This window comes from Schistocerca cancellata, chromosome 5 (genome assembly GCF_023864275.1).
Source record: "Schistocerca cancellata isolate TAMUIC-IGC-003103 chromosome 5, iqSchCanc2.1, whole genome shotgun sequence".
NCBI lineage: Eukaryota > Metazoa > Arthropoda > Insecta > Orthoptera > Acrididae > Schistocerca > Schistocerca cancellata.
In genome coordinates, this window is record NC_064630.1 from 393,573,796 (window position 1) to 393,705,784 (window position 131,989).

The following is a 131,989-nucleotide window of genomic DNA, read 5'->3' on the forward strand; positions in this document are numbered from 1 at the left end:
GCAGCAGGTGAAACGTTCAACAATATGAACACCTTTCATTGTTGGCAGTGGCATATGAACAAAGTCTTTAGTAGGTATTGCCATCTGGGTTTAGTGCTCTTTCTGCAACCATCTTAGTGTAGTTTGTTATCACACATTTTTCTAAACCTGTGTCAGCACAGGCGTTTTTAACCTTCGTAGAAATGTCCCCAAGTATAAAGCCGCAAGAAGACGACCATAAGAGAAAGAAAATGATATTAGAAATGAAAAGTTAAATTACTGAAAAACGCAAACGTGGTGTGAGGGTTGCTCATTCAACATGCACAAATGATCGATCTACCTTAACTATTTGCACCTTCCTCAAGAACAACGACAAAGAGAGTGACAAGTGCGTCCAAACAACGTTTTCGTTTTCTGGACGATGTCGAAAGGTTGCTCTTTATATGGATAAATGAAAAGCAATTGGAAAGTGACACTGTTAATGAGAACTACATTTGTGAGAAGGCGAGAATGATTTTCGCAGACTTCTTTAAGAAGATGCCAGGATCATCAGTGGCTGAAGAAGTGTTTAAGGGAAGCCATGGGTGGTTCTAGGCATTTAAGAGAAGAACCAGCATCTGCAGCTTTGTGAGGCATGGTGAAGCAGCTAGCTCCAACACAAAGGCAGCAGAGAACTTCATCAGCAACTTCAAGATGCTAGGAGCTTCTCAGGGTTATCTGCCGCAACAGGTTTTTAATTGTTACAAGACGGGTCTATTCTGGAAAAAGATACTGAAGCATACCTTTATAACAGCAGAGGAGAATGCATTGCCCGGTCACATGCCAATGAAAGACCGTCTCGCAATGCTTTTCTGTGCCAATGCAAGTAGCGATTTGAAAATTAAACCACTACTTGTTTACCATTCAGCAATTCCACGAGCCTTCAAGAAGTGAGAAGTCCAAATCGGCAGGTTAAATGTAATGGTGACACATGATCTTTTTTGTAATTGGATCAATGAAGTGTTTGGTCCTTCAGTGAAAAAATATTTGCTTGACATGAATCTACCACTCCATGTCCTGCTTGTTATGGACAATGCTCCTGCTCATTCTCCAGGCCCACAAGACCACCTCCTTGAAGAATTTCAATTCATCGAGATCCAATTTCTGCCTGCAACACTACTCTATTACTCCAGCCTTTGTACCAGCAGATTATTTCTAACTTTAAGAAGCTCTGAACTGAAGCACTCTTCGTTCATTGCTTTGAGTTGCCTGAAGCTACCAATCTCTCTCTCAGAGAGTTTTGGAAATACCACTTCAACATTATTGCCTGTGTCAATATGACCGAAAAGGCGTGGGATGGAGTTACCAAGAGAACAATTACTTCTGCTTGGAAGAAACTTTCGCTGGGTTGCGTTTCGAATGTGACCCTGAGGCATTTGAGTCAGTACTGGTGTAATCTGTAGTCAAAAAGACTGTGTCTTTGGACAAGGGCTTGGGACTAGAAGTCGATGACAACGATATCAGAATGCTCAAGGAAGATCACAGCCAAGAAATGACTACTGAAGAGCTTATGAAGTTGCAGTGTGTTGCACAGCAGGAAGTTGTGCAGAGGAAGAGGAGGAGGAGGAGGAGGAGGAGGGGGGATGGTGGTAAAAGCAAAGCAGCAATATTCTGGCGCAATAGGGGAACTTCTGAATGCACTGGAATCAGTTGCTTAATATATTGAAAGTCATCACCCCAATAAAGCAATGGCTACACGCTACAAATTTATTTGACAGTAATCCTGTGTCACATTTGCGGCAAGTTTCGATAGAAACAAATGACTATGGATACCTTGTTACTAAGAAGAAATGTTACATATCATGAATAAAAAAGTACATAGAACTGTATGTATAATTTTCTTTGAATATATGGCATGCTTAAGATGTAAAAACTTTTACTACTTTTTCTGCATGTAATGCATTGTTGTATTTTACATTACTTTATATGGGATAAATTTTTTCACTTAAAGAGTGTTTTTCATCATGATTCTGGAAAGAATTATGTTCACTATCCAAGGTTCCCCTGTATTTGGACCTCACAGTTCACTGCTAAAGTGAAAAGATTAACATCCATGTTTTTGGTGGCAAGGGTAGACATCGAGACGTAAATACAAGAAGTTGTAGTAGCACCCTCCAATAGCCAGTGCCCTTCACCAGTTCACATGTTATTAATAAAGAAGAGGAAGACATGGTGCCCATATGGTGACTAAAGAGTACTTATCGCTCATACAGTGCCAGATAAATATGCAGTTCCTCATGTGCCAGACTAACAATGCTATTGCCCGAGTACAGATTTTTAGCATCACTGACTGCAAAACGGCATATTCACAAATACCTGTGGCTCCGGAAAATGTCAAAACACCAGCAATTACTACTCCGCTCGATCTGTTAGAATACAACCACTTCATTTGGTTTAAAAAGTGCAGTGAACTCACGGCATAGGTTTATTCTCCGAGTTCTCAGTGGTGTTGTCGGACTGACACAAAATGTACCTCTGGCTACTGTTTTAACGCCTTAGGCACTTTGGCATTATTATAAGCCGAGAGAAATAAGAAATAAAAGTAATTTACTGTATGGACAAACACATGTAAAAGTAGTGATTGTTACAACTGTGTATGTAGTTATTTGGCAGCTCATTCTTGTGGATACATTCACTCTAAAAAAGGCCTAGCAAAAATATATGAATGGTTGGTCTGTTATTTGGAGGAGATGACCAAACAGCAAGGTCATCAATCCAATGATTTAAGGTGGCAGGGACCAAGGGAGGAACTACACAAAGAGCACAGTCCATGTAAGGGGAAGGGAAAACAGGCAAACAAAGAGGTAGAACTTCAGAACAGCAGGAAGAGTAAAGAACAGGAGGAGGATGTGGAGTGGTGGTGGTGAACAGCGAGAGCACAGGTGCCCCAGAGACATTACGTAAGTTGGGGCACTAGCACCGCTGTCGACCCTTTTCAATCCCCACACCACGATCATGACACAATGGGAACAATACCAGAGAAAGGGGAAACAAAACAGCACAAAAGATATGGCAAAATATAGGGACAGGGGAAGTGAATCTTGCCAGTGTTGAGAGAATGCCAAGGTCTCCATGACCAACGCCAATGTTAATGGAGGGACACCAATTTCAAAAGGAAATTCAGGTACCTAAACCTGGAAGGACAAACCACTTTCATGAAGAAAACTAAGGATAGATGTAGCCATGTGAGGGTCATCTGCTGACACCTAGGACAAGAAAGGTGGGAGGTTGTATTTAGTGTGAAGGGTGAAAAGCAAGGGGCAGTTCAGCAAAATATGGATCACCATGAGGGAATACCTGCAACTACAAAGGTAGGTGGGAACAGCTCATTGCAGAGTAAACACCCATGGATCAACGTAGTATGACTGGATCGAAGACAGCAGAGGATAAAAGACTCCTGTTAGGAGAGGCAGAGGAAAGAACACCAAGTGGTGAGAGTCTCCTTGATCGCACAGAGTTTATTAGACACATAGTGGTGGCACAGGGAACCAGGAGCTGAGACCCCCAAACCCAATGGGGAGGGCTTCCCGCAGCAGCCCGAAGACTATCAACATGGCTCATGTGAAAGGCACCACAGGCTGAATGATTATCATGATGGTGAATCCAGTCCAAGACCAGTAGTGTGGCAGGGGTATCTGAGCCATAAACTTGTCAATCATAGTCCAGTTGAAACAATCATACTCCCCACCCCCAATAAAGGCAGGAAGTGTCGAATGACACATGCTCCAAGAGATGCAGGCAAGGAAGCAAAGGACATTGAGTTTATGAAAACAGCCAGCCTTCAGAAGACAGATACAGGGCAACAAAGTAACCTTGTTGCCAAAATGAAAACCCAGGAAATGGAATTGGGGGACCACTGTCAGGCATTGGGCGTCAAAGTAGAGCTCCGTAACAGGATAGACCGTAGGGTGGTGACAGAAGGGCACCACTCTCAGCTTAAGTGGAGAGAATTGGAAACCACGTGAGACTATCCATCCAAAAGTGCACTGGATGACACTCTGGAGCTGTCTCTCTGCAAAGGCCACTGAGTGGGAGCTAGCCCAAATGCAGAAATCAATCACATACAGAACAAGATTGAGCAGCAATGTGGCAGAGGTCACAAATCTGTTCATAGCATTGAGGAGAAGAAAGGCCTTAATGGCACCGTTGAGTGCCATTCTCCTGGGTCTGCAGAGTGTTGAGAACACTGCCATCCCGAACTCTGAATGACTGGTGGGACAGGAACTGGCGAACAAAAATCAGAAGGGAGGCTCCAAAGACCCCACCCATGTAGTGCAAGTAGGATGCGATCTTGCCAATCTGTGTCATAGGCCTTATGAAGATTGAAGAAAGGTGCGAGAAGAGGGAGGTGCTCAGGAAAAACCTGCTGAACTGTGGTTTCCAATCGAAGTTGACTATCGATTGGAGACTGTTCATCTTGGAAGCACTTCTACTCTGACTAAAATTACTTGATAGTTGACACTTCTCATGTTGGATGTCTTCCTCCAACCAGAGAGTTCGTCATGCTTGGACTGTTCACCATTGCCAAACTGTTACAACAAATGGTCAGCTAACTTCCAATTTCTGTTCTGGCTTCTTTCCTTCTGTTTGGACCCTGAGCCCTGTGTCCGGCCCTTATATTTCACGTTTCATAGCAAATGATAAAACACACCCCAAACACGGGTACACAGAAAACAAAGGTAATGAAATACAGACATTTCACACATATCGCTAGCCAAAGACTACTGCATTCTTTTGCACAAGACATGATTTCACTTCACATATTCAATCATCATCACAGAGATCAGCCTACGGTAGGTAAACTTCATACGGCATGGTGCAAGGCGACCAAACTTTTTGAAGGTTAGATGATCACTGCAACTGGTCCTACAGATAAAATAACGATATAATCTGGACTGTAGCGCAGTGGTTCATCACAGTCTGCAATGCAAAAGGATGCAGGTTCGAATATTGGCAGATATTTTTTTTTCTTCTTTGAATCTTTACCAAAATGAATCTGTTTCAATATTTTTTTTATTTTTAATCTTTTGTTGCATCATATTCATAATCATATTGACTTCATTTTTCTTCCTATTATTATTCTTTCTTTTGGAATCTGCCAATGTCGCTTATAACTATAAATAAGTTCAAATCAGGAATGCTCATCAGGTGGTCCCGCGTAAGCTGGTGTAGCAAAAGTGAGAAGCTAGTTTGTTTTCAATGCTGAATCTGATTGTTTTGTGTTGTTGAAGCAATTTGTTAGGGATGGAATCAGGCCTAGGGGGTTTGAATCATAAGAAGAGAGGGCCAGAAGAAATTCCTGTACAGTAAAAGGATCACAGTAGCAGTCTGCGTGACGAGGGATAAAACGTAAGTGGTGGAAAGTGGTGGAGTGGGGGAGGGGGGGGCATAAAATGTAATATAAAATGATTAAAATTGGTGCTTAAATAATTAAAAAGTAAATTTTTGAAACAATAATTGAAAGAAATTGAAAGGTACACATAACGTGAGTGAACTTTAGCTGGCATTAATATCAACACACCTTAAATAGTCAAAACATCTTTAGATCAACATTCACCATTTGAATTTACGTACTTCTGTTTATCGCCATTGTGCATAGAGCTGGTCATGACGATCGCCCCTCCGCTGCTCAGACACCTTCCTCTTGTTTTTGATCCTCTTGATGTACGATTCTCGGCATGGGTGGAATGATGAACAGATGGTGTTTTTAATAAACTTCATCTCCTAAATAATTTGTGATTAGAATACGCATTTTGGAACAATATTAATGTGGAAGAACTCTTAATACGTCCGCCCACTATCACTTACAGAGACGAACAGATTTTTTAACAATATTAATTCGGCCGAACTCGTAATACCTCCACCTGCTATGACTCAGAGATGAATATAAAGAAATTAAAAAACTGAAGAGCATATCTCTACTTGTTTAGTTTCTATGTCAATGTTATCTATGGTTAATAATAATAATAACAATAATAATAATAATAATAATAATAATAATATAGGGTGGTCCACTGATCATGACCGGGCCAAATATCTCACAAAATAAGCGTCATACAGAAAAACTACAAAGAGCAAAACTCATCTAGCTTGAAGGGGGAAACCAGAGGGCGCTATGGTTGGCCTGCTAGATATCGCTGCCATAGGTCAAACGGATATCAGATGCGTTTTTTAAATAGGAATCCCCATTTTTATTACATATTTGTGCAGTACATAAAGAAATATTAATGTTTTAGTTGGACCACTTTTTTCACTTTGTGATAGATGGCGTTGTAATAGTCACAAACATATGACTCACAATTTTAGATGAATAGTTGGTAACAGGTAGGTTTTTTAAATTAAAATACAGAACATAGTGTAGAGGACAAGGGGTTATTTTTAGGAAATATGGTGCGAAATTGTGATTTAGTGTGTTTCAGTGCACAATGCGCCAGCCTCACGGCAGATGGCGACGAAGGCTGGCTGTCGCGTAATGCGGGTGACACAGTTTTGCAACAAGCATCAGTTTTGTATGTACATGTGCAGCAGCCATCAACAGCCGGAACGCAGCATTAGCAGAATTACGCAGGCGCAGGCCGCGTGTGACGTGGTTGCATTAGCCAACTCCTCGAGAACATTCTAATAAACACAGTACCGCGTAACTGGCGGATTCAGCAGCAGTCTGCACTATTTAAGGGCATCAGAGGTGGGCAACGGCATTTGGTTCCACCGATTAGGCGTTCGGTCACTGTTACGTCGTCGTCATCAGTGATGCTGTCCCTGAGGACCGGCCAGCAGAAGGCATGGCAAGCTGCTGCACTGGCAACTCCCAATGTCGTCACGAGCCGCTGCATGTGCAAGAGGCGCTCTAGGCCAGGCCTCGTGCAGCTAACCTCCTACCGCCTGCGCAGCTGCTGACCAACGGGGCGTCGTGTTCCCCGGGCTGCGTGCATCAGCACGTCTCCACCACGACACGAGCAGTGGGGCAGAGCTACCAGAAAATGTATTGGAAGTACCAACAATAAAGAGGAAGATTGCTAAAAATAGCCACCTTCTTCTACCCAGACACACCCTACAACCCCAACCATGTCACCCGCTCCATTCATCCTATTACAAGTGGTGTCAGTCGTGGTCTTCTCCCTGGATTTGGAGGAAATTGTGGCTGGTAATCGACGAGGATATGTGGCACCTCAGAAGGGTAACAATGGATCAGCAACTCCTGCAACATGACAAGTAAGTGCCAATTTTGTGTTTGGTGGTTTGTCTGAACCTGTAGCATAGTTTGTCTTCCCTTCCTGTTGTTCTTTCTGGGCTTACTGTAGTCTTGGTTCGATAGCTGGTAGTGATGGAGCAGTTTGTGTCAGCCGAGGTGGCTATTCAGCAGCTACTTGAGCGAGTGTCAGAATTAGAGATAGAGCTTGCTTTGTCTAAAGAAGCGAGCAAGGAATGGTTTCCTGTTAATGCAGCAATCCTTGACACTAACGCTCAGGTCTTTGGTCACCCCTTTCTCGGGAAAAGCTGGGGAGGATGTTATGATTTTTTTTTGAGAACCTTAGCATGGCCGCTAAATTGGGGTGTAGAAACACTTTTGCATGTGGCTAAGTTGAAAGTAACTGGGGATGCCAGAGCGTATGTTACATGCCATGAAGAATTAAGGGATGTTCGAACATCTGAAGTATTCAAAAAAAGGTTGTTGGAAAGGTATCGGAGGAAAAATATGTCTAGATATTATCGAGAACAATTGAATAGAATGTATCAAAGGAATGGAGAATCAATAGAAGCTTTTGTAGATTGAATTCGAAAAATTAATGTTAATACCTATGAGCTAATGGATTCCGATAGGGTTAATGAAGCCATTCTGCAGAAAGCTGAGCAGAAGGCACTAGACACATTTTTGCGGGGAATACGACCCAAAACCTTCTGCAAGATTAGGATGGAATTCCGTAAGACTCTCAATGAGGCAGTTGGAATTGCTATGGCATTAGAGGAAGTTGAAGCAGTAACAAAGCTGCGGGAGAGGAAAGCAGTGTTTAATGCAGAAATAAAATGTTTCAGATGTGGTCAGATGGGACACATTAGACGCAATTGCAAGGAAGTGCAGTGCAGGAAATGCAGACGTTTGGGTCATAGGGAGCGTAATTGCAATGAATCCTGGCAGAAACATGATAGGATACCGCAAGGTGGGCCTCACCCCCTCAGTTAAACAGGGCAGGGGGTGGTGTGTCTACTGTGCAACACCCCCAGTAAGGATCAATGCTAGTGCAGAATCAGTGGCAAACTTTTTTCTGACTGGCTTGGTGAGGGGCAGACCGTGTAAATTTTTATTGGATACTGGGTCTCAAGTATCTGTGGCGAGTAGAAATGTACTCGGTAAAGTAGAATTAAAACCACCACACTGGGCGTTTCTATGCCAATGTTATCTATGGTTAATAATAATAATATTATAGGGTGGCCCACTTATCATGACCGGGCCAAATATCTCACGAAATATGTGTCAAACGGAAAAACTACAAAGAACGAAACTTGTCTAACTTGAAGGGGGAAACCAGAGGGCGCTATGGTTGGCCCACTAGTTGGCGCTGCCATAGGTCAAACGGATCACAACTGCGTTTTTTAAATAGCAACCCCCATTTTTTATTACACATTCGTGCAGTACATAAAGAAATATGAATGGTTTAGTTGGACAACTTTTTACGCTTTGTGATAGATGGCGCTGTAATAGTCACAAACATTTGGCTCACAATTTTAGATGAACAGTTGGTAACAGGAAAGCTTTTTCTAAATTAAAATACAGAACATAGGTACGTTTGAACATTTTATTTCAGTTGTTCCAATGTGATACATGTACCTTTGTGAACTTATTTCTGAGAACGCATGCTGTTAGTGTGATTACCTATAAATAACACACTAATGCAATAAATGCTCGAAACGATGTCCGTCAACCTCAATGCATTTGGCAACATGTGTAATGACATTCCTCTCAACAGCAAGTAGTTGACCTTCCATAATGTTCGCACATGCATTGACAATGCGCTGACACATGTTGTCAGGTGTTGTCGGTGGATTACGATGGCAAATATCCTTCAACTTTACCCAGAGAAAGAAATCCAGGGACGTCAGATCTGGTGAACATGCGGGCCATGCTATGGTGCTTTGACAACCAATCCACCTGTCATGAAATATGCTATTCAATACCACTTCAACCACACACGAGCTATGTAACGGACATCCATCATGTTGGAAGTACATTGCCATTCTGTCATGCAGTGAAACATTTTGTAGTAACATCAGTAGAACATTATGTAGGAAATCAGCATATGTTGCACCATTTAGATTGCCATCGATAAAATGGGGGTCACTTATCCTTCCTCCCATAATGCCGCACCAAACATTAACCCGCCAAGGTCACTGATGTTCCACTTGTCGCAGCTATCATGGATTTTCCATTGCCCAATAAGGCATATTATGCGTTTACGTTACCACTGTTGGTGAATGACACTTCGTCGCTAAATAGAACACATGCAAAAAATCTTTCATCATCCCATAATTTCTCTTGTGCCCACTGGCAGAACTGTACACGACGTTCAAAGTCGTCGCCATGCAATTCCTGGTGCATAGAAATATGGTACGGGTGCAGTCGATGTTGATGTAGCATTCTCCACACAGACTTTTTTGAGATTCTCGCGTAATTTGTCTGCTACTGATGTGCGGATTAGCCGCAACAGCAGCTAAAACACCTACTTGGGCATCATCATTTGTTGCTCGTCATGGTTGACGTTTCACATGTGGCTGAATACTTCCCGTTCCCTTAAATAACATAACTATCCGGCAGACGGTCCAGACACTTGGATGTCGTCGTCCAGGATACCGAGCAGCATACATGGCAAACACCCATTGGGCATTTTGATCACAATAGCCATACATCAACACAATATTGACCTTTCCGCAATTGGTAAACGGTCCATTTTAACACCGGTAATGTATCACAAAGCAAATACTGTCTGCACTGGTGGAATGTTACGTGATACCACATACTTATATATGTTTGTGACTATTACAGCACCATCTACCACAAAGCGAAAAAAGTAGTCCAACTAAAACATTCATATTTCTTTACATACTGCACGAATATGTAATAAAAATGAGGGTTCCTATTTAATAAAAAAAAAAAACTCAGTTGATATCCATTTGACCCATGGGAGTGCCATCTAGCGGGCCAAACATGGAGATGGGGAGAGGAGGGGGAGAGGGGGGAGGAGGGGGAGAGAGAGAGAGAGAGAGAGAGAGAGAGAGAGAGAGAGAGAGAGAAAAGAAAAGAATGAGGGAAAAAAGAAAAGATAAAGATGATGATGATGATAATAATAATAATAATAATAATAATAATAATAATAATGGTACATTACAATTGCCGCACACTGTGCACTAACATCATACATAGGTGCACAGTATCTGAGCTTTTCTCTTTTTTTATGGGTTGCTAACCCTGGCTGGTATGGGCATAGCCTTAATTTTCGGCCACTGGAGTTATCCTATATGATTACCAATTTATAAAGCCATGTCAGCTCCTTGAACACATACATAGATAAGTTTTCTTTCATAACAAAGTGCTTGCTGTAAGTGCATAGTCCCATTATTGCCACTCAGTGTCTACCCAGTGGGTAGCTTGCGAAGTATGTGCACACAGCTTGATGTCCATTACCATCCCTGCTTGCTTTCACATGTTTAAAACAAAGTCAGAAGCCCGTGTCGTGCAATTACAGTCTAAACTGCACAAAATTCGTGAAGCTCGTGTTCAGGGGCGTGATCCTTTGTGAAATCATCGATGCGGTGACAATTGGTTTCCGTATATGTGGCCCGAGGTATGTATTTTGACTCTTCGCATGCACTTATTCAGTTGGGACACCAGCCAAACATCTGACAACAAGGTAAGTTTCTTGCTGCTTCTACAACATTGTCTAGCACAGAAAATTCATGTTACATGAAATATTGTTATTTTTAGCTCATCACACGCACAGCCACATATCTCACATGCACACTTAATGCTTTGCAGGCAGGTTTAGTATGTTTTTGCACTTTGTTTTTGAGTCTCTTTCATACTGTTGCATTACACAAAATTTCTGTATTGTCCTTTCCGTAAACCATACACACGAAAAAAAATACAAAAATAAACTTATCCTATTCATTTGCTGACATGCCATTATCATTGCTTATATACATTACACCCGATTATCATTTTGTTAAATGACAATTTGTTCAATTACAATTATAGGAGTGCACTTTTTACTCTCATTTGGTTTTACATATCATTCATGCAATAATATATTCGTTTAAGGCATAAATTGACATACATTTCATTGCAATTCAGTGACTTCTTGTTAGAGTATATTTATCAGTTTCAAAGAATTAAAGAAGTAAACAATAGTCGCTACAACAGATTCCACGTGCTGCTTAAATAACTACATGTGGCCTCTCTAGCCTTCTCTAGGAAGGATCTACACACTACAGGGTTGAGAAAATTTGATGGAAAGGCATTTATGTGCTCAGTTATATCTCATTACTTGACTTAATTGTGATCCCAAGAACAAAATAAGTTTGTTGCTTATAAACACAATGCAAACCTGATGATACCAATCACATTGAATACCTGTACAGTGTTAAGGTGCAGCTCATTATCTAATTATGTTCATTGTATAAAAGATAACCATTTCATATGCTGAGGCATGCAGAGTTGTATCATCAATACCATATGTCATGTACAATGAGCATAAAAGAGTGTTTACATAAGTAACAAACATGCAAAAAAAGTTCAATGTAAATCAGGCTTTCACGGGTAGTAGACACTCACCATAGCTAGGTTTCGTCCCCTTGATTATTTGGTAGTGTGCCACCTTAGTTCAGCATCATGATATGTGATGTACTGCAACTGTATTCTTCTACGCATATTTTCACACTATCACATTCATACATATCATAAACTTGCAACTAAATTTACGTGCGATGCAGCCCTTTCTTATGTTTATATGTACATAACATTTGACAAGCATTTATATTTCTTCAGTATAGAACATATCGATGCATCATTCCCTAGAAGACAAAAACTTAATACTAACTTAAAAACTAAATCTTCAAGGATAAGTGTACAGTGGCTTGGTGGTCACTAATACCTCTTTCATATATTCAACCAAGTATTTATGTACTTCAGTGTGCAGTCGTGCCCTTGACAAACTCATTTAATGTCATGTATGTGTCTCTACTAACATTATAAATCTGAAAAATAAGGTGTATTATAGGCATGATGTGACCACTCATTCAGTTTGCCACTCATATTCTACTCGCTTGTTTACCTGCAGCAAGTTTTCTGATCCCACAATTATAATTAGTGCATGTTCTTTCCACACTTAAAAACTTCAGTAAATATTTCGTAGTTTAGGATCCCTTTCCATGTGTATAATCCCTTAGCTTATCTTTGTTTGTGTGTATTGTGTACATAGTCATAGTTACAGTATAGACGCTCCCTTAATTTTCTATGTCCCAGTTTATGCAATGGGCTTTAAGAATGCTAGTGCAGGCTATAGCTCATACAGTTAGTTTGTTTTGGGCACGCCAACACTTTCAGCTGTGTCTGTCTGGCACACACGTACTTACAGTTTGTTGACTAGGTTTCTCCCCAATGCGCATGCACTGTGTCACTCTTAGCACTAACGTCATGGCGAGTTGTGTATTGTTTTGCGCGCTAACGTGTGTTTCATAAGTTCGCTTATTCATTTACAGCTGGGCTACGCACAAGGCGAAGCATTGTGTTTGAAGTATCGTCATCTGAGTGGTCAGTGCAACAGAATGTGAATCCTAAGGGGGCCAGGTTCAATTCCCGGCTGGGTCAGAAATTTTCTCTGCTCAGGGATTGGGTGTTGTATTGTCCAAATCATCATTTCAACCCCATCAATACGTAAGTCACCTAAGTGGTGTCAAATCGAAAGGCTTGCACCCTGTGAATGGTCTACTCGAGGGGAGGCCTTAGTCACATTTACATTTATCTCTAGACACACAAGAGTAAAATTCTTCCCTGTTAACTTTCACATACCTTATCATTTATACATTTGACATATAAGACAAAACAGACAAAAATTTTCCATACCAACTGACAACATAAATTCTGGAATGTGATTTTCCAGCATTCTAAATCTAATATTATTATACATATATGCAACTTAGAGGGATCTGATAAAGCAAGTGTTGATCAAGCTCATACCCCTACTCCCCTTCAAAGTCACAGAACAGGGGCCTACTGTGACTGGTTCAAGTTTTCCGGTGTCGCCGTGGCACCGATTTCTAGGTTAGGCGTAACTTCCACTATGTTGATCATTGATGTTTGGTTACACCAATTAGTGTTTCGAGAGACTCTCAACTGAAATTATATTTGCCTCTGTTATTCAGCTTATGTGCATTAATTATCTGGCCAAATTTCTCTGTCTGGGGGTTATTCGGTTGTCTGTTATTGTTTTGCATTTGCCAAGTGACTGGCTGATTATTGCCAGTAGCTTGTGTCTGCACATATTGTATAGGCTGGCTACACACTACTTGCCCATTGTAACTATTTCTGCTAAATTTTTGCCCATTTCTTTTATATTCACCTTTATATTTATGGCTTTCTCCATTGCCATTGTGATTACTGTTACTATTACCACAGGTCTGTGTGGGGTAAAGTTGCCATCCATGTTGTACGGTGAATCTGCTATTCCCTAATGTGGGCAGGAAGACGTCTCTTTAAATTTTCAGCACATCTACTTGAGATACTGGGTTTGTCCAGTATCTGGTTTCATTCAAATATATTTCAAAATAGTCCCTTAAGCTTCTGTGCTTGCTATTGAACGGAGCTGGATTGAATACTTCATGTCTGAACCTCTCTTGTATGGCCTCAGACCAATACTGATCCAGAAATGCTCTCTCAAACTGTTGATAATAGTGGCAATGTTCCACCACATTCACAACCCATTGCAGAACAATAAATCTAATTTTCTGGGTTTCGGTCCAGGTGCAAGGTGAAACATTTCGAAATGCTCTGACCGCAGGGTGTGTTCTTTCCCTTTAGGAGTAAATATCAGGTACTGTCAATGCCTAAGTAGTCCCTCATCTGCAACTAATGTTGACAAATACACTGCGCTGTCAGTGACAGGCGTGTTAATGTTCACTTGTGGGGTAGCGCATGGCAAATGCGCTTGCTCAACAGGTTCAACTGCGCAAATGATGTTGCATTGTGCAATCTTTGCTATTTCCCTTCGACAGACTAACCCCATATTGTGGGTAACCAGTGAAGGTATCTAACTTCTCTCAAAACATAGGTTTGTTTTGTCATATGTTGTTTTGGAATGTTAGTAGTTTTAGCAACACTGCCTCGTAGCCTTTCCTCTGCTTCCTTCAAACCAGAGTATTTTAGCTAGAAGTTGACTTACTTTCTCCTTTAGAGCTGCTTCTACAGTATCGTTCTGGCACTACCTTTTCAGCAAGCGTGTTGCCCTTACCCAGCTTCAACTTTTTCAGTTATTTCGTTTACATCTGCATGAAACTTATCTCTCTTTTTTTTTGCAAATTCTCTCTCTAAACTTAACTGATCTACTCTTAGACTCAACTTGTGTATTTCTTTAAGTAGGTTTTCGCATATGTCTTGCACCTCACTGACTGCATTCATCACATTTTTGTCCAATGCATCCACTTGGGATTGCATCTCCTGAATTTGAGAATATGCTTCACTGAGAATTTGCAACTCATCTGCAAGTTGTTCCTATTTACAATCTATGGATGTTACCTTTTCCATAAACGTTTTTATATAGCAGGACATGTCTGCAACGATTTCTTGTTTTAGTTATTTACCGAGCACTTTCAAATTCCCGGAAGTTCGTCAGATAACTCAGTGCATTTCATTTTGTTCACTTCACTGAACTGTTGAATAATACTATTCTTGAAATCATTGAATGTCTGATTTTTCTGTGTAAATTATTGCCCTATAATTTCCTGATGTTTTGTGAACTGCTGTCCTATGTTTCCCTGATGTCTTGTGAGATGCTGTGTTACACTCTTAAGCTGATGTTACACTTTCCGGAAATGCCTGTTTTTTGTAAGCTGTTGTCTTATTAGTTGCATGAGTTGTGTCAAATTGTGGGAGTCACTAGTATTTACATAGCTTTTTCGAGCTGTTTCCTGCTCTTCTGCTCACGAGGTCATGAGCAAATAATCAAAGGAATTTTTGCTGTCATGTGATTCAGTTTCACTATTTGAAAAAATGTCTCCCAGCCAGAACTGAGAAATTGTCTCCCGGATTGTCATAAAAGTGACATCATGATTAGTTATATTACCAGTGTCATCATTTTTTTTAATAGTGGGACACCAACCTGGTTGTTTTGGTAGCCATCGACCACTTCACGAGTTGGCACCTTACTTTCAACTGCTGCCAAGCTCAGATTTCTGGCATCTTGTAATGAGTTTTCAACCATGGCAATTTCCTTTGACTGCATTATGAACAGTGTTTAACAAAATTATGAAAAAAAAATTTTCAAAAACGAAATTTTGTTTTATCGGTACTTTTCAATTAAAGCAGATTTATGCGTATATTCATAAAAGAACCTGATATTCCCTGTTGCAGTCTTACAGAAATTGAATAAATTATATTGCACTTTATACAAATACACATCATACAAACTTTCGTCTTTCCTATAGATATGCACTTTCTGTAAAGGATATTAATTGGTAGGAAAAGAGATTATTTACTGTGAGAGAGATGGCACCAAGTGTAGCCATGTAAGCATACAGCTTCCTACCTTAACCGCTGAATGTGCATTCCCAGCGCATCTCATTTGTAGGCAGTATCTCAACACTTGAAAGGTCTGTCCATATTCCCCTTGATGTCATCCTTTAAACAGTCGCCATTAAATATTGGCGGAGGAATAAAATAAGGTGGTGTGCATAAAATATAATATATAGTGGAAACTGATTAAAAATTGGTGCTTAAATAATTAAAAAGGAATTTTGAAACAACAATTGAAATAAATTGTAAGGTACACACAACCTGAATGAACTTTAACTGGCCTTAGTATCAACAGACCTTCAACGTTAAATACATCTTAAGATCAACATTCACCATTTAAATTTATGTAGTACCCATTATCGCCATTGTGCACAGAGCTGGTTACGACGATCGCCCCTCCGCTGCTTATGCAATTTCCTCTTGTTTGCTTCAATCCTCTTGATGCAGGATTCTCGGCGTAGGCGAAACGACGAACAGATGGTTCTTGAATAAACTTCTGTCTCCCAAATAACGTTTATAGCACTTCTTTAATGTCTGATTAAAATCACATTTTTGAACAATATTAATGCGGCGGAACTCTTAATACATCCGCCTGCTACCACTTACAGAAGATGAACAGATTATTTTTAAACAATGTTAACTTGGTGGAGCTCGTCATACATGTGCCTGCTACCACTCAGAGATGAATAGATGAATATAAAGAAATTGAAGATCTTATCTATACTTGTTTTGTTTCTATGCCAATGTTATCTATGGTACAAAATTTTATATATATATATATATATATATATATATATATATATATATATATATATATATATATATATATAAAAGAAAGATGATGAGACTTACCAAACAAAAGTGCTGGCAGGTCGATAGACACACACACAAACACAAAATTCTAGCTTTCGCAACCAACGGTTGCCTCGTCAGGAAAGAGGGAAGGAGAGGGAAAGACAAAAGGATTTGGGTTTTAAGGGAGAGGGTAAGGAGTCATTCCAGTCCCGGGAGCGGAAAGACTTACCTTAGGGGGAAAAAAGGACAGGTATACACTCCCACACACACACATATCCATCCGCATATACACAGACACAAGCAGACATTTGTAAAGGCAAAGAGTTTGGGCAGAGATGTCAGTCGGGGCGGAAGTACAGAGGCAAAGATGTTGTTGAAAGACAGGTGAGGTATGAGCGGCGGCAAATTGAAATTAGCGGAGATTGAGGCCTGGCGGATAGCGAGAAGAGAGGATATGCTGAAGGGCAAGTTCCCATCTCCGGAGTTCTGACAGGTTGGTGTTAGTGGGAAGTATCCAGATAACCCGGACGGCGTAACACTGTGCCAAGATGTGCTGGCCGTGCACCAAGGCATGTTTAGCCACAGGGTGATCCTCATTACCAACAAACACTGTCTGCCTGTGTCCATTCATGCGAATGGACAGTTTGTTGCTGGTCATTCCCACATAGAATGCTTCACAGTGTAGGCAGGTCAGTTGGTAAATCACGTGGGTGCTTTCACACGTGGCTCTGCCTTTGATCGTGTATACCTTCCGGGTTACAGGACTGGAATAGGTGGTGGTGGGAGGGTGCATGGGACAGGTTTTACACCGGGGGCGGTTACATATTTTTCCCACGCGGAATGTTTTCCTCTATTATATATATATATATATATATATATATATATATATATATATATGTGTGTGTGTGTGTGTGTGTGTGTGTGTGTGTGTGTGTGTGTGTGTGTGTGTGTGTGTGTGTGTAAAGAAAAGAATGAGGGAGAAAGTAATAATAATATACATTACAGTGGGAAGCTTCATTCTGCTGTTTGTGGAGGAGGGACGTAGCTGAAAAGGAGGCTGATGCCAATGCCACTGCAAAATGGATCATAAGAACTGATGGATCCGTACATAGGCGAGCTGGAGGGGCAAGGCACAGAATGGAAGACTGCCACTGACAACCCTGGAGAGTGCAGACCACACCCATGATGAAGGGACAGAAGAACCTAGGGAGAGACGGCATTCCTAACATACTCACTTGCTCTATTTGATTAAGTGATGGGCTTTGGCATGAAAACTTTTAAAACTAAGATGACCAGCAGAGGACATATGCTGCTTAAGATGTTGCAAGATGCAGTGGCAATCATGGATAGCATTGGCAATGGCTGTGCTCCACCATGAAACTGGCAGGCACCAGGTGGTCTCGTCAAGCAGGGAACGGCAATGCCAGCTGTGCAAATTGTTTTATCAAACAGATCACTGACGATTTCACCAATACAACCTAACAAAGAAGGTACAAACACGACTTGGGAGGTATACAGACGTCAATCAGCACAATGGAAAGCCCACTGGGGTAACCTCGTCATCAGATTGGAAGCGAGTTAGAGAATTAACGGGAAATGATCACTATTGCAGAGGTCATTGTGTGGCAACTAGTGTAAGGAAGGACGAACAGGAGAGGAAGTGAACGGAAGATCAGTGGCAGAGGCAGTGCCACAGGCAACACTAAAACGAGTAGCTGAACCACCGTCAAGAAGGCACAGTTAGTGGTCCACAAGAATGTTGTCAATGAGGAGACCCCAGCTGCATGAAAAAGAACTGCACCAAAAACGGTGATTGGCATTAAAATCCCCAAGGAGAAGGAAGGAAGGTGAGAGTTGCTGAAGGAGGGCAGTTACGGCACTGGGTGTAGTTGGTTGCCTGACATGGGGGAGATAGAGTTTGCAAACTATGATCACAGAGTCCAAACGGGTCTGGATGGTAACTGCTTCAAATCTGAAATGAAGTGGGAGAAATGTACTATCATCATCATCTGTATGGACAAACATGCAAATGCCACCAGAAGCCCTCAAAGGGCCAGCCTGGTTCCAACACAATGCATGGAACCCACAAAGGGTCAGTGAGGGTGCATCAGAAAAATGAGGTTCCGTAATAACACAATCCGACAAGTGAAAAGAACTAACGGATTACAATTTCATTGCATAAGCACCCAGCGGGGATCCAAATGGCAGGCAGACGAACTGGAGTCATCACAGCATCAAGAATGGGCCGACATCTACAAATAAGAGATCAGACTCAGGTTGTGATAAGGAGATGGCATCTTCAGCGCCACTGGAGGGGCCTAGTCTTGAAACTTATGTTTCTTCTCCTCTTCCATTGGTCGAGAAGGGAAGGGCATGGAGAGAGAGCAGGCATCTGCAAGATCTGGAAAACAAACAAACACACACACACACACACACACACACACACACACACACACACACACACACACACACAGAGAGAGAGAGAGAGAGAGAGAGAGAGAGAGAGAGAGAGAGAGAGAGAGATATGGGAGTGGGGGTGGCCTTGAGGTGCACAGGCTGTGTGCCCCGTGGCTGTGTTGTGGCAGCAGGCCTCCGGCCAGGGGCCCTATTCTGTATCTTTCATACCAATCAGTGTAGTAGGTTAGTCTCGGTAGTGACATCATTTTCGGTTCTTTATCGAAATATCCTATTCAGTAAGCTTCTGAGACTTGTTATCGAATGGTCCTCCCACCGATTTTACGACAATTGTACAGAGGGGTTTTGAATTTCGGTCCAGCCCTGTCAATCAGTGAGCTGTGGTTTATGTACACCTATAATTTGTTATTTTAAACATATTTAGTGGTTTTAGCTTTGGATTTAGTGATTGTGTTACTAAAGAATTACCAGAGGATGCATCTGGTTGGAAAGTGAGTTCATAATAGACTATTTTCCATTGTTAGAAATATGGTTACGTTAGGTTGTTACTGTGAATGATTATATAAGAAAAAGGTTTTCAGTCTATAATCTCTCAAAAATGTGTTATTTTTATGCAAATAAGAGTTTAAAGATCATTAAATATGAAGACATTGTCTCTGCTTATGTATATTATATGAGTGTAAACCGAAGTGGTTAGTGCCTTTGTGCACTTTTTCCCACAAATGGTTTAGTTAGTAATTATCGAAATGTGTTTACAATTTTCAAGTAACAATGGAAAGCAATTATGTGAAGCCCGATATTGGAAACCTTCCAAACTATCACGTATTTATGACTTATGCACCACTCTTTGGAAATAAAGTCAGCTTATGTTTTTCTACACAATACTACAGGAAATGAGCAGTGCGTGTGTTTTTTGGCATTGCCAAGTGGTTAGCGCACGGGAATGCAATACGGAAGGACATGGGTTCGCACATGGATGCATGCAAATTTTTTTTTTTTTATATGCAACACGTTCTGAAACATTGTTATTCGTGTAAGTTCAGATTTTTCTGCAATATTCGTTATTACATACATGTAAGAGTGCACTTTCTCAGTAATGATTTCGTGATTTCTGTGTGTTTAAAATATGAAATTGTTGGAGATGAAATTGCTGTGAGTGAAACAACCGACAGTGACCCTAGTATTTTTTCTTGTCAGCGATAATTCGCCATTTTTTACGAATATGTAGCGATTTCCGAGTATGCAGTTAGACAGGAATCTAAGAGCACAACTTAAATTACTGGGGATTTAACTAGCAGCAGTCATCTTCATAACCTTGCTCGACACTAGTATTTATCATTTTTTTTTTGTTTAGGGTGCTCAGCTACTACGGTCATTAGCGCCCAGTCACAAACGTTTGTGCACTAATAGCGCAGAAAAACACATGGGGACAACACCAGAAGGTACTTACAAAGACGCAGATAAACAAAATACACTCCTGGAAATGGAAAAAAGAACACATTGACACCGGTGTGTCAGACCCACCATACTTGCTCCGGACACTGCGAGAGGGCTGTACAAGCAATGATCACACGCACAGCACAGCGGACACACCAGGAACCGCGGTGTTGGCCGTCGAATGGCGCTAGCTGCGCAGCATTTATGCACCGCCGCCGTCAGTGTCAGCCAGTTTGCCGTGGCATACGGAGCTCCATCACAGTCTTTAACACTGGTAGCATGCCGCGACAGCGTGGACGTGAACCGTATGTGCAGTTGACGGACTTTGAGCGAGGGCGTATAGTGGGCATGCGGGAGGCCGGGTGGACGTACCGCCGAATTGCTCAACACGTGGGGCGTGAGGTCTCCACAGTACATCGATGTTGTCGTCAGTGGTCGGCGGAAGGTGCACGTGCCCGTCAACCTGGGACCGGATCGCAGCGACGCAAGGATGTACGCCAAGACCGTAGGATCCTACGCAGTGCGGTAGGGGACCGCACCGCCACTTCCCAGCAAATTAGGGACACTGTTGTTCCTGGGGTATCAGCGAGGACCATTCGCAACCGTCTCCATGAAGCTGGGCTACGGTCCCGCACACCGTTAGGCCGTCTTCCGCTCACGCCCCAACATCGTGCAGCCCGCCTCCAGTGGTGTCGCAACAGGCGTGAATGGAGGGACGAATGGAGACGTGTCGTCTTCAGCGATGAGAGTCGCTTCTGCCTTGGTGCCAATGATGGTCGTATGCGTGTTTGGCGCCGTGCAGGTGAGCGCCACAATCAGGACTGCATACGACCGAGGCACACAGGGCCAACACCCGGCATCATGGTGTGGGGAGCGATCTCCTACACTGGCCGTACACCACTGGTGATCGTCGAGGGGACACTGAATAGTGCACGGTACATCCAAACCGTCATCGAACCCATCGTTCTACCATTCCTAGACCGGCAAGGGAACTTGCTGTTCCAACAGGACAATGCACGTCCGCATGTATCCCGTGCCACCCAACGTGCTCTAGAAGGTGTAAGTCAACTACCCTGGCCAGCAAGATCTCCAGATCTGTCCCCCATTGAGCATGTTTGGGACTGGATGAAGCGTCGTCTCACGCGGTCTGCACGTCCAGCACGAACGCTGGTCCAACTGAGGCGCCAGGTGGAAATGGCATGGCAAGCCGTTCCACAGGACTACATCCAGCATCTCTACGATCCATGGGAGAATAGCAGCCTGCATTGCTGCGAAAGGTGGATATACACTGTACTAGTGCCGACATTGTGCATGCTCTGTTGCCTGTGTCTATGTGCCTGTGGTTCTGTCAGTGTGATCATGTGATGTATCTGACCCCAGGAATGTGTCAATAAAGTTTCCCCTTCCTGGGACAATGAATTCACAGTGTTCTTATTTCAATTTCCAGGAGTGTAAAAAGAGTTCGATCTGTTTGGACAAGTCCGTCAATGTAATAAAACTAAGGATACGAGCAGCTGCTCGAGCGTCATCAGCTACAAGTTCCTGTAAGGTAGATGGCAGACACAGGACAACACGAGAGTGAATAAAATGGGGACAGGACGTACACTGTCAATGGATGACCACAGGGGCACTGCGGGACGAGGTCACTGGACAACAGGTAGCAGTGGCTAAATCGGCAAAGCCCAATCCGCAACCTGGCCAAAATGACCTCCTCTCGCTGAGAAGGGCGTGAGGAGGTCGTCCAAGCCGTGGGATCGGTTTGATGGCCCTAAGCTTATTTTCATGGAGAGAGGACCAAGCCTCATGCCACAATGTTGAAACGCACCAACAAAGAACCCCACTAACACAAACGGAAGCTGTCCAAGGCAGGACAGCAGCCTTGGCCGCAGCATCAGCAGCTTCGTTCCCAGGCACACCGACGTGGCCAGGAATAAAAAAAAAAGACACGAGCGCCAGTATCAGCTAGCGACTGAAGGGACTGTCGAATTCATTGCACGAGAGGGTGGTCCGAATAGGGGTCACGAAGACTCTGAATGGCACTCAAAGAATAAGAGCAGATGGCATAGGGAGAATGACAATGGCGGCGGATATACTGAACAGCCTGATAGACATCAAAAAGCTGAGCTGTAAAGCTTGAACACTGGTCAAGGAGCCAGTATGGAAAGGTATCATCCCCAACGACAAAGGCACATCCGACGCCAGCGGTAGTCTTGGAGCCATCTGTGTAAATAAAGATGTTATTAGCGAGCCTCGAACGAAGTTCAACAAACCTCGAGCAGTATATCGAATCCGCAGTCCTCTCCTTTGGGATTGAGCCAAGTTAAAGGTGAATGCAAACCTGAGCCTGGAGCCAAGGTGGCGTCGGGCTCTCAGCCACTCAAAAAGTCGTAGGGAGGGTAAAATCAAGTTGCTGAAGCAGGCGACGAAAGCCTTCAGGAGGTAACAGGGGAGAGACATACAGCCCGTATTGGCGGTCGAGAGAGTTGGCAAAAAAGGAGAAATATGACGAGTGGCCAGGCATTGACATCAGTCAGCAGGCGTACCGACAAAGCACCATATCGCGCCGGTAGTTTAGCAGTAATTCGGCAGCTTCAGCATACAGACTCTCAACAGGGCTGGTGTAGAATGCTCCAGTCACCAGACGTAACCCCCAATGGTGGATAGAGTTTAGACGGCGTAAGATGGACAGCTGGGCAGAAGAATACACAAAGCTCCCATAATACAGCTTTGATTGGACAATGGACGGATATAAGTGAAGCAGGACCCATTCGATCTGCTCCCCATGATGTACCGCTGAGAACACAAGAGGACATTTAGGGAACGGGTACAACGAGCAGCCAAGTAAGACAATTGTGGAGACCAGCAAAGTTTCCTGCCAAAGGTAAGACATAAAAATTTTGTTGTCTCCACGAATGGGAGAGCAACGGGACCGAGATGTAAGGATGGGGGAAGAAACTATTTGTAATGCCAGAAGTTCATACTGACCGTTTTCTCACCAGAAAAATGGAAACCATTAGCGACACTCCAGGAATATAGACGGTCTAGACAACGCTGAAGACATCGCTCCAGGAGACATGTTCTCTGAGCGCTGCAGTAGATCGTAAAGTCGTCCACGAAAAGAGATCCTGAAACGTCAGCTGGAAAGCAATCCATTCTTGGATTGATAGCTATGGCAAAAAGGGCCACGCTGAAAACGGAGCCCTGGGGCACCCCATTCACCTGGCGTAAGGCATCTGACAAAACAGAACCTACACGTACCCTGAACATTCGATCCATTACAAATGCATTAATAAAAAGGGGGAGGCGAGCGCGAAGGCCCCAAGTGTGCATGGTGTGGAGAATGCCCGCCCTCCAACAGGTATCGTAAGCCTTCGCCAAATCGAAAAACACAGCCACCGTCTGGCACTTACGCAAAAAGTTGTTCATAATGAAGGTCGACAAGGTAACTAGGTGGTCAACAGCAGAGCAGCGCCTACGAAAGCCACATTGGACATCGGTAAGGAGGCATCGAGATTCAAGGCACCAAACCAATCGAGAATTTACCATGCACTCCATCACCTTGCAGACACAGCTGGTAAGGGAGATGGGGGGATAAATGGAAGGAAGATGTTTGTCCTTTCCTGGTTTGGGTATGGGAACAACAATTGCTTCACACCAGTGTGTGGGAACATGACCTTCAGTCCATATGTGATTATAGGTGCGAAGAAGAAAGCCTCTACCTGCAGGAGAAAGGTTGTTCAGCATCTGAATATGGATACCATCAGGCCCCGAAGCAGAGGATCAGGACCGGGCAAGTGCACTTTTGAGTAACCGCATGAAGGTGGCATTGTAACTTTCACGATTCAAAGACTGCAAAGAAGGTGGCTGTGCCTCCTCTGCTTGTTTTCGGGGGAGGAAGACAGGGTGATAATGGGCAGCTCGAAACCTCCGCAAAAAAGCGGCCGAAGGCATTTGAGAAATCCTCAGGATCCACAAGGACTTCATTCGCTACAAACAGGCCAGAAATTGGGGAGTGGACCTTGGTGCCAGAGAGCCGGCGCAGGCCACCCCAGACAACCGAAGGAGTAAAACTGTTGAATGAGCTGATGAAAGCCACCCAGCATTCTTTGATAACACGACGACATTGTGCACGGGGTCATTTGTAACTGATACAGTTCGCCATCATAGGGTGGCGTTGGAAGGTGTGTAAAGCATGTCGCCGACCACGAATATCATCGCTGCATGCTGTAATCCACCAGGGGACTGGGACTTGACGTGGAGAAGAGGAAGTACGAGGGATGGAATATTCAGCAGTAGTGAGAATAACGTCTGTGAGGTATGCGACCTGACTATCGCAGCTGGAGAAGTTTTGATCATGGAAGGTCGCTAGGGAGGGGCTTTGGAAATGTTCCAGCTAGTGGAATGTGGAGAAGGGGTGTGATACAGGAGATGGATTGCAGAGGAGAAATGGTCACTCGAGAAAGTGTCAGGCAGAGCATACCACTCGAACTGACGTGCAAGTTGGATAGTGGATATTGAGAGGTCCAAGTGGGAATAGGTATGCGTTGCGCCCAAAAGGAAGGTAGGTGCACCGGTATTTAAGCAGACTAGATTGAGGTGGTTGAAAAGGTCTGCCAAGAGGGAGCCTCTCATGCAGGATGCTGGAGAGCCCCAAAGAGGATGGTGGGCATTAAAGTCTCCAATCAACAAAAATGGTGTAGGAAGCTGAGCAATCAGTTGTATCACATCTGCTCTAGTAAAGGCAGACGATGATGGAATGTAAACAGTACAAATGAAAATGTGAAAGTGGGGAGAGTAATTCGGACGGCAACTGCCTGCAGATCTATGTGCAATGTGATTGAATCGTAGTAGACATCGTCCCAAACCAGCAACATGACGCCTCCATGAGCCGGAATAGCTGCCACAGGGGGTAGGTCAAAACACACGGAGGTATAGTGTGCCAGGTCAATACAATCGCATGGGCGTTTCATTATTGGAGACCTACAACAAGCAGGCAGTGCATTCGAAGGAGCCTTTTGGTTCCTCTCGGTTGGACCGAATGCCGCAAATATTCCATTGAAGAAGTACCATTATGAAAATGAAAAGAAGAAGAAACAAGAAACAGTCACCTCGATGGCCACTGAGGGCCTGGCTTAAAGGGACCACTGCTGCTGCTGCAATCAATAGGTGGTGAGTCATGGTCCATCAACTCAATAGTTGCGTCTGCCACCTTCCTGAGCTGGTTAGGAGGGGCAGTTTCCTCCACCGGCGAAAGGCCAGATGATCGGCAACTAGCGGTGCAGCCTGGCGAAACTGAAGATGGCCGGGGACGGCAACCGCTGGGTGGCGCAGGAGAAGAAACGCGCCTTGGCGGAGATGGAGAACTGTTTTTTTTCTATGAGCCTCCTTTGAAGAATTACGTTTTGTCGGAAGAACAGTTGATGGCTGTGAAGTTTGTGTACACAAGAAATCTTCGCTTTGAAGGTCCGAGCATCTGATTTAGATGTCCTCGTCTTAGCAGTAGCAGATGATTATCTGTGAGCCTTAGGGTTGGTGGGAGGAAGAAGAGACGTTGATCGGGCGGTCTTAGCACTGGCCGATCTGACGACCGAATCGCTAAATGTTAGATCGCATGTCTGTGTAGCTACCTCCCTGGTAGGCCGAGGAGAGGCGAGAACGGTACTGTATTTACCTGCCGGAAGCACAGTGGGCTTTCTGCTATTGAATAACTTGTGAGCAGCCGAGGTTGACACTTCTCTTTCACTCGAATTTCCTGTATACTTTTCTCATCTTTGCAGACGGGGCACTCGCGAGAGGAGGCAGCATGGTCGCCCATGCAGTTGATGCAACGAGGGGACTGAGGTGGACAGTCACCCTCATGGCCGTCGCTGCCACAGGTAACACATTTAGCTGCACTTGAAGAAGACTGCCGGGTATGGTTAAACCGCTGACATTGGTAACACCTTGTAGGGCTGGGTACATACGGCCGAACAGAAATGATCTCATAACCCGCTTTAATTCGTGAAGGCAATTGCACATTGTCGAATGTCAGAAATATGGTTTGGGTCACTATGAGGTCCTTGTCGACCTTTTTCACGACCCGATGGACGGCCGTCACTCCCTGAACAGAGGGGAAAAGACAGAATCTCCTCATCGGTTAGACCGTCGAGTGACCTGGTATACACCACGCCACATGACGAACTCACAAGGTGCGGTGGGCCTCCACCCGTATAGGACATGTGTATAAGAGTGACTCGAAGTAATTTTTAGGCCTGGAAGGCGCTCTCTGTCTCCAACAGAAAGGTACCATTGCGCAACCAAGTACAAGGTTTCACTGGTCCTGCAATCGCATCTACACCCTACTGAGTGACGAAAGGGTTGACTGTTGAGAAATTGTGACCGTCAGATCTTGTGACAACAAGAAACTTCGGTGCTGGTGGTAGAATTTTCGGAACAGGAGTTTCATCTAGCTTTCTTTTTTGGGCAGAAGAAGAAGAGAAATCCATTGCGGATGAATCCCCCACGATTTCCAGCCTCTCCGATGGCACGCTCCTTCCTTGTGGGGGCCCTCTCAGAGGGCACCCCTGACTTAGGTGATTGTTCACGCCTCAGGTCACACATCCCGAGAAATGAATGGAGGGACCAATCGGCACATTTGGAAGGTAACAGCTCAGGCAATCACCCCTCCCTGGGCCTGGCCTTTACCAGAGGTACGTGCGTGCCTTACTTGTCTACCCAGGGTGGGGAATTACGCGTTACCCTGTCACCGACTACATGTGGGTCAGCCTTCAGACACGCACAGGGAGGAAAGAAGAGAGAAAAGGGAGAGAGGGATAGAAGAAAGAATCTCAAATGCCGGAGCAGAGAATACGACACGGAAAAGAAGACAAGGAGAATAAACCAAGGAGAATGAGGCAGAGAGGGAAGTAAGGGCATGAAAGCAAGGAGAAGAGTGAACGTAGGGAAAAACCAATAGAGGAAGAAAGCGTGAGGATGGAGAATAACAAAGGAAACAGGATCCTGGAGTTTTCAAACGTCCGTCTGCGGACGAAGGCTCGATACATTACTCCCAAGAAGAGACAGTGTGAACAGGAGGTAAGGGGGAGGAGGATTGGGGACGAGGAGGGAAGAGGGGTAGGGCAGCCCGGAAAGGAAGGAGAACTGCCCTAGCTCGGGGCCCCGTGCTCGCCACGCACATATCCACAAAAGAGTTGTGGACCCCCTGGGGGGTAGTATTTATCTGCAATCCTCAACCACAGTAGACAGAGATGAAAGATCTCAGCCATAATACGTTTTAGACTGTAGCACCATATATGAAACGTTTCCATTCATGAGATGCATGTTAAAAAAAAAAATTCGACAAACTGCAGGAGCTCTCAAAAATGCATATATATATATATATATATAATAGAGGGAAACATTCCACGTGGGAAAATGTCTGCTTGTGTCTGTGTATGTGTGGATGGATATGTGTGTGTGTGCAAGTGTATACCTGTCCTTTTTTCCCCCTAAGGTAAGTCTTTCCACTCCCGGGATTGGAATGACTCCTTACCCTCTCCCTTAAAACCCATATCCTTTTGTCTTTCCTTCTCCTTCCCTCTTTCCTGACGAGGCAACCGTTGATTGCGAAAGCTAGAATTTTGTGTGTATGTTTGTGTTTGTTTGTGTGTCTATCGACCTGCCAGCGCTTTTGTTTGGTAAGTCTCATCAAAAATATATATATATAAAAACCAAATCGTTGACATATATAGGGAAGTGGGCTACTTAATCATTTGGACCTATAGGAGCGAGTTGCGCCATTCTGTTTACCTTCTTATTCTTCGAAACTCTCAGAATCAATTTTTCAGGTGTTTTTATAGATGTATCAGTACGATGCGGTACTACACACTATTCCGAACTCATTTGACGAAACGTAAAATCCATAACACGATGTCAGTGTGAATAAGAATAAGATGACTTAACACGGCATTTATGACAATCTGCAGAATACAGTCAAATACGCTATCATTATTATGCACGCATGGAAACATGCGATCAGAGAAACTGTAAAAAATTTAAGCGTATCAGCTGAGAATGATCGAAATGGATATACTGCACCTGATACTGTTACGGAGGAAGGAAGGGCGACGAAGGCAGGCGCGTCAGTTTAATGGAATGCGGCGCGTCATGCGTTATGGCAACGTAAATGCAATATTCAGTACTTGGAAGAATAGTGCACCTGTGTCGTCTGCTAGCCGCTTTGTGTTCGTGGTGCAGTGTGCATGTGCAGATCTGCGACCACTTGCTTTTGATAGGCTTGTGCGACACGAACCGACAACAGTGCTTCAGTTCTCTAAACCCGAACGGTATTGCTACCAAAATGCATACTGACTAATGCAGGGACTCTAATTCGAGTACTAGACCATTCGGTGCTCTTGAGTACCGAAATGATCGGCACAATGGCAGAAAGATACAGAATAGGCAGGCAGCAGGGAGAGGGGTCCCCGGAGGGAGCCCCCTTGCCGCCAGGCACCAAAGGGGACACTTCTCCAGCCAGGGATGTTGAGTGGCATCTACAAAGGAGGATGTGGAACCTATGGGTATGAGGAGAGGAGGGGACCAGATGGGAGTAAGGAGGAAGAAGGATGGGGAAAGAATATGACAGAGTCAAACTTAGATGTCATCAACACAGGGTGAAGAAGGCCATATTTCTGATGAGCCTCAGTATAGGATAAACAATCGAGGTACCTACACTCCTATATCTTCATCTCGTTATAAAACAGGCAATCTGGAGAGTGATAGTCATGACAATTAACACATAGGGGCATGTGGTGTGGGTGTCCACATTCACCACATAGAGGATCCTCCATACAGAGGGAAGACGTGCCAGAAACGTGAACACTGAAAACGCACCATGGGTCGCAGTGCTTACAGCTTCCATCACACCAATACTGAGCTTCTCTGGGAGCATATCCTCCTCAAATGTCAGAATACAGACGCCAGTATCAATGCGATTGGCCTTACAATCCTGAACTCGCAGAATATGATGAACATCCCAACGTTCCAGATTGGCCCAAGTTTCTTATTAGTTTGAAGGATGGCTCCCAGAACCACATTCAAAACTGGTGAGGAGTAATGGACCCCAGGAGGTTGTCAAGATGGTTACAAGCACAAAGAGCTGCAGATCGGGTGTCAGAAGAAGTTTTGATCAACAGTAAACCCAACTGCATCTTACTGAAAGACTCCGCTTCGCCAAACTTGTCTTCAATATTGTCCGCAAAAAATAACAGCTTGTGGTGGTGAGTGTCCCCATGAGTCACAGGTATGGGGAAAGCTTTTCATCCCAAGCAGGCATGCCCGGCCGTTCCCTTCTGTGGCCATAAGAAGTATCATTAAATGATCCATTACCACCAGAAGAGATGGTCATAGAAGAATGGCCAGTTTTTCGAAGCTTAATGCATTTCATACACAAAGCACCCATTCTGATACCACCCAATCCAATCAGGAGCTCGCCCTGTGTGTGCCACCCAGCCACAGCAAGGACTGCCTGGCACGGTGGCTGTTGCCGAGAGTTCTGTTGCTCCATAATGACAAGCGTCCACTCTAGACATACACAGGAAGGCAACAGCTCAGGTATCAGAAGTGTGATGCCTGTGTCATCAGGGGGCTCAGCAAAACGGGCATATAACAGCCCACCACACAGCAGTCTGCAGGGGCTGGTGACCTAGCGGGGCAGAGAGGGTGGAGGTGAGAGGGGGCACTGTGTTGGGGAAGGAGGAGAGGGAGAGGAATCCACACTGTAGATGCCAGGGGGGAATTTTTCTCCAAATGCCTCATACCCTGGACAAAATTTAGGAAACGGATGTCAAATACCAAGGGGAATCAAAATGCCAAAAAAAGAAAGGTCAGAAAGAAAAGGCGAGAGTAACAAAAACCAGTATGAATACAAGAAACCAGGTTGATAGGCTGACATAAGTAAGAACACTGTGTGAGGGTTAGGAGGGGCTGGGGGAAGGAAAGAGGACAGGGAGATAGGGGCAGAGGAAGCAAAGATACCCAAGGAAGGAAGAAAAATGGGCCACAATAGCCCCCCCTACCGAGGGGGTAAAATACACACTATGTGATAAAAAGTATCCGGACAACTGGCTGAAAATGACTTACAAGTTCGTGGCACCCTTAGTCAGCAATGCTGGAATTCAACATGGTGTTGGCCCACCCTTAGCCTTGATGACAGCTTCCCCTCTCACAGGCATACGTTCAATCAGGTGCTGGAAGGTTTCTTCACAGAGTGCAGCACTGAGAAGAGGTATCGATGTCGATCGGTGAGGCCTGGCACAAAGTCGGCATTCCGAAAAAAAGGAGTTCTATAGTATTTAGGTCAGGACTCTGTGCAGTCCAGTCCATTATAGGGATGTTATTGTCATGTAACCAGTCTGCCACAGGCTGTACATTATGAACAGGGACTCGATCGTGTTGAAAGACACAATCGCCATCCCCAAATTGCTCATCAGTGGGAGGCATGTAGGTGCTTGAAACATCAATGTAGGTCTGTGCTGTGATAGTGCCACATAAAACAACAAAGGGTGCAAGCCCCCTCCATGAAAAACACGACCACACCATAATATCACCGGCTCCGAATGTTACTGTTGGCACTACACAAGCAGGCAGATGATGTTCACCGGGCATTCGCCATACCCACATCCTACCATCAGATCGGCACATTGTGTACCATGATTCGTAACTCTACACAACATTTTTCCACTGTTCAATCGTCCAATGTTTATGCTCCTTACACCAAGCTAGACGTCGTTTGGTATTTATCAGTGTGATGTGTGGCTCATGAGCAGTCACTCAACCATGAAATCCATGTTTTCTCACCTCCCACCTAACTGTCATAGCACTTTTAGTGGATCCTGATGCAGTTTGGAATTCCTGTGTGATGGTCTGGAGAGATGTCTGCTTATTACACGTTACAACCCTCTTCAACTGTCGGCAGTCTCTGTCAGTCAACAGACTAAGTCGGCCTGTACGCTTTTGTGCTGTACATGTCCCTTCACGTTTCCACTTTACTATCACATCGGAAACAGTGAAGCTACGGAGGTTTAAAAGTGTGGAAATCTCACGTACGGATGTATGACACCCAATCACCTGAACATTTTCGAAGTCCATGAGCTCTGCGGAGAGCCCATTCTGCTCTCTCACAATATCTAATGACTACCGAGGTTGCTGATATGGAATACCTGGCAGTAGGTGGCAGCACAATGCACCTAATATGAAAAACGTATGTTTTTGGGGGTGTCCAGATACTTTTGATCACAGTGTATGAAGTCAGGTTTTAGACAGACAGTGCTATTGTTACACTGAATGCTTCGAACATTAGTCATCCAAGTAACCTCTTACCAGAAACATTCACATACAGAGCATGCATGTAATCATAGAAGGATGGCACATCAGTCACATCCATGTGTGGATTTTCCCCTCTGCTGTGAGACCTCTGAAGATGTGCATCTACACATTCAACAGAACATTTCCCTTAGGATTCATCACACTGCTAAAAGAGTGACACAATCTTCATATTTTGTGCGAGGAGTGTCTCCAGCAACATGTCCGAGGTCAACTTCAATTTAGTAGTTGAGGTTACAGTCCCAAGTTTGTCTGGTGCCTCCAAAAGTCCGAACATGTTCTTTTTTACCAATATTTTCCCCCAGTGATCTAAACTACAGGTGACTGCATTCAGCCTTGTCTTTGGCTTCAAAATACTGGTGACTTCACATTTACTAACTGACAGTTCTGTACTAGTTCAGACATTCCCCTCCTATGATTACTGCCTAGCAAAAAGACCTTGGTCTTTTTAACCCCTCTGCCTATTACAAGTCTTAATGTGCTTGCACTTTTTTGCCTGCCTCGTGTGAGTGTTCCTGAGTTCTTAGGGAGGCTGACCATTTGTCCATTCTACAGAGCAGTGACAACTGCTGGAAACAGTACTGTCTTCAGAATCATGGAGGGATAGGTACAATTACTACAGCACTACCTATTGGCCACATTTCCATGCAAGATTATTGCTTCACAGTTGTCAACGTCAAAAAGGAATAGACTATCTTCACAATTTCAGTCCCTATCACTATTCTCTGATCGTTTTCACACTTGTCCATTGTGATCCCATTTATTAGTTTACACAGTTTATTTAGTCTATAACTGATAAAAATAATGTTAATCACACAAATTTTGCAGTTTATTCAATAACAGAAACTGACATGTTGCTGAAGTAGTGTGTGGTATATTTAAAAGAATTACCTGATGTTAATTCAATAACTTTTTTCAGCAACAGTTTATGTTTCTTGTCATGATTTACTCGGAATTGTAGCCACACAAGCACAAATAAAATGAACAAGTCCTTTAGTAAAACAAAGTAAAGCAGTTATTTTAATCCTTTAAGCTGAAACTCAGATTTGGCTGAAATAATGTAAGACCAAATAAATGTTTTGTTTTCCCAAGGCCTGTTAATGTAGGCTTTGCTGAAATTGTGTGAAACTCCCTTTAAACCTGTTTGTCTAAGTGAACGAAGGCTGAGAAGAACAAGTTCAACCAGGCAAAGCAGTACAACTGGAAAAGATCACAATGCTAAAATTATTAAAGATTCGGTTAGTAACACAGCTTTCACTACACAATGGCATATATGGGTGAAGCAATGCCATAAGTTGTGAAACAGAATACATCATCAAGATCAAGTAGTAAGAAAACACAGTAACTTAAGGAATTTTGCGTGTGCAGTGAATATTTTCTGCTAAGTTAATCTTACTTTACAGAAAAATGACAGTTATACGAAATTTCAAAAATTTTCTTATTGATAAGAAAGACAGGTTTGTATTAACTCCTTGAGAGTAACTTCCATGGTACCAGGAATTGCAGAGGGCAAAAATTTTAAGTGAAGATAATGATTGACACACATACAACAAGTAATTGAGGACACTAGGAGTAAGAGCTTCTCTGAAGGAAAGGAAATCAAGATGGACCACATCAAAACAAATACGTATTTCATTGCTTTCAATGAAGTTTATTCTAAATTTTATTAATTCGGAATTTGAAATTTATCTTGCTGTTGGTCACTGGCTCCTTTCAAAAATACTGGATACAATTATGAAAACTAAAATCAAGTTTTACCATATTTCATAAAATAAACAACACTGAAAGACAAATATCACATGGCGCTCTTTACAGTAAGATGGTCTTAACATAATTATTCACAAGTTCAATGTTAAAGAATGCAGAACACAACCTAGTAGGTCCATGACACAAACAGCTTTTTCCTACGTCAAAACATAAAACTCACTGAGTACCTTTTAATTATTTTTTTAAAAAAGAAGGAAAAGGTATTTTATTTAATCACTGCATCATCACATATTTTGCTTTCACAGAAAGATACACAAGTCTGAAATTGGTCATTTCATTGGCAGGAGCAACTGCTGTTGCATTCCATTACATGAGGTAATACACTATATGGCGCTGTGTGAAACTGAAAGATTAACAAAACAAAAATCTTGACAGAATGGGAACAGAACAACTGCAATTTATGAAATTGCATGTTTGTGAGCAAATAATAGTACTAAGAAAGCACACAGTTACACAATAAATCCTTTGCATAAAAGACAACATCAGGACACACATCTGTACACATTACAATAAAAGAAAAATGTACCAATATCACAGACACCCATTAAAATAAAAGTGCACCAATATTCTGAATGTTGCGAAAATTGTGTGGCTCGAATTATGTTTCTTCAAGCAGTTGGTACTAGAGTTCCAGCTGCTTCTCTGACTTACAAAAATAAAAATATTTCCGTAGAATGGCAGACACATTGTAATACACTTGACAAACTGAATTTATGAAGTGCAAATGAATCTTCTTTTTTTAACTTCTTGTATCTGTTGCAATACATCACTGTTTTTGAACATTAATAACCCTGTTTAACCCCACATTTATTAATGTAGAATCAATAGTTTCTCTTTAAAATTTAAAAGGTTCTGATAATTTCAGATTGCAGATCGGAAACTTCGGGATCATCTTACTGCCCAGATATACAGTATGGAGACTGTTGCATTCCTCTTCACAGACCTATAGTATATGACCTTCCATTTGGGTTATGCACTGGTCCAGGTGTTGGTTTTGTAACACACCATTCATACCACACACTTTTCTTGTTGGATAATCTCCAAAAATTGACTTCCAGTTGTTCACCAGCTCGGAGGTGCACCGGTTCCTGCATATTTATTTTGGAGAAAAAAAAAATAAATAAATAAATAATAAAAATTAAAAAAAAATAAAAAAAATTAGTCACTTCTTATATAGATCCACAATTATAGCAACAAAAACTACATAATGCAATTACAGAAGCCCAAGTAAAGATAACCTTCAATATTATAAATACACAAAAATGTCAACTTATTTCTTCATATTTAGGAATAGTTTCTTTCACCATTCAATTGCAGAAGCCCAAAAAGTAGTAACTAAATTATGTCATATTCGTAACATTCTCCCTGCTGTCCCTTGTAAAATAAAATTTCAGAGTGACATATGGACAAAACTGCAACTGTAAAAATTCTACATTTACAGCAACAAACATGACTTAGTTGTGTTCTTAGAACTTTCAGTGAACTGACTCATGAAATGGCAATGCGACAAAATGTACTCCACAATTTCTAGCAAAACTTGAAATGATTAGTATGCTCAAGAGCTTTTTCTGGGGTGACACAATTAATTCACAGCTATGCTGCCACAAAAGTATGCCTTTATCACTGCTCAACTTTAAGTCACAGATTTCCATTCATTTATTTATTTTGCTGCTTCAGATTTCACATGAGTGGACAGGTGCTGCAGAAACATAGTTAAATGGAGGAGGAGGAGAAAGAGGGAGAGGGGATGGGCTATATACTGATACTACAACTGAAAAAGATAAGCTATAAATCAATGGGAAGACTGTCATTTCAACACAATTACTGGATTGACAGACTTATTCCTTCACTTTAAGGTAAAAGAAATCTTAGCACTAAAACAGCGGAAGGGATCTACTCACACCTTTCATCTTTTATTTACACAATATAAAATCAGTTTTTAACATCTTTCCACCAAACTGCTTTACTCTTCCCTCATTTCTTCTTCTTTCGACAAAAGTGCGCAGCAATTTGCTTAATTTTCCTGGTTTAACAGAACTTTCATGAAGTATTCATGCAACAGCAGGAGGGATCAACTCCTTTTTACAATATTAATGTTCTCATAATTACAAATATATCCCATCACATTTTGTTTTCATCAACAGTAGCTGCGTTGAATAATTATGTATACACTGTTAGATAGAATTCCCCTACAATGGGCATTGCAATGTGATTTATCAGCCAAATCCTTTTTCCATACTGGCACTAAAGTCTTTGGTCACTTACCAAATAGTATCAAAAGTCTGACAGATAACCAACAAGTATTTAAGAAGAAATTAAAAGAATTTCTGAATGACAACTCCTTCTACTCCATAGAGGAATTTTTAGATATAAATTTAAACAAAAAAAAAATTAAAAAAATAAAAATACACAAAAAAATGAAAAAGTTGTTATATTAACTTAAGTATATTGTTAAATTAACTTAATTATGTCATGTATTGGAAAATTTGACTCGTTCCACATCACGAAATATCGTATTCATGATCCATGGAACTAGTATTAATCTAATCTAATCTAATCTGACCACCAATAATACAAATTTTAAATTATGTCGTATTAACTTGGTCTTACTAGAGAACAGATATTGCATCTTCTGGAGAACTCAAGATACTGAATTAGAAAGTGGCTTATTGGATTCAGCTCGTGATTGTCTGTGAGAGACCACTTATGAAGATAAGAGTTGTTACTGTCAGCAGATAACCTACTCATCTCAGTTCTTGTCACAAGCCTCAAGAGCAGCAATGCCAGGCATCCCATATTTCCCGGGACATCTTGTATTTCTGGCATAATTTTAAATGTCCCGCCAGGACAGACTCTGTCTCATATTTCAACTGTGTTTGATTATTATTGTGAAATCTTTCACAGTACAGCTAAAAAGTACCTATAATCTATGCACGTACCACATGAAGATACAACTAGCTTGGCTATCGGTCTATGATAGTATCGGGCAGGGCCGATCTTCACAGATTCCCACCCTCTCATGTGACGCTGCACGTCTCTGTTTGCCTTTCTCCGTTTTCGTTTTACATTCTTCTATTTGTTTATTACTCATCTTACTTCCTTTCTACAAATTTTGTTCATTTGCTAACTCTTTTAAATGCTATGTCAATGTGTGTTAACAATAGTGGACGGATTTTTTAAATTTCATTCTTGATTTCCATTCTACTCTTAACTTCGTTCATTGTTTTGTGAAATCTGCCGAGTGTTGAATGTGTTATGCTTGTGATTTATTTCTAAAACTATAGACACAATGAGTGATTTAAGTGACAGTGACACAGATAATTCTTCTAGAAGTGGTGGAATACCTGCTATGAAAGCCAATAGATTTACTAAGTACAATCCAAACTGGGAAAATAGTTATTCCCGGTTAAGGCAAGTACACGAAAACTCATACAACGCGTTTTGTCGCCTGTGCAATAAAGAATTCTTGTGTGCTGATGAAAAACAACAAGCATCTACTAAATCTCGAATACAACAGAGTATCAAGTACTTTGTCTAAATATGTGTCGAAGCTTGAACCATTTGCCTCAGAGACGGACAAAATTACTGCTGGAGAACTTGCTTCTGTTTATCACATGGTAGAGAATTCTCTTAGTTACAATATTATGATTTGTTCATACAAGTTATTACCTGTGTTTGCAATGATTCAAAAATCGCTCAATGTTTTAGCTGCTGAAGAACAAAAGCAGAGGTCACTGTACGCAGAGTACTGTTCAAAGAATCTATTAAAATTATATTTAAAAAAAATCTACACTTTTCTACATCAACAAATGCAAGTAATTAAAAGAAAAAGAAAAATTATTCCAATTTGCTTATTCTATGATTATGATACTGGAGTTGTAAACAGTGTACTGTAATTTGTAGACTGTAACAATGAATGTGCATAATAAGTTTCTCAGTTTTACACACACACACACACACACACACACACACACACACACACCAGAGAAGAATGGATTGTCTTTATTTAAAGTTTTGGCACCCGCCGCTAATGTAAACTTGAAACTAATGTAAACTTCGGCAGAAACCATTCTATTTATACACTTCTTTTAGCTGAAAATGATAAAACTGTCAAAACTGGTTGCCCGTCCACATTCTCCACAATGCTACAAAATACAGTAGTGATAAACTGGAAGTGAATGTAGAAAGTTTGATACTGAAAATATGCAGTCACATCAATAGATCTGTGAAACGAAGAGCAGACTTGTAACTCCAATTTGCAATGAAAGAGATGCAATGGGAAGAAATAATCCAACATATTGCCATAAGAGTTTTATATCTTGGTCCTGCCGTCAAAAGACTGTTAAAAATATGGCCTGCACTAAAATCTCATTTTCTGGCATCCCGCAATGAATGCCCTCATCTGTTAGAGAAGTTAATCGCATGAGAAGAAGACAACATAAAAACTTCAGTGTATTTGTCGTTTCTGTATAAGATTATGGTTTTCGGTAGAAACAACAATGAAGAAGACGGAATCAGGTTCTCTCTCTGTAACTGAGAGGCATGCTGAAACGCACGGGATTTGCAAAAAGATTTAGCAAAGAATAACAGCCAACTACTTCAGAAGTAAGACAAGAGAAATAAGTGGTGAATTAAGCACTAACATTTTTCTACGCTTCTACATCAATTTTGTAAGATATCTGTAACCATGATATGATTTATCAGATGACGACATCCTTTCCAAGATGCTGTTTTTAAACTTAAAATCACCAATAATTTACAGCCATTTTCAAAAACCTGTGGAACTTTTAAGGGTCGATCGATGGAACATTGACTCCTTATACGAAGAATTTCAAATAATCAAAAGAAGTGTGGACTTGGCACAGTCGTTTGATGACAAAATAAGAGTGTGATTGAGAAATGGAAGAAAATTGTGGATCCCAAAAATTTCACATCTTATCATTCATCTTTAGTATTCCTAGTTCCAATTGCTTCATAGAAAGGATTTTTCACACATGGCATTAAAATGGACTGTTGCACAAAATAAATGTACCCCGAATTTGATAAAAAATGAATTGATAATTGTTTTCAACTACGATTATAAGTGTATTGAACTTTTTAAAAATGTAAAATCAAGGAAATGTGCTTTAAAACTTACGCATTCTTCATTAAAATATAATAATGGCCCGTAAATTACAAAAATAATTATATTTTTAATTTGTTCTGGGAAAAAAAAAAAAAAAAAAATCTTCCCCCCCCCCCCCCAAACTGATCATTCGTTGCTTTCAGGGTAAAAAAAAAAAAAACTGATAACACTACTCAGGAGTCAGCTGTGGCAACAGTGAGATGGCAGTCAAGAGATGGAACAGAATGGAAGGCTGTTAACACACTGTCGCCTGGAAAAAGGATTGCTTTAAATGTCCTGAATGAAAGAGGACGATCCACTGCATATCCCTGCCACCAAGCAGATAACCCCATCATCAGTTCCTTCTGGCCTTTTTTTTTTTTTTTTTTTTTTTAATCGATGCTGCATATCATATAAAACACAAAGACCATTTCTGGAATGAAATCAACACCACTAGGATTGTATAACTGGAGGAATTGGAGGCAATGACATATATGCTAGAGATGATTCTTGTGCTACCAGTGTTTGAGTGACTTTTGGTTGCATTTTTGACACCTAATTTTAATCAGGGACAACATGATGACAGAAAGATTCTGTGAACTTACCACATCCCTTCACTATGGTGAGAAGTCATCCTAATTCAAAACCATTCCTGCTCCGTTTGATCTAATTTATGAAATATGAAACACATTTTTGCGAAATTAACTCGGCTGTTACTGTCCCTATGAAAATACAACGACCGATCACATTAATGCGACCACCTGTCAAAAGCCTGGAAAACCTCCTTTTGCAGCAAAACCTCCAGCGCCATTGTCAGATGCTCCAGGTTTCTTGGTGGAGGATCAATAGCATGAACAGTCCGACTGAGTTGATCCCCCAGATTCTCGATTAGGTTTAAATACGGGGAGTAGGGCAAACTCATTCTGGTACACACTGAACCATGCACGTACACTACAAACTGTGTTACACATTGCATTGTCCTGCTGATAGATGCCATTGTGCTGGGAAAAAAGGAACTGCATGTTGAGATGGACATGGCTCTCGTGAATATATGCATATTTGTGTTGATCATTGGACCTTACAGAATGACATGATCACCCAGGGAATAAGATGAAAACATTCTACGGACTATATGCTCCCTTCTCTGGCATGGACCTTTTTGATGATTGTTGCTGGTGTTTGCTTTCAGATATTTCATGCCATACACACCTATGGTCATCTATCTCATGGAGCACGAAACGTGATTCATGATTCCGATGCAGCATGAAATATGATTCATCTGAAAAGGCCACCTGTCGCCACTCAGTGGACGTTTTCCTAAAACTGGTTACGGTGAGATAAATGTACTAACCGACCTTTGATCACATGAAGTGACCAATTCTCAAGTTCAAGACCCAAAACCCAGAAATCAACTACCAAATCAACATATATAAACACTTAATGTAATTGTGATGATGATTATGGATTTCTTAAAAAGATAAGCAGTGATAAACAACTATTTGTACTTTATTTTTGAAATGTATGTTTCAAAGACGATTTTGTACAAATAGATTGATATATGACAGCATTTTCATTGCTACATGTTGTTAGAGGTAAATCTTTGTCGTTTGGATGTTCATAGTATGAGATTGGAATGCAAGTATGGAGTACAAGTTGTGTGTGTTGTGTTAGCGTGATTGTTGATTTTAATTTGTAGTGTAAAGTGAAATAACTGAAAATATAATTCAACAACAGAAACTCCACCAGTCTTCACATTTTTTAGCAAAATGAAGCCGAGCATCCTCTACACCAGTATATAAAGCTGCATTTCAGAATGGACTATTAGCCAAAAACTTTCAACAACAAAGAACAATAAAATATAAGTATTAGGAGAACTGTTCATTCAGATTTCACCATTGCTACTTGTCTCCGGAGTGTGTCACTGCCTCAGTATGCCAAGTGCTGTGAAAATGTGAATAATAGACACCCAAATTTAAAAGTACTTCAAAATTAATGTATTGACTTTTGGCTACAAGAGGGTGGCTTCGTCCGGGATTTTCTGAAAGTGGAATATGAATACTGTGTTGGGCTATTTTTCTTGTTGCACATTAAAAGTGAATATTGAGAAAAATTTTTGTGAACGATCAGCCAAATATGAAGCACATCAACAAAACAGGAGTTTGCAATCAAGAAGAAGAAGAAGGATAGAAAATGAGGTCAACATTTAACAATGTCGGTGTCCAACAACAAAGTTAAGCACTAGAAATATTTTCTTTATTTTTTCTTTTAGTGGTAAAATGTTTCGTTGAATAATCATTAACAATGACAGTCACTGAAAAAGAATCTGAAACAGTGTGGACTAATACAGATATGGGTGACTTATGTAGCACTGTGAAGCAAGGAAAAAAAAATTATTGATTAAGTAGCAGAACAGAAAAAAAAAGACAGCAACAAATCATGTAAATTAGTAAAACAAGATGATGATAACGACAGAAATACCAGGTTGGCATCGTCAATAAAAATGAGTAATGATAATAAGGATCAATTAATAAAAATGAATAATGATAAGTGTCAGTTTGCAAAAATCAATAAGGAAATTGAAAATCATAAATAAGGAAGTAAGAACAAGTTGATAAAATTCATCATTCAACAGCAGCATTATTTGATTGTATTGGTAAAAAGACAGCTCAAATAAATGATATCAATCAAAAACTGATAGATTAGCTGTTCAAGTAGTGAGTCCAAAATGAAAGAAATTGAACTTAAATTCAATACTGAAGTCAAAAATGTAGAAAATGACATCACTGAAGATGGGGGTGCAGAATGCTTTTGAGAAAGTGCACGAGGGAATAAGAACTGTTGACAAAAATGTAAATAGTCAAATTTCGGCTCTGGAAATATAATGTTGAGTGGCACTTTTTGAAAGCAGTTTCGTTGAACAGGTGAAAACAGTATATAATAAATTTGTTGAAAACGTACAATTAAGTAACGACAAAACCATCACCCAAGAATGTGGTGTTTCTGTCCTGTGCAGAAAGTTTGAAGAACTGTCCACTGATGTAGTTAAAAGAAACCTTATAAACAATGTTAGCACCATGTTTTGCAACATTCCAGTGAAAAACTTTTCAGCTGAATGTAGTTTAGATGTTGCAGATGCAACATTCCAGTGAAAAACTTTTCAGCTGAATGTAGTTTACATGTTGCAGATTTTCTGCAGAAATGCAGAGATAATTGTGTGTCTAATATGACTCATATGATGAAAATCAAGTTTGTTATTAAGTTACTAGAAGGTGAAGCATTAAATTGGTCTAATCAGTATACTATTGATGACGCAACCTACGCACATTCTGAGAAAGAATTTTTAGATAGAGTTTGGTTGAGACTGAATGAGCTGAATAACAAGTCAGTTTCTCGATGGACCAAATTCCAGGGAAGGGCGTATTACCTGGGAAGTTTTGGGAAAAATCAGATTAAAAAATTAGCTCATTTGAGCAAACCTCTTGATGAACTCACCCAGATTGGTGCTTTAAAAAGGAAGTTTGCAGCTGAGTTGTAGAAACAAAATGTTTTCTACCATAAGTAAGTAACTATGTAGTTACTGTGTAACATGAACTTTTGTGTAAACAGTTGAAGTCTGGTAACATTATTTTTGCTTATGCTGTGTTACTTCTCTACAGTTTGTAATTAAGTCATGATTTGTACATTATTATGTTCTTACATGGAAAGTAAATAGTTTTACTTTACAGTGTTATTTGTCAATGTTTAGAGAAACGTTTTAGCTAAATAATAATTTGAAATGCAGAAGTACAAACCTCAGTCCGTTCCCAGGCATTTATTCAGTTCATAATATAACTTTCTTTGTGGCATATGACCTACCGTTGCTATCTCTCTCTGCAAAATGTCACAATACCAGTGTGCTAAGTGCTGTAAAAATGTGACCAGTTGTACACATTTAAATGTATTTCAAAACTAACAAATCTACTTTGGGCTACAAGAGGGTGGTGACTGTCAGAACATGTAGTTGCTGTATGTGTGTGCAAATCCCAGCGTTCGTCGCCAATGAACAGCAATCACCATGTGTGCATGGACCAGTGACCTGCTGCAGAGGCCATATGCAGCAACATTCGCTTAATGGTAATTGAGAAGACACTGTTGGTAGCTCCTTGACTCATCTGGGCACTCAGTTACTCAACAGTTGCATGTCTATTTGCCCACACACATCTCCATGTGATTTGTTCACCCTTGTCACCTAAGGCCCTTTGTGCTAATTTAAGATAGTGCCATTTTACCACGCACAGACTTACCAGTTTTGGAAATGTTTCCCTCCTTGGCCCGAAAGCCAATGATAGTGCCGTTTTGGACATCAGATAAATCACTCCATTTCTGCATTACGACAACTGCACTGTTTTCTGCATCCTCCCTCAACATGTTTTATGCATTCTCCACTGCTCTGACGGGCACCTGCTATATAAGTGGATACTGCACATTGACATCGAAAATAGGCAGTGATCACATTAATGTGACAGGATGTGTATTATAAATGATGAACAGCTACTTCCAACTAAGGTGCAGGATTACCCAGTTTATACCAAACAACTTTATGACCAACAGGCACGCAAATTTTGGGTAACTTCAGAAGTGGCAACCAAGAGCATTGACAATACCTTCCAACACCTTAATGATGAAAACGTTGAATCAGACAACCACCCATTGGTAGAGTGAGTCATCCTTGTCTTATGGAATGTGACAACTCAAACTCCTTCACAGTCCTTCAGTTTGTCAAGAAACTTCAATGGAAGAAAAAATTGTTAGAGGGACAATGAACAAGATTCACTGAAATCTCTCCAACTGCATGAAAAAGAACAATTCTGAGTTATATTCCACCATCATCTTTAAGACTGGCAAGCCAGAGTACACCTTGATAGTGTACCATGGGAGGAAGAAAAAACATCCCATTTTTCTCAGCACACAACATTCTGAAGTAGCAGAGGGCGAAGAAGAAAAGAAGAAAGCCAAAACTGGCACCTTTTGCAATATTACAAAGTTTCACATGGACGTTGTAAAGCAAATATTCATAAGTATTCTGCCAAGATGGCCAATGCATGTTCTTTACACTATTCTAGACATGACAGCAATAAATGTGTAGATCATCTACAAACAAATTAACAAAAATAACCTGAGGGGAAGACGTTCATTCATCAACCGCTAAATGAACTCTAGCACAGGAAACAAAGAGCAAGACATCTAACTACACGAAGCAGCAACTGAAGTATCAGACAAATCAAACAGTGAAAGAAGTGTCGAACTGTATGTTTAAAGGAAACAATACATCGACATCTGAGGGGGAGAAAAAAGGTCGTCTGCCAAAAGTATATATGGAAAACACCAATGCCCACAGTTTAATCTCAATATTCTCAAACAAGGGAAATAAATGAAGAAATGTTATGAACTTTAGAAATAGGCCACATTTCTGCGTGGACAAACGGAAACTGTGTAAATCTAACTTTAATGATGTTGTAAATATAATGTAATTAATCATATTGTAGAATTTTAATGCCTACTTCATCAGGGATCAAATGAACCCTTTCTGCTATTCTAGGGATGTCACTTTTTCCACGGTTTTTGTATTAAATATGCAGCAATTTGACTTACACACAGAAAAAGCTTCAACTTTTCAATTTTTAAATACTTACACGCAATGGGAAGAAAATTGGAAACCAGCTAAACATTCCTTTCGTGTGTGTTTCAGGGACAATGCTCAGTGTAATATTCTTGTAAAGAGTTGTATCAAAATATCCTGAGAAGCCATGAAGAATACTTCTTTGGTTAATATCAAATGTGAGAGCTTTATACCTCGAATTGTCCATTACTTTACCTGAAACAAACTTTTTTTAAGTAACATTCTAATAACATAATAAAGATCAGAAACTGAAAATTATGATAACAAGCACAAATCACCAAAATTAGCTTTATTATTTAACACACCAACTAAATAAAACTAAATTACAAGCAACCAGTTATTGTTCGATGAATCAAAAAACTGTATTACGAGGTTATGAGGGTAATCCCAAAGGTAAGGTCTCCAAAGCACTGGAGCCACAGGGAAACCATTTGCGTGGCTGCGGACCAACCCCATCCCCTCCAAACCCTACTGGAACTAACAAATATTCACTGGAGCTTTCAGTCTAGGCTTGGCAGCCAACTGTAATGGAGCTCCCATTAGCCACTACTTTCTGATGTGAAGTTCGCACAGTTATTCAGTTTTTAGGCGCAAAAGGTATTAAACCAACTGACAGTTGATGGAAGGGTGTCAAGAGTTGTGCTTGGATGTCCGAAATGTCTGCAAGTTGTGTAGAGAGTTTGCAGGTGCTCGTGCTGAAACTCAATACAAGGAAAGAAACGGGAGACCACCAGTTCCCAAAGGGACAATCACAAATGTTGAAAAAATTGTACTTCAAGATTGATGGGTCACTCTCAATGACCTCTATAATGCTGTTCCTGAGGTTTCTCGAAGCACCCTTCACCAGTCTTTGACTGAAGTGTTGACATTTTGGAAGGTGTGCAAAAGATAGGTCCCAAGATTTCTGACATTAGATCACAAATGGCAGCATAGTGAAACTTCCCAACAATTTCTTCAACACTATCCAGACAAAAAGGACAACTTCTTTGATTCAACAGTAATGGATGATGAAACCCGGGCTTTCCACTTCAAACCTGTGACAAAAAAATCATGTGAGTGGCGGCTTCCCGATTCACCAATGCAAAAAACAAACACACACAACAACAACAACAACAACAATAATTTGCGGCTAAGTCATGGCAACTTTATTTTGGGATCGAAAGGGGATATTGTTGGTCAACTTTATGGTTCCTGGGACAACAACAAATGCTGACAGGTATTGTCCAACACAAAAAAAACTTCAGAGGGTGATTCAAAACCAAGTGGAGGAATGTTGAGCAAGGGAATAAGCCTTCTCCACAACAATGCTCCCCCCTTCATTGCCCACAAACCTTGGCTCTTCTGTAACAGTTTAGATGGGACATAACCACCCATCAGCCCACCCTCCCACCCGCCCTATAGCCTGGACTTGGCACACCTGTTTCCAAAGCTAAAAAAACACTTGACTGGAAAGCTCTTCAGTGATGACAAGATGAAAGGTGAGGTCCGACACTTCTTCAATAGCATGGCGGCTAGCTGGTATGACATGGGCATACAAAAACTGATACAGCTTATACAAAAATGCATCAATCTAAATGGCAATTATGTACAAAAACAGAAAAATTCCAAGGTTCAAAATTATGTACAGTTTACTGTAAATAAAAGTTTCTTTATATCTAAAAAATTGGAGACCTTACTTTTGGGATCACCCTCATAAATAAATATAATGCAGTACCCAAATTACTTGAAACTCTTAACCAGTTAATAATCTCAATAACAACTGTGCTAGTTGTTGATCAATTTAGTGATATATGTGGTAAATTATTAGCAATGGAGTTTATCAGTTTGATCTACAACCAATAACATTTTACACAGCTAACTGCTGCTATGATTTTTTAATAAAAATATTGCATTAAATCTTTAACTAATTATAAAATATCACGTTAATTTTTAATGGACAACTGATACTTGTAATTAAAAATATTCATAGACTCACTTCTATTAGGATGATCAAATCTAAAAAGTGGTTGAGTTGCTGCAAGTTGATACTTATTCTGGAGGTGTACAACATATGGCATCTCAAAATGCTGCAAAGGATGTTTATCTTTCTCTTTGCACAATCGCACTTCACCATACAGTTTTGATGATTGAACAGGACATAAGTATGATGTATAGCTACATGGAATACTCACACCATCAGCTGAAACAAAACAGAAAAACACAAGAGTGCAATAGGTAAAATCCAAGGTTTTTTTTAACTTCAATTTATACTTATAAAATGTTTTAATTATATAAAAAAATGAAAAATACAAGTTCAAAATTTCCTGTCACCATTTACATATACATTTTCAATCATATCCACTTCTTAATTCTTCAAAACATTTCATGATATCTCTGTCAAATTTATAATTTTCCTTACCTTTCAGGAATTTCTGTGCTCCATCCAGACACTCTGGTGATAGCTCATTATCACCAAATGAACCCAGAAGTTCAGAAACTAAAATGTCAGCCATTTCAGGAGCATCCCACTCCCTCATGTCACATGAAACTACTGTCACTTGGGAACCCCATAATTCTTCCTGCTGTGCCTGTAGCCTGGTACGGAATCTAGTATTAGTTGAAATATAACAAACAAATATTAAAACTTAAAATATAACAAGAACACTCACGTGACCACAGCATTTGGATTCTTCTCTACAGCATACACCCGTATCTTTCTGTCGGCCTTATGCGCCGCGTTGAGTGCTGCCCGAACTAAGGGACCTCTGCCAGCTCCAACAACCATTACAACCCTAAAAATTAAATAAATCTGAATTCAATAACAGATGTATATAAGCATGTACACAAAATACAATAACTTTCAACATATAACACTAAATACTTACTGAACCAAGGTAAGGGTTCTTTAATGTTCCGTGATTTAAATCAGGAAACACTCATCAAGCAAATAAAATTAAAGGAAGAATGGAAGAAAAGAGCAATGAAATCTTAAATTTGTAGAGCAGGATGTGGAGAGCTACAGCAGATATATTAACATCTACTGACAAACCTGATTGCTACAATTTATTAGTACAGGGTGTCCCAAGTGGAATGGTCAATATTCAGGGATATGACTGCAACGAATTTTTGAAGCAAAAAAAGTCTTAGTAAACATGGGCTCTAAAATGCATACCTTAAGGCAGGGGTACAGAGCAATTAAGCTTACCTGAGCCATATTGCAAGAAGACGAGTATGTCTGGACTGCACATAATATTCTCAGTAACAACAATCGCTGAAATTCTTTATGAACACTTTACCTTCGATATTGTGAAACAAATATCTTCTACTGCAAGCTCTTTGTTTTCCATATGAGTTAGTATGGACCAAAACAAGAAAAAAAGTAGTAAAAACTGGCTCTAAAGTGCAAACCGTAAGAGCTATGAACACTTTTTCATCCTCACTATTGTGAAAAACAGACGTAGTGCTCATAACTCTTACCATATGCATTTTAGAGCTCATCTTCACTAGACTTTTTGCTTCAAATGATAGTTCCTGTCGTATCCCTGAATATTGGCTGATCCTTCTGTGACACCCTGTATATGCGGCTAAAGTTGTGATGAGGTCCATACAATTCTTAAATGTTATCGTGTTAAATTAAAGTTCTAGCCTCCTTGTACAATATATCTATTGCTATTGCACTTGGTGATTAGAATTTTCTTTGGTCTACCAAACACCACAGAAAATCCATTCATGGAGTAATACTCAACCTGCCTTAAATGTGAATGTATGAATTTATAATTTGGGTGAAGTAAGGCAAGAACCTTTAAAAATTTTTAGGATACATAGTCTTCACATTAATGTTAGATCTCAAATGCCTCAGGATATGACTTTCTCAACTAAATTCCTGAATTGAGATCATCTCTCTCTGGTATCCTTGCTACACTACCCACAGTTGCACTCATTCACTGTTCCGATTTCTGTAAAATCATTGTCGTCAAGCCATGAGACAATCCCAGACATTCCATGACACTTACCCCAAGGCTTCTACCTCTGCAATTATTCAACTGTAGAATCTGCCCTATGCAGCCACTTGTCACCATTTATTCCAGCCCCAGTATTAGAAAATCTTATGTTATTAAAGGCAAAACAAGTAAAACCAAGCACCCTGTTCACACACAGATATGACCACCATTAAACTGATTGAGTATGTGAATCGATGCAACTTACTGAATAAGGCAGTAAAGCTTTTAAGACACTGACCTCATATTTGGGATGATGGAGTTACTTTATCTGGCCATCCTGGTTTAGGTTTTCAGTGATTGTATTAGATCTCTACAGATGGCAGTAGTATTGCGTACACAAGGTATAAAAGGCTGTGCATTGGCCGAGCTGTCGTCATTTGTACTCAGATGATTCCTGTGAAGAGGCTTCCGATGTGATTATAGCTGCACAATGGGAATTAACAGACTTCAAATAAGGAATGGTAGTTGGAGCTAGATGCGTGGGACATTTCATTTCAGAAATCATTAGAGAATTAAATATTCCTAGATCCACAATGTCAAGAGTGTACTAAGAATACCAAATTTCAGGCATTAGCTTTCACCACAGGCAACACATTGGCTGATGGCCCTCACGTAATAACTAAGAGCAGTGGCATTTGCACAGAGTTGTCAGTGCCAACAGCAAGCAACACTGCGTGAAATAACCACAGAAATCAATGTGGAACATATGATGAATGTATCTATTGGACCCAAGTACATGCTTCATAATGGTGTGGGCTGTGTTTACAATGGACTGGGCCCTCTGGCCCTAGTAAACCTATCATTGAATGGAAATGATTATGTTCAACTACTTTGAGACCATTTGCAGCCATTCCTGGACTTCCTGTTCCCAAGCAACCATGGAATTTTTATGGATAACAATGTGTCACAGTTTACCAGGCCACAATTGATTGCCACTGGCTTGAAGAACATTCTGGACAATTCCAGGGAATGATGTTGCCACCCAGATTGCCTGACATGAATCCCATCCAACATTTATGGGACTTAACTGAGAGATCAGTTACTGCACAAAACCCTGCACCAACAACACTTTTGCAATTATGGGTATCTATTGTGGCAGCATGGTTCAATATTTCTGCAGGGGATTCCAACGATTAGTTAAAAAAAAAAAGGCTCTGAGCACTATGGGACTTAACTTCTAAGGTCATCAGTCCCCTAGAACTTAGAACTACTTAAACCTAACTAACCTAAGGACATCACACACATCCATGCCAGAGGCAAGATTCGAACCTGCGACCGTAGCGGCCGCGCGGTTCCAGACTGTAGCGCCTTTAACCGCTTGGCCACCACAACTAACCTAAGGACATCACACACATCCATGCCCGAGGCAGGATTCGTACCTGCGACCGTAGCGGCCGCGCGGTTCCAGACTGTAGCGCCTTTAACCGCTTGGCCACCACGGCTGGCAACGATTAGTTGACTCCCTACCAAATCGTGTTGTTGCGCAAAGGTGGTCTGACGTGATGTTAGGCAGTGCCCTATGACTTTTGTCACTTCAGTGTGTGTCACTGTGAGATAAATCTTGGATGAATAAAGACAATAAATAAATAGATAAACAAACAAATAGAGGGATACACCCATTAATCAGTTGCTTAGCAGGTTGCACAGCTCAGCTCAAGGGACTTGAGTGTCTGTTACAACGCACAAGCCGTTTTGACCCTCTTACGCAGAAATAGTTTCCCTGAACTCTGAAAATGGGAACTTGTTCTCATATTGTGACCCCCCACCACAACTGGTAGTATTTCATTATTTACTATATTACTTTCTTATTTTTTATTTTTTCCTCTGTGTTACAGAGTGTATACGCGAACAAGGGGGAAAAATTCCCGGATTTCCTGGTTAAAAATATACTTCTCCTGGGTGAAAATACATTTTTCCGTGGTAAGCTACAGTATACTTTCCCCCAGAACTTTAAAACTTATCTATCCTTTGAATAGTTATGGTTTTATACAGGGGCGTAGAATTTCCCGGCACTAAAGAAAAAAAGAGACTCGGGTGGGGGGAAAATACGTTTTGGAAAGATCTTTGATGTGCAGCAACATCTACACTGCATGTTTTAGTATTACGAAAGTATAGATTCTAATTCCATCAGACACTGCATGTTACTTTCCGAAGCACTGAAACTGAGATTATGATGCACTTTTGTAAGACAGTCATAGCTCATGTCACATGATCTCGCCAGCCTACAACAGCGGATATTCAGAGTATAGGACACATGATGTAGTCAGCCAATAGAAACATCACTGTTAAGTAGCGAGAAAAACACAAACAGGAAATGTTAATGGTTTAAAGCAATACACACAGTGTTGCTACAAGAAAAGCAAAGCTTTCACATATAATACTGTGTCGAAGATTAATAAACTACAAGAGAAGCTAAGCTTTCACATATAATGTTCATCTTTTTTGTGCGTGTTACACTTTAAGATACATCACGCAAATGTGCCAGTAAATTTTTTTTTTTAATACCGACAAATCTGTTGTTCTGGGCTCAAAATTCATCTAAATAGCTCGTCATCAAAGAGTTGATCTTTAAATGTGAGTCAAATGCACCACGATTTAAGAAATTCATTGTACATTTACGCACATAGTTCATCTTGTGGAAAAGGAAATTTATTTTGAAAATAATGCTTTTCAAACCACTATTTTCAGTATTTTCCTGCGAGCTGTTAGAAATAGATTCGTTCCAGCAGTTGCCAGAGAGCGCCGGATAAGAGGCATCACTACGCTTGCGCAGCTACGAAAACATAGGAAGACCGCATGTTCGTACATGTAAAACATTAAAAGATCTTACATTACGTCATAAAAGAAACAAGACATCAGAGGATACTCCAAGAGTGTCAGAATTAAAATTCATAATTTGCCTTAAAGTGCACATTCGTATGTCCAGATTCCCAATGAAGTAGGCCTCGACCTGATATTAAGCTTTTCAGTGTGGTTTTTAGGATGTAAATTTTCTTGGCGTACCAGTACTGAATGTTTGGTTCTTTATTGTGGTATAATGCCATATGTGCTAGAAGATGACAACGTACACTTGAAATGCAGCGGACGGTTGAAACTAGCAAATAGTGTGGGATTAAATGCTTTGTTTCAAATAAATTGACTGCCTCAGAGGTAAATATTAATAAAAGACAAATTTCTTTAGCAAACTGACAAATATAACTTCATTGTTCTGCAAGGTGATTAATGCTTGACTGTCAGATAATTGGAAATAAAATCTAAAACTAATAACATATTTTAGCCTTCCGTAATTATGTGACTGTGTTTTAATTCACTTGATAGCTCCCAGCCACAGAAATCCGTCTTGTTTTCATTTGATGAAGAGGAAACAGCAAAATCACTAAATGTACATACGGTTCACGTGGATACCAGTAAAGACAAGAGACAAGCAAGACAGTAAACATTTCTTCAATCCTTAGGTCCTAGTGTTTTCTTCTCTCTAATCTAGCTACAGTTTTACATGGTGTGCTTCCCTTTCTGCGAAAGAATCTATTACCTCATCAAAGTTCGTCAAATGTTTTGCTACGGTGAAAAATCAAAATGTCGTCGTCTAATACCGGAAAAGCTGTTAATACAAATAGCACCCAAGACTGGTGTGGTTTCTCGATCTGACTATGTCTATTTTGTGACAGTCTGCTAGATAAAACAAAATTGGCCTTTCTAATATTTCAGCAACTGTAACACACACACACCAAATAAGCAAGACTGTTTTGGCAATAATGGTCATTTTTATTTTTTATTAACACAACAAAATACATTTCATTCATACGCTCCAGGTTCTCAAGTATGAGAGTGAATAGTAGTTGTATGAAATTTTTGTATAAATTTGGAATCGTCATATTCATTATTTGTGTGAAGTCCCCATTTCTCTGGGTAGCATGTGGCTGCTTGCTGCTACTGCTTACACAGCCAACAGCCACATTTTTGTAGCCAGAAGCGGGAGAAGGTACTACTCATATGCAAATCAACTGTGCATGCTCATGAGACCGCTTGTAACAGCTCAAATGAATCTAATATAAACAGTTGTGACGTCACGCTCATCGGAGGCAATCTATCGTTATGAAGTGCTGCATAGTCTTCCTAAAGCCTTTGACACATTTTGCTATTGGCAGACACTTGTGTGAGCACAGTTTTTTTATATAGCACATTTCATTTGCAATTTAAGTTTTATTTTCGTTTCTTCTCTCATTCATGTTTTATTGCTGCAGTATTATTCCGCAGTAGCGGGATACAGTAATATCCTTTGTTAGAGTATCTGTTCTTACCAGTCACAATTCCAAAATTTAGCTAAAACAATGAAAAATTCCCAGGTGTTTCCCGGATCTCCAGTTGTCCCAGGTCACATACGCCCTGCGTTATTTAGCTTTCCACTGTTCCATGTTCTACCTCATTAAATGCACTTTTCCTTTCTCTTACTCTCAATCCAGCATTAGTTCTCACACTATTCTCCAATTACCTCTGAACTGAAGTTGGCATAGCCAAAGTATTATATTTGGACCCCCACTATCTCTTACATGCTTCCCCTTTAATCTTTTGTCTCATTTTAACCTCACATCTAGTGGGTAGTTCCTCTCAACCTGGGAGCTGAGTGCCCCACACCTCCTTTCCAACAAGCTATCACACTCTTTTCTGAAGATGAAACTAATAGTTTCGTAATATTGTAATATTTTCTTTTCCTACTTTTAGATGTGACTATGAACATGATATGGAATTCACCCACTGAAAGTAAATACTAGAGCCAGTCACTCAGCCTCCTTGTAATTTTACGGTTTTCCAAAGTGAATTTTCCTTTGACATAATTTATCACTTTTCCGACATTATTTCTTAACAGCTATGTCTTGATTGTTGCTGTATTACCTTTTTTGTGCTTTTGCTCATTTTAATTTTTAATTTATATTGTATTTTCTTTTTCTTGAGCACAAGATTACTGAATCCGAAGACAGCATTTGGTTAATACTGAAATTAGATCTTCACATTTTCACTAAAACACAAAATCCTGTGCAAGCAGAAAGTATCACTCATTTCCAGTGAAAAGAAAAGGTCACAGAGATGTGGCAACAGTCACTGTGGTGTAGAAGTAGTTGGTATTTATGGTGACACAGGTTCCGAGTTAAGGATATTATTTTTGTCAATATCAACATACAGTAAACATGTGACAGTTTCTACCACTCTGAGTGACTACGTCATTGTTATAGTCATCGTGTTTCATTTCACTGACACATTTGCAGAGCAAGTATCATTACCGAATATGTCAATGCTAATATATTTAGATGATTCCAGTTTCTATAGCATTCCATTACATCTGCACCATTTATGGTTTCATAGACATTCCATTTGAAGCCCAGAGTTCACATATCATGGTTACTATGCAAGAGGGTCTTTCAGTTTACTCCCAACACACCATGCCAATTCATGGAGCAATCAATTTTATACAGACCTCACTTCATGCAAATCTTGCAAGACCCCTCTAAAACACAATTTGCAGTTGTGTAAATGTTGAATTATGCAGTGCTGCTGACAACAGGGCATGTGAATCTGAAACCTAAAGCTTACTCTAGACCAGTGTTTCCCTATCCACGGGGCGTGGCACACCTGTCGGCCAAGGCAACATGGCAATGAGCCATGAGCACTAGTCAAGAGTCAAAGACATGACAAAACTATCAGGAACTTCACGGGTTACACTCTTCAGTTGCCAAGGTCAGCTAGTACACAATGTAAGAAGAGTTGAAATGCTTGCCAGTTCTTTTTTATTTTGAAAATGACCAACATTGTCTGCCACTAGGCAGCTGAAAGGCTACAAATGCACCTCTACAAACTGCGCTACAGGGCTGGCTCGTGGCCTTGGTTGGCTGCTCTAGGCATTAACGCAAATTGTGCCACATCTGATAGTAATTTGTCAAGTAGGTAGTTTTTTAAGACACAACTGTACAGAAGAAAGACTTGCTTGAATTTTGCTCCTTCAATATCCTACCAGAAGAAGGAAGGACGACTGGCGTTTTACGTCATACCCATGGTTACGATTATGAGCGACGGAGCCTTGCTTCAATTTCTTACTATTGGAGAAGGAAGTAGCAACCAACCCGAGATTTGCATGGAGCGACCTTGTTGATAGCAGAAAACCTTTAACTTGATGGCGTGACCAGAGAATCGAACCCAGGTCTCCCAAATGCGAGTTCAGGGCGTTCGCCTGTACACTTCTTCACTCAGGCCCCATGGAGATATTGCTGAATTACTATTCACTGTGACACCAGACAAGCTTTTTGAGAAGCTATGTATATCTATGTTTTCAAATGTACTCTTTTTGAAAAATAAGTACAAGAATAGATGGAATGTAGATAGTGGTTCAAATGGCTCTAAGCACTATGGGACTTAACATCTGAGGTCATCAGTCCCCTAGACTTAGAGCTACTTATTCCTCACTAACCTAAGAACATTACACATATCGACGCCCGAGGCAGGATTCGAACCTGCAACTGTAGCAGCAGCGCGATTCCGGACTGAAGTGCTTAGAACCACTCAGTCACAGCGGCCGGCTGTAGATAGTGATTTGAGGCTAAAATTAACCAGTTTTAATCCAGACACTGAATCACTCGTGGGTGACAAACAATGTCAAATTCCACCGAGTTCTTTTTAACACTGACCATTCGATTTTGAAATTTCATCTAATTGGGACAGCGAAGTGAATATACAACAATATTTTCTTTATAAGAAAAACACAAATATTTCTGAAACCTATTCGTACAATACATTATACTAATTTGGTGTGTCCCTCATAAGTGTGTATATGTTACTTTTATATTTCAGTACCAGAACTCTTAGCTTTTTTACGCATTCCAATATCCCTATTAATCAAACTTCAGGTTCTTTTATAGCACCAAATAAGCAATAACTTTCAGTAGCAAATATATTGGGGCTTATGAAACAATAAGCTGATGAGCTCTGAACGAATTTAACATCCTATCTCATAAAGTAAATGCAGCAAGTGGAATGCTAGAAACATGAACAAACATGATATATTTAAAAACAACTGTTGGCTTTTATTTAAGCCATATTTAGTGTTGCAACCACAAGTTTAATCCAATTGTATATATTTCAGGGAAATTTATCAAGTTCAGCCATAAGTAATTTAAGCCTTTTATGACCAGTGGGACACATGGATTACACCAAAGCATCTCCTTTCCAGTGCTCACAGGGACTGTGTTGTGATGTGCAGTTGGGTTTACAAACTGTTGGTAGCCAACATCCCCACTGAATGGGGCCAGATGCCCAGTTTTTGATACACTGTTTCCTACTTATTATACTGTTCAGCATATACATTCAGTCCTAAATTACCAAAGAAGTGGTTGGATGGTTTTGGCTTTAAGTACACAAGTGTAGCGAAATTTGTTTTTTGCCATTTATTTGATACTTGAAACTAAGCCTTTATGTTTCTATTAACTATTTTCTTTCCTCTCAATGAGAATATGTACTGAGGTCGTCAAAATGTGTGTGTGTGTGTGTGTGTGTGTGTGTGTGTGTGTGTGTAATAATATTCTCTTAAGAGTCAACAGTGAACAATTTCATTGTGCTGTGTGGAACTGCTGATTATGGTGATCAATGTGACCAAGTGTCTTCATGCTTTGCTTTTTGAAGCCAACTTTCAGAGGGACAAAATATGAAATGCAACCTAGTGACAAGCATTTTTCAGAAAAAAACAAAACACAAATTAGCAGAGTTCCAGACTAGGTGCCACTGCAGGTGGTACGTAAACACCTGCCTGTAAAGAGTACAAGAATACAATGTATGCAATACATTAAAGCAAGAGATAAAAACTAATATCACACGCAGTTATAACTAAGAGCCATTATGTATCCATCCTTGCCCAGAAATGTTTCACAGGTCTTGACCTTTTAAAAATTAAATTACACTACCCTACTATTAAGGCTTAAACAGGGTCAACTCGTTTTCCTCATAAAACAGTTTCCTAAATTTATTTAATCTCGTGTTTAATGAGATATACATGTCACGCATAAAATAATGTTAAACTGTAAACAGTGGTGGAAAATTACAGACTCTGGCTTACTCATTAAGCATCCAAGAAAATGTACCACATTGCAACAATGCGGGATACAGAAATTTTTTCTTGAGAAGGTTAAGAAGTGTCTTTCTGAAGGCCAGGAATACGTGGCATTCGTATTTCTTCTTTCTAAAGGAGAAAAAGAGGATAGTAAAGGGGTTTTCCTCTTGCAGCACTAACATCCTGATACACTTAGCTTTCCATAGCCATTTACACAACAGAATATATTGAAGAAATAACAGATTTTTCCATTGTGATGACTTGCAATGTCTGACAAATGCAAGCACCGAGTATACAAATCCTTTTGAAATAATGATGCAAATACATATCTTTTGGAGGTCATTATTACTATAAAACATGAGTGTTATTTGGTTTATAGCACTAACTACCTTCAGAGTACAAAATATTCTATTCTGCTTGAGCCAAAATAAAACAGCTTGCATATAAGTTGGGGAAAGGAATTTGCAGATGAAAAATAAAGTTGTATTGCAACCTCATACAAGAGTGCATTCTGTCCACAAGTAATCTGGAATTTTGACCATGACACCATCTTATCTTAAAACAACAAAACAATATGTACATACTGCACATTTGTATTCTTCTCCTCAAACGGTATTCTGTCCAACAGTACTGTATAGATTGCCCTTTGATATTCATTGTATTTGACAGGATCTTTTTCAAATACTTCATATGTTTGCGATTCCAGATTGTCCATCAAAGGCTGAAGAGGACACTGTAAGTAATCTTCATAGCCACGGGCATAAGCTGTCAAGGCATCTGTGTGCAACATCGTCTGTAAAGGTACAAAACAGTTTTAGAGAACAACTATGTAATAGCTCAACACTAAAAATACATGGTTTGGCACAATCAATGAATGTTCATACAAATGTTTTCAGTTGCTTAGTACAATCATGATTCATCCGATTCTCATGTACACGCCTGTAACGCTAATTCTAATAAAACATTCTAAACACTGCAGCTAACTATACATACAGCTGGATATGCTTCATTAGCTACAAGACATGCCACTGATGGACCCTCAGCCTAAAAAAAGGCAACCGCAGAAAATTACTCAATAGCACAGAGTGTCATCTTGCTCCTACCCTCTAAAATATAGAATGTGGAAACTAAGTCGTGGTTATGAGTTGCCCAGAACTATAAAATGAGGTGCGCCAAAGTCAAACCCAAAGGCTGGTTTTTGCACCACAATGCTTTGCTAGGTGTGGTCCCAAACGAGGCAGTGTGTCTTTGCTCTCCATCATTCACTGAACTAACCCACTCAGTAACGGGAGGGGAGTGTAGAGCTGAATGTTGATTCTGAACCATGCTGCAAATTTGCAGATTATTTTCCCCTCTCTCTCCATGTGTTGAAATTATCTGCCTGAGTTAAAAGCAGTGAGATAAATCCTAGCACCAACTGATGACTAAACCCCAGAACTCTGGATTTTTAATCTGAAACACACCCAGCAGGAATAAGAGAAAATACATTCCCACTACACAGTAATATGGAAAACTGAGCTGGTCAGAAATATATGGGATGCACAAGTCAGACAAAAGGACAAAATCCTATGTAATTGCAGTGAACATATTTTCCAAGCTCAAACAAGTTAAACAACAAAACAAAAAACCTATATCACTATTGGAACACCATCAAACAGAAAATTCTACAAACAAGTGAGCAAAGAGATGGAACCATAACAGAACAGATGAATTATGAAAATTTTAGCAAAAAGAGAGTGAACCATTGACTGTTACTAATGTCCCTGCTGCTTTCTGTGGAGAGCGCAGCTTCGTTGTCGCCTCCATACTATGGCATGCACGGAGAGACTGAGTTCCAACTGCTAGCTGTGAACACGTTTTGCTGCACGGTCTGGTTCCTCTGTGCTGAATATTCCTGGAGGACTTGGCATGACAATTTCATCTGCTACTCAGGATTTCATGGCCCCAAATACAAAATACAGCTCACTCTTGACTATCTGGTCTAACGTGATGAGAAATCAAGCCAGATAACAAAAAAGCTGTACAGACCATAGTACTGCAATTAGCTCTTCTGACCCCAGCTGTGTCATGAGAAACTTTTTTTTTTAACGTCAAGACCTGATTTTATTAACATTTTCTGATGTCTTACATATCATCCATTTTGGATTCTTTAATTAAAAACACAAAGGACCGCACAAATCAACAGTTTTAACAACGTACACAGTTTCAATGTTTGATATTCAACTGAAGAAACAAAGAACAGTGTTTCCAACAGAACTGCTCTCTACATGTGTTCATGGTTGGTTGTGAGCACTGGTATGAAGAGGGTTTCAAGTATAGTTTGTTGAGGAGGGTTCAGTAATTTATTGAATATTAAAAATACTGTATGTACCTTACACCTGCAATTCCAGATCTGCTACAAGCGCAAAAGATGCATAAAACATTTTGAACAGCCACACAGCACTATATCCAGCACCTGCTTGGTAAAGCTTTGGAAAAGTACAGTACATACAATAAATTAACCTTTATTTTACCAGTAAGAAGTATTATTATGATATTAATGAAGTACACAAACAGAAACAAGCCAGATAGTTGATGCACTACTGTAAAAGTTACTCTAATAACTTAAACCTCCTCTAGAAATGAATCACAGCATGGACAAAAACACAGGTATGTCAATATTGTTGTATGACAAGGAATTACAACTGTCCTAGCCTTTCGCGCAGGTGAGCAGACAGCCAATGAAATGCTTCTCATCCCATTTTAAGAAAACTATTTGGTGAGTAAATTTGATTATTTCACATCTAACAGTATAATATCTTCACTTGATAAAGAACTGAATTACTTTTCGTTATTAGTCTTAGTGTGCTCATAATGAAGTAAAGCATTGCATGATATTTTAAGATTTTTACAGAGTTAAAGTTCAGTGCATAGGCTTTGTGTACGGTATGTTTTACATCACTGATTGCAGTGAATGAAATGTAGCAAATATATCGAAATTGTGTTTAAAACTAACAGCAGAATGATATATACCACCATTCTCAAGATATCGGTTCTTATATCCATGGGAGGGTTGCGCAAATTGCCCCCACTGATCTTTGCACGTAAAATGAGAATCGTGTGGTTGTAACACGCGTCGTATTTCATAAGTGGTTCAAGATACCAAAACGTGGCTTTTGCAAATTTTTTCAATGGAAAGATGTACATCTTTTAACAGCATTATCATATCCAGTCAAAAAAGAATATTGTGACATCCGTACCAGGTGTACTCACTGTATGTACGATTTCTTTCTCTCTACAACCACAATGGTATGCCATTTTCTCAATCAAAAAATGAAGATGAAAGTGCCGGCCAGGGTGGATGAGCGGTTCTAAGCACTACAGTCTGGTACCGCGCGACCACTACGGTTGCAGGTTTGAATCGTGCCTCGGGCATGGATGTTTGTGATGTCCTTAGGTTAGTTAGGTTTAAGTAGTTTTAAGTTCTAGGGGACTGATGACCTCAGAAGTTAAGTCCCATAGTGCTCAGAGCCATTTGAACCATTTGAAGATGAAAGCAACAACACAAATAAGATCACAGGGGCAAAAGCAAACAGGCTGAATGATGGAATCCTGCTGAGCAGCAGAAATTCCGCTACTGCTACTTGGGGTGCTCTACCCAGCCACTAGGGCATCAACACATCTGGAGCAAACGAAGACCAGAGCAGCTGGCCATGGTAACAGGTACACAAAGGCAGCACAAGTGGTGCATGTATAAATGTCTAGAGCCCCTGACGGAAGGATCAAAGGCATGACTAAACCTATCCAAAGAGCCCGGGAACAGCAGCAGTGGCGGCAGCAGCAGCAGCAGCAGCAGCACACATTAACATGTCTACAGCAGTCAAAGAGTAAAGTATCTAAACCATGGGTTTCAATGGCAAAGATAGTGGAAATTAAGTACATTCCAGTATTTTATGGACCTAATCATAATAAAAAGGTGGAATTCACTGTAAATGGCTACAGCTTTAGTTGGTTTTGCAGATATACTACTAATTTCTAGGTCTTAACATCCACATAAATACAAAAGCATTTGGTCTCAGACTCTACAGACCAATGCCAATCAATTATAGCACTGCCTCATATTCCCTCTGCCATTCCTTCCAATGTTTACAGACAATAATGTACTATCCCACTACTGCTTATTGCAATTATCACAAAATATACCCCAAACACTGAAATTCTTTAACGAAAAAATGTACTATGTGAGGAACACCACAGCCCAGATATTTTCAACAGCAAAGAAAGACCTAAATAGTAGATGGCAGTGGAGTACAAAAAATTACTTATACTGACTGTAGTAAGTTTCAAAATGGTCAACTCGGCAGAGATATATTAATGAAAACTGTTTAATGTGGTTGTAGCTGGAGGTTATAGAATCCTGACTCCACATTTGCTGATTATGTATTGAGAGAAGATCATAAATAAAGTAACAAACTCATACCTTCATTTGGCAACCAATGAGTGAAAACCGAGGCTGTTGGATCTGCTGGATATCGACAAACATCTAGCATACTGTCTTCATTTAATATTAAATGGTCAAATTCAGTTTTGTACTTCCGCTCTCTAAGCTTCACTTAACCCTAGCAATACCAGCACACTTCCAATAATCTTAATGTTTCAATGATGTTAATACCACATGGGGGGAGGGGGTACTTAATACCACCACAAAAAAGCTTCATTAATTGTTGTTGACTTATTAACAACGTACAGGGTGAGTCAAAAAGGACTTTACAATTTTGTAATTACATAGAAATTTATTGAGATAACTTACATAATCAGTGTGTGTGTGTCATCTTGTAGCAAACAACCTCAAGTTTCAGTATCCCATTCCTTCACCAGGAGCAGAAGCATAGTGCACAGTTAAAAATGGCTACTTTCACTTGTATGGAATGTGCTCGCTGTGCATTTTGGTTACGTGAAACAAGCCCTGCAACAACTGTTCAGAGAAAATTCACATGCAACTCTGGAAGATGTTTGTGACAGACCCAAAGTTAATGTGTTTTGTGCCTTAGCAAACTGAAAGTGAACAGCCTTTTCTTCTTCATGGACGGAACTGTCACTGGCACAGTGTATCTGGACATGCTTGAAAACTTTTTAATTCCACAGATCGATGAAGATGACCAAGCTGAGATGGTTTACTACCAGCAAGATGGTGCACCACCTTATTTCCTCACAGAAGTTCAATGTTTCCTCGATAATTGTTTCCCTGGTCGGTGACCTGGCCATGAAGAGCCAATAGCATGGCCACACTGCTCCCCAGACTTGACACCATCGGATTTCTTTCCCTGCAGTTTCATTAAGATAGTGTGTATGTTCCACCCCTACCAAACAATTTCGCCGACCTGAAAATCAAATCTATGCTGCCACTGCACAAGTTACGCTCAATTTGCTGGAATGAGTGTGGGAAGAAATTGATTACCGGTGAGATGTTTGCCACATCAAAAATGGCAGTCACATCAAACTAAAATGACACTTGACACTTTTATGTGAAACTTGAGGTTGTTTGCTGCTAAATGGCACATCTACTGATTCCGTGAGTTTTCTCAAAAAATTCTGTATCATTCCAAAGTTGTTAAGTTCTTTTTGACTCACCCTGTACTTTCTAGAGATACTGCTATGCAAGAAGAGCCCAGAATCTGGAAATACTGAATATGACATTCATTGTGAAAAAGACATATCTACTATTACATGAAGGAAACTTTATGACCACCTCAATCAGACAAATTTTTTAATTAAGTCTAACAGAAAAAATTTAAAACAAGTATGGAATATAGTAAAAAAACTTGTTAAAAATAGAAATGTATTTCAAAATTTTAAAATATAAAGTACACAACTATGTGAAATGTTTACAAAAGGTGGGTTACAGCAACACCCCCACCCCACCCCAAACTGGTATTGCCATGGTTAAGCCTTTAATTTAGCATTTCTTTGTACAGTGTCTTTGTCACTCTGTTAATCCATTTGCCACTATTTTTATTGTGATTGTCAATATATTCCAAACTGCTACATATCACATCATTTCATCACGTGTATATCATCTCTACAATGAAGTCTAATATTTCTTACACATTTATATAAAGTTAACCTAAAACATTTTCAACTATGTTAGTATTGTCACAGGTAACATTTTGCATTAAGTGATTTGTAAGTGAAACTGATGAAATGTATGATGAGATAAAAGAAATTATTCAGCTAGTGAAGGGAGACGAAAATTTAATAGTCATGGGTGACTAGAATTAGAGAGTAGGAAAAGGGAGAGAAGGAAACATAGTAGGTGAATATGGATTGGGGGTAAGAAATGAAAGAGGAAGCCGTCTGGTAGAATTTTGCACAGAGCATAACTTAATTATAGCTAACACTTGGTTCAAGAATCATAAAAGAAGAAGAATTCTGGAGATACTAGAAGGTATCAGATAGATTATATGAAAGTAAGACAGAGATTTAGGAACCAGGTTTTAAATTGTAAGACTTTTCCAGGGGCAGATGTGGATTTTGACCACAATCTATTGGTTATGAACAGTAGATTAAAACTAAAGAAACTTCACAAAGGTGGGAATTTAAGGAGATGGGACCTGGACAAACTGACAGAACCAAAGGTTGTAGAGTGTTTCAGGGAGAGCATTAGGGAACGATTGACAGGAATGGGGGAAAGAAATACAGCAGAAGAAGAATGGGTAGCTTTGAGGCATGAAACAGTGAAGGCAGCAGAGGATCAAGTAGGTAAAAAGACGAGGGCTGGTAGAAATCCTTGGGTAACAGAAGAAATATTGAATTCAATTGATGAAAGGAGAAAATATAAAAATGCAGTAAATGAAGCAGGCAAAAAGAAATAAAAACGTCTCAAAAATGAGATCGACAGGAAGTGCAAAATGGCTAAGCAGGCATGGCTAGAGGATAAATGTAAGGATGTAGAGGCTTATCTCACTAGGGTAAGAGAGATATTGCCTACAGGAAAATTAAAGAGACCTTAGGAGAAAAGAGAACCACTTGTATGAATATCAAGAGCTCAGCTGGAAACCCAGTTCTAAGCAAAGAAGGGAAAGCAGAAAGGTGGAAGGAGTATATAGAGGGTCTATACAAGGACGATGTACTTGAGGACAATATTATAGAAATGGAAGAGGATATAGATGAAGATAAAATAGGAGATACGATACTGCGTGAAGAGTTTGACAGAGCACTGAAAGACCTGAGTCGAAACAAGGCCCCAGGAGTAGACATTCCATTAGAAATACTGACGACCTTGGGAGAGCCAGTCATGACAAAACTCTACCATCTGGTAAGCAAGATGTATGAGACAGGCGAAATTCCCTCAGACTTCAAGAAGAATATAATAATTCCAATCCCAAAGAAAGCAGGTGTTGACAGATGTGAAAATTACCAAACTATCAGTTTAATAAACCACGGCTGCAAAATACAAACACAAATTCTTTACAGATGAATGGAAAAACTGGTAGAAGCTGACTTCAGGGAAGATCAGTTTGGATTCCGTAGAAAAGTAGGAACACGTGAGGCAATACTGACCCTATGACTTATCTTAGAAGCTAAATTAAGGGAAGGCAAACCCACATTTCTAGCATTTGTAGACTTAGAGAAAGCTTTTGACAATGTTGACTGGAATACTCTCTTTCAAATTCTGAAGGTCGCAGGAGTAAAATACAGGGAGCGAAAGGCTATTTACAATTTGTACAGAAACCAGATGGCAGTTATGAGAGTCGAAGGGCATGAAAGGGAAGCAGTGGTTGGGAAGGGAGTGAGACAGGGTTGTAGCCTCTCCCTGATGTTATTCAATCTGTATATTGAGCAAGCAGTAAAGGAAACAAAAGAAAAATTCGGAGTAGGTATTAGAATCCGTGGAGAAGACATAAAAACTTTGAGGTTCGCCGATGACACTGTAATTCTGTCAGAGACAGCAAAGGACTTTGGACGAGCAGTTGAACGGAATGGACAGTGTCTTGAAAGGACATACGATGAACATCAACAAAAGCAAAACGAGGATAATGGAATGTAGTCGAATTAAGTCGGGTGATGCTGAGGGAATTAGATTAGGAAATGAGACACTTAAAGTAGTAAAGAAGTTTTGCTATTTAGGGAGCAAAATAACTGATGATGGTTGAAGTAGAGAGGATATAAAATGTAGACTGGCAATGGCAAGGAAAGCGTTTCTGAAGAAGAGACATTTGTTAACATCGAGTACAGATTTAAGTGTCAGGAAGTCGTTTCTGAAAGTATTTGTATGGAGTGAGAAAGGAGGGGGAGATTAGTGTTTAACGTCCCGCCGACAACGAGGTCATTAGAGACGGAGCACAAACTCGGATTAGTGAAGGGTGGGGAAGGAAATCGCCCGTGCCCTTTCGAAGGAACCATCCCGGCATTTGCCTGGAGTGATCTAGGTAAATCCGGGAGAACCTAAATCAGGATGGCCGGACGCGGGATTGAACTGTCGTCCTCCGGAATGCAAGTCCAGTGTGCTAACCATTGTGCCACCTCGCTCGGTTGTATGGAGTGTAGCCATGTATGGAAGTGAAACATGGACGATAAATAGTTCGGACAAGAAGATAATATAAGCTTTTGAAATGTGGTGCTAAAGAAGAATGCTGGAGATTAGATGGGTGGATCACATAACTAATGAGGAGGTATTGAATAGAATTGGGGAGAAGAGGAGTTTGTGGCACAACTTGACCAGAAAAAGGGACCGATTGGTAGGAAATGTTCTGAAGCATCAAGGGATCACAAATTTAGGATTGGAGGGCAGTGTGGAGGATAAAAATCAAAGAGACCAAGAGACGAATACACTAAGCAGATTCAGAAGGATGTAGGTTGCTGTAAGTACTGGGAAATGGTGAAGCTTGCACAAGATAGAGTAGTGTGGAGAGTTGCATCAAACCAGTCTCAGGACTGGAGACAACAACAACAACAATTTGTAAGTAGGACATTTTAAAAGTTGCACTGCATGATTGCTGAGTAAATGTCTTTCACTTATTTTATGCTGATTGTTAACGTAATTTAAACTGTTAATACAGAGTATTTCCTTAAGAGCATGCGAATATGTAACAGGACATAGAGAATGCTCCACTGAGCAATTTGAGGTGGGTAATCTGGGGCCGGAGAAGCCAGTTTAAGGAGATGTGGAAGTAAACTTGTCTACTGCTTTGTCTAGTATTACTGTTCCCCAGCTTATTTACAACTAACATGCATACAAGTTTACACATACTGTGCTGTTATTTACATGTACATTCTCCATTTTCTGCAAGGAAACAAGGAGGACGAGCCCGATTACTAGGAAGTCATGATGCATATTTTGTTTACTTTACTTGCCCATAAGGTTGCTCTGTTGTATCGTATTTACATTTTCTCATGACAGAATGTACTACAAATCAATGGCAGACTTATTCATTACTCAGTGCTATTCAGAGATGTACAGTACAATACAATAGAGCAGTACTGGCACAGTTTGACAGAACTCACTGAGGTGCACCTTGTGAGTGGGGAAGTACGTTTCAATGATTTCGCTGCTGAAAGGCTGTATAGGGAACGATTTCTAATAGACATCATCCGCCACAACAAGTGTTTATTTCTCTCGATCAATGAATGCAGAAGACTGGTTCACTGAAAAGAAGAAATGGGGGACCTGGCAACTTGAGGACCAATCGCACACCCCATTTTGAAGAGGAGGTGCTAGAACGTGTTGCAGTGTGCTCCACTACAAGTACTCGTCATATTGCATATGCAATGGGCACTGAACATATTAGCATGTGGCAAGCACTCCATGAACAAGAATTACACCCATTTTATCCACAAGTCCATGCAATGCTCGTGACTGACTATGCACCGAGGATTGCATTGTGTCACTGATCGCTACAACAATGGATTGATCGACCACATTTCTTCCAAACTGTGCTGTTAACTGACAAGGCCTCATTTGATCATGATGGTATTTTGAACAGCAGGAATAGCCATGTGGGGGATGAGGAAAACCCTCGCGCTGTAGTAGAACCACACCATCAAGCAAGTTTTGCTGTGAATATCTGGGCCAGCACTGTAGGCGACAATCTCATAGGGCCATATCTTCTACCTGGTCATCTGAATGTCCACCTGTACTTGAGGTTTGTGCAAAGGGTTCTATATGAGCTGTTGGAGAATGTATTTTGGCTGTTCGTGAGAGGATATGAATACAATGTCATGATGCACCACCTCACTTCAGTGCAGATGTCTGCAACCATCTCAATGCTGTATTTTCTGGCCGCTGGATTGGAAGAAGAGGTCCTATTCCATAACCCATGAGGTCTCCTGAATTCGCTTGATACTTCCTATGGGGATATCTTAAGTCACTTGTGTGTGAGACCCCAGTGGATACAGAGATGGAATTAGTTGCCAGAATAGTAGCTGCCTGTGTCAGGATTTGAAATACACCATGGATATCTGTCAGGGTGCATGAGAATCTTTCTCACCAATGTCATGCTTGCATTGAGGCTGATGGCTGTCGTTTCAGCACATTTTGTAAGATACATTGCAAATGGTATGTTCCTTGTGTCAGTGATGGTATTTGCAGTTAACTGTAACTAATGTAAATAAAGTACACAGTAATGTGATTTATTCTTATTATCTCGTTAAGCTGGCTTCTCCGACCCCAGGTTTCCTACCTCAAAATGTTCAGTGGAGTGTTCTCTATGCCCTGCTAAATTTTTGCACATTCTTACGGACACACCTTGTCTACTTCGTTGTTTTACCATATATACAGGGTTATTACAAATGATTGAAGTGATTTCATAAATTCACTGTAGCTCCATTCATTGACATATGGTCACGACACACTACAGATACGTAGAAAAACTCATAAAGTTTTGTTCGGCTGAAGCCGCACTTCAGGTTTCTACCGCCAGAGTGCTCGAGAGCGCAGTGAGACAAAATGGCGACAGGAGCCGAGAAAGCGTATGTCGTGCTTGAAATGCACTCACATTAGTCAGTCATAACAGTGCAACGACACTTCAGGACGAAGTTCAACAAAGATCCACCAACTGCTAACTCCATTTGGAGATGGTATGCGCAGTTTAAAGCTTCTGGATGCCTCTGTAAGGGGAAATCAACGGGTCGGCCTGCAGTGAGCGAAGAAACGGCTGAACGTGTGCGGGCAAGTTTCACGCGTAGCCCGCGGAAGTCGACGAATAAAGCAAGCAGGGAGCTAAACGCTTTGAATTTTCGGCACGGTTGCAACAGCTCATGGAAGAGGATGCGTTCAGTGTGGAACTTGTTTTCAATGATGAAGCAACATTTTTTCTTAATGGTGAAGTGAACAGACACAATGTGCGAATCTGGGCGGTAGAGAATCCTCACGCATTCGTGCAGCAAATTCGCAATTCACCAAAAGTTAATGTGTTTTGTGCAATCTCACGGTTTAAAGTTTACGGCCCCTTTTTCTTCTGCGAAAAAAACGTTACAGGGCACGTGTATCTGGACATGCTGGAAAATTGGCTCATGCGACAACTGGAGACCGACAGTGCCGACTTCATCTTTCAACAGGATGGTGCTCCACCGCACTTCCATCATGATGTTCGGCATTTCTCAAACACGAGATTGGAAAACCGATGGATTGGTCGTGGTGGAGATCATAATCAGCAATTCATGTCATGGCCTCCACGCTCTCCCGACTTAACCCCATGCGATTTCTTTCTGTGGGGTTATGTGAAAGATTCAGTGTTTAAACCTCCTCTACCAATAAACATGCCAGAACTGCGAGCTCGCATCAACGATGCTTTCGAACTCATTGATGGGGACATGCTGCGCCGAGTGTGGGAGGAACTTGATTATCGGCTTGATGTCTGCCGAATCAGTAAAGGGGCACATATCTAACATTTGTGAATGCCCAAAAAAACTTTTTGAGTTTTTGTATGTGTGTGCAAAGCATTGTGAAAATATCTCAAATAATAAAGTTATTGTAGAGCTGTGAAATCACTTCAATCATTTGTAATAACCCCGTATGTTATCTCTGCGGTTAGATGCAATTCATCACACTTACACGGACAAATACAGTAGCTATTTGGACAAATACAGTAGCTATTTTTCATTGTTCTTCAATGTTAAGTGTTAGTGTTTTATGGTACAGTATGTTCCCTTTACATATATTTGCTTTGTAGCTTACATATTTTTGACTATCTTTCAATTGCAGCATCAAAGATATAAAGTTTAATCTGCTTTCAAATCACACTCTACATTTGTAATATCCTTTTCCAAGTTATTCACCACTACTCTATCTTCTCTAATGATGATAATATCTGATGATAGACTTAAAGATTGAAAATCAGTCCACAAAATAAATTATTCCATGAAACATCCACATCTAGCTTCCCACTTATAAAAAAATGTGTCTCAGCTTCAATGACCACCCAAATTATTATATGAGAACTGCACCAACATTTACTTCACCAAGGCAGTTTTAACACTTGAGCAGGCATGCCATTTTTCATAAAACGAACGAGCATGTGGCGTACTTTATGCGTATGTAAAGACTAGCTGTCTTTATGTAATCCAGGTAAATGTGTGAACAAAATCACAGTTTAACCTTAGTTTAATTAAATGACGATAAAATAAACTTACATAATATGGGCTACAGCACTGTTTAATTAAACAATAATGAAATAAACTTTCACTGTACAATTCTGATGCCACGGACAGGTGTTACCCCATAGAAATGATCCACTTGAAGTATTGAACAGCAGTTGCATCAGATCCCAGCCTACTGTCTAATCGATTACTAATTATGTAGTAGCCAACTGCCTCATTGTGGTATTGTACTGTCAGTTTCTAATCTGATTCACTTTCTTGCATGGATCGTGAATTTTTCCTCACCTAGTTCGCTTTTAATTTCAGAAAACTGCTGCTCACTTGGACATAATTAATCATTGTATTAGCTGAAGCAATAATGAAGAAATAGGTATGGGCTCGCAACTGTGAAGAAACGATAGAGTGGTGCAAACGCAACTTAATCTGTGGTTGCCACACTTCATACACGGGTACACCCACTGAAGGCTTACACAACACACTGAGGGGTTAAACAACACACCGAGGCTTACCTTTCTGAAATGTGGAAAGAATTTTGGATAATTCCACAGGGAAATCTACTGATGAGAAGCACAGTTCAATATACAACAAAAGTGTCCAATCCATACAACAAGTACATACATTCCAAAAATTCTGATTTCTTCTCAGTAGTCTTTAATATATACTTTGATCCTGTTGTTAAGAGACTAACCTGCCAAAAATGGTCCAAATACTGTTGGTAATATTTGCTGTAACCATGTCTAGTGGCTCCTCTTACAATAACTTGTACATCCAAATTTGCAAACTGCTTTACTAAATTCTGATGTGCACGTGATAGAACTGGATAACCTTTTTTGTTTGTTATGAACACAGTAGTAGGAAGTACAATACATTTAACAGGTTCACCAAGCCATCTAGTAATAACATCCTCTGGTGGTATATCTGCTGATATCTCCAGTGCCAGGCCGAGTTTCTTCTCAAAATTACTCACGCATCTTAACTTATTCCACCTGTCAAAGAAACATTTCTTAAGATAAGTGAACCACTATAAATTTAAAATGACAACTTTTCATTATTTTAATCAATAAGTACCAGGCAGCAGAAAAAAAGAGAGGAGGTCATGCCACAGTCTTAACATTTTACAATAGCCGTTAACAGCAGTGATAAAGATTTTTAAACACGTAATTACATGTTTTATGTAAGAACACTTACCCACAGTGTCTGCACATGGCGTCAAATGAATTTCATTTGAGATAATTTCCTAATGATTTTTTTAACTGTTTGGATTACACTGTCATGAAAAGTCAAAAATATTTCTTGGAACAGTTTCATTCTTGCTATCCTGCATAAATTAGTACTTAGAGACTTGTCTTAGGATTTGAGCTGCTAGTGATGTGTTTTACATCAAACATATGTATCTGATATGATTCAAACAATAGAAAATCCAGGATGGAATGTAACAATAAAATGAAAAGGATAGTTGCTACTCACCGTATAGTGGAGATGCTGAGTTGCAAACAGGCACAACAAAAATGTTGTCAGGGAGTTAGCTTTTGGTCAACACAGCACAAGGCTTTTGTCAAAAACAGACAAACACACACACACACACACACACACACACACACACACACACACACACACACACACACGACCACAGTCTCTGACAGCTCACATGACAGTGGTCATGTGTGTGCAAGTTGTGTTTGCAGGCACGTGCAACACCCCCCCCCCCCCCCCCCCTCGACAAAGGCCTTGTTGGTGTAACGCTAACTTTCCGACAGCCTTTTTGTTGTATCTTTCTGCAACTCAGCATCTTCGCTATACAGTGAGTAGCAACTACCTTTTCATTACATTATCTGATATGACTGTCACTTTGACACTACTTCTGTTATATTTTCGATTCATTTAAATTTGCTCCATCTCTTATTTAACTCCGACTAGAAATCAGACAGTTATGTCAAATCAAAAGATACATTTAAAATATGGCAGGTTTCTTGTTTGCCTGAATTACATCTGTTACATTGGATCTTAATTTATCTCCTCAGCATATCGCTCCAGGTGTTCCAACCTTGTATATCTTCTTCCTCTGTGTCAAGTCTTCTCATTGTTAATCGTACATTTTGGAGTCAGGGTGGCCTTAAGGTGTCCTCTTCTCTGAGCCTCCGGTTCCCATTCCAGGATAATTTTCGGAATTCTGGCTTCCGCCATTCTTCTCACATGCCCATACCATTTTATCATCCTTCTATCCATCACGTCATGTATTCTTTCTCTCATTTCCACTATTACTTCATCATTTTTTACTTTCTCTTCTCTACAAATTCTTGATGATCTTCTCTAGAAGATTATTGAGGTACTGTATTACAAACAGTTGAGACACAAACTTACATTCTATGTATAGTGGAACCGGTAACATAGTAGATTGTTATTTAACACAGTTCATGGTTCGCTAGTTCAAGTCTTGTTTGAATCATTTTTCTATTACAAGTTGCACACAAAATTCCTGTTTTCATTTCAAATATAAATTCTTAATAATTAAGAATAATTGAGATTTTATGAAAGATTGTTATTAAAGTTTGCTTAAATTAAGACAACATAATAGTTTAATTTTTGAAGGCAAAAATGAAAAACCAAATACTCTTTATTTGGACTATGTCCATTGTTTTATACCACAGATGTAGATAAGTGTCATAGAAACACAAATGCTGCATTTTTACATTTGCCGTTGTACCATTACAATATGAGGAACCAAGTTAAGTGATTTGGCCCAAGAAATAACAAGACTGTTAAGCTGCCAGACATACTGGAACTAACACATGCAGCTTTTTCACACGTCATGCCAAACACTGGCAAGATACAGAACAGCACCTCATAAAAGAGAAGAAAATGCAGCACCACGGTGGCTTCCTGGATTCTGTTTGTTGATCGACTTGTTGTCAATATAGCAGATGACAGTTCCAGACCTGAAATGTATTTCTCGGACTTGGATAAGGAAGGAGCTAACAGATTACCTAATGACTGACTGTAATTAATACCTTTATTGTTTTCAGTATTCAACAGAATGGTTAAATCCCTGCAGTAAGCTTTTGCATCACATGTAACTCGCTCAGAAAAATTACCCTGTCTGTAAGTTAGGAATTTGCATCACTCCTGTTGGTAATTACGATACTATGTAAGGTGGGTACAAGATCATTTTATGCTTTCTGTCTGCTCACCTAAAAAGTATGCTGTAGTGCTGCCAGTTTTGTACAACATTATTTCATTCTTTTTAAAAATTAAATGCCCTTTGAAGCTATACTGTTTCTCTGCTCTTCTCTTTTAACATCTGAACTGCAACTGCTCACGTCATTGCAGGTGGCTGACCAGTGCTTCCAAGTTAAAGGCGCCAATAAAGCTGTTGTCTCCAATTATCGCTCAGTGTGTGTACATGTAACACAGCATAAAACGTATCCTTATGATCGTACTTTACTGTACTGGTCACAGCTTGGCTTCCTCTCCAAGTGAAACAAAATCCAATGAGATTCAAGCAAACACAGAAGTATACATGGCGTAATGTTTACATCAGGTTTACTCTTATGATGAACGGAATATAGTACCTAGCTTTATTGGGTTGTCAAGTATTCTGAAGTTCTGCGTAACTACAGGCCTTAACAAAAAACAAAGTTGTTCTAATTTTATTTCACATAATATGGCTTACTAATAAGATTAAGTTCCTCTTCCCTTTAGGTAAAACTACTGAAATTTCTTACCCAACGCCCAGTAAAGCTACACACAAACATCCTGCTGAACTATTATATTAAAAAACTGATTATTTGACGGTATTACCAATCCCAAGTGTTGGCTTCTTCACATTCATTATTTTGTTCAAATTCTTCTGGATCAGATCTGCAATATGATGCTGCGACTGATGGACTCTCCATGGGTAAATGAACCCAAACCTACAAGAAAACTGATACTTGCACTGACAATATAAACTCAACTTATAAAAACTAGATACATAATTACATGTGTTAATGTAACTAAGAATTTAATTTGTCCACTTGCATTTATATCAAACTTTAAAAATTGAATTAGATGATCTATAATGTAAAACTGTTAGAAACGACTGCAAAAAAAATTATATACTCAAGAAATAAACAGGAGAAGGAAATCAAGAATCCCACTCACTAACAAAAACATCAGCAGGCATTTGAATGAGCAATCTTTTATATATCAGAGAAATATCAACATGGTCGCTATTCAAACTTTAAAACAAAATTCCCTGAGATTCCAAAGTATGGGGAGGAAGATGATTGCATAAGAAGCTACTGAGAGAGCAGATGTCCTAAGAAGTTCCTGAGATAGCAGGAGGAGGGTGGGGGTGGGGGGTTCGAGCATCTCAAAATGTCTTTTCTTTCCTCTCGGTTGTACTTAAACTGCAGTTTTTAAACTTCAGTAACTTATACGGACTAATATTCAAATAATCACCACACTTTGAAATATTAACTATTTTAAAATTTATGATTCTTAAAAGCTCAATAAAATTAAATTTCAAAGTTACGTTAAAACACAGAATTCCCTGAGATTCTACAAAATTCCTGAAATTGCCTGTGATCTTCCAGATTTTTCCAGGTAAAATGTAATTCCTTGAGAATTCCGGATTTTCCAGAAGAATTGCCAACCTGAGTAAATTAAAAGATGACATCTTGGGAAAGGGTAACAGGCAGAAGAGGAGAATCTTAAATATGTAGTCAATTCAGTGGCAATCTTTTGCAAATGAGCTTCAATGATTTGGAAATAACAGCCAACCTGCTGTGAAAAACATGTTTACTGAACCTTGACCATAGTTTCAACAGTTTTAAAACTGTCTTCTTCAGAATGTATTGAACCTATTAACAAGTATTGTGACACTGTGTGTGGAACAGATATGGTACTGTTATACTAAACAAAATTATGGGAAATGTTTACAAATAATTTTAGTGAAGCATACTCGTGTAGAATCACATATTATCTATGTCTAATGTGGGAGTCGTTGACTGTCGAGTAGATGTGCATGTCATCCACTTAAGCACCATTTCAAATACGTGATTTGAAATTACTAGCACTGTACTGTAGACTTTTGTCTTAAAACTTTAACACAGTGGCATTGGATCAAACAGAGTGTCAGTTTGCCACGTAAAGAGCTAGTGACAAGCTCTGACTGGCTGAAGAGTAGAGGCACTAGTTTTAGATTGCCTCTGGCAGGTAGCGCTCCCGTCCATCCTCTATGCATTTAGCTGCAATGTGCAGCACATGTCATTTCACATGCATATGTAAAATGTTTTGTTAAGTTTAGTTAAAATGTTAATTCTAGTAATGTGGCTGGGAGCTATCAAGTGAATTAAAACACATTTACATAATTACGGAAGTCTAAAATATGTTACTAGTTTCAGATTTTATTTTATTTCTACCTTTCTGACAGTCAAGATTTAACCGCCTTGCAGAACAGAAAAGTTATTTTTGTCGGTTTGCTACAGAAATTTGGCTTTTATTAAGCTTTCCTGCTGAGGCAGTAAATTTATTTGAAACGAAGTGTTTAATTCCACACTATTGGCAGTTTAAACTGTTCGCTGCATTTGAAGTGCACACTTTCATCTTCTGGCACATATTGCATTATGCCATAATAAAGAACCAAACATGCAGTAATACAGTACTGGTACTAAGAAAATTTACGTCCCAAAAACCATACCGAAAAGCTTAACATCAGGTCGAGGCTTACGCCATTGGGAATCTGGACATAAGAATGTGCACTGTAAGGCGAACTATGCATTTTAGTATGGTTCACAAAATTCCAACGCTCTTGGAGTATCCTCTGATCTCTTGTTTCTCCTGTGACATAATGTAAGTAAGATCTTTTAATGTTTTACACGTACGAACATCCGGACCTCCTATGTCACCGTAGCTGCGCAAGCGTGGTGACACCTCTCATCTGGCACTCTCTGGCAACTGCTGAAATGAATCTATTTCTAACAGGTCGCGTAAAAATGTTGCGAATTGTGGTTCAAAAAGCGTTATTTTCAAAGTAAATTTCCTTTTACGCAAGATGAACTATGTGCGAGAATGTACGATGAATTTATTAAATCACAGAGCGTTTGCTCTCATTTAAAAATCAACTCTTTGATGGCAAGCCATTTAGAATAATTTCGAGCCCAGAAGATCCGAGATTCATGTCAGTATTAAAAATTTTATAGGCATATTTGTGTTATGTATCTTAAAGTGTAACATCCGCTAAACAGATCAACATTATACGTGAAAGCTTAGCTTCTCTTGTAACTTATTACTCTACGAGACAAATATTATATGCAAAAACTATGCTTTTCTTGTAGCAACACTATGTATAGTAACTTAAACCATTAACTTTTCCTGTTGGTGGAATTCGAATTTATACTTTCGTAAAACGAAAATATGCAGTGCACATGTAGCTGCATATTAAAGAGCTTTCCAAAACGTGTTCCCCCCTGAGTTTCGTTTTGTAAAGTGCTGAGAAATTCTACGCAGCTGTATAAAACCATATCAATTCAAAGTCTTGATAAGTTTTACAGTTCCTACAGAAAGTATACTGTCAATTAACACGTTAAAAGTGTATATTCACCCAGGAGAAAATGTATTTTTAACTGGGAGATCCGGGAATATTTTTCCTTGTCCGCGTATACACCCTGAAATTAAAGAGGCCTTTGGGGAAAAGAGGAGCAGCTGCATGAATGTCAAGAGCTCATATGGAAAACCAGTCCTAAGCAAAGGAGGGAAAGCAGAAAGGTGGAAGGAGTATGTAGACCCTCTACACAAGGGAGATGCACTTGAGAGCATTATAGAAATGGAACACGACATAGATGAAAATGAGGTGGGAGACATGATATTGTGTGTAGAATTCGACAGAGCACTGAAAGATCTAAGTTGAAACAAAGCCCAAGAGCTGACAACATTCCGTCAGAACTGCTGCTATCCTTGACTGAGGCAGCCATGACAAAACTCTTCCATCTGGTGAGCAAGATGTATGAGACAGGCGAAAAACCCACAGACTTCAAAAAGACTATAGTAATTCAAATTTCAAAGAAAGCAGACATTCACAGGTGTGAAAATTACGGAACTAACAGGTTAATAAGTCACGATTACCAGATATTAATACGAATTCTTTACAGAAGAATGGAAAAACTGGTAGAAGCCGACCTTGGGAAGATCAGTTTGGATTCTGGAGAAACATAGGAACATGCGAGATAATACTGACCTACGACTTATCTTAGAAGATAGGATAAGGAAAGGACAACCTACATTTATAGCCCTTGTAGACTTGGAGTAAGCTTTTGACAATGTTGTCTGGAATAAAATACAGAGTGTGACAGATTATTTCCATTTTTTTCCAGGTTGCAGTAGTTACTCTGAGATAAAGAGGCATGGAGAGCTGCATCAAACCAATCTTCGGACTGAAAACACCAACAACAACATCTGTCAGACATTCTTAAAATGTGTAATAGAACTGAAATTTTTGCAATGACTGAGGATTACCTTTGTATTAGCAAAATTCATACAGAAATAACAGAAGTCTGACATGTTCTGCTGATGAAAAAAGCATGTTAGAACTCATGTAATGTTTGAAAGGTGTCTGGTTATGAAAAATTCGTCAGGCTTAGTATTTGCTAAATATTTTGTATGTTTTTAATTCATTACACACATGTTTACAACTCAGCAGTACTGTTTCTCGGTGGAAAATCTGATACCCACACTGTTAAACTTAATAAGCATAAAATCTTAACACATTACATACAGTTGACAAAACGAAGCTGTTTGCACAGAAAGCGGGTTAAGTTCCACTTTGGACATTCACAGCGTGTACAGCTGTAGTGCCTCGAGAATTTCGAGGTAAATTCTAGAGACACTCGTATTTCCACCATCTCGAACACGTTATTTTAAAGAGTGGTGTGTGAAAGTGGAACTGTGTCCACTGTGCCACGATTTTTGTGTGTGTGTGTGTGTGTGTGTGTGTGTGTGTGTGTGTGTGTGTGTGTGTGTGTGTGCGCGCGCGCGCGTTTTTGCTTGCGGGCGTGCCGAACTGGCTTGTATCGGACGATTGATTGGCACAGGCAGGTAGTCGCAGCACTCACCTCAGAAGTTGCACACCCAGAACAAGGAGTAAACGCAACGTACTCCGTGACGGTGCTACGTCAGTCATTATTGAGAACACTTGAAAGTTGTTAAAGGAAAGAAAAGACACTTACTTATTCACTTACTTTCGTGAGGTCCGGATGATGGACTTGCTAGAGCTTTCTGGATTGTATATGTTATAAAGTAATAGAGTATCTGTCGGACTGGTAATTGTTGGGTTTACAGAAATGAATCATTTATATGGTGTCTTGTTTGTGGAAGTGAAAGTATAGTGATATTGGTTTAACAGTATCCTGAGTGTATGGAGTTATTTTAAGAGTATAAAAAGTTCCTCCAAATAAGCATCTTATCTTCGGAGAAGAAGTTGGGCAGACAATTGCAGCCGGCTACCCTGAAAAGAAGATTGGCGAAACAACTCCACATAAGCTCAATAATAATGTGGGAGTGTGAGTCTGGCATACCAGCATCACACTGCTCCTTCTAGTCGCCGGAAACTGCCAGAACGTGGTGACCAAAGTGATCAGGACTCGAAAAGGAGGAATTTTTTTTAGAGTAAATTGAGACAAGAAGAACTTGGAGAGTTGCCACAGCAACCCTTAATAACAAGACTGAGAAATTAGTTCATAGGATTCGATTAAGAAGATTTGGGTGTGGGAAGTCCAGGTAGTATTAGTGATTATGTACGTATATTTAAGATCAAAGATGATATTCCGTTGTTTTGTAAACTGTACCCGATACCGGTGAGCTCAAAGGAAGCGGTTGAGGAGGAGATAAATAAAATGGTAGTTAATAAAATAACAGAACACAGTACGAGTGTTATAAATAATCCCTTGGTAGTGAAGAAAAAGGCTACAGGAGATGTGCGCACCCTGAACAAACATATAGAAACCGAAAGAGAGAGACCTATTAACATTGACAAATTATTATCCAAATTCGAAAAAGCGCAGTATTTTAGCTTGATGGACACACTACGTACGAAGTCAAGAGTTGAACAACCCTCGACTTTTGCATTTATTACAAAAGGGAATACCATGGAGTTGGGACCAAAAGGCACATGACACATTCAAAAATGTAAAGCGGACACTATCAGAATCACCGATATTGCATCATCTGGCGATGGGGGAACCATTTAAGGTTTCAACCGATGCATCAGACTATGGTATCGCCTCAGACCTTCTCCAAGGCGAATGGGGTACAGAAAGTATTGGCCATAGGCCAATAGCTTTTGCTAACAGGAGTCTCAACAAACATGAATTATACGGCAACAGAAAATGAATTACTGGCCACAGTATGGGGTATACAAAAATTCCAAACACTGATATGGGGGTCCGAAATATATCTCTATACAGATCACCAAGCACTGTCATTTCTAATGAGTAGCCGAATACTACATAGTAGATTGATGCGGTGGATGTTGTTTCTTCAAGAATATGACATTAAGATCCAGTATGTAAAGGGTTCAGAGAATATTGTACCCGATGCTTTGTCTCAGCTACCAGTAGGCATGAAAGAACTAAAGTGTACGGAAGGACCTGGCGTAATTTTTGCGATTAATTTTCTAACATTAGAATATCCATGTAACAAGGTGCAAGAGATGGCTGAGAAAATAATGGAGAACATCCAACATGATCCTTATTTTACAGATATCTTTGCTATGTGTGTTAGAAAGTCGCTACCACCTAATCAAGAGGGAAGGTGGAAGATTGTAGGACATAATCTGTTCTGGGAAGACAGTAAGACAACACAACATTGGCGTTTATGTATACCAAATTTAGAAGACGAGTTAGTGTGGTACATTCGACATTTTGGTATAAAGAAATGTATTACACATATGAATAAGTTCTATTACTTTAAAAATCTGGGACATAAAATAGCATCAGTCATTAAAACTTTTGCGATTTGTCAGAAGGTTAAAGAGGATAACACTCACATTAAGTATAAAATGTATACAATTATTCCTAAAGTATTACACAATCTAACAGCTGCAGATTTCTTTGGACCAATTTCAAAAGAAAAGGGAGTGGCAGCTGACATTTTTGTCCTCATAGTATGTTGATCAAAGTATGTGAAGTTCTACCCTATTAAGAAAGCAAACACACCGACAGTGATACATTGTCTACAACAATACTTTCTCGAAGTGGGCAAACCAAAATGATTTCTTTCTGACAATGGATCTCAATTTGCTAGTAACAACTTTAGAGAGCTTTTAGCATGGGAAGGGATTCATCAAATATTAATATCCAACTATAACCCATCTTCTAGCCCGTTTGAAAGAGTTATGAAGGAAATTGGGAAACTATGCCACACTTACTGCCATGAAAACCACATCATGGGCGACAAAAATTAAAGATTTCGAGCTTATTTTAAATGAATTAACACATTTATCAACTGGACTAACAACTTTGGAAGTACGTATACCTCAATAATAATGTGGGAGTGCGAGTCTGGCACACCAGCATCACACTGCTCCCTCTAGTCGCAGGAAACTGTCAGACAGCCTTGTCACAAATTGTGGCAAAACGTGTGCACCATTATTGCGCATGTTCAGTAGTGAAATTAATAGCAATTAAGCATTATACATGGAAGTATAGAATGTCGAAGGTGATCATGAAATATGTAGCAATTTGACTGGGAGCACTTGCTGTGGTCTGAAGGTGGTGTTCCATCGCTGTGCAAGTAACTGAGAGTCAAAAGTGACTGGCAGTCACTCACTGAATCAGAGTTCGGTTCCGCCATCTGACCAATATTTTTTATGTCCCTGTAATGGTAGGTACCGACGGTCTTTTTGTGGTAGCGCCCCGTTTTGATGAGTGCATATTATTTGTATAGTGTTTTGAAAGAACTATTGTGGTATGAGGAAAAAAAAACATAAAAAATAAAAATAAAAACTGTATCATGAAATTTTAAACAAGATTCCTGTAAGTTATTTGTGGGGCTTTCATTTGATAGAAGTGAGAGAATATTATTACTTTGAGTAGTAAGTGGTTTTAGTTCCATTAGACTTCTAACAAAATTTTATCTTTCATGTATCTCATACTTCATATGTAGGATAGAGTAACTAATCGAATGATTATTCAAGTCTTTGGCAAAGATGATACTGGCAATGGTGTACTTTTTTCAAATTACGAACTCAAATGTTAGCACCAGGCTCAATAGCAATTATTTTACCAATTGATTCGGGATCACTAACATACACTACCAGTCTCAATTTCAAAAAGAAGCAGGTTCAAATTAAGTTTCTGAAGAGCAAGTTTTATCTGTATGCATGAAACTATTCACAGAAGTAGCTGACAGTGCGGGATAGATGCAGCAGAAAAAAATCATTAAAATGAAACTGAATCACGCAGAATTAGTGTTTGACAATGAGCTCTTGAATTTTCGTCTCCCAAGTAAAATTACAAATACACCAGGTGGAAAAAAGTTATCAATTCAGTGCAAAGCGCCTGATTAAGACGATTAAATTCTGTAACACAATATTTATTAAAAACTGGTAAAAATTTTCTAAAGCCAAACTGCATAACTATTTCTTTCTTTAGAACAACTTGTTCCGAGAGGTCTTAAAAAATGAAGAAGACAGCAACGTCCGTCAAAACCGGTTGTTGTAAATAAAGACATTTATGCGATCTTGGCTTTAGGAAGATTTTACCAAGTAAAACAGATTGCTCCTTCTGATTTCTCAGCATGAGAAAATTCAGTCTATTAAAATATGGTTGGATGTATACAACGATCCAAAAGGGAGAAAAGGTACAAAACTGCACAACCTTCCCATTCTGTACAAGTGTAGACTATGGTTTGTTTCTCCTAATTTTCAAGGAAAATAGAACTCAATAACTTTGGTGGTTTGAGAGCATGAAACTATAGATACCAGATGATGATAATTTGAGAAAAGAACTGTTTATAAGCTGACTTGACATTGTTTTTAATTTACCCAAAAGATACTGTCATTACTGAAAATGATTTTGAATGCAGAGAAAAGGTGCCTATCACGGGAGAGTTCGCTAATGTGAGACGACAAGATCCTCAATAGTGTTAAGTCCTCACCTCTGTTGGGAAGTATCAAAATTCAGTTCTCATAGAGCCTGAGACATACAGCAGCACCATTACAGAGCTGCACATTGTCAAGAATCCTTGATTTTAATAGTGTTTAATTTCAAGTCTGAGTGTGTGTGCTTATCAGACTAATATCTGAAGCTGACAATCTGTTGCACTATTCATATTATTACATTCTCCACAAAGTGCTCTTTCATTCACTATACTGAATGGTCTTTCAAACAAACAGCCTAACTGTGAGGCTAGGATTCCAGTGCAAGATGGTTCATTCATCATATGCGATATATGAGTATCCTAATATGCAACAGTATCGCATATTAGGACATACTACCTCGTATTAGGTTAACTCCAGCTTGACATCCTACTAGCTGGATTCAGACTCATACTTTTAGTAAGTGGTTTGACAATTTTGGGAACTTTATTAAGTCTTCTGGTGAGAGTCCCATTGTGCTAATATTTGATGGCCATCGTATCACATTTGTGTGATACACAAAGCAAGAGAAAATAGAGTTCACATCACCTGTTTATCACTCCATTCCACACATAAAATGAAGCTTTTTGTGTGGAATTTGAGAACAGTAATGATGGAAAATGCTATAAATGGGTTTTGGAAAACTGAACTCTTCCCACGTAAAAAGCATGTACTTGTAGACAATGACTTTGCAATACACCAGGTGTTCGACATTCCAGATGCAAACAATGGAGAAAATGTGAGTCCACATGGTATCTGACCAGCTCCCAAAATCAGCGAGCCAAATTATAACCCACCAGCTTTAGTAAACTCAGCACGTTCTGACCTGTTATGCTGCCTCAATACATGGAAAGTTTGAAACAGTTTAAGACATTAAAGCTGTAGTGCAATCAAAGGAGACAGAAGCAAAAGTTATTTTCTTGGGCAGGGGCAGGAGTGGCGGGGCGGCGCGGCCCAGGGCGGGGGGGAATAAAAGGAAAAGTAATCTTCCAGTCTTCCATAGTTTGGCATAAATAAAATTGAAGACAATGCTTCATATGTGCAATCTGAAGACAACACTGAATGCATACTCCACAGTGGTCGTTTCTCTAAAGGTTAAAAGAGAAATTGGCTCAGTCCATAAAATGCTATACTTGGGCTACCAAAGAATGTTAGCTTGAAAGCGTTTTTGTATGCCCTGACCTTTTGCACAAAAAAGGCAGACAATGTTGGAGAGGCAGTACGCAAGAGGATATTATTTTAGGGTTTATCTATTCTCATATTCGCCGATATGAAGTGTTTCCTCTGGCTGTCTCTTTATTAGGACACCAATTCTATTTTGATTCAAATTGATTTGTTTGTGCTTTTTTTCAAATTTAAATGCACTGAGTGTTAAGTAACACAAATTCAATAACTACAATGTAAAGTACAATGATTTCTGGAGATTTACAATTAACAAACATATAGTTACATCAAATGTTGTAATATAAAGAATGGGGAAAGTTTTGATATCAGGGATGAGGCTAGTACAAGGTCCACCCACCAATACAGGATGGAGGTCAGTATCCAGAAATAGTCTCATCACCTGTATGACTCTCCCATGTATCCAACAGTAGGTGTCACGGCTCCGGGCCAGTATCGGGTAGTGTAAGTTCACACGATGCTTCACTTTTGTCCTCAAATTTCGAGTGGTATTTAAGTTTAACACTCAAACAGGCAGCCAATCAGATTGAGAGCAGCCTTTTGCAAACATCATTGCTGCACGTTTAAAACTGTGTTAATCAGTGAGTGGTCCTGCTAGAACTGGATCACTCCAACTGGAGATCATGTCCTCATACTTGGTGCGATAGTATGTTTCATGATGTGCACATAGTGATTCATGGCGAGGTGACCATAAATTTGATTAAGTGTCCCTGCCTCATTTGATGACATCCATCTTTGGAATGAGAATGTGATATACTCAATACACAGGTGTTGCACCACATAGATTGCGATGTGCTCTCTACAGCCTGTAAACTATCATGGTATCATAATTCCCTGAGCTAAATATGGACTCATCTGAAAAGATGACATGGCACCAATCACAGTCCACTTCTAATTCAGCAAAGGCAAGCATGTAAATTTTGTGATCATCAGAGGAGGACTCTGTATAAGCAGCATACAGTAAGCGGTTGCAAACAGTTTGCAATTACACTCATTCTTGAGTTGGACAGTGTTTAAAAAACAGACATTTCATACAGGTGCCAACTAACACATTGTCTTACTGAAATGTCAACATCTTTTCTAACCCCAACCTTTAACTACGTATAAACATAAAGTCACCACGTTTAAAATCACAAATATAAGATTACAAATATTCCCAATATAAAATCGACTGTGAAAGAAAGCATTCTCAACATGAAAACTAGTAAAAACATTACTTTAACTGGTGGTATAGACAAGCTAGACATGTACAATAAGCTGGAAAGATGACGCCTGCATGCAAATTCAATCCACTAGTACGAAGTTAGAAGCTGAAAATTGCAAGAGTACACTAAACAATCAGACAAACAACTGTTCACTCAAACCAGCTAAGTGTCTGTCTGCTGTTGATGATTATATGTTTTTCCATCTGTATTTATGACTTCCAAAATATTCCAGTCTATTTTTTTCTCGCGATATTTGTGTTTTGATTTCCCTCTTGTGGACAAGGACATTCACTCCTGTCAGTAATGTTGCATTTTCATTACTCATCATTACTTTTCACAAATAGGTCTTCCTCTCATTTATAAATTATTCAATTGTCCCCACTAATCATCCCGATCATGTCTGAGGAGGCACTCGTGGATAGCATTCAGGGCTGGAAAGAAAGCCAATCTGCACTCAATACGTCTGGCTAAAGTCTTGCCTGCAGCTATCAAATGGATAGGGAGCAGTCAGCTGCAAGTTGTGGCTCATGTCGGCACCAATGACGTCTGTCACATGAGCACTGAGGCCATCCTTAGTTCTTACTAGAAGGTGGCAGGAGTAGAAAAGACTGCTGTCCTTGTGCACGGAGTGCAAGCAGAGGTGGCAATTTGCAGGACTGTGTCCAGAGATGACTGGGTTCCTTTGGTTTGGAGCCAAGGGTCTCAGCCAAAAGCGTCCTCAACTCTGTAACGGTCACAGCCGCAGACTTCTGGAGCTGCACTGGTTGGTTGGTTGTTGGAGTAAAAGGGACCAAACTGCAAGGTCTCTTCATCTTATATGTACTGAACCAGGAGTACCCTCAGGAGGATGCAAAGGCAAATCTTGGGAAGCATGATTGCAAGCAAAATACAATAATACAGATAAAATCAAAGAGAAGTAGAAGGGGTGGGAGAAGCGGGGGGGGGGGGGGGGGGGGGGTGTACAGTGGGCAAGCTGCTCTGATCAGTTGGAGCTTGCTGGAGCATGGTAGGTGACGGGAGAGGCACCCTCTGCATCCCGCCAGCACCTCCTCACCACCCATTACCCCAAGCAAATGACAAACGGTTAGGAATGACGAAACGTTGAAAATGGAAAACATAAAAGAACAAGGGGAATAAGAAGGTGGGAAGGGTATGGGCCAGGCCCAACCAAGGACCTCCTCTGGGCCAGAGCAGGTGAGAGATGCCCCTCCAACTGCTCAGGCAGTCAATAAGGGCAAAGTGACCCATTTCACATGCTCAGGCAATCAATGAGGGCAAAGTGCCCCATTTAACAGAGAAGTATATACTACCTTTGCAGGCGAAACGTAAAACCAGGTCAGTTGTTTTGGCATCTTCTGCTACCACTAGCACTAATATGTCAAAAAGTTTTAAGATATCGTCACAAAGCAGCCAAATTTGGGCAGTCTAGTAGGCTGTGGACCACTGTCAGGTGGGCACAACGTTGGCAGTAAGGTGGGTCCTAGTATTTGAGAATGTGGCTGTGAGTCTGCCAAGTGTGGCCAATGCACATCCAACAAAGGATTTCCTGCAAGAAGCACAGAGAGAAAACTGGCACATGGTCGTGGTCTCCTTTGCTCTCAGTTTGAGGAGTCCAAGGCGAACCATTCACAGTTCCAGACATCCAACAATTGATGGCATCAAGCTGACCGAAGGTCCAGTTCTGGGACTTCCATTTCCAAAATCAGAATCCCGGTAGCCAACTTTGCCAACCGGTTAGCATGTTCATTCCCTAATATACCAACGTGTCCAGAGGTCCAAACAGGTAGACGTGCTCAGAAAGGAGATCCTATACAGTCGTGACTACTGGGTGACAAGGGTAGAATTGATCTTCAACAGGAAGGCTGCTCAGGGAGTCGCCACAGATTAGAAATATCTTTCTGTTGCAAGAATGAGCATGCATGGCTAAGGGCTTGTCTGATGGCCACCAATTCAGCAGTGAAGAGAACACATCCATTCAGAAAGGAGTGTAGTTCACTGCACATTGCATGTGTGTATTCAAAACTGGATCGTCCACCGACTATTGAGCCATCAGCATATACCACTTGCGAACGTGGAAATGCATCGAGGACAGCCAGGGATAGGTGGCGAAACATCATGGGGTCAAGTGAACTTTTTGGTCCAAAGGATAAATCAAGACAGATCCAAAGTCAGGGTACACACCATGGGGGCATACACGATTGCTCCCTGACAAAGAGGTGACAGTGGGGAAGTTGGAGTTCTGAGCAGACACTGTAGTCTAACTGCAATTGTGGCCCCCATTCTGGGCCTCTGTTGTGGGAGGTGGAACACCCTACTAGGAAAAAGGACATAGTAGTTTGGATGCTTAGGGGTGCTGTGAATATGTATAGCATAACTGAGTAGCTGTTGTCAGTGCCTGATCCGTAGGGGAGTGACCCCAGCCTCTGGGAGTAGGATGTTCACAGCGTTAGTTCAAAAGGCTCCTGTTGCAAGTCGTACCCCACAGTGGTGTATCAGGTTCACTGGTTGCAATGTTGAGAGCATGTGGAACCACATATCAGACTCCCATAATCAAGATGGGACAGGATCAGGACTCAGTACGGCTGCAGAAGGGTAGTGCAGTCTGCATCCCAGTTGGTTTTATTGAGGCAGCAAGTGTATTAAGTTGTAGCCAGCAGCTTTGCTTAAGTTGGTGAAGATGAGGAATCCATGTCAGTTGGGCATCAAAGACAAGTCCCAAAAAGCGATAAGTCACCATCACATTCAGTAATTGGTCATTGAGGTAAAGTTCTGGTCGTGGATGAACAGTGCAATGGTGACAGGACACGGATCTTGGTGGCAGGAAACAAAGCCGTGGGTGAGGATCCACGACTGCACCTTCTGAATGACACACTGCAGCCAGTGTTTAGCAATATCCACATTAGAGGAGCAACATAAAGCAAAAACCATTGGCATACAAGGACGCTGATTCTGAAGACCTTACAATTGCTGCTGGACCCTTGATGGCCACTGAAAAGAGATGGACACTCACAATACATAGCCCAGCAGGATCCCCTTCTCTTGGATAAGGGGGTACTGTGGGAAGCAACAACTTGAATGTGGAAAGTATGGCGTGACAAAAATTTCTGGACAAAAATTACAGTTAACATTGGTTGGACTAACTGGGTGATAGCTTTCCATCTCTAGGGGATGCTTACTCAGTTTCTGTACCGGAATGATGATGCTCTCCTGCCAATGAGGTGGGAGCTCACTCTCACTCCATATACAGTTGAAGATGGTAAGGAGATGATGTTGACAATCCACGGCTAGACGTTTTGAGCATTTGGTTGGGGATGCAGTCTGGTCCTAGGGCTGTGTCAGGGCAAACGGCTAGGACACTGAAGAATTCCTTCTCACTGAATGAAGCATTGTAGAGCTTCAGGTGGCGTATAGTGAAGGATAAGTGCAATCACTCACAATTCGCTGTTTAAGGAAACGAAAAGCAGGTTGATGCAGAGGTTCGAGCATAATGCAGAGCAAAATGTTCACCTATGGTATTTGGATCAGTGAAAACAGCATCATTAAAGGAAATGTCAAGTACACCTGCAGAGAAGTGATATCCATAGATGCATTTGATCTTTGCCCAAACCTGCGAAGGAGGTGTTTGTGGTCCAATGGTTGAAACCATTCCCAATATTCTTGCTTCTGAGGACCTGGACACTGAGCCAGTTAAAGGCAATGAAGTGCTCGAATCATGGATGCCGCTTATGGCATTTGAGAACCCGCTTACAATCTCTTATGGTCTCAGCGGTTTCCAGGGTCCACCAACTTACTACCTTCAAGCAGGGGGATCCTGAAGTATAGAGGATCGCTAAGTCGGCTGCCAATTGAATGGATGCTGCTGCATTTTGCACAGCCTCATCAATGCCTGCATTTAGCAGACAGCTCAGAATGACATTGGAGGGAAAAGCACTCAGTTGGCATCGTGGAGAGTCAATCTAGACAGGTGCCCATGGGAGACAGTTTGTCTGTTCATTCTGTTTTAGGATGCAAAAATAACTAGGTTCATATGTGTCCATATCAGAACTGTAGAACACTAAGAGAAAAAAAAGGAGTTAAAAACGGCTGCTCATTAAGCCCAACAGATGGAAGGAAAGGCAGCTAAAAACAAGGACTTTGAGAACGAATCATAACATACGCCGTACAGGAACAGAGGTCCTGAACTAAAAATTAAATGTCCTTCGCCATACTGCTAAGATGGATAAAAAGTAAAACACGGTCGACAGCCCACCTGTCTGTGCTGCTGGAAACCAAGTTTTGTGAACAGCTATGCGGAAAACAGGGGAGCGGATTAAGAGATGTCGTAACTCAGCCAGGTATTGGAAAAAGCCACTACAATTCCACTGGAAAATTGTGCTGTCGGTATACTGTGAGGGTGTAATTCAAGACGGCAAACATGAATGAGAAGATATGTGGTTAAAAAAAAGTCATTCTGTCACGAAATGGCAAACTGTCAGAGGTTGAGGACAATTTGCACATAGTGGTGGGGAAGCACCACCTCACAAATCGTGATGGCTACAAAGACAGTGCCCAATACACAACCTACCTAAAATGATGATCTCGTGGCGAGAGGGCCAAGAGGTTGTCCAAAACGATGGGAGACACTTAATTCCCCTGAGCTAGTTCCCATGAAGGGAGGGCCAGTGGGGATGCCAAAGTGACACCTCCTGTTGACAGACAACACAGAGGTCATCGGAGGGAGTGGAAGAACTAGTGGGCTGAGGTTCTAAGACTGCAGCCTTAGCAGCAGTGACAACGGCCTTGTTTCCTGTCAGACCAATGTGACCAGGAACCCACATAAACATCACAATGGCTCCATCAAGAGTGAGAAAGTGACAGCTTTCCTGTACCCACTACACTAAGAAATGGACGGTGTACAGCACACTGATGCTCTGAATGGCACTGAGAAAGTCGAAGCAGATGACACAATGAAAAGCCTGTGTCACCAGATGTACTGCATGGCCTGATACAGAGTGAAGAGCTTTACTGTAAATGCTGAGCAGGGTTCCAAAAGCCAATACCAAAAAACATTGGTGCCAATGACGAAGGCACATGACACCGCGGTCAGTCTGAGAGCCATCAGCTCTGTGCAGAGGTCATGAAACTTACGGAGATAGAGCGAGGCTGGAGTAATGACTTTATCAAGCAAATGAAGGCCAAGCGGAACAGGGACTGCTGCGTGAACCCAAGGTGGTGATGAGTTGACACCCATCAGGAAAGTGGTAAGTAGCAAGAAGCTAAGCTGCCGGAGCAGCCAAAAGCGAACTCCAGGAGGTGGCAGAGAAGAAGGACGTGCCCCATACTGGCAATCAAAGGAGTCGTCAAAGAAGGAGGCATAGGATAGGTGGCTAGGCATGGCAGACAAACGGCATGCATACCTGTTGAGGAGAAATTCATGGCAGTATGACAGCGGTAGTTCAGCTGCTTCAGCATACAGACACTCAACTGGGCTAGTGTAAAAGGCACCAACGGCCAAATGGATGTCACAATGGTGGACAGTATTGAGACAGCATAAGAGGGATGGGTGTGCAAATGCGTAAAAGAAATGCCCATAGTCTAGTTTCAAACTGACGATGGACTGATGCAAATGAAGGAGGGTGATATGATCCATCCCCAGGAAGTACCGCTGAGGACACACAGGATGTTGAGGAACTGCATACAGTGGGCGCCCAGGTAAGACATATGGAAGGACCAAGAAAGTTTCCTATTGAGCATGAGCCTCAAGAATTCCGTAATTTCAACAAACGAAAGACCAACAGGCCCAAGATGTAAAGATGGTGGAAGAAACCAATTGCGCAGACAAAAATTCAAACAAACGGTTTTGTCATTAGAAAAAAGCGAAAGCAATTGTCGATGCTCCATGAGTAAAGACGATTGAAGCATCGCTGAAGATGCCATTCTAGGAGACAAGTCCGTAGAGAACTGCAACAGGTAGCAAAATCGTCAATGAAGAGGGAGTCAGAGATGCCCTGCAAAAGACAGGCCATAATAGAGTGCTCCGGGAAGTGATGCTGAGGAAGGGAAAGGAAGATTGGGAAGTAGTCGCTACCACACAGGTTGCTGTGGATCCTCCAGCGGATGGATGAGAGACGACCAGGACTGCAATTAGAAAGATCAATGGCGCAGTAAATCCCATGTGCCACACTGAAGTGTGTGGAGGCTCTAGTGTTTCAGTGACAAAGGTCAACCATCTGCGAGTAAGTCTTGATCGTCTTTAACAGTGTCAGTGATTGTCGTTACACACCACAAAGGGTTATGGGAACTGAAGTAACTCAAGATAAGGAAAGGTAGGGGAAGTTGAGAAAGCAAGGCACACAATACGTTCTGAGGCACTCTAACACTTGGAGGGCGATAAACGTTATGCATGGTAAAATCCTGACATCCTATTATTCGAACTGCCACAGCCTCAAAGTTGTATCACGAGGCACAAGTTTGCAATATACACAGTTCAGAACATATGTGCGAACTCCACCTGACACCCTATCATAATCAGCATGATTCTTAAAATATGCCTGGTAGCCACAAAGAGCAGGGGGCTGTGCTGCTGGAAACCAAGTTTCGTAAACAGCTATGCGGAAAGCTGGGGAGCGGCTTAAGAGATGTCGTAGCTCAGCCAGGTAGTGGAAAAAGCCACTACAATTCCACTGGAAAATTGTGCTGTCGGTATACTGTGAGGGTGTGAAGGGACCAAGGAGGCAGATTATGTCACAGGGTCACCTGCTACCACTGGTTGAGAAGGTGTGGTACCAAGGCACATAGGTTCTGACACACACCGTGTGGTGCAATCTGCAGCCTAAAGGGCCACCAGGGCCACAAAAGCAAAATATGTGGGAGCCACTAAAATTTCCTTCGTGTTGGATGGCTTCTGTTTTGTCTTTCTTTCCTGTAGGGGCTTTGGATGATGGAGGGCTTCCCAGAATTAGTTTCACGGACTGAAGCAGATCATGAAACTCTATGACCAACAGCCTGTGGCTCCTTCAGCCACTGGCTCGTATCCAGTTGCAGACTGGCAGAAACCTTCGAGAGGAGTGTCCTGAGAGCCCCTTCCTAACATGAGAAGCTGGACGAGGGTGATTCATCTCCGGCTGGGGAAGGTGGATTGGCAACCCCAGTGGGTTGGGAGAAGTAGCATGAAGAGAACCCTCAACTATCAGGGATCAGGGGATTTACACACTCATACTTTTTCTTGGCCTCTTGGTATGTCATCTATCCAGAGTTTACACTCTTGTTGCATTTTTTCTCTCTCTGAAAGACAGTGCAGTTTGGTGAGCAAGAAGAATGGTACTCTCCACTGTTGACTTAATCGGGGGGAGGAGCCCAAGGAACATTCACGACAAATGGTCATCCGCAATCCCTACGAATTGGGCTGGCACCGCAACACTAAGACATGGGCCGGAATTGAAGCACTGCATGGAAGGGGGGAGAACATACAGTTTCACATCACATCGTTATACCGTAAAGTTGAGCTTTTCACGCAACAGGTCACAATCGAAGGCCAAGATGAAGGCCCCATTACGAACCCTATTGTCCTTTGGTTCCCTATGGATACAACGGACAAAGTGTACACCCCATTGCTCCAAGTTGGCATGTAGCTCATCACCAGACTCCAAGAGGAGGTCACAATGAAAAACTATGCTTTGAACTATGTTCAGACTAGTATGGGGAGTGTTAGTCACTGGAATGTTCCCCAGCTTGTCACAAGCAAGCAACGGCCATGACTAGGCAGACTGTTTTAATCAAAACTGACCCATTCTTCACTTTGGAGATGGCTGCAACTTCCCCAAACTTGTCCACTACAACCTCTACAATGAATAAAGGCTTTGTGGCCAAAAAAGAACCCCTATCTGTCCTTGCACAAACCAAGAGTTGGAGGGAGTATTTCTCTGCCCGTTGCTTAGTCCAACATGTGTACACCCATGGTGTAATCAGGGAAAGAAACACTTTGGGGTCATATCTCTCTGCACTGAATGACTGCTTTCCCTCTGAGGAGACTGCTGTGGCCATTTCACCACCAGCAGGAGAAAGCTTCTTCCTCTACATACGCAAGTCATCCGCCATGGTGGCACTCACTCTGAATGTTGGTTCTCCCCATGGGTGCCACCCTGCCTCAGCAACTACTACCTGGCCAGTAATGCATTGCTCAGAGTCCCCATGCCCCAATGCCCCAGTCATGACTGGCACATACTCCACAACAAACATGGGGACATATCAGCTCAGCCAAACACTGTGCAATCCCCACGAGATCGGGGGGGGGGGGGGGGGGGGGGGTACTACAATGCAGGTACTTGACAACTCCTCCCACAAAGGATGGCTACCATGCTGAGTTTCAAGTGCGCTATCTTACGGAAAAGGAAGGGTGCCAAGGTGGAAGGGTACTAAAGTGGAACAGGCACCACATTGGCCAACCTACCCTGCACAATCAGCACTTCTGAAAAATTTGCAACAATAGTGGGAAATCAAACCCAATAATGAGGACCATGTATTTATTAACGAAAAGATGTAGAGAGTGCCGGAAGTGAAATGGAAAATGAGGGCTCTAAATCATGTACCAGGTCAAGCAGAGCCCACATCAGAAAGGCCATCCGATGGAACGGCAGAGGGGGAAGGAGTAGTTGAAGTATAGGCTTGCTACAGAGAAAGGGTAGTGTTGCATAAACTGCATCCCCATGGCAGCCAAGCATATACTCACTAAGGAGTTGTGAGCCCTCTGAGGGCATGTGACACCTGCCTTATCATTGGTAGGACAACTGTAGTACCCACCTTGCTAGGTCAGGGAAGCACTGTACAAAGCAGCTGCTTCTGTAGCAGAGTATTTGTGGAGTGCACATGGGTGTTTTTTCAGCTAGGAAGTAGATTGAGGTACTCAGATAAATACTTGCCAGTCGACAGGCAGATAGCATAATCAGACCACATTTCAGTGTAAAGACACTGCAACTGTCAACATTTTATCATTAAATTGTCAAAGTACTCATAACGAAGTTCCAAACTGGATGCCATAGGAGGGGGCAGGTTCATTGCAGACAACAGAAGTATTTTTTTTGTTGAGGTCGAATCTGTGTGCAACTGAAATTACCTGAATGCGTAAAACAAAGAAAGAGACTACAGATAGTGAGTTGCTAAAAAACAACACACATTTGGCTATCAGGACAGCAATGTGTGAAGCCTTTAATGACTACCATACCAGAATATTGTCAAATGATCTTTCACAAAACCAAGAGATCCTGGGTGTACGTAAACACTGTCAGTGGCAGCAAAGTTAGTGTCCAGCCCTTAGCAAATGACACAGGAACTGAAATTGAGGGTAACACAGCAATAGCTGATATGCTGAATCTGTTCTCAAATGTTCCTTTAAAAAATAAAACCCAGGAGAAATGTCCCAGTTTAATACGCATACCACTGAAAAGATAAGTGATATAAGTATTAGTGTCAATGTTGTTGATAAACAGCTGAAATCGTTAAAATTGAACAAAGCGCCGGGGCCCGAAAGAATCCCTATCAGATTCTATACTGACACTGCGGCTGAGTTAGCCCCTCTTCAAACTATTAACTATCATAGACCCCTCTATCAAAGACAGCTCAAAAAACAGTGCCAAGTAGTTTGAAGAAAGCATAGGTCACGCGCATCTACAAGAAGGGTAGTAGAAGTGCTCCACAAAGCTACTTTATACAGATATCTATAATGAAGTACTCTCCGAAAGAAGCTGCATAAAAATCCAATCAGTTTTCAAAGTGGTGCAAAGATTGGCAACTTGCTTCAAATGTTTATGAATGTAAAATTTTGCATTTCACAAAATGAAACACAAAATAGAATTCTAGGGCTACAACATCAATGAGTCACAGCTGGAGTCTACCAACTCATACAAATATGAGGGTTGGAACTTTAATAATGGCAACTATCTATTTACAGCGCGTACAAAATAGATGTGTGTTTCAAAGTTTTACTGACCTTCAAAGTAGTCACCAGCATGGTACGTAACCCGTTGCCAGCAATGTGGAAGTCGTAGAATCAGGGTGTATACGTGGGTAAGGAAAAAAAAAATTCCTGGATTTTTCCCGGATTTCCTGGTTAAAAATACACTTTCTCCAGGGTGAAAACACACTTTTCCGTGTTAAGTGACATTATATTTTCCCTGCAAAACTTATAAATCCTTTGAATGGTTTACATGGGCATTGAATTTCCCGGCACTTTAGAAAAGGAAACTCAGGGAAAAAGACACGTTTTGCAAATATCTTTGATGTGCAATAACATCTACTCTGCGTATTTTCGTATTACGAAAGTATACATTGGAATTCCACCAAACACTGCATGTTACTTTCCGAACCATTGAAATTGAGATTGCGATGTGCTTTTGTAAGCCAGTCATAGCTCATGTCACATGATCTCGCCAGCCGATGACAGCGGATATTCAGAGCATAGGGCACGTGATGTAGTCAGCCAACAGCAACATTACAGTTAAGTACCACGAACACTCAAACAGGGAAAGTTAATAGTTTAAATTAATATACATAGTGTTGCTACAAGAAAAGTAAAGCGTTCACATATAATATTGGTCTCTAAGGTTAATAAGCTGCAAGAGAAGCTAAGCTTTTGCATATAACGTTAATCTTTCTTGCGCGTGTTACACTTTAAAATATATCACACAAATGTGCCGATAAAATTTTCAATAGTGACAAATGTCTGATGTTCATGGTTCGAAATTCTTCTAAACAGCTTGTCATCAAAGAGTTGACTTTTAAATGAGAGTCAAACGCTCTGTGATTTAAGAAATTCAAGGTACATTCTCGCACATAGTTCAACTTATGTAAAAGGATATTTACTTTGAAAGTAACGCCTTTCGTACCACATTTTGCAATATTTTCCCACGACTTGTTAGAAACAGGTTCATTTCAGCAGTTGCCAGAGAGCGCAGATAACAGGGGACACTGCGGTCGCGCAGCTACCATGACGTAGGAAGTCCGTATGTACGTATGTGTAAAACATTGAAAGATAATACATTATGTCATAAAGGAAACAAGACATCAGAGGATACTCTAAGAGCATCGGAATCTCATGAACCATGCTGAAATGTGCACATTTAAAATGCATAGCCTACTTAAAGCGTACACTCGTATATCTAGATTCCCAATGAAGTAGACCTCGACGCGATATTAAGTTTTTCAGTGTGGTTTTCGGGATTTAAATTTTCTTGGCGCACTAGTACTGTATTACATCATGTTTGGTTCTTTATTATGGCATAATGCCATACGTGCTAGAAGATAAAACGTGCACTTTAAATGCTGCAAACAGTTGAAACTAACCAGTGCTGTGGAATTAAACATTTCATTTCAAATACATTGACTGTCTCTGCGGAAAAGATTAATAAAAGTCAAATTTCTTTAGCAAACAGACAAAAATAACTTCACTGTCATAAAGGTGGGAATAAAATAAAATCTGAAACTAATAACATATTTTAGCTTTCTGTAACTATGTGAATGTATTTTAATTCACATGATAGCTCCCGGCCACAGATATCCGTTTTGTTTTCATTTGACATAAGAGCAAAAGGAAGGAGAAACAGCAAAATCACTAAATGTAAACACGAGTCACGTGGGGACTACCCACCATAACTCAGACTACTCTGCGCATCAGCCCCGAATCTACGACATTTGCAAACTGGGTCAATACTAAAAAAAATCGAATTTTCAAAAATATGTTCATCTTGTTGCGAACATCTTTCTGAAAAGTCTGAAACAGAAAACTGTATGTTTGTGGAAATGTAAGACATGTTTTTTGGTCATAAGTGTGCCAAAGTGCAGTGCCACATCTCTTCAGAAAGCATTCTTCTATCGAACGTCACTGTATTTCACTTTGTGGTATTGAAACGTGTATATTTTGTAATAGATGCCATCAAACTCTATTCAGGACAGTGGAAATTGAAATGTCCTGTGGTGCCTCTCCTGCTCCCAGTCAGCCGGTTTGACAGCCTGTCCCTCTAAAAAAACTAAAATCTCGCAATTAATAGTGGATGGGATTATTTGTAATCGAGAGAACAAGAACTCTTCAGAAAATTTGCACTCTTTATTGCCTATTAGCTAACACCTTGCTGTTTTGTGTGACATAAAATTAAATATAGGATACATAAAACCAATAAAGACAAGAGGCAAGCATGAAAGTACACATTTCTTCAATTCTTAGCTCCTAGCATTTTTTTCTCTCTAATCTTGCTACAGCTTTACATGGTGTGCTTTCCTTTCTGCGAAATAATCTATTACCTCATCAAAGTTCATCAAATGTTTTGCTACGTGAAAAATCGAAATGTCGTTACCTAATACTGAAAAAGCTGTTAATACAAATAATATCCAAGACTGGTCTGGTTTCTCGATCTGATTACATCTATTTTGTCACTGTCTGCTAGCTAAAACAAAATAGGCCTTTCAAATATTGCAGCAATTTTGTAACACACATCTAATAAACGAGACTGTTTTGGCACAAATGGTCATTTTTATAACATGACAGAATATAATTCACGAAATATAAAATGCCTATTAGGCCTACTACAAGCTTAAAGCTTTATGTTAAGAAATAGTTTCACATTTCATTCATACGCACCAGTGTCTCAAGCATAAGATCAAAAAGTAGTATTACGAAATTTTTATATAAATTTGGAATTGTCTTATTCTTCCATAATTTGTGTGATGTCCCCATTTCTTCTCCTTCCCCATTCTAACAAACAATCTTGTCATCACCAATTCTTTAGCTATTCCTGCCATTGCCAAAATTTTTTCGCCTATTAACTTCACTAACACTGGCAGAATCACAGGTTTAGTTATCCCGCGATTATTCTCCAGTTAGGTGTTGTTACATGTTCGTACAATACGTTTTCAGTGTTACTTCCAGAATATAACTTAAGCGGCTGACAACTGGCCCTTACTAGAGTAGCGATCTGGCCAAAAATTTTCTGTCAACATTTCATTTTCTTGGATACACCGAGAAGGTAATACGTAATCTTTCTCACCTGTTATTACTGTTAGTCGTTTATTTCTACTCTATGGATTTTGCTAGTAATTATAACAACGCTGATCATTCACAAACCCAATCAACAAGATAATCAGACAGTGATTTTCATTCATCCATTCGGCTTTACTCCGCTCAGCTCGTATAGCCCCATCGCCTTTTGTCTGCGGAAATTTTATTTCTAGATGCGACGAGGATTCGCCTGACAGTGACATCACATACACTATGCACGCATTCAAATATCAACTTATGATTCAACTTAAAATGTGTTCAAAAATGTTCAAAAACCAACAGGGATGCGTTTCAAAATCATATGAATAATCGATAGACAAATGTGCGCTGGATGCTAGGTGCTTTGGGGAAAACAGTTTTTTGCCTCAAGAATATGAATTTGGCACCCCCTTTTCCTGCTAGCATCGAGCTCCTTGCTGCGACTGCTTGCACAGCCACATTCCTGTAGCCAGAAGTGGGAGAATCTACTACTCAAACGCGACTCAACTTTGCATCCGCATGAGCCCTCCCTTAACTGCTAAAACGAATCTAATGTAAACAGTTGTGACTTCATGCTAATCGGATGTAATTTGTTGTTATGAAGCATTGCATAGTCTTCCTGAAGCCTTTGACATATTTTGCTTTGGCACACGCTTGTATGAGCACTGTGTGTCGTAGTTGTATATGGCACATTTCCTTTGCAATTTAAGTTATTTTCCTTTTTTTCTCTTGATTATGTTTTATTGTTTAAATGTTATATTTTATTCTGCAGTAGTGGGGTACAGTAATATCCTTTGACAGAGTATCGGTTCTTACCAGTCAAAATTACAAAAATTTAACAGAAAATTAAAACAATGAAAAATTCCCGGAATTCTAAAAAATTCCCAGGTTTTTCCCGGTTCGTATACACCCTGAGCATTCTCTTGGCAATGTCAGTTGTGTTGACAGTTCAAGTGGCGCGGTCTATTGCCCGATGAACTTGTAGCAGTTCTAAAGCGAATGGCATGAAGTTTAGAAATCGAGTTGAATTCACAAGGGTTTAAGTCAGCGGAGTGCAGTAGGTGGTATAGCACTTAGCAGCCCCATCAGTCAAACAAATCAGTAACAGCTTGCACTGTACATGGTTGAGCACTGTCCTGCAAAATGACGGTCAGGTCCTGCAGAGAGTGTCATCACTTCCATCTCTAAGCTGGTCGTAGGTTGTGTTCCAAAAATGAACAGCATAGAGACAGAAGTGGTGACACTTCCTGCAGGACCTAACCATCATTTTACAGGACAATGCTCAAGCACGTACAGTGCAAGCTGTTACTGATTTGTTTGGCTGGTGGGACTGCTAAGTGCTGTACCACCTACTGCACTCCCCTGACTTAAGCCTTCGAAAGTTTAACTTGATTTCTAAACTGAAGGAAACACTTCACGCCATTCACTTCAGAACTGCTAAAAATTCATCGGGCAATAGACCGCGCCACTCGAACTGTCAACACAACTGGCAATGCTAAGAGTATCTTACGACTTCCACATCCCTAGCAATGGGTTATACACAATGCTGATGACTACTTTGAAGGTCAGTAAAACTTTGAAACACGTATCTATTTTGTACGAGCTGTAAATAAATAGTTGCCACTATTACAGCTCCAACCCTCATACCTTGGTGTAAAACACTTTTTAAGGATATGAAATGGAAAAATCACATGGGCTCTGTTGTGAGCAAAGCAGGTGGTAGACTGGTTTATTGGTGGAATACTGGGGAAGTGCAATCTGTCTACAAAGGATACAGCTTACAAATCACTCATGTGACACATCCTAGAATACTGCTTAAGTGTGTGGGACCCCCACCACATAGGACTATCAGGGGATATTGAACGTACACATAGAAATGTGGCACAAATGGTCAATGGTTTGTTGGACCTGTGGAAGGGTGTTACTGAAATGCTGACGAAACTGAATGGCAGATGCAAACATAGATGTAAACTACCAAAGAAATCTACTTACAAAGTTTCAAGAAATGGCTTTAGATGATAACTCTAGGAATAGTCTACAATCCCCTACAACCGCTCACATACGGATTGTGAGGGTAAGATTAGAATAATTACAGCAAGCACAGAGGCATTCAAACTATCATTCTTCCTGCACTCCATATGTGAGTGGAATGGGAAGAAACCATAGTATGTGGTACAATAGGACATACCCTCTGCCATGCATTTCATGGTGGTTTGCCGAGCATAAATGTGGACGTATAACAGGTCTAGATGAAATCAAATTAACTGTTGGATGTTTTTACCAGCCATCTGATTCCACTGCACCGGTTTCAGAGTTATGCCTATCGTCAAATAGCAAAGAAATATGCATATAATCCAATACTAGTTGAGGGTGACTTCAACCTATGGAGTCTAGACTGGGATAGCTACGGATTGATTGCAGGGGGGCACAGACAGGCAGTCTTGTGAAGTCCTTCTGTACATGTTTCCTGCAAACTGTCTTTTGCAGCTAGTTCAAGAGGCCACACACAATGGAAATAGTTTATGCCTTGTAAATACAAACAGGCCTGACCTTATTGATGGTGTCAGTACCGAGACGGGGATTAATGATCATGATATCATAGTGACAATGGTTATTAAAGTTGATAAATAAATCAAGAAGGCCAGGAGAGTATTTTTGCTAGAAAGAGGAGATAAGCAGTTGTTGGCATCCCACTTAGAAAATAATGGACATCATTTGGATCCACTATGATGGACATAGAGGAATTATGGGCCTAGTTTAAACTGATTGTAAATCACACTCTGGATATGTTTGTGCCAAGTAAGTGGATTAAGGATAGAAAAGACCCTCTGTGGTTTAACAATAAAACTCAGAAAGTGCTGAGGAAGCAAAGAGTGGTGTTGCACTCTCCGTTTACAAGAGAACATGCAAATATTAGTAGAGATTTGTGCAGCTGTAAAAAGATTCATCTGCGACACTTACAATTAACATCGTCATACCTTAGTAAAAGGTCTTGCTGAAAACCTGAGAAAACTCTCAAGCAGGTCTAAGGCTTCTATCCAGTTACTTGTTGACCAGTGTGGCGTGGCAACAGGAGGCAGAAAAAGGAAAGCTGAAGTTTTAAATTTCGTGTTCAAGAAATTGTTTACACGGGAGGATAGTACAAGCACACTATTATTTGACCATCGCACAGACCCCAAATGGAAGACGTAGTAATAGGCATCCATGGCTCAGAGAAGCAACTGAAAGAGCTGAAAACAAATAATTGACCAGGTCTGGATGGAATCCCAATTAAAAAGTTTTACAAAGAACACTCTAGCACATGGACTCCTTACTTAGCTCCCATTTAATGTGAACCTCTCACCAAGTACATACTCTCCAGTGACTGGAAAAAACTGCCGGCGATGTAAAAAGGATAAAAGAACACATCTGAAAAATTTTAGAGTAATGTTCAACATCAGTATGTTGCACAATTCTTGAGTGTATTCTCAGTCTGAATATAACCGATTTCCTTGACACAGAAAAACTTCTGTCTACAAATCATTGTGATTTTAGAAAGTATCACTGGTATGAAACTCAGCTAGCCCTTTTCTCACATGATGAAGGGCAACAGGCAGATTCCATATTCCTAGATTTCCGAACAGTGTTTGACACAGCACACCACTTCAGTCTGTTAATGAAGGTATGGAAGGAGGTTCCCAGATATTTAAATGGTTCTAAGACTTCTTAAGTAATAGAACCCACAGTCTTGTCCTCTATGGCTAGTGTTCACCAGGGACAAAGGTACTGTCATGAGTTCCCAGGGAAATGTGATGGAACTGCTACTTTCTCTATATATGTAAAGGATCCAATGGACAGGGTGAAAAGCAATCAGCAGCCGCTTACTGATGATAATGTGGTGTGTAGTAAAGTGTCCTTGTCGAGTGACTGTAGAAAGATACAAGATGACTTTCACAAAATTTCTAGTTGGTGTGATGAATGGCAGCTAGCTCTAAATGTAGAAAAACGAATGAGTAAGCTGATGTAAATGAGTAGGAAAAAACAATTCTGTAATGTTTGAATACAGCTTTAGTAGTCTGCTGCTTGACACAGTCACACTGATTTAATATCCATGCGTAATGTTGCAAAGGGATAAGAAATTTGAAACGAGCACATAATACGGAAGGCCAATGGTGACTCATTTATTGGGAGAATTTTAGGAAAAGGCAGCTCTTCTGTAACGGTGACTGCATACAGAACACTAGTGCATCCCTTTCTTGAATACTGTTCAAGTGTTCGGGATCCCCATCACATCAGATTAAAGGAAGACATCTGAGCAATTCAGAGGCAGGCTGCCAGGCTTTTTACCAGGAGGTTCAAACAACACACAAGTATTATGGAGATGCTTTGGGAATTCCAATGGGAAAAAATCCCTGGAGGGAAACAACATCCTAGTCAAGAAACACTACTGACAAAATTAGAAGCTTACTGTAAAAAGACTACTGCCGCCAATGCACATTCCATGTAAGGCAGATGTTAAAAAGAGCAACAAATGGTTGTTCATGTTACTAGATTCCACCACAATTATTATGTCTGGATTCAGTGAAATATGGACACACTGCGTGGAAAATACTTATCTATGTTTTCATCGAATCATTTGCAGTACAACAAATTACACTTTTCATTCAGAACATTACAAGCCACCAGATAATAGTGATCTGATGGACTTGTGCACACAAAAATAGCAGGAAACATTTCCACAACGTCATATAGAATTATCAGATGACATATTTCAGGTACTTCAAATGCAATGTGTTTGAAATTTGACAAATTTTGAAATTTAGGGGCCTACAATATAAACTGGAATGAAACATGCTCCTCCACAAACCACTATTCTATAACTCTTCCCCTCTGCCAGTAACAATTATATTGGTCAAAAATATAAAGACCAGTGAAGAAACCATCAGTTATGAATGAATGCCAGCTGGCAGTAATAATATTGACTTTGTCCATAGCTAACACTCTGGGTCACAATTACTTATGTGACCAGTTTTCCTTACTATCTAAGCAAACAGTTGAGAGCAATCTATCTGTATAGCAAGAACTTGTCATGTGCCTTTTGTACCAAATAGTAAGCTCTCCATGCAACCGAAGTATACTGATCTCTACATTACAATGATAGTTACAATGTTCTGCTTGACCACAGAATGCTACGCTAACGTGGGTGGGTAGGTGGGGGGAACAACTCTGAAAGTTGCACACACTTATATATCTCCCAAACATGAATGAAGTTTATAATAATACCCTGAGATGTAATTTATTTGCATTATAGATACTGAACAACAACAAAACTAATTTTACCTGGTAACAACATCCGGCCAGTAGCTTATTATTCAGCAGCCTTGACAAGTTGACATTGTTCGCACTTCTAAGTGTAAACATTATTGCTGGGAGGCCAAGATGAGCAGCATATGCCAATTCTTGTGCAAGTGTTTCCTCTGACTGTTTTCTATAAGTGTCGTCTGGACTATCAACATCTATGTATGGTGAGAGTTTGCCCACAATCATGTTGTTCCAATCTGCAAAAAACAAATTAGCTATATTGTATCAGTCTCACGAATCTGAATCAGAAAGCATAAAAGGAATAACATTATGTAAGTTACAAGATGTAACATACCTGAACTCGACAGAATTAGATCTGACCGAGTGAATGGCCCTGTTCGATCTTTACTTTTCCCATGAAGGAACTCTCTCTTAAATCTCGGATGAACTATTGGTAGACATGCAAAATCATATCTGAAACAATATTTTCAATGTTAATCTGAGCACATTCTTCTAAGAAAGAAATGGGAGTCTGTAAAATGTTTCTGAATTTGTTACTGTTATGATAAGTCTACCTCAATAACGGTAAATGTGAAGTCAACATTTGCTTTCTATGGAATACGTGCAGGGTAGGTTTGCAAATATCATGAGAGTCATTTTGTGCCAGCAATTGATTTAGCTGTTCACAACAATGATTAGATAAGTTAAATGTAAGATTTAGTGAAATCCTCTAATATTCTGATGAAACAGCCTAACCATACTTTAAAAAGTAAAATTTCTCGTGAAAGGAAAAGGAATCCATGGGGAAGAACAAGTAAAGATCCTCCAGTAGTTGCAATGAGAAACAAAAATAAATAATTACAAAATCAACAGGAAATGGACACTTCCCTTGACTTATATAGGTCAATGGGAGCTGATGATACCAAAACACCAATGCCTACAGCAAAAACTACAGAAATTGGAATCAGACATTTTCCTTGACCACAGATGACAGTACCAAAACACCTGTATGTACATACAAAAATTGGAATCAGTCATTTCCCTTGCCCTATATAGGTCAAGTATAACTACTGACATGAAAAAAACCAACACCTACATCTACAAAAAACAAAACCAAAATCACGAACACCTCAAAAATTAAAAACTCGAAACATCCCTACGAAAATTAAAACACATTCAATACACAAAACAATACAACTCGAGAAAAATAGAGCCAAAAAAACAATTACTTTCCACCAACAAATTTCGGCCGGCCAACACACACACACACACACACACACACACACACACACACACACACACACAGAGAGAGAGAGAGAGAGAGAGAGAGAGAGAGAGAGAGAGAGAGAGAGGACGGACACCACCAAACACAACAAGACGACATCTGCAAACCTAACCAACTCAAACTCAAACTCTGCGCCGTAATGATGTCACACACCCCAACACCCTTATGTCATGGGTCAAAGCAGACGGGTGGAATCGAACGCTTATGTTGACTCAGTAATTCTGGCAACAGACTTAAAGCTATACAGAATTTATCAAAACAAGAGACAGTACAAAAACCTAAGGAACAGGGTAACATCATTATTAATTTAAATGGAAGGGCAATAAATGATGATTAATAATGATTTCTTATGTGTAGTAGAAAACATAGGGGCAAAAAGTTCCAGAGAAAAATCAAAAAACTGTGTTGAACAAGCAACATAATAGAAATTCAATCTTTTAGTTGTCACCCACTTCTTCTGAGCCTAAGAAAATTAAGATATTCTTCTAAAAATAGAAGCTCATCTGGATATGATATGTGTTTCCCACGGAGTGCTACAGACTTTTGTCCCCAAGTAATAAGTACCATCTTTGTTCCCACATAATAAGCACAGTTTTTCCAAAATATGTAATGCATCAGTAACTTGGGGCATTTTTCCAAGATAGACTGAATTATGCCACTGTTAAACTCCTCTCCAGGAAAGATGTCAGGAGAGATGTCAATAACTACTACCTATTTCACTACCGTCATTTTCCAAAGTTTCTAAAATAGTTGGGTCGAGGAATATTCAATACAAGTCACTGGCTTCGACAAGTGATGTTAGTGTATATATGCAGCTTTGTTGTTAGTTAAGCCAATGAATGTAGACGTGAAACATTTTTGTCCTGGTGATGCACTGATCTGTAGCTTAGCGAGGTCCAGGTCAGGTTGGAAGGTAACTGTTTGGTCGAGAGTAGGTGAAGCCAACAAATGTGAAAGTAAAAAAGCCTGGCTGTGGTTATATACTGATCTGCAGCTTTGTTCAACTTATAGATTAGGTTGGAAGGTGACAGTTTGATGAGTCGGTGAAGCCAATGATTGTGACACTAAAAATAATCTTGTTGTGATGACAAGACTAACCAGTAGCTCAACCCACCTGAAAAAACAGCCACTTATTTCATGTTACAGTCATGTTATACAAATAGTATACCTCCTGATACTATTTGTATAAAAAAGAATATTATATAAAAGTCATGGACTTCGACCAGTGACGTAGGAAATATGACAGAGTAAACATGGGGAATATAACATGAAATAAGTGGCTGTTTTTTCAGGTGGGCTAAGCTGCTGGTCAGGCTGTCATCACAACACTTCCCCCCCCCCCCCCTTCCCATCCACCACGAATAGTGTACCTCCTGAATTAGACCTGTGGTCTAGGGGTAGTGTCTTTGATTCATAGTCAAAACATCCTCGGTCCCAGGTTCGAAACCCGCCGATGTTTACATTTTGATTAATAATCAGCATTGGTGGCCGAAGACTTCCGGCATAAAAAGTCACCCTCATTCTGCCAACGGTCTTGTCAATGAGGGCGGAGGAACAAACAGAGGTTCAGGGCACTCTCTTGTCCTAGGGGTGGAGAAACTGCCCCTAAAGGCAGAAGAATCAGCAATGATCAATGGCACGAGGATGCAGAAGGCGATGGAAACCACTGCATTAAAGACACGTAACATGTAGCCACAGGACATGTGGCCTGTAATTGAAGAAATGTCATGATGATCCCTCCATTAGTAAAAGATTCCAGAATAGTCCCCCGTTTGGATCTCCGAGAGGGGACTGCCAATGGGAGGTTACCAGGAGAAAAAGATTGAATAATCAATGGAATGATAACGTTCTACGAGGCGGGAAGTGGAATGTCAGAAGCTTGAATGTGGTAGGGAACTGGAAAATCTGAAAAGGGAAATGGAAAGGCTCAATCTAGATATAGTAGGGGTCAGTGAAGTGAAGTGGAGAGAAGACAAGGATTTCTGGTCAGATGAGTAACGGGTAGTACCAACAGCAGCATAAAATGGTATAACAGAAGTAGGATTCGTTGTGAATAGGAATGTATGGCAGAGAGTGTATTTCTGTGAACAGTTCAGTGGCAGGCTCATTCCTACCAGAATCAACAGCAAACCAACACCAACAACAATAGTTCAGGTATACATGCCTATGTCGCAAGCTGAAGATGAAGAGATAGAGAAAGTATATGATGATATTGAAAGGGTAATACAGTATGTAAAGAGGAATGAAAATCTAATAGTCATGGGGGACTGGAATGCAGTTGTAGGGAAGAAGTAGAAGAAAAGGTTACAAAAGAATAGGGGCTTGGGACAAGGAATGTGAGAGGAGAAAGACTAACTGAGTTCTGTAACAAGTTTCAGCTAGTAATAGGGAATATCCTGTTCCAGAATCACAGGAGGAGGTGGTATACTTGGTAAAGGCCACGTGATACGGGAAGATTCCAGTTAGGTTACATCATGGTCAAACATAGATTCCGAAATCAGATACTGGATTGTAAGGCATACCGAGGAGCAGATATAACTCAGATCACAATATAGTAGTGATGAAGAGTGAGCTGAATTTTAAGACATTAGTCAGGAAGAATCAATACGCAAAGAAGTGCAATATGGAAGTACTAAGGAATGACGAGATATGCTTTAAGTTCTCTATGGCTACAGATACAGCAATAAGGAGTAGCTCAGTAGGCAGTACAGTTGAAGAGGAATGGACATCTCTGAAAAGAGCCATCACAGAAGTTGGGAAGGAAAACGTAGGTACAAAGAAGGTAACTGCAAAGAAACCATTGGTAACAAAGAAATACTTCAAATGATCGATGAAAGGAGGAAGTACAAAAATGTTTCAGAAATCTCAGGAATACAGAAATACAAGTCACTGATGAATGAAATAAGTAGGAAATGCAGTGAAGCTAAGACAAAACGGCTGCAGGAAAAATGTGCAAACATCAAAAAAGAAATGATTGTCGGAAGGACAGACTCCACGTAGGCCCTACAGGTAAGTCAAAACAACCTTTGGTGACATTAAATGCAAGGATGGGAACATTGAGAGTGCAACAGGAATCCCATTGTTAAATGCAGAGGAGAGAGTGGATAGGTGGAAGGAATACACTAAAAGCCTCTATGAGGGGGAGATTTGTCTGAAGTGATACAAGAAGAAACAGGAGTCAATTTACAAGAGATAGGGGATCCAGCATTAAAATCAGAATTTAAAAGAGCTTTGGAGGACTTAAGATCAAATAAGGCAGAAGGGATAGATAACATGCCATCAGAATTTCTAAAATCATTGGGGGAAGTGGCAACAAAACGACTACTCATGTTCGTGTGTAAAAAATATGAGTCTGGTGACATACCATCTGACTGTCAGAAAAACATCATCCACACAATTCCAAAGATGGGAAGAGCTGACAAGTGCGAGAATTATTGCACAATCAGCTTAACAGCTCGTGCATCCGGCAAGTTGCTTACAAGAATAATACACAGAAGAATGGAAAAGAAAACTGAGGTGCACTAGATGACGATCAGTCTGGCTTTAGGAAAAGCATAAGCACAAGAGAAGCAATTCTGATGTTGCACTTAACAATGGAGAAAAAAAAAAAAAAATCAGGACACGTTCACAGGATTTGTCGACCCGGTAAAAGCATTCGACAATGTAAAATGGTGCAAGATGTTCAAAATTCTGAAAAAAGTAGGGGTAAGCTATATGGAAAGACAGGTCATGTACAACAGTCAAGAGGGAATAGTAAGAGTGGACGGCCAAGGATGAAGTGCTCATGTTAAAAAGTGTGTAAGACAAGGATGTTGCCTTTCTCCCCCATTGTTCAATCCGTACATCGAGGAAGCAATGATGAAAATGAAAGAAAAGTTCGAGAGTGGAATTAAAATTCAAGGTGAAAAGATATCAATGATATGATTCACTGATGATATTGTTATCCTGAGTGAAAAGGAAGAAGAATAACACGATCTACTGAATGGAATGAACAGTCTAATGAGTACACAGTATGGATTGACAGTAAATCTAAGAAAGACGAAGGTAATGAGAAGTAGTAGAAATGAGAACAGCGAAAAACTTAACATCAGGATTGATGGTCATGGAGTAGATGAAGTTAAGGAATTCTGCTACCTAGGCAGTAAAATGACCAATGATGGATGGAGCAAGGAGGACATCAAAAGCATACAAGCCACAGCAAAAAAGGGATTCCTGACCAAGAGAAGTCTACTAATATTAAATATCAGCTTTAATTTGAGGAAGAAATTTCTGAGAACGTACATCTGGAGTACAGCATTGTACAATAGTGAAACATCGACTGTGGGAAAACCGAACTTAAGAGAAGCAAAGCATTTGAGATGTGGTACTACCGACTAAGGTTGAAAATTAGGTGGACTCGTTAGGTAAGGGATGACAAAGTTCGGGTCAACAGAAACATCCAATCTCACGCGTCGGCTTTGACCCGTGACGTAAGGGTGTTGTGGCGTGTGATGCATTACGGCGCAGTGTTTGGTTTGTGAGTGTGGCGTGTTTGTAGATGTCGTGTTGTTGTTTGTTGTGCCCTCTGGTGGTATGTTCATGGTTTTCGTTTGTTTGGTGTGTTGGGCTCAGTTTGCTGTTGGTCAGTGGTGAGTGCTGCGTGCTTCTTTTTGACGCGGAATTTGTATTAGTGAGTTAACGGTTTTGTGTGATGGTTAATGTAATGATGATTGCTGTACGTCGGCTGAGTTTGTTATTAAGTGTATTCGGTTGTGGTTTTTGTTCAGGAATGGATATGAATGACCGGATTAATAGTTCTCGGTTGAGGGCTATTTTCGTCTTTATGATACGTATGCAACGTTTTTATATCCGCCATATTTGGTATTCGTACTGGGAGATGTTTTTGAGTTACATAGGTCAAGGGTAGTGGTCGATCCTAAGTTATGGGATTGGTAGCTGCTGTTGAGCTATATAGTTGGAGGGAAGTGTTCAATCTCAATGTTTGGTGGAGTATGTTGATTTTTGTAATGGGAGATGGGATCGGGAGTTGCTGTTGAGCTATATAGGTCAAGGGAAGTGTTTGATCCTAATTTATGGGATCGGGAGCTACTGTAGATCTATATAGGTCAAGGGAAGTGTTCGATTCCGGATAAGAATGTGTTTTGTGGTATTTGGTGAGTTTTGTGATGTCGATTTTTTTCGTCGTCTTGCGTGGTTTTGTATGGCGGTGGGTGGCTAAATTTGTGTATATTTAGTTTCTCCCCACCCAAAAACCCCCAATTTCCCACGCTTGTCCCGTTAGAGTCATTAGGCTTTTTGTGAAACCTGTGTGTGTGTTGTTTTTCTATGTATTTTCGTCTTTATGATACGTATGCGACGTTTTTATATCCGCCATATTGGAATTGTCGTTTATGGTCGTTTCCGCCATATTTGTGACGTCATGGGTCAAAGCAGACGGGTGAGATCGGACGCTTCCGTATTTCCCAAAGTTCTATGCAAAAACGGAGAGGAAAGGAATACGTGGAAAACACTTATAAGGAGAAGGGACAGGATGAGGGAATGACTTCCATGGTATTAGAGGGAACTGTAGAGGGCAAAAACTATAGAGGAAGACAAAGATTGCAACACATCCAGCAAGTAATTGAGGATGTAGGTTGCAAGTGCTAATCTGGAGATGAAGAGGTCACAGGAGAGGAATTCGTGGCAGGCCGCATCAAACCAGTCAGAAGACTGATGACAGAAAAGAAATTCCTCCCGAGGAATAATAAAATCCTCAGTAAATCACAATTTGAATTTTAGGAGAGTTGCTATACCGAGAGTGCCATTTACACATTCGCTCACCCAATTTTAAAAGCAGTAACTAACAGTAGCACCAGCTGGTGTTTTCCGGGACCTACCTAAGGTATCTCACTGTGTGAAACTCAATATCACATTTAATAATTCAAACAATGTAAGCAGGGGAGATTCTTCTGAAGGGGGAGAAAATTTTTGGGGTTCCACAAGACTCGATCATAAGTTCACTATTGTTCTTCTTATATGTAAACAAACTTCTGTCCAACATAAAACAGGCAGAAATAATTCTTTTTATGGATGATACAAGTACTGTGCTCTGTCCAAAAATACATACAGCAACAGAAGAAATGATAAATAATATTCATAAAGACTGTCTACTATTGAGAGGTTTTCTGTGAACAGTCTCACTATCAATTTCAAAAAGGTACAAAATATTCAGTTTCCACGTCTAGAGTTACAACTCCAGTGATAAATGTAGCACATAGTGGGGAAACAGTAACTAGGGTGGAAATGTCAAACATCTTTGGTGTCCATATTAACGGAAAAAGTAAGCGCATTTTGGAACTCTTAAAATAACTTAGTTCTGACAGATCTGCACTTCTAATTCTTACAAATCTTTAGGAAAGAGAAATCACTAAGCCCACACAGTTAGTGTATTTCCATTCAACAGTGCCATATAGAATAATGTTATGGGCTAACTCAACTTTAGGAAAGAAATTCTTCATTGCACAAAAATAGTGCCGTATGAGTAATATGTGGTGCTCACCCAAAATCATGTTTTAGACATCTGTTTAAGGAATTAGACAGTTTGAAGTTTGTTGTAAACAATCTACTGTACATCAAACGATAGTATGTAGATTGACCACAGTACCATGAGAAAAATTACTTTCGTTTCTTCTCATTAAGACGTCTTTAGTACAAGAATGGGTGTCCAACACTGCCCCAAAATTTGTCATCAGTTAACAAATGACATAAAATAGCTGACAAACAAATAAGTCAAATCTGAAAACAAACTGAAAAAGCTTCTCCTTCACACCCCCTATGTTGTAGAAAAATTCGTAATTTTGTAGCTCTGTAAATGAGGTGGTTAGAAATTAATAACTCACAGCAGTAGGAAAAATTTTTTCTAGCTCATCAGCATGTGGCCAGTTTCGATGGGAACTGGTAATGTGAATGGAAACTGACTAGTTCCACATCATTGCGATTAATCTAACGAATGAATCACGTAACATGAAACTAACCAACGGTGTCCCTTTTCTGGGAAAGTAAAAAGGTATTTGATCATGCTGTCCTACGATTGATTAGCAATTTCTTATAACTATTAGCGATTTTCCTATTTCCTTTCACATATTCTGTTTCTGAATGGACAGGTTACAATTAAATCACTAAGCAATCGAACGGATGAATGACAAAAAACAGATTACTACTGATCGTGTAACAGACACATGCGTTCACGGTTACGAGAAACTGCAAACAATACCCCCAAACAATCTTTGAAAATGCTATTACTGACGCGTAATTTTGCTTTATTAACCAAGATTTCGAAAGGAAACGGCAAATTGTATCAGCAGATACGCTTTTATTCATACAGCGGCGAATAAGAACAGCTAATTTTTAGTGCTTGATAAACGACTGGAACCTACAATCAATGCAAAAATGTTATTAACACTCAACGTGAGAGCTTATGCCACCGGTTATCTTGCTCTGTAAACAATTGGTGTACTTTTGAAACACACAAGCATAATTCTAGAAGAATATAAAATTCATATCATCATGTAATAAGTGTACCAGATCATCGTTAAAAACTACCGAGTGTTCAATAGAATACATACCCAGATTCGGAAGCGAGCTGAAGACTTGCTCTAATATCCGGAACACTGCAGAAGTCCAAACCACATGAGATTCGACGCGAGGTACTCATTTTCATTAAGATTAAAGGCTTTAGTACGGCACTGGAAATAGCAAACTTTTCTCAACGTAAACGTCTTAATTCTTAGTTATACACTATCACCTTGTTACATGATATAAATACAAGGTGTCATCAATAAATATTTCCCTCATTAGGTCAACGCCACTACAACTAACTTGAACAATCCCTCCCTAAACATTCAGCCACAACGAGGTTAAAATCAGTCAAAGATGTTTCATGTCAAGGATCCTCAAGAAACATGTCTTCCAACAAAACTAAGATGGAAGCTTTCGACAATGAACAAAATTACTTGCGACGTCCTTCACTGCACCCTGAGCAACATTAGCAACGGTCATTCAAATTAAATAAACAATTTAGAAAATTAATCTTGATTTATACAATCTGAAATACAGTAAAGGGCTTGAGAAAACGAATGATAACTGAAGACTTCATAGTGTTGCTTCCTACTTTGGGAGAAATTTCGGAAAATCTATTCGTTGTAATACAATAGGAAAAATAATTCAAGGATCACCGTTAGTCCAATGTTGTTTTATGATGTCCTGAAACACGAAATTTATAAAAGCTCTTTGTTATCTGTTTTGAAACTTAACAATTCCTGTCCTATGAATACATCAAACATGTATAAGGGTATTGGGCAAATTAAATGATTTATAACAAGTTACAGTAAAACTATCGAAAATGTGCGACGAATAGCAGTTGGAACCCGAGGTCTTTGCACTTCCTAGGGAAATGTTCTACCTATGTCAAAGGTCCCAAGTTCGAATCCCAGTCCAGCACACAGCAAAGCTCTGCTGGGAAGTTTCATATTGGCGCTCACACGGCTGTGGACAGAAAGTACATTCTGGGTGCAAAGCCTACTTTATTTATTTATTTAGCGTATGGCTCATAACATCACAGTAAAAAATTACAGAAACAATACGATTTAGAAAAATATCATATATGTATAAAGAGAGCAATAAATAACAGTTCGTATATAAGGACACCGCCAATTGTAAATTTACACTCACAGAAGAGCAATCACAAGCAGACGTCCAGCTTAGATAATAAATAGTCGATTGCCTCTTGGGTCGTCATTAGGAAATCCTGTGGGTCACCCTCGTACGCCCTTAGTGGGCATTCCTGCACGATGTGTTTGACCGTCTGGTTCTCAGCGCCACAGTCGCAAGCGGCCGATGGAAGTTTACCCCATCTGTGTAAGGAGTCGGCGCATCTCCCACAGTTGGTTCTGATGCGATTAAGAGTTGACCAAACTTTGCGAGGGCAATCAAATCCTTTTGGTTTACTAAAGATGCATGGCATACTGTGGCAGTTTACTGCTGTTCTGCTCTCTCATTCCTCTTTCAATCGGTCATTTATTTTAAAGTTGGTTTGGTGCAGAGCCTGTGTGGTCTTTAGTGGAGGATGCCTAGACCGGAGTCGGTTTCCTTGGATGTCGTGAGTATCTTCATGGATTTGTAATTGAGGGTTGGTCATGATTTTTTGAAATTCTCTAACCAGAGAACTCTACTTTTTAAGAAATTAAAGAAATCCTGTGTGTTCGCTGAGGAACTTGTTTTTATTGAAACCGCCAGTAACGGAAACATCCAATAAAAACCCAGGTGCCATTGGCAGTTTCAAAGTGGATATTGATAAATTTAGTGGATTCCACGATTTGCGTCAAATGGAAACAGCAATTCATTACGGTGCTTCGTTCATAGGAACTCGATTTCATTATTAAAGATACGCGCTGGCGTGTGGTCTTGCCACAAAAACCTCCATATGAACAAAAGCACAGTCGCGACACTCGCTGATTTTTGTTATACACCGCGAAAACAGCGCCCCAAGCGGTGGAGAAGCTACGCTGCTGAATGCGGTAATCAGTAAATGTAAACAGTATCGTTTATATTCATTTTTAACATGGTTACTACGAAAGGCAGTGCATGTAGCGCAATCAATTGCAGTAATAATAGGAAGAAGACACCACATTTGTCATTCTCCAGGTTTCCTAAGGGCCCTGAGAGGTATGAAACATCACATTAGAGCGCTCTTTATTTACGATTTTTTTCTAAACTGTATTGAATTACTGAATTTGTTCTTCTTTTTTAGGAGCAATAAATGGTTAATAAATAGTAAAAGACAGGACCTGCTGCAAAAAGATGTCCTTTATTTGCAGAATAAAGTGAAGTTTTGTGCGTTACATTTCGAGTCAAACCAGTTGATGAGCGCGGAAAAGAAGACATCGGTATCGAATCCATTTCCTATGTTGTTTGACGTGTCGAATAAGCCACAACTAGTGATGATGAAGAGAAAATTGCCATACAAACGTGAAAGTGTTACTGCAAAAACAATAAAACTGTCTCACGACACAGAAGAAACAGCTACCACAAGTGTTCCTACACGAGAGACATATACTAAATCACTGACAACGGAATATGCAACACAGACATATTTTGAAGATGAAATGCTTAGATTACGTGAAACTATTCGCGTGTTGGAAACTCATGTGAAATGTAAAAGCGTACAAAATTACTACATTACAAGGAAAGTCCCCATTGTAAGAAGAAACTCCAACCACAACGTCACAGGACACAAGTACAAAAGGACAAGCTCAATTTAAAAAGTATTGGTTCCAAGTACTTGATAAAAGATGCTCTCGATTTATTGATAAGTCAAATCATATACCACTGAATGGAAAAAGTGGTGCGAGATGGAAACATGAAACTAAATTGTTTGCACTTAATTTGTTGTATTACAGTACTCAGGCATACAGTTTTTTATCACACTGTTTTAGCCTTCCATCAGTACATACCTTACAGAGGTATGTGGAATATATACAATTAAATTGTGGGATAAATATAACATATTTCATCTTTTAAAGCAGAAAATGCAGCAGTTACCAGAAACTGATATAATTGTTAAATTGTCTATGGATGAGATGTCAGTAATAAAAATTTTATATATGGCAGCTGTAGGATCGTGTTATTGGATTTGAAGACATGAGTTTCATACGTACATCTGTGGTTGCCAATACTGCATTAGTTATAATGATGAAGGGCGTCTTCTCAAATTTTAAACAGGCATTAGTATATTATTTCTCCAAAGGACCATGCTTTTTATTGAGATAACCTGATACCACAAAGAATAAGATGGAAATTGTATTTTTGGAAGCAGGCTTCCTGAAAAGCAGAATGTAATGAAAAGTGATGTGTCGCTTCATTTTTACACAAGGAAGAGCATCTATATACTTCATATGTGGGATGTATAGTGTGTACTCTCTTACTTTCAGTGGAATAAGTGCGACTGTATGCTACTCCTTAATTATTTCTTCAAGAAGATGTTGCAGCTTATGTCACTTCATTCAATAGCTCATGCTCTGTTTACTTATATTTCACGATCATTTATGTCTCTCACTGTTCTCCTAACACTTGTGATGCAAAAATATATTAATTATTTTGTAAATTACGTACAAAACGAATTAAACACAAACAGTATTTTTATGTGGCATCTGCCATCAGAGGAAGGCGAGCTTTCTGGCAGCTAGGGGCGCTAGTGTCACCTGAACTCTCAAATGGTAACAGCTTTCACAGCAGTGAGTGTCGCGACTGTATATATTAGACTGTGACAAAAGGATGCATATGTAGACCGACAAAAGAATAACGCGAAAGCAGCATGTCTGATAGTAGCAGCATTAAGTAAAGCAGCTGATACTCAGTACTTCTACAGTAGTATGCAACAAATTACATGCAAGATCAAATTTGCAGAACATCGTTTACATATAGTAAGTGAAACTTATCTTCAGGCCAAGCCCAACAAAACAGAATATATAAATGCACAGGAGGGGAAGCTGCATGTGTTATTTGTAGTTACAAATGAAAAATGAGTGGAACGCAAAGGGAAAACTTAGTTTCAAAAAATTTAATTGGTGGAATTTTATCTGCAAATGCAAAGGAATATAATAATTTTTAATATTTCTCAGACATAAAACCATCAGAAATTAGTGTCTGAAATTACATACTGGAAAACACTGTCCTATTGAATTGTAAAGCAAAATTACAACAGAAACAATTGCATTTGTAGTTTCTAAAGCAGGAAGAAAATAAAATAAGTCGGGTGAACGTGTCATAAGAACATGAAAAGTAAAAGTGTATAACATGACATGCAAAATACAACAAAAAATGGTTCAAATGGCTCTGAGCACTATGGGACTTAACATCTGAGGTCATCAGTCCCCTAGAACTTAGAACTACTTAAACCTAACTAACCTGCAGACATCACACACATCCATCCCTGAGGCAGGATTCGAACCTGCGACCGTAGCGGTTGCGCGGTTCCAGACTGAAGTGCCTAGAACCGCTCAGCCACTCCAGCCGGCCAAAATACAACAAAAAGAAAAAAAACAAGCTATAATTAAAAATGATACATTAAAGTAACGAACAGTTGTCATATGCTAATGTCCATTTTCCTTATCCATGCTGATGTCCAGTCTCCTAATCCACTCAAGGTTTGATGGTGTAGACACGAAAAAGTCGTTTGGATCACCCAGACAGTTTCTGAAGTTACACTCTACAACAATGTGTCAGATGGTCTGATTCAGTGCTCCACAAGTACAGCTTGGGCTGCATTGCTTATCCCATTTGTCTACACACACATTCTGTGTCATGTTCTGATGTAATTTACATTCTTCCACTCACGCACTGGGAGTTCAAAGCCCTTGGGTCTCTATAAAGAGCCATTAAGGTATCACGCTTTAGATGGAGCATAATAATGGACCTTTCACGCCATTTGTTGTCAGTAGTGAAATTACGGTCAGCAACCTGTTGGTCCAGTTTTATGGGTCGATATCTGAAAGAAAGTCTGTTTGTTGTCAGCACAGGAATATGTTCATAAACGAGAAATAGAAGGTTATTCATTATTTTTGAATACTTTTTCGATAGGGCTTCTTGTCTCCTTAACAGAGGCAGGGCTATGTGTATGAGTGTTGTAAAGCATTCTAATAGCGTAGTCTTTCAGCAACCAGAAATAATCCTCATGTTGTGCTGAGCAGAGTATCTATCTTTTTTAGGTGAGGGCTGCTCAGCCACGCCAGAGCACAATATTTAGCCATAGAAAACACAATACTGAGTGCATAAGTTTGAAGCATATCTGCTGATACTCCCCAATTAGTAATGTAGAGTTTCTAGATATGGTTGGTTTGTACTTTTCATTTCTAGGAAGTTGTTTTCGAGATGCTTCCTGTAAGATAGCGTCCTCTCAAGAATCATTCCAAGATAATTTGTTTGATTCTAATAGGAAACAATGTATTGTTAATGTGGACCTCCATTTTATAGCCTGTTAATTTCGGTGTTAGGTTGGTTGGATATAACTGTCCACATGGTAAAATATTGGTTTAGTTTCTTGAGATCATTAGTTAAAGTGTTTCCAGCACTTCTGAAATGTTTGTGCTGAACCACAACTGCTAGATCAACAGCAAATCTAAACTTTATTGCGATGATTTCAGGTATGTCAGAACTTTAAAAGTTGAAAAGCACAGGTGACAGTACTGACCCCCAAGGTGGACCATTATTTAGTTTCTTTTCTTTGCTTATGATATTATCCTGGACAACTCATAAGTGCCTATCTGATAGCATGTTATTGAATAGTCGCAGTTTGGTTTGGCAGAGGATAACTCTGATTAACTTACATAAGAGACTTCTTTGCATGCTACACTGTAAGTGGCAGTCAACTCAACAAAGACCACAGATGTGTTCAGTTGTTTCTGAACTACAGCTTTGATGTGTGTAATCAGGCTTAGAACCTGATCCATGCAGCTCCTATTTGGCTTGAAATCTGTTTGTTCTACAAGAATGTTTTCCAGAATTCTTGTAACTATCTTGTTTAATAGAATTCTCTTCAAAAGTTTGTAGCAACAGCTGAGAAGAAGTGCTGTTGGGCGATAACTTTCTACCTGATCCTAAGATTTCTTCAGTTTCAGGAAAACGATAACTCAAGTAATTCTGAAAGTTTCTGGTAGAATCCTGATTTTTAGGATCTATGTAAAAAATTTGATCAGCGCTACCCTAGTCCTCTTTCCACAGTGAGCTAGAAAGTAATTGTGTATCCCATCAAAAGCAGGTGTCTTGCCTTTCTTTAAATCCTGGAGAGCTGTTTCTACTTCCTGCAGTGAGAAGTCCTGAGAGAACTGTGTATCAGGAGGTGTTACTTGGTGAATGTTACTAATACAGAAACTGGGGGTGATGGACCTGAGTGGTGGGTGGTGGAACTGAGTTGGCAGAGGTCCGGTGGATGGTAGAACACCTCCTTGGGCATGGTAGCAGTGAGGTGGTTAGTGGATGCCTGGTACTCGCGAGACAAAACGTAACAAACAGTCATTGTTAAGACACAGCAGCTCTGACTATGCTCAGGGGCCCCAGAGCATAAACTGCATACAGCCAGTGAGGAGGTGTGGCCATCAGCAGGAGGCTTGGCAGCTTACAACGTCACACAGCTGGTGACATGATGAAAGCAGTGACACACAAGGAAAATGAGTCCTGCAGCACAATGCAGGCTGAGACAGCCTGGCTGCACAGGACAGAGTGCACCAACACACACAGAATCACACCATGGACCTAACAGGATGGGACGGCTCACAGCAACAGCATCTGCCCACATGAGCAGAGACAAGCACCAAGGAGTTTGCTCAGTCATATGATGGTGGATGAATGGCTGCACAGCCTCGGGCTCAGATTGCAGTTCACCAAGGTATAGTCTGTCAGTATACTCATGAGCGAGCACTGCACTTACATTGATTCTGTTCATGTGCTTTTAAGCACCAGTGCCAGTCAGTTCAGTTTCTGTATATTGTGATATACTTTATTATTCAGAAGTGATTGGTAACCATACTACATTGCAAGAAAATGTACTGAAATAAAGAAGAAGTATTTTCAGAGTAAAGAGCATTCGTTCCAGCTTGTGTTAAAGAATTTAAACAAAAAGAACTGTTAGATAAAGCTGCCAGTCCCAAAAAAGTTCTGCAATTTATACAAAAGTCAGTCTTGCCACAAAGAGAGAAACGCAAAAATAAATTACATTGCCTACTGGAATCGACAAGAAAGAGAGCTAAAAATTTTGCGAGGGAACTCATCATTATAGACAGCTGTAAAAAAATTGATAGTTCGACAAACGATGGAGGATTTTTAATCTATTAAAAACTAAAAACCTGCCTCGATTGCGAAAAAAGCACCTAGTGTTAAGCGTTAACCCAGGTTTCGGTGTAGATAACTACTTCTTCTTCAGAACAACAATAAAACCCACTAGTGCCTAAGAAGACCTTTGTCAGTGATTAAAAGAACACCATCGCTATACATTTATAAATGGAAAGGAAAACGAAAACACGAACAGAACATATGTACAAAGTCAAAACCACAACTTAACTTAATGGTATACGCTCCACCTCACACCGGGCTATGTTCGATGGGCCATGACCTGCCATAAACTGCAAGCTACAACATGTTAAAGACAATATCCTCAATGACCAACTCCTACTAAGAAATAGAAAATTTTTTGAAGGTTTCGCACCTTTACTTTGTTCTTCATACTTGGAAATCTGATGATCTGGGGATTATCACATGTGTGCACTGATTGGCGAGCGTGGTTGGTCAAGCTGTTCATCTTCCTTCTTTTTATCGTCATTTTCCTTTTACGATGAAGGTGATTTTAGCCCGTTGAACACCTCACGCTTTATCCCTATATCTTTATTACCACGACGTCTTTAGATTACGTCCCCTCAGCCCCCCCCCCACCCGCCCCCCAAGCTAACTACTGGCTTTAGGTATAGTTTTTAAGAGTTCGTCCTGTTGTCATAGGTAGCTTCACAAATAAGTTTCTTTACTAGCATAAGCAACCGTGTGCGGTTATTTTTAGGTTTCATCTCCTACTTAGCTTGTCTCTTGTTCTGTCCATTTCATTTTTTGATATACATTGATCCACGGTTGGGAATATATGGGCTATTTAGCACTGACCCACGTATAAACTTTCTAGTATTCATATGCGCATACACATTCAGGTAACTTCCCTTGTCTTGAGCATGTGCATACATAGCGTGTCAGGCTTGTAAGTGAGCGACCGTTTGTAGCTGCAGTTTATGGCGGGTCATGGCCCATCGAATATAGGCCAGTGTGAGGTGGAGCGTACAACATTAAGTTGTGGTTTCGACTTTGTACATATGTCCTTAGGCATTTGTGGGTTTTATTGTTGTTCTGAAGAAGGTGTAGTTATCTACGCTGGGTTAACACTTAACACTAGGTGCTTTTTTCGCTATCAAGTCGGGTTTTTAGTTTTTCATATATTAAACAACGATTGCTGATGCCCTGCGATGTTGAAGGTTCTTCGATTTTTAATCAGTGAACAAAATTCTGCCAATGTTAGGCAAATGGTTTATTCCAATAAAACAATAAATCCATTTTACTTGGCAGAAAGTCGTTTTGCAGAAGACACAGTGTGAAATGGGATTTATCTGGAAGAGAACAGTAAGTAAAAGAAATATCCTGAGAATTGATGTAATTGACTGGCGATACAAACATGTGATACAATTAAGGCAACTAAGAGAATATTGGGCAAAAAGAGTTCTGGGTCTTTTCGTTTCTGGAGGTTGCATACATTCAGGGGCAAGCATTGCATTATAAAACGATGAGATATAATTAAAATGAAAAAATTAAAGGATAGTACAATTGAATTGTTAGTAAATTTCTACATATACGAAATTGTGCTATTCTTAATTCACTTTACCTTGCGTTGCTCCTTTTTTTGTTTGTGTTCATCACTATATATCTTTTAATTATATTAGTCGTTTTCTGAAGGCTCTTATGCTTCTGTTAATCTTATGAAATAGAAGCATGGACTGCCTCTCCTACATTTCAATTGCAGATGCAGGCAGCCAACTCCAAGGACACCAGTGCCTCTCAAGATGAAGGAAATTCTCCCAACTTTGCTCCACTTCACTTCAATAAAATTACTTAATACTGTTATTAAGTCTTCTCTTATTCAGAATCACATATAATACAAAACACCCATAGCATGTCATACTTCAAGAAATTCATCATAAGCATCCTTCTACATACGAGAGAGAGTGAAACAGAATCATGTACAAAGAAAAGTGAATGATGTTTTTTTCTTCATTTGTCTGCACCTTACCGTGCATTCATAATTAATGTCTTTGCCGACACTTACGGTTGGTTTTTGCTTCTGTTATTATCACTGTTTCATTCATTTTTTGAATAAATTTTAACTTTCACCATGCACCTACACAGTTGTCCACACACTGTACGTTGACATGGTATGGAGTCATACAGTATTTTTGCTTGTACATATTTATATTTACATTTGCTGATAGGGGTCGATGGCCTTTATTTGTCGGATTCTCTTTTATTTAACGGAATGAATATGTCAGCTTATCCTATGTATGTTAAAGTTCTGCAAGAAACTGAAAGATTATATACATAATGTGATAGTTCATTGTATATTTGAATTTAGCACACTGACTATAATGTTCAGTTTGCTTTGACCTCACTGCTGGGTTTTGCGCTTGCACACTAGTAGGTTTGGCAGCTAAGCAGGAGCCACTAATGGTCAATGTTGCTACTGTCGCACTTGTATGCACTCGTTTTCGTAGTGTTAATTTCATATTGAGTGTCATATTTTCACTAGAGTATAACATATTAAAGAATTGCCATGGTGTTTGTCTTCATTCTGGGTGAAGTATGTGTGTGCTTATTGTTCAAAATCCGACACTGTGGTATAAGATCTCCCTGGCATCATTATTACCCAATCATACTCGCATTTTCAATGGAGAGGACCCTTGCCAACAGCATCCATCGATGAGGAAAGTACTGGCTCGAACAACTGCAGTTCACTTATTAACATGCCAGGCATTGTGAGACACAATACTCAGAGATTACTTCATTGCACACATATGTTAATGTCACCACACTTCACCGTCCACTTTGTTGAAAGACACAAATAGCTGTCCAAAACATTGTATAAATTGCTTGTCTTTAAAGTTCACTCCTTTACACAGAGTTTGGTTTTCAATGAAAATTCATAGAAGTATTGAGTTACAACAATATATAACATGATAGCTTATACCTATGGCTGACATTCCACCCATCACTTATACTAGGAACAAAACTTTCTTAAGTTTTAAAATATCATAAATTTTTCATTAACTTGGTACGGTTTGTTTGTTAATTTTAACTTATCTTCATTCACATCACATATACAAATTAATTACATAACACATTATTATGGTACAAGCATATGATACATTTTATAGAGAGGCTTTTATCACTTATGGGTGCTCATTTCTTCCTTAGGTAGGGAAGGGAGAAAAACATTCGAAATATGATTAAAACATTATGCATTGCTGGCCTAACTATGCTTGGTGAGGCCTCCTTTGTTTAGGAAGGAAGAAAGGTAATACTCATCTACTGGTTCAAAGATTTATGAGGAAATGTTACTCATACAACCATGGACTAGTTGCCAAGGAGCTGTTGTTTTATGGAAATGATATGTGCTGACTAATCATTCATGTACTATCATGTTGTTTCTTCATGTGCTAGTGGTGCTTACTTCAATTCACATGTAGCTTAGTGATAATTTGAAGGAGTTTCAACCATCATAGACTTAGCTTTCTTGAATACCTGGAAATGTCATTATTTATGCTTTCATGTGATATGATTAAAATTAATTGTTTTTGTAACATCATATGCTTAAATGTTTATGTGTACTCTGCAGCAAAAAGGTACTGGTAAACGTCACAGAGCTATACTGTGACGATGCATATTTTTATTTTTCATTGCCTTATGACCTTAGTATAAATATCCTTATAACTAAATTGTTTATTCGAAATGCAGTCCCTTTCTCCATTTGGTACCTGCTACTCTCAACGTAATTCTCTTCTTCTGCGCCATGACGATGCACTGGTCACTGAAAGAAAAAATAACTTAAAACGAATTGCATTACATCACTCGGTGGCCACAGATACATTTGGTCATTACATCCGTCTGAAGATATCTCCATACTTTGTTTAAATTCATAGCCATTCGTTTATTCTTTTACCCTTTGTGATCATTTACCCTGGAAAGAGGATTATTTGGCATTTCCTATGGTATTTTATCATTATTAGCTTACATGTCTCCTATATTTCTTCATAATGCTTCCTTTTGCATGTGAATATGCTATATATACCTTAGTAGTTAATTAAATCTCTGTATTCATATATATATATATATATATATATATATATATATATATATATATATATATATAGGTTCCTTAATTCTTAGGCAGTAGATGCAATTGCCTAGTAGCGCCATTTCTTTGTATTTAAGTTGGGTACTTCTCAAATTTGGAAAATAACAAAGTGCTGTAATTTTTACAGTACATTTGCCTACTCCATAATGTCCCCATACTTCATCTGTGTCTCTTAAAAATTCTTTGATATAAGCTTCAGTAATACACACACACACACACCATTGATCACATTTTTCATGTTTCCTATGAAACAAAACACCCTTGTACTACTGATACTATTTACTTACCTTTCCACCTTCATCATGCTTTAAGATTTTGTGTTACTTTACTCCATCTGTCAACTTATTGTTTTATAATTTTCATTTGCTTATAAAACTTATGGTAGTCAGACTGTTGAGTTGTACCTTGCATTAGTAACATTTTGATTTCTGCATCTTGCTCTGTTAATTCACTAAATTCCTCTAAACCTTGTGGTAACCTAGACAAGGCATCTACAATAACATTCTGACTTCCTTTAATATAAATGACCTCAAAAATGAATTCTTACAAACATAGACACCACCTAGCCAATCTACGGTGCAATAGTTCACATGTTAAAAGAAATGACGGTGAATGATGGTCGCAGTAAACTTTGGTATTCTCACTGAACAATAGCTTTTTAAATGAAACTTCCTGTCAGATTAAAACTGTGTGCCAGACCGAGACTCGAACTCAGGACCTTTGCCTTTCACGGGCAAGTGCTCTACCATCTGAGCTACCGAAGCACTACTCACGCCCAGTACTCACAGCTTTACATCTGCCAGTACCTCGTCTCCTACCTTCCAAACTTTACAGAAGCTCTCCTGCGAACCTTGCAGAACTAGCACTCCTGAAAGAAAGTTTCATATCAGCGCACACTCCGCTGCAGAGTGAAAATCTCATTCTGGAAACATCCCCCAGGCTGTGGCTAAGCCATGTCTCCGCAATATCCTTTTTTCAGGAGTGCTAGTTCTGCAAGGTTGGCAGGAGAGCTTCTGTAAAGTTTGGAAGGTAGGAGACGAGGTACTGGCAGAAGTAAAGTTGTGAGTACCGCGCATAGGTCGTGCTTCGGTAGCTCAGATGGTAGAGCACTTGCCCGCGAAAGGCAAAGGTCCCGAGTTCGAGTCTCGGTTGGGCACACAGTTTTAATCTGCCAGGAACTTTCATATCAGCGCACACTCCGCTGCAGAGTGAAAATCTCATTCTGGAAACTTTTTAAATGCCCATATTTCAGCTAAACTCTCCAATTCTAACACAGAGTAAGAATTTTCTGCTCCCGATAAATTTCGACTAGCAAAACTGATGACCTGGGGTACTTCCTTACCTTTTTCTTCTCGTATCTGGAACAAGCATGCCCCCAGTCCTGAGATGAGGCATCTTTGCATAGACAAAAATCCTTGGACATGTCAGGGTGATGAAGAGTGTTTGTATTGACTAATGCCTGGTTAATGTTATTAAAATCCTCCTGACACTTATCAACCCATAACCAAGGCCTATTTTTTCGTAACAAGTTGAGTAATGCATCACTCTTCATCAGTCGCTGTGGTATGTGTGGCGAAATAAATAAAAAAATTAAATTTATTGATTTTCTGAAAAGAGAAAAAATTATATATATGGAACTGTACATTTAGAATTTTTGAAAGGCTTTTTTATGGACTGTATTGACCGGCTTGAATGTGGACAAATTCAGTCATGTGTAAAATTTGCCTGTAATATTATTTACCCTTCCGATTAATTACATTTTTGAATTCTATGTCATTGTTGACTTATTCAGAGTTCTCACCTTAGACATAAAATTTGTCCTTCTGCCACAATATTAATTCATTAGTCGCCATCGATGTTCTTCTCTTTGTTGACCATGTGTATCTTCCTGAGTCGGCATCGGAAACCAAGGGATACAATGCTACGTCGCTTTAAATAAATCTCATAAAACTTAGATACTTCTCACTATTTTTTATTCACAAGACAATATGATTTGCTCTGCTCGTTGCACAAATCATAAATACTAACAAGATGGCTGCCTTTCCGCACACACCAAAAATTACGTCCATCCCCTACAAGGTAACAATCGAAAGTGTCTCTTAACTCCTTCTTGGGGTATGAAACAAAAGATAATCCAATATGAACATTACAGAGATTATATTCTACATCCCTCTCAATTTAATCTTTGGCACAGCCTTTAAGGTATTGTATGTCTCTGTGTTGGAATGTGTCATTACAACTGCCCCCTACTGTATACTGTCACTAGAAAATTTTATTTGGTTGACAGGATACAGTAGTCGACATTGCAATTGATAGGTTTGTGGGGGATCTTTTATTTACGAACTTCATTTTTATTGTCTCGTTTTCATGGCACTGTGAATTATTTGGTATTACTGAGTGTGTGTCAGGTTTTTGGCATACTTAAGCTAATATTTACAAACCTGAATCCTGATACACAAACTTTTGATTTATACTGAGAAAACGATGTCACGTAGTAAAGTTTGTACAGTAAAATATACAACGAATACAATGTTATTTACAAATGTTTCCTTCCTCATCATAGGTGAAAATTAAGTCCTTGTATTGCTTTCTGTATTTATTCTGGGGCGACGAGCTTTGTTCGCTAGCCCCAGTGTTGAATATGGGCGGGCGATACGCGCGCCCGATTGTTTGGTCGTCCGTTAGCGGGTGACGTTGGTTGAATGCGCGCGCCAGTGCAGTGAACATACACCGACGTGCAGGTACCGTCCAGACTTCCGAACCTCAGTATGCGTGTGCTTTTTGTAGTTCCTTCCAGTACTTAGACTGGATACGACGAGGTTCATTGGAATATGTCACACTATGTGCCAGGCGGAGGACGATCCCGTCGATCAGCTCCAGGTAAGAAACGTACCATGTTAAACTTGTTTGGCATTGTCTTTTCTTATTGTGACGCCATGGGTCGTTTGACGATACAAGCTTCAATTTTCGATGTCACTTGTTTAGGCTCGCTGACACTGGCAACGTAGCACTACTTTGCACAATTTTTATTCCTACACACACCACTTTAACCGGGAGTATTGCGATAGAAACTTTCTTTTTCACCACACTTTTTTCTTCGCATTAACCCCTTTTACCTATTGTACCGAGATTCATTCCCCTCAATACTTCTGGTCAATGTACATAAATATTCACAAATTTGTAAGTCACAGGACTTGGCATGAAATACAAAATACATCACATACAATACATTGTTTACATTAATTACAAGAAAAAAACTATCGACGAAAATTGAAAAATTTTTTGACCACTCATAGTGGCTTCTTCGACTTGGATTTTATTGACACACACACACACCTTTTCCCATTAATCTGTTAGAAGAAACAAGTCCTTTGTTTACATTCTTGAACTCGATTGTAAGTTAAGGTTTACCCTATGTTACGTATGCTTCATACGAAGCGACATGCATCAGCATGCAGAGAATACACCTGTAGCCGCTCCACTGAAGCTTGGGAAGGGAATTTTCTACCTTCTACTTAGGGTAATGGCAACGACTAGGTGGATGCTACGGTTTTTTACGTATAAAATCTGAAAATGCACGAAATAATCATTTATATGCAGCATAACCCTAATATGTACAGTGTTTTGTGCTTAAGCACGTTCTGGTGTGCTTGTACGTCATTACCCCTAATAAAACTTCCTACATTAACATGGACGTATAAACAAAATCTTGAAGTTCAGGGTGTAAATACTATTAATATGTACAATGTTTCATAATAGCAGCATGCCCTTGAGGGCGTGTATCGTCTTCAATTAAAGTGCGCTTATAGGCATCTTGTGTTATCATGAGAAAAAAAATACAAACATTTTAATGCAACGGTTCTCATGAAAATCTATGTACACGAATAATCCGACTTTCATAGCTTCAGTGCAGCATAAAGTTCTGTATGACGTTTTTGTTCATAATTCATTTTATAGACGGTTCCTTTGCTTGCAGGTCGTCGATCACACTACTTACCTGTTTCTTGTATAGCGGCGATATCATTTTCATTCTTTGTGACTGTAAATCGTGATACGTATGAAAATATAACATTGATATGATTTATCATTTTATATTTCAAGTGTGTAAAGTAATTCATACCTTTCTTCTACATACATGAGTGAAGCATCGCTAATGTTGCACTGTGGATCAGGTTTTTCGTATTTTCTCGTAAACTCGTAGAGTCTTACGGTTTTAATTAAGTTGTTTCTTGACGTTAGGTATGCATGTTTATACGAGGTTGTCTTATGAGTTTAATTTTCCTTATACACTTCTATGTTGTTTAGGTTCCGTACATGAACAGAGCTTCTTTCGCTTTTCACATATTCATACATACATTTATACACACAAAAAATATCTACCACTATAATATATACTTTGCTGGTGGGGACCTTTTTCGGTGCCCTGCACCATTCCCTCAATATTCAAAAATAATTCAGGGTGTGCTGAGCATCATCCCCTCATACAAATAATACTTAGAACAAAATATTTCTTCTTACATACATAACTGCCTTACGGTCCATTAATGCGCAATCATTCCATATTTTCCTCCTTTACACTTTAGCTTTCGTACATGTACCCTCATGTATATTTTATATATTCTACAAAGTTGTCTGCTGAGTGCTTTAGGTGTTTCCTAACGTTAATGTGTTTCTCTATAAAGCCTAGGTATTTATTTTGAGGGCGATTCAGTTCATTACTCACGTTGCATAGATCTGTTTATTATTTTCCTATTTTAAAGCTTGTGCCATTCTCTTCCTCAGTCACAAAAATTCACGTGTTTATCTTGTTAGTGATTCTGAAAATCGCTCGCTACTGTGTAATGTAAATGTATGCGTTATCTCTTTGCTTTCCTCTTTGCTGATAGCTTTTCCCTATATGTAATTATGTGTTGTTCTCGTGTACTTAGCCTTTCTTCTGGTTATATATCTGCATTTTTTTTTTTTCTATTGTGCTATTTTCTTTCTCCTTCCGTACAGGCTAAGATTTTACTCAATATAATACCCCGTCCATGACCAGTATGTACTTGTATGTTCACTTTTATTACGTAGTACCAGCTTATAATTAAATTTTCTAAGCTACTATTTACAAGACTTCAGTACCCTTTTCTTTCTTGTTTTTGAATGACTTTCGTCACTGTGTCTCATAGTAATCGTGGTCTCAAAACTTTTAAACGTTCCGCGCATGCGCGCTTATGTACCACGACTGGACTATAGGCGTGGGGAAAACTCTGCATTGTTGGTGAACATTATTCGTGATAGCCGCTATCGTGTAATATGAGTCACGTGTCGTCTTGACTCGACCGCACATGCGCCTTCGCGCTTTGTATACACTCAGCTGATCGGACAGGGAAGGGGGAAGATTTCTCCCCGGCTCGCTGCCTACAGCATGGCCAATGCCCTTGTCTTGCCATGCAGCTATCGCGTGCTCATCAGCTGAGCATTGGATTGCAACTTCGACGCGTGGTTTGTTGCTTGTCTCAAGCGAACAAACTCTGACCTTCGCGCTAATTTGTCTTTGTTCCTCTCTCTTAAATAACTGAGTTAGACTTCAAAAGTACCGTATGTTAAGACTCACAGTAACACGTGTTCCATTAGGTGTGGTTTACTATGCGCTTTTAAGCTGGCATATGCCCCCAGTTGGTTACTAGTTTCTATGTTTAATTGAAACTTCAGTTATGTTTTCTAGTTTAATGCATGTTTTTCACTAACTGACTGTCTTTTTAAATGTACTTCTTAAACTACGAACACCGGACTTAGAGTATTTCTTTTTTTTTCGTGTTCACAAGTTTCTTAGGTTAATGACAGCAATTTTACTATGTGATCCAATGTTGTATAATTTCAATTTTGCTAAAATAACTATAACCTTTAATGAAAAAATTCCTTGATATCCTTATGGGAATATAACCCTTTCACCTTGCCCATTCGTGTGTACCTAACAGGTAACATCCTGGGTGAGGATTGTCTATTATAATGAAAGGGACATCATACAACAACTGCCACTTTTTGTTTAATGCCTTAATTTTAGAGAATTTTGGGTGGGTACGTAATAGTGCTTCCCATCCAATGTTAAATTCTGTAACCTTTTTGTTGAACTGTTTTCTCCTTTTTTCTGCTTGTTCTTCCATCTGTAGTAATGCTTGACGTACCTTTTCGTCTAGTGTTATTTCCTTTGTGGCTAATTTAGATAAAGGTTTAGCCCATTCGTCAAGTTCTGTGCCTTGAAACTTTAACTCTGTAAGTATAAAGCCTGTTGAAGTATGAATTAAATTATTTACAATATGCTGAAATGGGGCTATGTATTCTACCCATTTTGTCTGTTTATTTGGTATATAAGTTCTTATAAAGCGATTAAATTCTTTAAAATTTCTCTCAATCGGGCTCGATTCTGGGTGAAATTTGGATACCAATATATGTTTTATGTTTTGTGATTTGAGAAATGTTTTCCATTTATTACTAGTGAAGTCTGTTGCATTATCAGTTAATATAATTTTCGGTTTTCCCACAAGTGGTATGTAGGCTTCCATTATGCGTTTGATTATTGATCCTGACAGTACTGCTTTTATAGCATACAATTTTAAGTACTTTGTGAAGACGTCATAAAATGCAATCACATATCCAACTCCTCCCCTAGTTCTTGGATATGGTCCTGCTGCGTCCACAGAAACTAGTTCTCTTGGTCTAATTGGAATGATAGGGTGTAATACATCCAAACAAGATCTATTAAGATGTTTAACCTTTGGCATATCGTACATTTTTTTTAATTATTTGTTCAATCCTGTGTCTGAGATTCGGGAAGAAACAATACGCTGATATTTTCGCTGTACATTTCGATACCCCATAGTGTCCCCATACTCTATGTTTGTGTCTTATCAAATTGTCTATGTATTCTTCCGGGATGCATACACACCAGGTGTTGGATTGTGGATTGCGCCTGTAGAAAAGAACATCGTTTGACAGTGTGTAATATTGTTTCAATGTACTATTGTCATCTGCCTGCAGTTTTTGTATAACTTGTCTCCATCTATTGTCTTCCTTTTGTAGTTTGCTCATGTCTTTACACATATTTCTGTCTTTTCGACCAATTCATTGAACTCGCTCATGCCTTGTGGCAAGCGCGATGCGTCGGCAATTACATTCTGTTCACCCTTGATATAAACTATCTCGAAATCAAATTCCTGGAGGAATAAACACCAACGTGCAATCCGTTTGTGCATCAATTTACATGTGAGTAAAAACGATAATGCTTGATGGTCACAAAACACTCGTGTATGCCTTCCCCAGAGATAGTATTGGAACTTGCGGAAAGCCCACACTACAGTTAACGCGTCAAGTTCAGTTGCCGAATAGGTTCTTCCACATTCCGTGAACGTTCTACTGGCAAAATTAATTATGTTTACTTTCTGTTTTCCATTATTATTTACTAATTGGAACAGACAAGAGCCTAATCCCTGACATGAGGCGTCCGTCCTCAAACAAATGTTGTAGTTCATGATAGGATGCTTCAAAATGGGTGCGTGTATGAGTGCCTGTTTGATTTTTACGAAATCTTCCTCACATTTTTCTGTCCACAACCATGTGTGGTTTTCCCTTAAAAGGTTGAGTAGGGAACCACTATTCAGTAACTGCTTGGGCACGAATTTTCGAAAAAATGACGTGACCCCCAGTAAAGCATCAATTGTTTACGTGTTTGTGGTGGGGGGAAATATTTTATGGCATCAAGCTGTTTTTGATCTGGTAAAATTCCGCCTAGTGAAATAATGTGGCCTAAAAATTTTATTCGATCCTACATCTATATCTACATACATACTCCGAAATCCACCATACGGTGCGTGGCGGAGGGTACCTCGTACCACAACTAGCATCTTCTCTCCCTGTTCACTCCCAAACAGAACGAGGGAAAAATGACTGCCTATGTGCCTCTTCCGAATTCTTTTGAAACACCTTGTGTACCAATTCCACATGCTCTTGCCAGGTCTCCGTGGCTATCAAGAGATCGTCTACACACAACGTCACTTTGCTAATCAGTTCTGGTCTCAATACTCTGTCTAAAGCCTCTATAAACACCCCAGCATTCACGTTGAGTCCAAATGGCAGTACTTGGAACTGATAGCTTCTGCCAGCATGAATGAACGCAGTATATTTTCTACTATCACTATGTAGGGCTATTTGCCAATACGAAGTCTTCATGTCACAGATGTTAAATACTTCACTCCATGAAATTTAAGCAATTGCTCATCTAAGTTTTCCAGCCTAGTGCGTATTGGTACTATGATCTTATTAATTTCCCGCGCATCAAGTACTAATCTGACTGACCCATCAGGTTTGCTGATAGCTAGGATGGGATTGCAGTACGGTGAATGCGAAGGTTCTATCACCTTCCACAGAACCATTCTATCTATTTCTTTGCGAACCGCTTCCTTTTTTGCCTATGGTATCGCATATGATTTATGGCAGTACATTTTATGTGGGTAGACTTCCATTTTGAATTCATAATTTTTTATTATTGGCGCCTGTTTTCTAAAAATGTCTCGGTATTCATAAATAAGATCTGCTAGTTCGTTTTGTTGAGTTTCTGAAAGACAAGTGGATTCTCCTACCTTCTCGTGGGCGGCCTGTTCGTTAATTATTTGCGTGTCTAATTGTTCGGGGAAAAGAATATCTATCAATAACACTTGTGGGTAAACTAATTTTACTTCAGCTTGTTTCTGCAATTGCCCATTACGCTCTATTGTTGACTTTACAAGATTGACCTTCACACTACGACTGCCCACTCGGAAATAGCGAAGTCCACTGCCTATGTCGATGTTTACTTTATACTGCCGAAAAAATTCCATACCTAAAATACAATTGACGATTAATTTGTCAACGATTAAGAATGTAATGTTTACCGTGACATCGCTAATGGTAACAGGTATTTGCGTCTGCCACTTAATACTTTTTGACTTGTTACCTACAGCTGTCAAGATTTTACAGTTTTCCGTTGCCAACACTGGTACTTTTAATGCTTTCGAAACTTCTTTAAATAAACTGTAGAAATAATATTCATAGATGTGCCTGTATCTAAAATTACGTTGGTAATTATAGTTCCTATCTTTGCTGTTATTACAGCCTGCAGGAGGTCAGTTACCTTGTTCAGTGCTTTCGTCTCTTCTTCACATAGATCTTATTCTTCGGTAGCATCCTGATCATATCTTAAAAATAATTGTTTAAGATGTCATGTGTGCTTGTTTGTGCCCCCTGTTGTCAAATCGGTCGGCCGGTGGGGGCTCATTGCGACCGATTGTTGTTTACCGGGGGGGGGGGGTGGTGGAGGACAACGACATTGCTTGATTATTGTCCGTTACCTCTACGAAGTGTACTGAGTGATTATTCTGTCGCCACTTAGTTTCCGGACCGCTGCGTGCAACATTTTCTTGCGGCCGGCCGTCGCTATTTCTCCTCGGTCGGTCATTCCTATTACTGTAACTATTGTAATTTTCATTTGTGTGCCGCCTTTCATAACGCGGACCTGACCAATAATTCGCGTGATTTCTGTCACTTCCATGCCGGCGTGGACCGTAATCTGTATTATATCTTCGGTCTTCACGTCTCTGTGGCGCCGGATTCCTCCTATTTCCGTAATTCTAGTTTCCATTATTTAGCCTACGGATGCCAGCTGTGTTGGTTTTGTCCACTGCCATTAAAATGATTCCCGTTATCGTTGTTTTGATTGGTTATGGGGTGTTCATTCCTATTACTTCTGTTCGGCTCTTCTTCATATATTAGATCGACTGAGTCAAGCACGGAAAGAAAGTATTCAAGGTCGTTCTCCGGTATGGTTGCCAATTTTTCGCGTATGTTCGCGGGTAGTCTGTTTTTCAGAATTTTGAGAACATCTACGTGCTATACTGGATTGTTCCAATAGTGCGTCTTATTCAAATACTTTTCGAAATACTTTCTCAACCCGCCGTTT

The 131,989-nt window shown here is 40.0% G+C and overlaps 1 protein-coding gene across 2 annotated transcripts; it reads right to left on the reverse strand.

Moving 5' to 3' along the window:
* Nucleotides 1-33,448: 33,448 nt before the first annotated feature.
* Nucleotides 33,449-110,948, reverse strand: LOC126187860 (protein arginine N-methyltransferase 5). 2 transcript variants are annotated; one of them, XM_049929178.1, is made up of 11 exons: nt 110,654-110,948; nt 102,120-102,238; nt 101,804-102,021; nt 72,781-72,893; nt 69,671-69,968; nt 56,991-57,199; nt 46,983-47,105; nt 46,733-46,908; nt 46,310-46,513; nt 44,348-44,529; nt 33,449-34,659 (listed from the first exon to the last, which is right to left on the reverse strand). In XM_049929178.1, exons 1-11 carry the CDS (start codon nt 110,746-110,748, stop codon nt 34,507-34,509), a joined length of 1,890 nt encoding a protein of 629 aa, XP_049785135.1. In that variant the 5' UTR covers nt 110,749-110,948; the 3' UTR covers nt 33,449-34,506. The 2 variants fall into 2 exon arrangements, with proteins under 2 accessions (XP_049785135.1, XP_049785134.1); XM_049929177.1 differs by having other exon boundaries at nt 101,804-102,039.
* Nucleotides 110,949-131,989: the final 21,041 nt, after the last annotated feature.

Coding starts and splice junctions, on each gene's coding strand:
- LOC126187860 (XM_049929177.1), bottom strand. CDS start 110,748: ATGAAAATGAGTACCTCGCGTCGAATCTCATGTGGTTTGGACTTCTGC. Junction 47,106..56,990: donor GAGAAGAATACAAATGTGCA/GTATGTACATAT, acceptor TTTAATTTTTAG/GGTTGTAATGGTTGTTGGAG. Junction 44,530..46,309: donor ATTTGATCATCCTAATAGAA/GTGAGTCTATGA, acceptor AGTTTGTTTCAG/GTAAAGTAATGGACAATTCG.